Here is a 144,179-nt window from a genome sequence, read left to right as displayed (position 1 = left end):
TTGTTTTATTTTCGGATTAACGAACCTTCGGAATAACGAACCTTCGGAATAACGAACCTTCGGAATAAAGAACCTTTGGAATAACGAATCTTCGGAATAACGAACCTTCGGAATACTCACCTCAATAACGAACTGTAACCATCATAATGGGTGATATCATCGTTCAAACTTGTAGTTATCAGTTTCCTATGAATGCATTTTATAAAAGCTCGTAAGTAGCCTCTGTGACTCTGAACTGATGCTCGTTACTCCAACTAAATGAAAAGATCTCATATTGGCTAATATCTGGCAATTTGATTTTCATTTGGTTATCGATTACCATTATTAAAAATAAGTGCAATTATTTTGTGCCACATAACACATTACAAAACGATCGTTTCAAATCTCTTCTACAAATGTGTTTAATTGAGAATCGGAGCTGGTGGGTTGGATTTTTTTTTTCTCTCTCTCACATAGTAGACATAATGGTTATGCTGATATTGATAAACTTCATACTGGTAAACTTCTTTCACAGCTCTAATATCTCATCACTTTTTATGTGTACGATACTGCACGACTTCGAGACGACAAATCACTCATGGCTTCCTTTTTCGGGTGTCGGTCGACAACAAATGGTTTATACACATTTAAAGTCATGAACCCACCTGGGAATCTGATACCAGTTAAAGCCAGGTGTTTGTTTCTATAATATATCGATCATCATGAAGTTCATAAAAAGTTGCGAGTATAACAAGAACTCGAGTTTTGAAGCGCGCTCGGTAACCAGCTATTTTGTACGTGTGAATGCGGCTAGTTTATTTATTTATTTTATCTATCTATTTATCTACTTATTTATTTATTTCTAATCTTTTGTCAGGGTAGCCCATTCACCAATAAATATTGGTCTTCCATGGAGCCCTGAATGATGAACATATGTACATTAAATAGCAAAAGGTATATACAGAAGATGACATAATTATACAGTGTAGATACATACCAGCATATTGTACATTGCAAAGTAACATAAAAAAGTACATGCCACAGCAAGAGTTCACCAGAATGCCGAAATAACAATTAAAACGCTATTATACAGGAATGTTAAGCTAGCCCAGAATAAATTTCGTGTGTTACTTACAAATAACAACTTTGCTTAAACAATCTCTTAAATGAATATATGGAAGAAGCCGATCTAATTGAATGATCTAGCCTGTTCCATTCAAGGAGGATACGATTGGGCTGCACTTGTGACAATCAGAGCGAAATCTTGGCACATGTAGATTTCCACTGTCTATTAGCCTTGTATATGATGTTCATGTACATCACTAGGCTTAACTAAGTGCACCTGAAGGTACGAAGGTGCTAAGTTATGGACGCACTGGCGACTGAACTCAAAACGTCGTGTCATCCATTTAAGACTTTTGAATAAATCAGCTAGTACTCATACAAAAACAAACAAACAAACAAACAAAAAATCAGTGTTTTGATATTCAATCGTTTCTCTTCATCAATTCAATAAAGGGTGCTAGGCCATATACTGTGGGCATTGGAGGGAGGGATCGAGTATAGGAATGTATTGCCAGTCGCAATGCTTATTTAGACTGAGGATAATGATGAAGATGCTGAAAACTTTGAAAGAGATTTCGTGAAGTTGTTGTTGATGGATTGATGACATGAAAAAAAATATTGATAGTGGTGGAAGATTCATTGCTTGTGGTGATATGTATACGATGGTAATACGAGTGATAATCGTGGTGATGATGATAAGATGAAATGATATAGTAATGATGTTTATGGTCGTGCATGGTAATCCGATAAAAGCAATGATGGTATAGTGATGATTGGTTAATATATCAAGTGGTACCGTTGTACACATTAAGACTTGAACTGGTATCAACTGGGAACTTCAACTCGTATTAACTTATAATAGACCAGTAGCCTTCATTTGGTATCAACTGGTACAAAATGACACTTGAACTGGGGGGTGTTTCATGAAACGTTTTTCCGACAACTGTTAAAAGCTACTGAAATCCTTGCGTCTGATTGGCTGATAGCAAATTTGTCGGTGAAAACCTCCGACGAACTCGTTGATGAAACGCCCCCCCCCCCCCCTGGTATCAACTAGTATACCATGCAGTAAAACTTTAACCGACAGAAACTGTTACCAACTGGTACAGTGAGGCTTGAACTGGTATTACAACTGGCCATCAGTAGACTTTTACTGGTTTCAACTGGTATAAACTCGTACCAGTATGTTTAAACTGGTATCAACTGGTACCAGTACGTCTTCAACTGGTTTCAATTAGAATTGCTCATTTTGTTACTGGAAAGTTAGAGTTACCTTGCTGGTTTCAACTGGAACCAGTTGAAACCAGTTAAGACCAGTTAAAACCAGTAACGACCAGTTAAAAATGCTGACTAGTTTCTACTGGTTTCTACTGGTTTTTTGACCTTGGAAAGGAAACCAAACCCAAAGAACAATATGGATTGAGTGAACGCAGCAACATTAGCAGTACACATCAGTGAAAGTTTGAGGAAAAATCGGACAATCAAAAGTTATTCGTTTTTATATTTTGGTGTTGTAATCACTTAATAAAGAGACAACTAGAGACCATGACGTCTTTAGTGGACAACAATGTAAAGAAAATATGAAGAGAATTCCACACCAAAAAAAAATCAATAAAATTACACATTCCCTCACTTAATTGATACTGACATAATTTATGTTGAGGGTAGTAATCATTCCCCCTACTTTCTGAAAGTGGTTAATCAAATGCTCTTCCATTACTCAAGAAAAGTGAAAACATGTTTGTTTTCTTTATATTTTCTTTATGTTGTTGCCCACCCCTGATGTCATGCAGCCAGTGGTTCCAACATCAAAACGTTAAAAATTTATAACTTTTGCATTGATTGCCCGCTTTTCCTTAAACTTTCAGTGATGTGTTCTACTAATGTTGCTGCTTTCACTCAATCCACATTTCTTTTTGGGTTTTGGTTTCCTTCAATGGTGGTAGAGGTGACGATGGTACGTGATGAGAAGGACTATAGGGTTGGCAATGATAAAGTGAAAATCAAAAAAAAAAAATATTGATAGAGCAATTCAAACCGTGATACTAGAACAATTTTGTACATGTATGGACTGGGAAAATGAATAGAATTTGTTGGAAATAGCACATCTTTTGATTTTTGGCCGATCCAAAATGCCCTTTTAAAGCTGATTAAATTAAACTATTTATAGAGAGATTATCGATCAAAATCGATGATTACTATAGCTCCCCCCCCCCCCCCACAGTTTCTCTTCCCTCCCCCATCTTCATCTTGGATGTTATATTATTGAGAATGTAATCATATATCTTGATATACATGAACCTGAACTAAAAAGGAGCCTATACTACGGCTTTCTGAATCATCGTGAAGTCGGAGGATAAACCCAAATTAACCCAGTAGTTCATCTACCCAAGACCCAATGCCCACTTTGAATCTGATTTTGTGGGGCTTAATAAACATGATCAATGTTGATAACAATAGCAATGCTGCAGCTGTTGGCCTAAATATGATACTCTGATTATAATTTATTCCAAGCTTCAATACGATTTCCAATTTACTTTTTGCAAGATATTGATTTTAATTTAGTCCAAGCTTCAATTAGATTTCCAATTTACTTTTTGCAAGATATTGATTTTAATCTATTCCAAGCTTCAATTAGATTTCAAATTTACTTTTTGCAAGATATTGATGACAACGTCGAGTTTGCATGCATCCTAGAAACGCACGTCTTGCGAGATACAGGAAAAGTGTCAGCAGACGGCGAACAAAACCACAGAAATACCACGTAAGCTAAGGCAAAGGCGAACGCGATGCCGATGACATGTGAAGTGGAAACCACGCACACACACACACACACACACACACACACACACACACACACAAACACACAAACACACGCATCACATACCCATATACCCATAAACCCGTTGTTATGTTTCTGTTTGAAGGACGGCGTCCCATTCTCACATTGTAATTTGATTCTGTAGTTAGCAGACGACCATGCCAGTGGTACTGTAGATATACAGTACAAACTCAACGCCTAGTACCTCCTTGGCCTTACCATGGAGCTACGAAACTGCCCAAGTCATGCGAAGTCCACGCACATGCGTACAAAAACCAACTTGTTCACCGATAGTCTTTGCTCAAGTGACACAATTGGCAATTTCGACGCGTTAGGGTTACGGAAAAAAAAATCGCCCCCCGCTCGCATCGGTCTCTCCCATCTAACCGCTCCCCCTATCAAATCCTGGCTACGCCGGTGATATCGACCCCACTATTTAGTATATAGGCCTTCACAGTGATGTCGCACAGGCGGAGCAAGAGCTGAAATACCACGATGTAGTCATTCAATTATCTATGAATATTTCTTTGTATTACTTGTTTTTTGATAGGAAAAAAAACCCAAATTTCACCAAAAGTGTGCACCAGATCGCTGAATTTCAGGTCTGAAAATGTCAAATTTTTCTCGTGTGGGAGGGGGATACCCCCCTCCCACACCCTCCCCCCGCGAGGCCGCTCCGCTCCCTCGCACAGATACTCAAACTCAAAGTCCCTCCCCTACCCCCCATCATTAAAACGGAACGATGCCCCTGGGATGATTGCTTTACTGACTTAAATCAAGAAAATTGATATTGATTGAAAATACAATTAATAGCTACAGGAAAATATCTACTACGTTATTCCATACAAAGAAATGGATATTCTTATTAGGATTTTATTTAATTTATTTGGACATTAATCAGGGCTGCGCTACGTTTTTGAAAGGGGGAGGGGTGTCAAAATCGCTTGTCAGTCAAGAAGAAAAAACACCAAAAGACAAGAGAAACATCAACAAAAAAGTCTTCATACTTTTAAGGTCTGATTTTCCACCGAAAGTTGGCTGACAAGCAAAAAACAAAGAAAGAAACAAACGAAAAACAAGAACAAAAATCTTCATGTTTTTGCTAACACTTCCCTCCCACTTTGCATGGAAAAGAGTGGAACATTTTAGTGTGTGTGTGGGGGTGGGGGGAGCTCCTCCCCCCCCCCCCCCCCAAGGGCTGCGCCGGTCCGGTTAGCTATGTTTTTATTTGGAGGATGGGAAAGTCACTAGTGTGTGTAAAGTCTACGGCAGTCTACTGACAAAAAAGGTCTGAAACCTAAGATTATACGAACTCTAGGCCTACCTATAAGACAAATTGTGTTCGCATGTCTTCATAACTACAATGACCATCAATCTCGGCATCGCCTCGCTTTGGCACGGTGTGTTAGGGCTTGGACTGATAATCAGAAGGTCCGTGGTTCGACTCCCACTCGGGGTCTTGCTAAACATCTTGTTTTCATTTTTGCTAATAATTTCTAAAGTATATTAAGTTTGTAACGGTTTATTCCGTCAGGCTTAAGGCTAGAGAGAGTAATAAAGTCAAAGACTTGATAGTTATTCTCTATCCAAGTCACCAAGACAAATAAATGCCTTTCCCATCCTGGAAAAAAAAGTATCGCGTCCGGTTATGGGCTTGTAATCGTAGTGATGGTGACTATCGCCAGTCACCCCCCCCCCCCCCTCCACAGTACGGATTTACGCCGTTGGTCCACACGTACCAAATTAGCAGGATAGCGATCGCGATCGGTATCCCGCTAATTTTGCGAGCGTCCACACGTTCCGAATTATCCCGCTAATTGCCGATAGAGATAACAGCGAAGCCTGCAAACTGCAGGTCACACAGCGCCCTTTTCTATCACTGCCTGCACGCACTTCCCTTTGTCCTTCGCAGAGCAGGGGCGGATCCAGGGAGGACCGCAACCGGCGCACGCCCCCCCCCCTTTATTTTTTTTGTTGCAACAAAAGAAATAAGAATAAAAAATGGGGGAGGGGTGCGTGCGCCCCCCTTTAATTTTGTAAACGCGCCCCCTCTTTACGGAATTCCTGGATCCGCCCATGCAGAGGCCTCGCTGTTGTGATGTGCGCATTGCATGACGGGATATAAAAACTCGAGATTCTAATCCCGATCGTTCACACACCATCGCGGGGCCAATTATCCCGCTAATTGGTGAACTAGCTAGCGCAAGATTTCATGGGATTATCATCGCGATGCTTATCCCGCTAATTATTTGGGTTTTTTTTTCTGTCCACACGTGCAAAAAACTCGAGATACCGATCGCGATGCAAATCTCAAGATTTGTATCCCGCTAATCGGTGTACGTGTGAACCCCCATAGGCCCGAATTCACGAAGGTGGTTTAAACTTACACCATGGTCTAACATAAGCGTTAAATAGGCGTTCCACAATACATGCGCGCATCAATGCACGTTTTTTGACTGGATGCCTGTTAGCGTACGCAATCTGTCAATCATATCTACGCAGAAGAAATATACATAAACCATGGTTTAAATTTAGACCACCTTTGTGAATTCGGGCCATAGGGTCCTACACTTATTAATACACGTTTACAGTCCTTCCGCGGAAGTTTGTTCAACTCTCCACTCAGAGGGAATTAACCGATCAGGTATGCGTATTCGCGGCAAATTGAAATCTCGTCAAAAATTAAGTGTACAACGCAATGATTTATTCGACAACCTGACCCGTTCAAAGAATCAGTCCACATGAAATCATTATGTTTTCATAGAATGATATTTCCTCTTTCATTTCATACCTCTTCCATTTTGGTCCACGTTTATTTCACTGGTCCAGTGTACCCCAAAGAAAAATGAAAAATATGCAAATTTTATGTTTTATAATTTCCTTGTTCAGTTTATTTTATATGTCATAACCTTTCAAGTGGTCGAATTTCATCAAAGTTCAACTCTTCAGCTTTTATCGATGCGTATAAATCATGTAGATTGCTAATATCGTTTAGATTTACAGGGACTCTAAAAATGTGGTCTGCCATCTTGTTACGTATTTATATCCGCGAGGTCCCTGCAGACGCGTACGATAAATGCGAAGGCTTTTCAGAGAGTTGCGGTCTGACTGATCAGAGAGGTGAAAATCACAGAGTGACAAGACTTCTGTGAGTGAAAGCCGCTTAGTGGTGTTCCCAACTATTGCAACCACAGAACTCTTAAAGTTCTGTGATTGCAACACATGGCGTTTCATAGTCATACCCACACACACGCGAGGTGAAGACGCACTTATAATTTTTGCCAAAATTAGCATTTTGACTAACAGATTTAAAGTAATTGAAGCAAAAAAACCTTTTATTGATATTTTATCAATTATTTTCTAAAATTAATTAAAGATAATTTTAGCAAATAATTATGATTATTACCGGATACGGTGAAAATTAATGTACATTACGACTAGTATTAGTAGTAAGTACAACCAACCCACAACCACGCGTGCAAGAGACTACCACCAGAGTATTCTGCAATGTAATATGTACCAACGCATGACAAAGCTTATGGGCCAAGCTTCTCTAGCTCTGCGGCGTCATCAGTACACGTCCACGTACACATACACCACACATTAGGATCGATGGCGGGTTTGGCTGCTGCTTGCTAGCTAGTAGTACTAGTACTAGTAATATAACGTCACAACATACATTGCTCTCTAGTGTACCTCTCGTGTACTGAATTCGCCTGACTTGGCCTTGCAGGTCTCCCTGCTACCTTAAGTTCTACGACTGTTCTACTGTCCATTAGAGTCACTCAAGAGAAGGAAGCTTTGCACCAAGCATGTCTCTTGAAATCGAGTCTGCAGAGTGAGTTTTCATTGCACTTTCATAGTCTTACATTCAAAATTGTACGGTAGGGGCTGACCCCCGGGGCGCTCGCGCTCCGGACCTTTGGCTTTTACCTATTTGTAATTTACTTACGCGACGGTAGGGCTAACCCCGGCCCGCCGGGGCGCTCCTTCACATACTTCGCATTGGGGCTGGTCGCAGTTACGGTAGGGCCTACTTTGTGATTATTCACATTTAGTTAACGTTTAATCATCACCATCATCTTCATCACCATCATCTGTTACCGTAGTTACTGGGTACGAGGAGAGGTAGGTGTAGATCCACTCCTAGACATCTCGGCTCTTCAAACTTATGCCTCTAAACGGTTGAAATTTTAGGTGTCAATTTTCATTCTCATCTGTATACCCTATATAGCCTAGTCGATAGCTAGGACCTCTGGGGGTGTTTCATAAAGCTGTTCGTAAAGTTACGGGTAATCATGTAGAAATGCACACCATGCACACCATCCATTTCCTTCCTTAATTTGTCAATGAAAACTTCTTGTGGCTATCAGAAATGTCAAGCTGGACCATATCTGACGCCACGGTTTCATGGAATTTAATAGTCAATTAGAGAAGAAAAGTAGCTAATTTTGACTCAAAAGTACGGCTGTGAGTGTCAGCGTAGCATGATGGATGATCGATAATGTGGAAGAGCGATATGACGATGATAATCGATTGTTGTAGTCTGTGATACAGCCGCTTGTTTGGTGTTTAACCACAATAATTACGTCAGCTCGACAGTAAAATATGGAAGAAAGAAAATGATCTTGATGCGTCTGTTTTTTTATCGTTTTAGTTAATTTTCTCCTGCGTGTGACTGTATATCTGTCAACAATTTTTTGCTGACTAAATGATGGACAGTTATGTGTACAAAACAGTAAAAGGTGAAAAAATGGGAATTATCCATCATGAATATTGCATAATAAAATGGAGTTTTACTACAAAACAAAAGCAAATATTGGGGTTGCAGTTTTGTGTATACATAATTAAAAAAATGAAATGGAAAAATAAATACTATCAGAAAAACAATTACTTTCTACTATAGTTGAACTTATCAATTAAAAACATATTACCATTTCAATGTCAACATTCTGTTTCTTTACAGCATAATGCAAAACACCGACGCTTTACTGAGCTATCGCCCGTCTTGAACCAGTCATTTGATATTCAATTCCTTTTTGTTTTTAATAGTGGCTTGCTGATAAGTTGTACGAGGTATATATTCCCAAAGAATGACGTAATTATAATTAAAAAAAAATCCTGAGTCAGTCCATGCCAAAACAGTATGATTGGTGACTCTGCAGTCTATTCAAAACTTGATATTTTCTCTGTAGGAAAGGAGATGCAGTTCACAATAATAATTGCAAGGATCCATACCAGATTTGCCAAGTGGTGACATAAATGTTTACCTTTACCTTTACCGAAGATACTGAAAGATTGCTGTGTAGCAGCAGTCAAGCTTCCAGGTCTATCCTCATCTACACTGTATCGTCAGTTCAAAAGGAGGCAAGGCAGACAGGCTGGTAATTACTGCTCATCCCACATCAGAATTGACTATTGGGAATAGGGGGACAGGAATCGTTGGTCTTCCCAGTGCCGATCAAGCCTAGACTTAAAAGCATCGATAGATGGAGCTTCCACTACTTCTTCCGGCAGGGAATTCCAGTCCTCTATTACTCGATGTGTGAATGTATCCCTCCTTACATTTGTTCTGCATCTCAGCTTAGAGAGTTTGTACCTGTGGCCCCGTGTAGTTGTGTCTGCCAGTACAAAGAAGTCATCAGGGTTTATCCTGTCATACTCATGTATGATCTTGTACACCTGTATCATATCTCCTCTTCGTCTTCTGTACACAAGGGATGGTAGGTTGAGGAGTTTAAGCCTTTCTGTATAAGGCAGGTGTTTGAGAGAGGGGATCATCCTGGTTGCTCTCTTCTGCACTCTCTCCACTGTCTTGATGTCTGAAGTGTAGCGGGGAGACCAGACTGCATTACCGTACTCAAGGAGGGGACGTACTAATCCTTTGTACAGTTTGGGGATGGTGGAGATATCGTGACATTGATATGTACGCCTGATACTTATGAGGACTTTGTTGGCCTTGTTTACTGCATATGCTACATGCTGGTGGAATTTCAAGTTGGCATCTATGATTACTCCCAGGTCCTTTTCCTCCTCTACTGAATTCAAGGCTGTACCTCCCAGTGTGTAGGATTCCTCTGGGTTTCTACTTCCAAGATGAAGCACACTGCATTTCTTGGCATTGAATTGCAATTGCCAAATGGAGGACCATTCCAAAAGGGAGTCCAGGTCAGCTTGTAATTCTTGTCGTTGTTCTGGGAGGGAGGCACTGGAGAATACCTTTGTGTCATCTGCGTAGATTCGTGCAGTATTGTGCAGCACCTCAGGAAGGTCATTGATGTACAATACAATTAATGTTGGTCCCAATACACTTCCTTGAGGGACTCCGCTCATCACATTACACCATTCTGATCTAGCTGTATTAACCGTTACTCTTTGCTTTCTGCCACTGAGGAAGTCTGCTATCCAGGCCTTGAGTTCCCTGAGATGTTGTATGCTTCAAGTTTGGCCAAAAGCCGTTGGTGCGGAACGCTGTCAAAGGCCTTTTGGAAATCTAGGTGAATGACATCAACCATGTCTCCTTGGTCTAGCAGGGCAGTCCACTTTTCAAGGGTGTTAAGCAGTTGGGTGACACATGACCTACCAGGCACAAATCCATGCTGAGAGTCACAGATGAGATTATTTGACATCATATGTTCCCCTATCTTGTCTCTGATGAGTGATTCCATGATTTACAAGGGACGGATGTAAACTTATTGGGCGGTAGTTACTTGCTTCAGTTTTACTTCCCTTTTTGTGTACTGGAACAACATGACTCATTTTCCAGGCGGATGGGAGCTTCCCACTATGAAACGACTTAGAGAAGATGATTGCGAGGGGTGTACTTACAGAGGCGGCTGTCTCATGTAAGACACAAGGGTGAATGTCATCTGGCCCTGCACTCTTGTACTTTGATAGTAATTCTAGTTTGGAAAGTACATCTTCAGGAGTGATATCTAGTGATATCAAACATTCCTCAGTTTTCCTCCTTTCCAGCTGTGGGATTTCTGACGTGTCTTCTTTGGTAAATGTGGTTTCAAAGAAGCATTAAGGGTGTCTGCTTTCCTCTTCATCAGATGAAGTCATAGTTCCATCAGGCATTCTGAGGTCTGGTATTCCACACCTTGTCTTGAGTCTGTCAGATGCGTATCTCCAAAATGCTTTAGGGTTTGTCTTGACATCCGTTGCTAGATCCTTCTCGAACTTCTTTCGCAGCTCCCTCAGTAAATGCTGTAGTGACTTAGCAAGTCGTCTCGCTCTAGACAGATCAACTGATGCTTGGTGTCTCTTGCCTGCTGCCAGGCACGACGCTTCTGAGCTTGCAGTCTAAGGGCCTCTCTGTTTACCCATGCATGTTTTTTCCGACATCGGCGAGAAGTAGAACATGGAACAAATTTCTCTACTTTCTGCAGTGCCAAGGTTGTGTGAAAGAAATGCCAGGCTTCTTCAGTATCCATGTCCTTGAGTGTGTCTTCCCAGTTTATTTCATCAAGCTCACTACTGATGTCGTCGTACTGTCCTAAGCGGTATTGTGGCCTTGGAGGTTTTTTTTGCTATGTGTGTGGCTGATACTGTTAGTGTGAAATAGAGTCCAAGATGGTCACTGAGTCCAAGTGCTGGTAAGGGACCCAGATCCTCAATCATTTCTTCATCATTAGTGAACACCAGATCTAGGGTGCTGTCCTATTCCCTATTCGTTGCCTTGTGGGGAATTTGACATGTTGATGGAGGTAACAGTCAGCCACATTTTCGATGAACTCCTGATCTATTTCACTTCTGCCCTGTGCACAGCTCCCAGTTGATGTTTGGGTAATTGAAATCCCCTACAATTAACAAATGGGAGTGATTTAAATCAGTCGCTGCTGTCATCAAATTACGCAGGTGGAGATGATTGTCTACAGATGGGCTTCTGTATATGCAACCAGCAAGGAGCTGCTCAGAGTTAGCCAGTCGCATTAAGATCCATGTTGATTCTTCGAAATCGCTTTGGAATTCCCAGTCAGTTACAAGATGGCTAATTTGATGCGACACATAGACTGCAACTCCCCGCATACCCTCTCCTACATTAGAGTACAGGTCATATCCTTCCAATTTGAAGTCGTCTTGTCGTAATGGTTTCTCACATTCTTGGGACATATTTCTGTCAGAAATACCAAGTCTATATTGTGAACCTCTAGAAGCAGGAGCAGTTCATTCCTTTTGTTAAGAAGAGAGTCACAGTTTGTGTAGAACACTTTCAACTTCCCCTTTTATGAAGTAGCAATGTGTGTTGTTGCAGAGTATAATCACTTCCATTTTTACTGCTGCATGGGTTTCCGTCCTCACTTTCTTCTTCAGTGAGATCACTTTCCTCTTCAGTGTGATCATCTCTACTCTTAGAAAAGCTGAGATGTCATAGTTTCTGTATGACAGCACAATATTTGGTAAATAACATGTTTCTCTCCTCAAGGAGAGTAGGTTATCTTGACTTACACCTGTAGCTGTATAATTGACAAAGGATATGTTATCCCTATTCAGCATAAATATATATTGTACAATGTCGGTATACTAAACACCCTGAGTTTGTTTAATGTTTTCCTAATGCACATTTATGATGTGTATAATTTGAAATTCTAAACTTCTTTCCACCTATTGTTTTTCAGTGTGGTCCGTCTAATCCAGCAGTATCTGAAAGAAGCCAGTCTCCCTCGGACATTGTCCATCCTTCAGGAGGAATCAGGTGTTTCTCTCAACACAGTGGACAGCATTGACCAGTTTATCACCGACATCAATAGTGGACACTGGGACACTGTACTCCAGCAGATACAGTCACTCAAGCTTCCAGACAAAACACTCATTGACCTTTATGAACAGGTGATTACAGTATCCTGTCAGCTGACAAATATAGTTCTATTAACATTTGCTTGTTAGTCTGGAACCTTCCCATCAGACAGATTGGGATAGGTGTAGAAGGGAAGGTGTGATTTGAATTTAATACCACAAAATCTCCTGTGTAAAGCACTCAAGCAGTCAAGATATGCCAAGAGTAGGAGTGTACCTTGTATATGAGCATTTGCAGGATCAGTGCCCTTTTCAAAGGAGTAGGGTGCTGGCTAAACAACTCTGCTTTGCTTCTGTTAGAATTTTACTGAATTCACTCCTAGAGTTGTAACAATGTGTGAACTCTTACAATTTCTTTTCCACGAAGAGGGTGTGCTGATATCAGTTTAATTGTCATAAAATCCCTGCAAAGGGTGGATTTGACATGGTACTAAAAATTATAGGATAAGGGCATTGAGTAGGCAGCAATACGTGACATAGATCTAACCACTGTATTTAAAGGCAGTGAACACATGCACACACACATGCTCACACACATACACACAGACACAGTCTGTGAGAGTCTCTTGAATACTTACTTTCATGAACAAAGAAAGCATCCTACAGCAGTTTGTGCATCAAACATAAATCACAAGAAGACATACAAGATTGGAAAATAATTGATTAACTTTTCCATCTCAGAAAATCAAGATTCTGTTGATATCAGTGAAGCCTTGGTCACAACCTGCCGTACTTGCAAATGCTTGATGTCAACTTGCAAAAACGTGGGCGAAATTTGGGGATCCGTACAAAGTAAGTACTGCCTCAGTGGGGCCTCAGTATGGATTTTGGAGGACACAGACACAACGTAGCGGTAAACTGGCACCTTGTCTACAACCACACTGTCCACTGTTCACCTAGTCTAATGCCATCTCGTCTAAACTCGCTTCGTCTACTACCAACTCGTCTACCAACCATTTTGTCTGAATGCCAATTAGTCTAATTGCCATTTCGTCTACTAACCATTTAATCTAATCTCTAATTTGTCTAAGTCACATTTCGTCTAATACCCATTATGTCTATTGACCATTTCGTCTATTAAAGTGAAAACATAGTTTTGGTAAGGGGTTGAGAACCCGTCTGGCACCATTTCATGTTTGCTTGCAATATATCGAAAGAGTCTACAAAGAAACTTACCTGGCTGACGCAATTTGCCAGGATGATGAGTCGTTTTGGAGTATTTTGAGAAGAATAATAAAAGTCGGAAAACCAACTTTTATTCCAGAAGGATCCAGACTAACTCGGTCTCAGGGAAAACTCGACCCTATTTCAGACAATTTACACTCAGTTTGTGATCGCCATATTCTACTGTATAATACCAAACGAGGCCTAACTGAACAGACAGGAAAGTGCGTGCTAATCCTGTACAAAACAAATGGACAGCGCGCGGTCCTCAAGCCTATAAGCACATCACCTCAGTTGCTGAGACGCGCTGTCTTTGAAGTTTTTTTTTGTTGTTTATCAAGCGTCTTTGATTGTTTTTAGAGGTGCTTGATAGGCGCACACTAATTTTGCATGCGCGCCAAAGAGGTTTTTTGATGCGCGCGTTTTAACAACTCGAACCATTAGGGTCCAACTGCGAGTAGCCAGAACGCGAAGTGCTTTTTTATACAGGCCGCTCCCATAGTACAACACTGTGCAATCCAGAGCGACAACCAATACAACTCAGCCCGCCATCAAAGCGAGGCCGAGTTATCCCCGAGTCTGAGTTTAGCCTGACCCTGTTTGGGTAAGTTCTGAGACTGAACCTTTTTTGGTTAATATTTCGCGTTATCGTCGTTACCCATCGAATATCTTGTTATTACAGTGTTATTCCGCACATTTCCTAGGCATACGTTCACATTTGGGAGCAAAATTTGACAACTTTTGCAGGCGTACTAGAACTATGTTTTGGCTTTAATCATTAGGTCTATGAATGAAATAGTCTACAGCTCATTTTGTCTAATAGCCAGAGGGAGTAGACGAGTTGGGAGTAGACCAGATGGGAGTGGACGAGTTGGGAGTAGACCAGTTGGGAGTAGACCAGTTGGGTGTAGACCAGTTGGGAGTAGACCAGTTGGGTGGAGACCAGTTGGGTGTAGACCAGATGGGTATAGACCATGTTGGGTATAGACGAACTAAGGGTTGGACGATATGATAACTAGACAAAGTGAATGTAGACGAGGTGGGAGTAGACAAAGTGGTAGTAGGCGAAATAGATATTAGACGACATGGCAAGTAGACATTGTGAGTATAGACAACTTGGCTATTAGATCAATTGCTCAGTAGACGAAATGCTCCTTAGACAAGTTGGGTATTAGACAGTACGGGTAGTGGGCAAAGTGACTGTTAGACAATATGTGTACTAGACAAAACAAGTTGTAGACCAAATGGGTATTAGACGAATCAGTAATAGACGATTTGCCAGTAGACCAATTGGAAAATAGACAGAGTGGCTGTAGATGAGGTCACTATAAACCGACGTAGCACTTTTAGTGCATGCAGAACTTTCGCTGTGTTAGAGTTGCGGTCGGGCTGCTGATTCACCCCCAGTTCCGATGATGCGTGTACACTGTACAGTAGACTCGCAAGCACTTACAACGTACGTGAGCAGCATGTGTAAGTACGTCGTCGGTACGACAATGTGGCAGTCACATGCAAATAGTGCGTTGTAAGCACGTTGTAAGCATGAACAACTAGCTTACCATGTGCGCAGCATATGATGGACACGACCGCTTGTGGCACGTATTACACCTTGCGCAACCGTGCGAGTGACGTACTTCCTTCTCTTGCGACTCCTTCCCCACGTTTCCAGAAAAAACGTGAATGCTGTGGTCTCCACCAAAAATGTACAGACCATAAACATGCACGGTGGGTTGTGACTGAGGCTTGAATTATCATCTTGGCATTCACAAATGAAAAAGATATGAGACTCGTCACTTGAAGACGAGTTAGATGATACGCTGGGGTCATCAAATATCAGTCACCTGTGATCGACAAAGAAGAGGATGTAATATAAAGCAATCGATTTGAAGTCATATTGAGATATATACGTATATGAAGTCGAGTTCTTTGTACTTACATAATTCAAATCAAATTGTTTCTGTAATGCAAAAAAAAAAATATTCCGTGAGTGTGTCTGCGTGTGTGAGTAGGTCAATTTTACAAGCTACATTGTATCTAAGTATTTACCAAGAGGTCTTCGACAGGAACAAATTCAAACATGACAAAAAAAGTGTTCTTAGAGTGGCCTTTTCAAATATGAACTTTGACCCTCATTTTCACAAATAAGATGGCTATGTCTAATCTTGTTATCATTATGTAATATGATCAGTTTGGAGAGCTCTTACAGCTACAAGATTGCAAAATTTTGCAGCAGTCAAAGCAATGCTGCCTCCAATACAAAAGAAAGGGAAACTGTATTTGTGTGCGTTTACATGAAAATGTAATTTATACCTGGACGAAAGTGGCGCTACCTCAGATGAAAAAAAAAAAAAGGGAAAAGAAAAAGTATTTTTCATCTGCATCCTGTGGTGAACTAGTACTAAGTACTGTTACATTAATTCAAAAGCAATGATACCCTTACATTTAGGCATGTCCTCAGTTTTGCCTCTGAAACCAATAGGGGTGTCTTCATCAGCCCGAAGTTCAAACTAGCGCGATATTTTGTGGTCTTGGAAAATAGCGCGATACTGCGAATATGCATCTTCATCAGCTCGGACAGCCCGCTTGGGAATTAGCCTGAAATTTGACGCATGTACACTTTGCATCATTACTCTGCTTCGCTCGCAGTTCGAAAGTGGATTTCCTTGTGCAAAATCTCCTATATCACCGTATGTATGATACTACAACCAGGAAGGTGAGCAGTACAACATATTCTCTCCAAAGGGATATCAATAACGCTACTCTTTCTTCTGTCCAGTGAGACATCTTATGAAATTAACGATTTGCAGAGTTTAAACGCTTCGTAAATACACACAATCTGCAAGAATCTTCAGCTTAGGTAGAGTGGACCAGAAGAAGAAGTACAGTCAACCTCGCTTACCTCGACGTCGGATTAGTTGAATATCACTTACCTCGGGGACAAAATGAAAGTCCCGATTGTTCCTATGGAGTTTACGTGCATTAAAACTTGCATAGCTCGAAAAAACTAACTCGAAGTTCGGTTAACTCGAAATGAAATCTAATGTCCCGATCTTAATTAACTTATTGTTTTTCCTAGCATGTTGCGCGAATCGAAATTGCAAACATCACCAGAGACTCCAACCCCAAGCACCTTCTGATCTGGAGCTTCTCCCGCCCGAAACCCCTAGCAAACGGGAAACTCCAAGTTAATGTGTGCAAAATGCGAAGTTCCTAGGGTTCTAGATGTTCTCTGGTGCTATGTAAGGCTTATTTTTTCAACATACGATAGCAATAAGTAAGAAATCCTTTCCATCGGGAGACACAGAGCCAGGTCGGGAGAAATCAAATCTCTAGCAGGAGAACAGGAGATTATGCAAAAATGGGCTTTCGGCGGGAGATCTCCCGTCGAAAACGGGAGAGTTGGAGTCTCTGCATCACTCAGCATTTCCGATTAAGTGCGCGTGGACAGCGAAGACATGTCACAAATCTTTTCACACTCGATTGTAACGTTCTGAAACCAGAACGATCGTGCCCCCAAAGAAATACCCGGTACACAGCTGACAAGAAAAATCCCCAACACCTACCTACACACGTACACGGTATGCATATAGCACCCGTGTCAATGGAGTGCTTACGATAACGCTACGCTCTGCCCTATCATCTTCTTTTCTTTAACCACTGTGTTCTGATTTGTGATCGTGATAGTCGTGCCTTGCGCGAAGATTTCTTAACCGTTGTGGCGCACCTGCTTAGGTGTTGACAGTTATATCTTTGGCATTAATCACGGTCCACTGTCCAAACATCAATCTCCTGCTAGTTTTTTTTTAACTTTTTTCCTTTCACAAAGTTTATTTCATTAACTCTCCCCCGAGAACGCAAGCGCTGAAAACTTTTTTTTTTCAGCAATGCGATTATGAAAATACATGCAGTGTGATATATGATCTGGAAGTATAGGCCTAGCATAATAAAGAATAGTATAGATGTGATTGAACAAGTTTATTCTGATAAATTTAGATGTTATGGAATTATATGCTGTACAATTCTCAGATTTTCGTAGCCCGAATCTGATCTTGCAATATTACACACTACTGTTTTTTTGGCAACCAAGTAGCCCGTCCTTGCACTTATTCAGGGCTCGACACTAACGGTGGCCTGGTGGCCCGGGGCCACCAATGCACGTTGGGCCACAAAAAAAAAAAAAAGTCGGATGTTTGGCTTTACTTTTGGAGATGAACAGCGTAACAATCGGCTCCGCAAGATGCTAAAATAAATGTCAGATGTTTGCTTTTAATTTTGGAAATGAATAACAGTGACATTCGACTCAGTATGATACTAAAATAAATGTCGGATGTTTGCTTATAATGTACTTTTGGAAATGAGTAACGGTAAGATTCAGCTCCGTAGGGTGCTTAAAGTGAAAACTAAGTTTCGGTAAGTGCTTGAGAACCCGTCTAGCACCATTTCATTTTTGCTTGCAATATATCGAAAGAGTCCACTAAGAAACTTACCTGGCTGACGCGGTTTGCCGGAATGATGAGTCGGTTTGGAGTATTTTGAGAAAAATAATAATAGTAGGAAAACCAACGTTTATTCCAGAAGGCTCCAGACTAACTCGGTCTCGGGAAAAATTCGACCCTACTTCAGACAATTCACACGCAGTAAGTGATCGCCACATTCTACTGGCCACTGCATAATACCAAATGAGGCCTAACTGAATGGATGGGACAGGAAAGTGCGTGCTAACGTAATCCTGTACAAAACAAAACAAAAATGACAGCGCGCGGTCCTCAGTTGCTGAGACGCGCAGTCTTTGGAGTTTTTGTTGTTGTTTATCAAGCTTGATAGGCGCACACTGATTTTGCATGCGCGCAAAAGAGGTTTTTTGATGCGCGCGTTGTAGCAACTCGGACCATTACTGCGAGTAGCCAGAACACGAAGCGCTAGTTTATACAGGCCGCTCATAGGACAACACTGTACAATCAGAGGGACAACCATTACAACTCATCCCGCCGTCAAAGCGAAGCCGAGTTATCCCCAAGTCCGAGTTTAGCCTGACCCCGTTCGGGTAAGTTCTGAGACTGAACCTTTTTGCTTAATATTTCGCATTTTCGTCGTTACCCATCGAATATCTTGTAATAACATCGTTATCCTGCACATTTCCTAAGCATACGTTCACATTTGGGAGCGAAATTTGACAACTTTTGCAGGCGTACCAGAACTTTGTTTGGGCTTTAAATTAATGTCAGGTATTTGATTTTGCGTTCGGAAATGAATAAGGATAACATTCGGCTCCGGAAGATGCTGAAATAAATGTCGAATGTTTGCTTTGACATTCGGAAATGAACAATAATAATATTCAACTCCGTATACGATGATATACGACGAAAATAAATAGCAATAACATTCGGCTCCGGAAGATGCGAAAATAAATGTCGCATGATCCCTAAGACGTTTGAAAATGAATAACAATAATATTCAACTCCGTATGATGATTAAATAAATGTTGGATGTTTGCTTTTACGTTCGAAAGTAAATAGCAATAACATTCGCCTCCGGAAGATGCTAGAATAAGTGTAATGTCGAATGATCCCTTAGACATTCAGAAATGAATAATAGTAAAATTCAACTCCGTATGATGATAAAATAAATGTCTGATGTTTACTTTTATATTCGAAAGTAAATAGCAATAACGTTCAGCTCCGGAAGATGCTAAAATAAATGTCGAATGTTTGCTTTGACGTTCGGAAATGAATAATAATGATGTTCAACTCCGTACGATGATAAAATAAATGCCGGATGTTTGCCTTTACGTTCGAAAGTAATAGCAATAACATTCAGCTCCGGAAGATGCTAAAATAAATGTCGAATAATCCCTTTGATGTTCGGAGATGAATAACAATAATATTCAACTCCGTACAATGATTGAATAAATGTCGGATGTTTGCTGTTACTTTCGAAAGTAAAAAAGCAATAACATTCGGCTCCGGAAGATGCTAAAATAAATGTCACATGATTGCTTTTATGTTTGGAAGTACAGAGCAGTAACATTCTGCTCCATATGATGCTAAAAAGAATGTCGGATATTTGCCATACATTTCGAAATGAATAACAGTAATATTCAGCTGCGTTTGATGGTAATATAAATGTCTGATGTCTGCCTTGACGTTCAAAAATGAAAAACAGTAACATTCGGCTCCGAACGATGCTAAAATAATTGTCAGATGATTCATTTCACTTTTGGAAGTGGACACCAGTAACATTCGGCTCCGTATGATAGTAAAATAAATGTCGGATGTTTGGTTTTAAATTTGGATATGAATAACGGTAATATTCTGCTATGTACGATGCTAAAATAATAACAGATTGTTGCTTTTACATTGTACATTTGGAAATTATTAATGGTATCAATGGGCTGACTGTGAGTGCTGCTGGTAGACACACGGAAGAGCGGTGTAGCGGTGCGACATTGCCGTCGCTCCCTGTAGCTCTAGATGTTCTTGGTGCGCTGCATGTTCACCCATAGTTGTGCAAAATATTAATAATTTGCAAAGCTAAGAATGTGATTCTTGTGATTCTTGTTAAACTGTGTGCTTGGTAAATTTAGTTTGTGTTTTGATGGGTTTCTCCACATGACGTGTACGAGTATTGCGCAAATGCATACTCAGTATTGTAGACACACCACGGTCATCCACACGCAATGTACATTTAGCACGCATGTTCTGCTACCCCATCTTGCACTCGATTACGTACCAGTATTTTCTTTTTATGCCTCCGCCACGAAGTGGTGCCGGAGGCATTATGTTTTCGGGTTGTCCGTCCTTCCGTCCGTCGGTAATGAATTTTTGTGGACAGCATAACTAAAAAACCTTTTGAGTTATCCTAATGAAACTTGGCATGTATGTGTATTAGGGGGTGAATTTGTGCCTGTCAACTTTTGGGTGCACAAGCTCGAGATCAAAGGTGAAAAGGTCAAATTCAAATATGTAAAATTTCATTATTTCCACCATATCTATGCAATGCTTGAAGATATTTTCTTTAAACTTAGTGTATACATGTATTACCCAATTAAGATTCTCTGGTGAAAGTTTGGGGTCATGAGGTCAAAGGTCAAAGGTCAAGTAAAAGTATTGAAACTTCACTTTTTTCTCTGTACCTTGGAAATTGTTTAACCCTAATCAGGCTGGGCTTTTTTGGCTATGCCATATCGGGGGGGGCGGATTCCGCCCCCCTTCAGATCTTGCCTATGGAACGCGCGATCGTGTTGAAAATCGGCACACGCGACGCACGCGACGTATTCTATCAAAATGTATGGTTGCTTTCTCCGAAAAATTTTTCTTATATTTTATATTAATTAATTATTGTAATTTATGCATAAAATCAGTTTTGGGCTCTAAATCACTTATTAATGCTCCAATTATAAAGCTAATTTCTTTTTAAAAATGTTTCTTATATCATTCTTCTGAGACATAGGACAAAAAAAAATCTATCAAAATTAATTTCTTATGTATTTTATTGTTTTTTGAATTTCTTATGTATTTCCTCGTTTTTTGACCTTTTGTTTTTGTTTGTTTTTTGGCCAAAATTTGTCAGAGACATTTTTCAAAGCATTATTATGCTAAAATGAATTAATTTCGGCCATTCTAAGTGAAGATATGAATTTTTATGTGAATTAATTGAAAAAACACAATTTGCATTGGATTTGTACACAAAATCACGTTTTGGAGCAATTTTGGGGTTGACAAATTTTTTTCGAACGGGCGTCGCGTCAAAACGGTACGCGCGGGCGCAACAATTTGGGTCTCAAAAGTTGCGCGATACTTGAAAGAAAAAAGTCATGAAACATCGCGGTGGGAGCTTATCGCGTTGCGAAGATATTGCGCGAAACGTCGAGGGGGGGCGGATTCCGCCCCCCCCCCCCCAGCCTGATTAGGGTTAAGGTATTTTCATGGAACATAGTATATATATATATATACATGTACTGACTGGTAGTGATTATCTAGAGAATTTAGGGTTCATGGGGTCAAAGGTTAGGGGTCAAAGGTCAAGGGCAATACTTCAAAATTTTACTATTTCCCTTATATTTATGCAATGCCAACAGGATTATTTTTCTTTTACACTTGGTGTATGCATGTATAACCTAATAGAGATTCTCTGGAAAGTTTCTTTTTTTTTGCCTCATAGGTCAAAAGGTCAAAGATCAAGTGAAAGTGCTGAACTAACTTTTTCCTCCATATCTCGGAAGTAGCTCAAGTTATCTTGTAACTTACTTCATATTTATGCATGTTCTGCCTGACAGTGATTATCTTATGATTTTAGGGTCAAAGGCCAGATGAAAATGGTAACAATTTACTATTCAATACAGAAATTGCACTTTTTCTCCATACCTTGAAAATTATTCAATGTATTAAACATATGAATGGGTCAAAGTCAAGTTAAAGTCCTTAAATCCCCAAATACATGCTCTCCTATTCATCCAATTAAAGCTAGGTCAAGGAAGGTGAACACTCAACACATTTGTGACAAACTTGTCATTTTAATATTTTGCCAGTTTTGTGAAAATATAATCACACATTGTCCACATATACTATAGACCTATTAGGAGAATCATGCATTATGGCGGAGGCATACCAGTCGCCATAGCAACATTTCTAGTTGTTTTTGTGGTTACTGGTGATAAGTGATTTAATTGTCCACCAGAAAACAGTGTTCGAAGAAGAACAACGATTTTCATTCAATTCGTTCATATTAAAGTCGATTCAAATCCAATTGACAAGCATGCAAACCATCGGTAGGCACCGTAACAGATACCATGTTGAACATCTATAAACGTTGCATAAGTCGAAGAAAATTCGACGTACGCGTACCTCGAAGTTCGCGTACCTCGAACCATTTTCTTCAGTCCTGACTACTTCGAGGTATCCGAGGTATCTGTACAAACAACGATGAAACAGCCAGCATGCACGGTACAGGGATCTAAAAAGATGTCAACAAGAGTTGGCCTAGTATGCACGCTCGTGTGTGATCCTTGAATACACCGTGTGTGTACATACACAGTCACTAACTTACTAGTATGCTTTCCTTCCAATAATTCCCCACAGCCAGCTGGCTAACCGGAATTGTGGAGGGATCAAGAAAATTTCGGGCTGATGGAGACGCACCCAAAATAGTGCGCTAGTTCACAAATTAGCATGCTCATTCACGAACTAGCCCAAGATTTCTTGGGATATTTTCTCAACCAAATAGCGCGTTATTTGCGTCTTCACCACACAAATAGCGCGCTGTTTTGACATCGGGCTAGTTTCGTTGCCACAAAATAGCGCGCTATTTTGAAATTTCGGGCTGATGAAGACGCGCCTAATGGTAGCACTCATGCACCAGTGAGTGCATCATGCATTAACTTCTCTTTATAAGCTTCCAGTGAAACGTGTCAAAACATAATTGTCCCCGCCGAACGAGTTCAAGCAGGGGACTATGAAACGGGCTCCGTACGTGTGTGTGTCTGTGCGTCCGTCCGTGCGTCCGTCCGTCTGTCCGTGCATCCGTCCGTGTGTCCGTCCGTGCGTCCGTCCGTGTGTGCGTCCGTGTGTGATCAAAATGTTCAATTTGCTACTTCTCTGTCATTTACGAGCCAATTTTGATTCTGTTTGCTTTATATGATAGCACTACATGGGAGCTTTAAAACTTCTACACAGAATTTCAGTTGTGACCTTTGACCTTGACCTTTGACCTATATTGTACATTTTGCTGCAAAATGCTACTCCTTCGCCATTTCTAACCCGATTTCGATTCCGTTTGCTTTATGTGATGGCACTAGGTTAGGGCTTCAAAACTTTTACACAGAATTTTGACCTTTGACTTCTTTGACCTTTGACCTTGATTTTTGACCTATATTGTACATTTTGCTACAAAATGCTACTCCTTCGCCATTTCTAACCCGATTTCGATTCCGTTTGCTTTATATGATGGCACTAGTTGAGGGCTTCAGAACTTCTACACAGAATTTTGACCTTTGACTTCTTTGACCTTTGACCTTGATTTTTGACCTATATTGTGCTTTTTGCCACAAAATGCTACTCCTTCGCCATTTCTAACCCGATTTCGATTCCGTTTGCTGTATGTGATAGCACTAGGTGAGGGCTTCAGAACTTCTACACAGAATTTTGACCTTTGTCTTCTTTGACCTTTGACCTTGATTTTTGACCTATATTGTACATTGGCTACAAAATGCTACTCCTTCGCCATTTCTAACCCAATTTCGATTCCATTTGCTTTATGTGATGGCACTAGGTGAGGGCTTCAAAACTTCTACACAGAATTTTGACCTTTGACTTCTTTGACCTTTGACCTTGATTGTTTACCTATATTGCACATTTTGTTACAAAATGCTACTTCCGGCGGGGACATATATTACGCACCGCGTAATTTCTACTTTTCCTTGTTTATTGTGTAATTCATTCACTCGAGATTGACTTTAAAGAAGAAAGATATATAAAATTGAACGCTTACCATGTAACTCGGGGTGATTTCAGCATGATACTGTTCTATACTGCCCCAGATGCCAACAATACACATCATCCATGGCTACTAGTAAAACAACCATGACAAAAATAAAAGCTTGGCCTTTTCCAAGGCAGAACGACACAGAACCCCTTCGTACACACTACACTCAGCAGGGTGTGGCACGAAATACCTCTTTGCCAATAAAGCCCACCTTTCCAGTGTATCTACATTATTGGGTCGAAGAATAATAAAATTTAAAGAGACGTGCAGGACGCTATACACCTGGCTTAGAGTTAATTGATTCAGTTCCAATTCCTACTCAAGTTGGGTCATGTAAATGTACACATTGTACCACCCTATCCTGTTACAGTATAACAAGAACTAACGTAGAGAAAAGGGAAGAGAAAATGGAAGGTGGCAAGAGGAAAACTGCATAAGAGCAATTTATAACCTTGCATGTGACAAATGAAGCAAATGTATTAAACTTTCTAGAGCTAAAATGATATGAAATTCCATATGCACGTATTGCCACATGTCACAACAGTATTTCAGCATAGACTTTTTGTACACACAGACAATTTCAAATATAAAAATCATCAAGTTAATGTCAGAGACACAACTAACATACAAGATGCAATAAAACCGTAACTTTCATTAACTACAAATGGAATCAGTTTTTCCCCCTTCCCTTATTTTCTTCACAGATTAAATTTCTTATGAAATTTGCACACAAGATCTACAAGTATGATTTGCTCATGTTACACCTCTTTTAAAGGGATTGCACTGGCTGCCCATTCACCAAAGAATTGATTTCAAGATATTGATGCTGGTTTATAAAGCTCTGAATGGTCAGGCCCCTAGTTATATCAGTGAATTATTGAACTTTTAATCTCAGACTCATGGCCATAATCTCCGCAGTACAAATGATAGATTGATATTGCAGATACCCCAAATCAAAACAAAAGTTACCTTAGGTGACTGATCATTTTCTTGTACAGCCCCTAGGTTGTGGAATAGATTACCATTAGACATTCGGAAATATCAGACTTTAGACAGTTTTAAATCAAAAGTGAAAACTTTTTTGTTTTAGCATGGGCCTATTTCTTTATGTACTTCCCATGCAGCATTGTGCAAAATAGGAATTTAAGAGCTCTTGAAGCGCAGTAGAATATATAGACATAGTTTCTGTGCTTAATAAATGATTTATTATTATTAAGTATGTGTTTGTATGTGTATGTGTATGTGTTTCAATATCATTTTCAGGGTCATTTGACAACAGTTGCAGAACATTATTACAGTAAATAGTATGGAAGATGGTCATCATCGTAGAATCTGAAAGAAAATAAAGCAATCATTTGTCACACGAAGCGAGGTAAACACAAGGTATGCGTACGACGTTTCGGCCGCGAATTCTGCTGGCCTTCGTCTGGCAAAGTAGACCGAGCGCTGCAGTGCATGCCTATTTATATGGCTGGTGGAATTGGGAAGAGGTCAGGTGCATAGCACAAGACAAACACTGGTACGCGCGGCGCGTTAAAGAAGCTATTCAGATCCGCTTTCACCCTAACAACATAAACAAGGACAGCAGATGAATGGTTAACCTATCATCCGCCACCATGCTCTCCCCCTCCGCAGCCGACAGGGACGGCATGGCAGCCCGCTCAGCCCCCGTACAGGCTGAGTTCAGTGCTTACGCATCACCGCATCGTACGCTGTTGTTTACTCCGCCTTGTTTCCTAGCTAAGATGTCCACAATTGGTAATTCCCGCCACACTTAACACGTGACAAAAGGGCACCGGCGGCGGGAAGCATCTTGTTTGGCTGACCGTTATCGCATCGTCCGATAATAGCGCACTTTACGCTCCAGCGAAGCGGAACAATGGCGTGCCCTTGAGCACAATGCTCCCTTCCACCAGCCATATAAATAGGCATGCACTGCAGCGCTCGGTCTACTTTGCCAGACGAAGGCCAGCAGAATTCGCGGCCGAAACGTTGTACGCATACCTTGTGTTTACCTTGCTTCGTGTGACAAACGATTACTTTATTTTCATTATTACAGTACCTTATATACATAACAAAGACAAACTGCCTGTGCGTGCGTTTGGATGTGAATTACTGACAAGACATCCATCACTCAACTATCGAAAGTTTACCTCAGCACTGTTTGACTATCGATGTTTAGCAGGTTGAATTGTAATATGCTGAAAAAAATCCAGTGAGCTTTTAACACAGCATTGTGAGCTCAATATTTCTTTAGAAAAATAAGTAAGTAAAAGTCTAAAATAAAAGGTAGCATACAAGATGAAATGCCACTAAATATATAAAATATATTGAATCAAATAAGTTCTGTTCCTTAATTTTCCCATGCCTTAGAAGTTGCCCTTGACACGAACACAATTTAAAAAAATTCTAAATGTTTTAAGGATCATCTTGACCTTAAAATATAATAAGTTGGTCAAACTCTACCAGCTTACAAAATTTAACAGCAATATGGAAGCAACTCCAACCTCTGATACATAAAGGGAAATTTCGTGTGTATACTTAATGAAATTATTTCAAAATAAATGACATTGGAGTGAAGCTCAACTGCAAAAAAAGAAAAAAAGAAAAAAAAAAAAGAAAAAGCCAAAAAAGGAAAAACAGCATCCTGCTGGATTAAAACTTGGGGCCTCTCGTACAGTATCATAGGCATTCCGCACTCTCAAACCGATTGAACCAAATGGCTCTACCAATCCCAAGCTGTGAAATTTACGCTAACATAGTACAGAAGAATACAAAAATTCTTCGTTGTGATTCCATTCACAAATTTACTTCGATATTGAAATTTTTACAGTGATAAGGGTGTCTGATCAAAATTTTAATACCTAATTATGAAGATTTGTTGTCTCAGCTATATCCTAATTTTCAGAGGAAATAGAGCAGAATCAACTGAGATACAGTTTCCAGAACGTTGTCAAGTCATTGCATGGTTGGGGGAAAAAAATCACCTGCCATAGACATAACATGAAACTTGGTTGATTTTGATTCTTTGCATTTAATCACAATTTTCAATATGATGACATCATCAAATTGCAAAACAATGACATTGACTTGAAAGACAATTGTCCAAGTACATCATATCTGAATTGGGGATAATATTAAGCAAAAATTACCAAGATACGTGCAAATGAATGTCAGAAGCAGTACGTCGAAAAATTAAATTCCACTTTTTTTATTTCAGATAGCGATATGATAACGTCAGAATTAAATCGAAGTATTGATACTTGAAAAGTTATTTTCAACTCATATCCTTTTGGAATATACATTGTATGTAATAAAAAGAGGGAGTCCCCACTCATTCTTAGGAGCTATGGGGAAATGTTTTTTTCACGATATTTGCACATAGACGTGCACGCAGAATTTTAACTTTTACACAAACGCATTGCTTTGTTATAGGTGAAAATCAATCGAAAATCAATGGATATTGTCACTGGATGTATCAGGAATCAAAATCAATTGGAAAAAGTGCATTTTCATGTTGCCTACTCGCTGTGCGCGCGAAAATGCATGGATGGACGCGCACACATGGAATTTTTTCAAACACTTAGAATTGTCTGAAACGTATAGAAAACCAGTCGGGAAGTCGTTTTGAGCATTTTGAAATTTTGACACACATGTACGCGCGCGTCATGACCTGTGTGATAACCATAGTGCAAGACGTGACTTGAACTTTATGTTTACCGAAAATGACAAGAAAATGACATTCACATGGAGTTATGAAGATATGATCGATCATCTGACATTATCTGTAAATCGCAAAATGGCACCCAGATGACGTCATAGGGATATGTTATCATCTTGAAAAGTTTCATGTCATTAGATATTGATATGAGATATATTGACTGAAAATTTCATGTTAACTGGTCATGTCATTGTTGAGATATTTTATTCACAAAATTCATCAGAAAGAAAAGGAAGATTCCGTACAAACACAATAAGTGATACGCTGTTAGTGTATCACCTAAAAAGTAAGAAAATTATGCTGTATGACATTGATAAAAGATATGAAATGTAAGCACAGACATACAATTTGTGTATCTGTAATGCAGGTACCATTGAAGACACTAAGAGTAGAGACCTCAAATTTTTACTTCTTGTAGACCTAAGTGTACATTTTACCTTAGAAGGAATACAAGTAAGTAGCCTGGTATATGAAAAAAAAAAAAGCAAAAGTCACATGATCCTTAAAGGGTTGTTTTTATGAGGCACATGAATGATTTGCAAAGGACACAACTGTGGAAAAAAAAATGCAAAGTCCAACATTCAGAAAAGTCTTAGATTTCATTCTGAATGTGGAACTGAAAACTATTCTTGCACATGTTGATGAAAGTTATTCATCCAGTCGATGTAGATTTGAGACGAATTATGAATCGAAGAACTGGAATTTAACTTACGTTTTTGGCAACGTTTCGCTGATTAATCACAATCAGCTTCATCTGGCATCCTTCCAGAAGAAGGCTGGTCGTTATATACATGAAGCTGTCCGTGAGATTCCAAGTCGTCTGTCACGCACGGGTAGTGCACCCTTGCGTGACGTTCCTACACAGCTTCATGTATATAACGACCAGCCTTCTGGAAGGATGCCAGATGAAGCTGATTGTGATTAATCAGCGAAACGTTGCCAAAAACGTAAGTTAAATTCCAGTTCTTCGATTCATAATTCGTCTCAAATCTATTCTTGCACAGCTTGTGTATAATCAGGCCTGGCATAATTCTCATGAGATGATGTGCAAATGTCGTGTGTACCATAGCTGAACTACGGCCAGTCACATGTATTACATAAAGAACATGCAACTTAAATTCACATTTTCCAGTTATCACAAGCAAAATGTTTTCAAAGATAGTTGATAGCTGTCTTGAGTTAGAGTCAATACTTTGTATGTTCTCTTCTCTTGCTCCTTTTTCTCCCTTTCATTTCCCTCTGTTGTTTATTAGTTTATGCATGCACTTGTGTGTGTGTGTGTGTGTGTGTGTGCTGACTTCTTTTCTGAAGACCTAGCCCCACTAGCAGATCTGCATTTCAGTATGTTCCTCAAAGCCCCAAAATAATGTGGATTGAGTGAAAGCAGTGATATTTGTAGAATACAATCAAACCTTCCTTATTAGCCACCTGTCTATAGCGGCCACTGAAAAATCCCCCCGAGAGAAAAGCCCTGTTAAAGACCCTGTGTATAGTGGCCACCTGTCTAATGCGGCCAGTGGCCACAAATTTTGTTTCCCGTGGTAGATTTTAACCTATCTATAGTGGCCAAAGACCCGATGGAGCCGTAGCTGAGCAGATAATTCAGCGTGTTTTACTGCTTTGTAGCTGTGCCAGTTACAGTATTCCTAGGCAACGTTCAGTGATCGCCACCGCTTCAGTCATCACTCATTCAGTCATAACAACGCACTAATGTTAAGCTTTCTTCAGAATTATACACATGCTACTGTGCAACAATTTCATAATCAGCGACATTGTTCAATGCATGAAACACACGTGTTCATACGTACACACATACATGTGCAATGTACACATATGTACATGTAGGCTATGCACACAAAGTTGGATAACCTGTTTGTAGCAGCCACCTGTCTATAACAGCCACTTATCTCGTCTCCCTTGGGTAGCCGCTATAGACAGGTTTGACTGTACATTAGACCTGTAAAGTTTGGGGAAAATCGGGCAATTGATTCAAAAGTCAGGGGTGTATCCAGGATTTTTTCTGGGGGGGTCGTAATCAAAATTTTTGGACCTTTTTTGCGAGGGAGCGGAGCGACCGAGCGGGGGGAGGGTGTGGGAGGGGGGTGTCCCCCCTCACACGGTAGGGAGTTTTTGAATTTTATATCTTAAAATGGAAATTTGGTGCATACAAAAGTTACTTTTTCGGCATGGCAGTGCTGCTTAGAAATAAGGTATGGCATTAAAATTAAGTTACGAAATTTACGAGGTTTTTGACAATTTGCTGGAACACCACTTGGTCACTTTTTTTTTCCTGTTGTATATGGGGTAAAAAGCCCTCCAAAAACAAAAATGTCTTTTACAAAAAGTGGACCTTTTGAAAATTTGGGGGGGTCGTACGACCCTCCCGACCCCCCCTTGCATACACCCATGAAAGTTATGAATTTTTAGCTCACCTGAGCCAACTTGTCAAGTGAGCTATTGTTATCATTCATCATGCGTTGTGTGTCATGTGCAATGCATCATCCACCGTCCGTCGTACGCAAGCTTTGTACATTTTCATGTTCTCGATGAAAACCCCATGATTGATTTTTATCAAACCTGGCAGGTAGCATTCCTCGGTGGATAGGATATGATCTCAGTTTGTTCAAATGGGCATCATGTGCCCCTGCCAAACCCCCAAATTAAGGAATCTTTAAAAACCTTCATCTCTGAACCAATGAATTTAATGAATTGATTAATTTGAATTTATTATCTAGTATATATATAATGCCATAATCTTTGTACATGTTTACAAATATGCAGTCAAATGAAAAAGAGCAAGGATAATAAGGAACCAGAAAATAGCATGAATGCTAGACGAGTCTGGCCCCTAGAAGTTCAGGCAGTTGCACAGTATTTTTATGCCTCCGCCACGAAGTGGTGCCGGAGGCATTATGTTTTCGGGTTGTCCGTCCGTCCGTCCGTCCGTCCGTACGTGTGTACGTACGTCCGTACGTATGTCCGTCCGCTTTCGTTTACGCGATAACTTGAGTAATATTTACTGGAATTTTACCAAACTTGGTCCAAGTATGAAGTATGATGGGGCAATGATTTGATTAGATTTTGGATGAAATCGGCTAAAGGTCAAAGGTCAAGGTCAAATCATGAAATTGCATCCATTTACGTGATAACTCAAGACTGGATGGAGCAAATTTCACCAAACTTTGTTGGAGGATGATGTATGATAGGACAATTACTTGATTAGTTTTTCAGTGAAATCGGACAGAGGTCAAAGGTCAAAGATCAAGATCAAATCCTACAATTTATCTGTTTACGTGATAACTCAAAACTGGATGAAGCAGCTTTCACCAAACTTGGTCCAAGGATGATGTATGATGGGACAATTAGTTAAGTAGATTTTAATAGTGACATTGGTAAGAGGTCAAAGGTCAAAAGGTCAAGGTCAAATGCTAAAAATGTTGCTATTTCCCCCATATCTATGCAATGCCCGCAGTTATTTTCTTGAAACTTAGTGTAGACATGTACTACTGCATAAAGATTCTCCAGAGAGAGTTTCATGTCATAAGGTCAAAGGTCAAAAGGTCAAAGGTGAGGTGAAAATGTTGCAATATCACTTTTCTCGCAAATGGTTCAATGTATCTTCATGGAACTTGGTACATATGCATGTACTGACTGGCAGGGATTATCTAGGGAATTTAGGGGTCATGGGTCAATAGTCAGGGGGTCAAAGGTCAAGGTCAACTCCTCAAAATGTTACTATTTCCCTCATACACTAGTTTATGCAATGATCGCATTATTAGTTTTAAAATGCAATATATGTACATGTATTACTTAATTGAGATTCTCTTGGAAATTTCCAGCCAGAAGGTCAAAGGTCAAAGGTTAAGGGTCAAAGGTCAGGTTTAAATGAAAAAAAAGACATATTTTGTACTGTAATTACACTCTTTCTTCATACCTTTGAAATCATACTCAATGCATAAACTTATAATAAGGTCGGTCAGAAGTCAAGTAAAATTTTTCAATTCCCCAAATATGTGTACCTGCACTCTTTAATAGACAATTAGAGCAAACCCAGATCATGGAAAGTGAACATTCAAGATATTTCTGACAAACCTGTCATTTCGATATTTTGCCAGTTATGTGAAACTGTCATCACACATTGTGAAGACATTGTACTATACACCTATTGGGAGAATCATGCATTATGGCGGAGGCATCAGTCGCCATAGCGACATTTCTAGTTTTTTTTTTTTTTTTTTTTGACTGTGCAGTAATGTGTTACCACGGTTACTGCTACATAGTTATCAATAAGATATTCTAGTGCTAAGAAAAATGATTAAAAGAACAATTTATTACATGGGGAATAATACTGTTATTTGCATTGTTAGTTTGTCATAAACAATGCCTACTTGTAACAAAAATGAAGTATTTACATTTATAGGATAAACATATGTTCGAGCCTGTCACATCTTTCCGGGCAAGCTACGCAGGCTTGTTGCGTGTAGGGATTTTCCACCACGCAGGATAATTTTCTGTGGGTGGACAAGGATTTGTGCGAGTTTCGTGTGGATCTTACCTGCTGGACGCATGCTATTTACATTCTACTTACGTTCTAATAATGGGAGACACACGGGCACTGCGAATGCCGCTATGGACCGCCTACTAGCATTTTGCGTAAACGTCTGTGGGCCATTCCCGTGACTCACCTGGAACAGGTTTTGAGCACGCTCATGGGCCTGTCACAGCTTTCCGGGCAAGTCTTGCTTGTGACTTGCAGTGGACAATTTTTGCTACCTGGAGGTCCCTGCAGATGGCCCGCACCTGACAGTTCCTAGCACTTAGTTGCCTGCCGCTGCGCGGAGGTGCGCACGCAAGTCCGATTTATGGGCAGCCAAGTTCCAGGTGAGTCGCGGGGATTGCCAGCAGAAGTCTGCGCAGAACACCAGTAGGAGTCCGGGAGCTGCCACAAGTCATGGCAGTTAACCCGCTTAAAGTACGTAGGTTGCCAATGGATCAGTGCCTATTCGCTGGACACGCATTTTAAATGTGCGAGCTTTCTACGAGCATAAAATGGGTGTTTCACTGGCAAGGAACGGTGTTGATACTGCCAATATCCCTGTAGCTCGTCAGTTCTGCGGACGTCGAGCGAGCTATACAAGCAAATTATGTGCATGCTATTTTGTTGAAACTCCTTACATAAAGAAATTATCCAATAGAGATTCTCTGAAAAAGTTTTTAGCCAAAAGCTAAGCTCCCTAAATACTTGCTCTCTTTAAAGGGTGTGTACAGTTCTGGTCGAGGTGAGGATTTAGCTTTTAACGTTTTGCGAGATATTCAGAAACCACTCTGAGATGTCAAAGAGCATGCGGTTCTAAGGGGTAGCAAAAGTTTATTCGATGAAAATCGGTTTTGAAATGGCTAAGATATCCAAAAACAAGGTGAAACAAAGAAATCCTAATAAATTTGTGGCATGTCGCCTTTTATTATTAGCACTTTTTTGGATATCTCAGCCATTTGAAAACCAATTTTCATCAAATAAACGTTGAATCCTTAAAATTACATGCTCTTTCATATTTCATAAGAGGCTATTCATTATCTCTCTTAGGAATGTTCAAAACATGAATCCCCACCTCAACCAGTACTGTACAGTCCCTTTAAACAATATAGCCATTCATCCTATTAAATCTAGTTCAAGGAAAGTGAAGACTGAACAAATTTGTGACAAACAAGTCATTTTGATCTGTTGCCAATAGTGTGAATCTGTAGTCACACATTGTCAAGATGTACTGAGTACTATAGACTTGCCTTTGATCGTACATATTGTAGCTTTCATGACATGTTACTGGGCTCTAGCAGATTAATGCATATAGCATATGTGTGTATTTGTGACAGTGTACGCATGTTGTCAAGGTTCGATTTAACTTTCATTGAGCTAGCTCACCACGTGTGCATAGTGAAGCTTCAAGAAGCATAAAATGGTGTAAGTTTAGTGGTTTTACTGGATGGAGGTCACAAAACTGACTAGTCTGAATATTGCTTTGTAAATACCATGTGCATATATAAACCACAACTAATAGGGAATCTTGGAAATGTCTTGGTGTGTGGTGTCTTTTTTTTATTTGGAATATCCTGTTTAAAGTGTCTCATTTATCCTAGGTCTGCACCCAATTATCCACTGAAAATAGTGTGCACTAGAAATGTCTCTCCGAGGGGTTTATCTTTGTACTGATGTTCCTGATTATACAGTGAATACTGTCATATTATGAAACTGAAGATCCTTAGAGGTGTTTTCAAAATAGTATGTATGGTTTGAAATGGGTATTAAGCTTTAGATCTCAATAGAAATATGTACCTGTGAAAATTTCAGAGGTATATATTTGCAGTGTGTAATGCTGATAATGTGTATGTTTCATTTGCAATAACTTGAATAGTATCTTACAATATTGTTTGCAGGGTAAGGATATTAATTGCATCTTGATTTTGTTGTCTGCAGATTGTATTGGAATTGATTGAACTGCGTGAGCTAGGGGCTGCTAGATCCTTGCTTCGACAGACAGACCCCATGATTATGCTGAAACAGAACCAACCTGACAGATATGTCCACCTTGAGAATCTGCTGGCTAGATCTTACTTTGATCCAAGAGAGGTAAGCTTGTTGTGTTCTAGCATGTTACACATATTTTACAGTCAGTTGCTTTGATGATGCTGAGGCTACCCGTATTTCACATGCTCTCACTATTGTATTGATACTGCACTTGCATAATTTTCATTCCACACAATTTACCCTCTTTTTAGGTGTAATGTCTATCCATGGATCTGAAAGCAATGTCAGCGCAAATAGTAAGAAAAGGCTCAACATCAGTGGTAGCCAGATGGAGCAGGGCCACCAGAAATAGATGTCTGGACAACACTAAGAAATTATATTTTTTGGTGCGAAAAATAATTTCAGTTAACAGACAAATATGCTAATGACAGAACAATAATTTTCCTGAATCTGTGAGAAGATATTCTACCAACTTCCAAAATTACTGCTTGCAACATCCCTGTAAATGTGTATAAAATCTACTCCTCCATCCTTTTTTTTTTTCCAGCAAATATTAATTGCAGTGGACAGACAAATGTGGCTATGAAAGAACAAATGTCATTTTCCTGTGAAGAAGATATTCTACCAACTTCCAAAATCACTGCTTGCAACACGTCCCTGCTCTATGGAATTAATTTTAATATCAGTGCTGCAGCTGAACAACGAGCTTACAGCCTGATGTCATCAATGTGGTCCCACAATCTTTACTATCAGGTCGGGTTCTGGTATTTAGTAAGGGGTGTCAAAACACTGTCTCAGTCTTTTTAGTGAAGCTTTCATGATCTAAAATATCATTATTTGTATTCCTACAGGCGTATGCTTTCCAAACAGGTACAATTTACCTAATTTCTGTATATTAAGCCATTTTTAGCTCACCTGAGCCGAAGGCTCAAGTGAGCTATTGCGATCGTTCTTCGTCCGGCGTCCGTCGTCCGTCGTCTGTCGTGCGTAAACTTTTTACATTTTCATCTTCTTCTTGAAAACCCTAAGACCGATTTTCACCAAACTTGGCAGGTAGCATCCCTAGGGGGTTAGGATCTCAATTATTAAAATAGGCACCCTGCTCCACCCAGGGGCCCCCATGGGGGCTCAAACCCCCCAAAATTAAGGAATCTTTCAAAATCTTCTTCTCTAGAACCAGAAGTGATAGAGCTAAGTTAATACTATGAGTCAGTACATTAATGACTGTAGTTCCAAGTTTGTTCATGGCTGATCCAGGGATGCCCTCCTGGGAGGGGGGGGGGGGGGGGGGGGGGTGGGGAGGTCCAAATAAGGCCTAAATTGTACATTTTCATCTTCTTCTTGAAAACCTCATGATGGATTTTCACCAAACTTGGTAGGTAGCATCCCTAGGGGGTTGGGATCTCAATTTGTTAAAATGGGCACCATGGCCTACCCAGGGGACCCCCAGGGGGCCCAAACCCCCCAAAATTAAGGAATCTTTAAAAATCTTCTTTTCTAGCACCAGAAGTGGTAGAGCTAAGTTAATACTATGAGTTTTGCATTGATGACTGTAGTTTCGAGTTTGTTCATGGCGGACTCATGGGTGCCCCCCTTGGGACGTAGGGAAGGGGGATGGGGAGGGGTCCTAATGGGGCCTAAATTGTACATTTTCATCTTCTTGAGAACCCCATGACCGATTTTCACCAAACTTGGCAGGTAGCATCCTTAGGGGGATAGGATCTTAATTTGTTCAAATGGGCACCTTGTCCCACCTGGAGGGCCCCCAAGGGGCCCAAACCTCCCAAAATTAAGGAATCTTTAAAAATCTTCACTAGAATCAGAAGTGATAGAACTAAGTTAATACTATGAGTTAGTACATAGTACATGAGTTAGTGGGACTGTTGTTTCAAGTTTGTTCATAGCAGATCCAGGGGTGCCCCCCTTTGGGGCAGGGGGAGGGGTTGGGAGTTCCAAATTGGGGCCTAAATTGTACCTTTTCATCTTCTTCTTGAAAACTTGACGGATTTTCACCAAACTTGGCAGGTAGCATCCCTAGGGGGTTGGGGTCTCAATTTCTTAAAATGAGCACCATGCCCCACCCAGGGGTCCCCATCCCCCCCCCTCAAATTCAGGAATCTTTAAAATCTGGACTTCTCTAGAACAAGAAGTGATAGAGCTAAAATTGATACTATGAGGTTGGGGGGGGGGGTCCAAATTTGTGCCTTAATTGTATATTTTCATATTCTACTTGAGAATGCCTCGTCAAATTTTAGTAGAGCTGTGTGTAATTTAGAGTTACACTGTAGTGACTGCGTGAAAGGTGAACTTGCGATACTCGAGTGAGTGCGAGACCCCCAGGTCTCTTGTTCTCATTACAATGTCTTCAGTGTCTGTTATCATAAAAATCCTGTAACCGCCTTGCATATGCCATGCATATAATTTTTCTAGGCATATCCCGATGGGAGCAGCAAAGAGCGGCGCAGGGCTGCTATCGCCCAGGCCCTGTCAGGGGAGGTCAGTGTAGTACCCCCATCCCGTCTCCTGGCCCTGCTGGGACAAGCCCTGAAATGGCAGCAGCACCAGGGCTTGTTGCCTCCAGGTGTGACCATTGATCTGTTCAGGGGTAAGGCAGCTGTCAGGGATGAGGAGGAAGAGAAATACCCAACACAGCTCAGCAAGTCTATCAAGGTGAGAGATGAATGCATGAATGTATGTTTGTATGTTGGTATGCTCTCTCTCTCTCTCTCTCTCTCTCTCTCTCTCTCTCTATATATATATATATATATATATACAGTCAAACCTGTCTTAGCGGCCACCTCTATATAGCGGCCACCTGCTTATAGCGGCCACTGAAAAATCCCCCGGACGAGATTCCTGTATTATGGACCCTTTATATAGCGGCCATCTGCCTAATGCGGCCAGCGGTCACTCATTTTGTATCCCGTGGTGAATATCTACCTGCGTATAGCGGCCACAAAAATTTAACTGAACCGTTCAGTTTTTGAGAAAGCCATGAATACGATGTCTTTTATGTTCATTGTGTGAATTCTACTGAGTCCTAGCTCAGTCACAATCATACAGACACGATTGACAAAATTAATGAAGCTCTTTGCCACGAAAAGCCGTCTTACCACTAACTTGACTAGATTTGATCTAGGCTTCAGTAATGCCGCCCTCAATAGATGCTACAAGGGCAAAGACAACTCCTAATAACATCTTAGAATTTTACTAAAATGCTGAGTAATTAGCGTTTAAGTTCCTTTGAATAAGGACAATACGGTACTTGTCTGGGTATTGTTTGTTGTATACGAAAGCTTCACTCATTATCAATCTCCATCGAACTCAGCACTCGTGAACCCCATTCATGCAAACCGGTATGAAACAGAGCAGTTCCTCAGGCCTGAAATGTTGTTTTTAGAATGAAAAGAACAGAAGCAGGCAAAGAAAAAGAAATAATAAAATGAAGTGAATTGTACAACAAAAATCCGAGCTGGTAGCCACACGCATGCAAACCTTTTTGCTGGTTGTTTTTTTTTAAAGAATAACATGCGGTATTAATTTTTCTGCTATTATAAAGTGCAAGTGTTGAAATTCAAAATGGCCACCAACCTGTCTATAGCGGCCACTTTTCTTGTTTCCCTTGGATGGCCGATATAGACAGGTTTGACTGTACACACACACACACACACACATGCTGAATATAAATATATTTGTATATATATTGCAATAGATAGTTTTGCCAAATTCGGTAGTAAAATAGATTGAGATTGCCCATGCAAAGGGAATATGCACGTCCAAATTACATGCTTTTTGCAAATCCTCTGAGGATCTCCAGGTTGAGTACTCAAGTGATATCAAATGTACCTTGTCAGGCACAAAAAAAAAAGAAGGTAATAATAATGATAATGAAAATAACGTGAAATGCTTTGTAAACCAGTTTGTTGTGTTTAGATATGTGATGTAGAAGTAGTACACAATGATGATTGTAAAGGCTCATGCAAACCGTATACTTGTGTTAAAAGTGCATCATGCCAAATACACGTGAGTGGGTATATTTTGCAAGTGTGTGAGTCAATTGAATTTTTGATGTAAAGAACAAGTGACAGAATTGTAGAAATACAATGCAGATGTTATTCTTTTCAAGAGAAAAGTTGCAGCTATCGATTTTCCCATCTTGGATAATGATAGAGAGTGCATTTGTATTACAAGATGTACTGTACAGTGGATATTTCCACGCTCTGCCGATATGGATGAATTTTGCATGTTAATTCTGTGCAATCAAAACATCCCATAATGGTATACATTGTACATATATACATAACAAGCAAAAATATTTGCATGATTTTTATTTTCCCGCTAGTTTCTGGTTGTACATTTGCATGAAAATTTCTACTTTTGCAGTAATATTTTGTGGGTTGTTAATTTGGCAAGTATTGGTAAACTCAAGAAAGTAAAACACATTGAAAAATATCCCACATATTAAATAGTATGTTTATTCAGAAAAAAAGTAGTGTACATGAACAAAATTTATTAGATAGCATTCCTGTGGGGCTACCTTCCATGAAAAAAGTAATGATACAAACTACAAAAGTTTCCTGACAACAATGTTTATTTGTTGCCTGTACATTAGCTCAAACAGATTACATTAAAGGGCCATGTTGCCCATACCTATATGGAGCTGGTTGGGCAGAACGACATTCAACAGCATGCCCAGCACTGCCTACCAAAACAACGTCATAATTCTGAGGTCAACCTACATTGTACTAAGCACCAAACTGATTTTAGTTCAGGTTATCGCTGAGTGCTAGTTTTGACATAGCAACAACACCAGCACTAGCACCAAACCTGAAATAACCCACAACTGCAATAAAAGTTGAGCTTGTTTCTCTCTCCAAGGCACAAGTATCAAACAGGAAGGGTGGCTTCTTGTGTGCCTTAAGATATAAAAGACTGATGAGAGTTCAACTTGATTGTGTACCAGTGGTAGGCATTATATATGCATAATAGTCATGATTACGCTTTATGGGGATTTGAGATAGGCTAGTGATTCCTGTCTCTGTTGATTTTTGTGCATGCTAAGTACTAGAAAAAATTCAATAAGCATTGTGAACCCAGTAATCGATCTCAATCTGAATCCACGACTTTGAACAGTTCGGTCAGAAGTCTCACGTGGAGTGTGCTGCCTTCTCTCCTGATGGTCAGTTCCTGGTGACTGGCAGTGTGGATGGCTTCATTGAAGTCTGGAACTTCCAGACGGGAAAGATCAGGAAGGATCTTAAGTACCAAGCTGAGGTAGGCGAATCAAATGATAACAAGTGTATTCAGTGTAATATCTCACTGTTCTTTTTTTTTCTCTCTCTTTTTCTCAGGCGTGGGCACCCCTTTGAGGTTCTTGCGATTTTGCATTGAGGTGTACCATAACAATAAGTCAACAACGCTGTGACAGTGCCCAGCACGCGCTCCGACAGTGCCCAGCACGCACTCCATTTGATCATACACAAATATACACAGCACTATATCTATCTTGTAGGTTATCCTAGTAACTGCTACATATTGGGAAAAGAAATAATTATGAACTTTAAGCTCTAAAAGTGCATATTTGTTGTGAAGTGGAAATGTTTTAGTCGTGATAAAAAGGGGAAAATTAGATCTGATTGCCCATGCCTGCTGCACAGTAAATTTGCATTACTGGACGTGCCCAAGTAAACTGCGAAAGTGTGACTCTGCATGTTGCGCTGCAGCAAGGGAGATATCGTACCGAAGTGCGCTAAAAATCATTTTGGGCTATTTGGGTTTGTAAAAATTTTTGACATGCCGTGTTGAATGACAATGTTGAAAGACAATACTTTAAAGAATATTTCATTGAAATATTTAAATCAGGTATACATGTACATTAAAGGGGTATATTTCCTGCCTCAAGTAGCAAAATACATCATATTAAGAGTTTCAGAGCAAATTGTGACCTCTTTGATAAATAGTTATTCAAATATGTAGTTTTGAAGATATTGATCTGTAATTGCTCCTACATATTCATCAGAGTTCATTTTACTGTATGATACTGTAAAAAATGCATAGATAATCTTTGTGAATATTACCAGTATATGGTAAATATCCTGGATAATAGGCTAATTTTTTGTTTTTATTACATCCAAGTGAAAAATTTAGATTTCCATGGATTTCCAACTCAGTTTTATTACCACTGCATTTCTTGATTTTTCAGCTTTAAGCTGATACCAGATTTGGGTGCCACCTTTTGTTACTTTTTGTGTTAGAGCTGATTTTCCGTGACACAATACATCTATTTTGGACCACTCAGAGCCGCTAAAGAATTCGCTGTCATCATGAGGGCGCGCATGATTTTTTTTTTCCTAACATGTTAAATACCCATAAACATGATTAATACTGAATTAGAAATTAACAAGATTCAATATGGCTAGTTTTGGCTCCTGAAAGACCCCTCTTCCAATGGTGAAAATGTATTCTACATAGCCAAGGAGTTATCTCTCACCCTGTACCTCCTTAGTATAACTACAAGCTATAATTCCCTCTTCAATACATACATGTATTGTATGAATACATAAGAACCTCGATCTTACTCTTCACATATTCAGCTGAAACGTAATACCCCCCATTTTACTGAGATTTATTCTCATCGGTCACTCTCGGAAGCAAACTTTGTGTTGCATCTGGCCACCCGCAGAAGTGGATCAGATCGCAGTCTGATGAGTCCGACTTGTGCTGGTTGACTGTAAGCTCAGTGTCAGACATTGCTTGCGTGATCCTCATCAGACAATCTTGCCTCATTGGATCATGCCTGACATGTCTGACACTGAAATGATAACTTGGTGACCAACACAAGTCGGATTTATCAGACTGTCATCTGATACACTTCAGTGGGTTGCAGGAAGCAAAAAAAAAAAAAAAAAAGTTGCTTCTGATGAGTGACTGATGAGAAAAATTCTCTGTGGAACAGGAGTATAATTTCAAATGGTAGTGATTCCAAAACATTTGTCATTAATAAATCTTTTTATATATCCTTTTCATGAGACCTTTCATACAATGGGGACTCTTTTCTAGTTGCTGAATCATTGACCTTTCTTATTCCTTATTACAGTCTTCCTAATCTGTTTTTCATTCCAGTAGTATGGGTTTTTCCATTCATTTTCAAACTTTTTTCATTCAATTTCACAAATTTTCACTTCAATTTCGTCGCAGGATGTCGGGAATAGGCCAATCTTACTTTCGAATTCGTCTTTCGTCGTTCATTTTCAAATAAAGTCCATTCAATTTAGTCATTTGGCATACATTTTCGTCATTTACAGTTCAAATTCGTCAGTCTCACTCGCAGCACTCAAAACAGCAGGATCGATTTCATCTTTTGTCAATCATTTTCGTTAAATTTTCATTCATATTCGTCTCATATCTCTATCCGGTGTGATTTTCCAGTCATTCATGGATTTTTTTTTTCTGTAACCGTTCCCATTTTACATTCAGGAGTTAACATACATACAAGTGCCTCCCCCCCCCCCCCCCCCCCACACACACACACAGACCACAGATACAGACACACACACAAGCAATCCGAGTACACATTGATACAAACAGACGTACTGTCTCGCAAACGAAAACACTGACAAACGATTTCTAGGCAAACATGATTTAAAGACAAAATTTAAGTGTAGAATTGTCGCCTGTTTAATATCAAAGAATGGATAACATAATTATATTTGCTGCTTTCCAGGGTACAAAATTTAAAGTTTGCTTCATGCATTATGATGCGAAAACCTGAACATTGCGAGTTAAAGTTAAAAATGTGACACTGACATACTGTCCTGGGATATGACTTTCGACTGACGTTTATCCTTCAATCAATTTTGGTTGGCAGTCATGTTTTTCGTGTGTATTGTCTAAGAAAATGGTGAGGGAATAATGTGTAATGATACAATTTAAGAGAGAAAGTAAAAGTATGTCGGCTTAAAGTTGGTTCACCATCAAAATAAAGAATCGACAGCATCTGACTAATTTGAATGAAAAATTCATGAAATTGTGTGAACAAAGACGAATTTGATCTTCACATTCTGCGATCCGTCAGCGGAAGGGACGAATTTGAATGACAATCGACGATTCTGAATGCTATGTCTTCGAAAATGTTTGACAAATAACGAATTACAATGACAATTGACGAAATTGAAGTTAGGATTTGCTTTCCACGTGCTTCTCGGGTCAAAATTGCATAATAAATCTTTGAAATTGAATGACAAAAGTGCGAAAATTGGATGGGAAAACCTATGTTAAAAAGGTCTTTAGAGTGTTGCGCTCGTAATTGATATTGTAGTATAATGTTATGAAGTGGATCAATAAGAATGATATAGAAGATTGGTTTTGTATCACGCATTATACATGTACTGCTAAGAATAGAGTGAAGATATTTGCCCATTAGTAATGCGTACATCTTAAAATTATTATTCTCGGCAATTTACATGGACAATGATATTGTTTTGCTGGATGGGTGTAATATAATAAATTCTATTCCCTTGACGAAACACCGAATGTTCATTGAACGTCTTTTATTCATTGGCAGTACATTTTCCAGTGTCATTGAATGTGAGAAACGTGAATCAAGTTTTTTCACATCAACCTTTAAAAAATGCATTTACAGACTATGAATTGTGCATTGCTTAATTTGTCATTTAGAGACAGATTTGTTGGTAGCCAATAAAAGATAAGCATCACAGTGACGTCATATGAGTTTGAAATTATGTTCAATCAATTCTGCGCCCAAATTACCCCCAAATGACATGGCAAAAAGAAACCATTTAATGTAATTATGGCGCACTTTGAGCTCAATCTGGCCCACTGTGCGCAGGTACCTGTGATCACCTCATTCATTTGCATGTAGCGTACAGCCAGCATACAGGCCCGACCGCTAGCAACTGATTGTGCCCATTTATATGCAGTCCGTTGAATTCATTCGCTGCCCATCAGGGCACATGCGAAACCATGAAAACATCGATCAGTAAATATGTTCATTGAAATGAATGATCATCGGTAGTAGTCACAGAGATGTGAAACCTGATTTTTGTGGAATTCTGATTTTTGTCATTCAAAATGCATTTCCCATTTTCCGGCTTTTTATCTTTCTGATATATTTGTGCTCTTCTTGACCGATGCCATTAATCCAGCATCCGATCATCTCATCTATCATGCCAAGCATATATATACATACGTACACTATGCATACTGTTCCATATACATTGTAATGCATTCAATGCATATGCTAGAAAGTGCTCCCTACTCTGTGCTCCCAGTACTGCAAAAGTGGAAATTTTCGCGGGTTTTGAAATTTTCACGCATTTCGCGCAACCAGAAACTAGCGCGAAAATAAAAGCATGCGAATATTTTTGCTTGTCATATGTTCCAGTAGTTGATGTCTTGATTCTGCGGAATTAAAAACACACAAAATTCTTCTCACCAGACCGAGCACCAATAATTAGTCACACGAAAATATCCACTTTTACAGTACTACTTTTGGTTCCTGGTGCATCCGTGTACTACTCCACTTTCTTATGTAACACAAGCCAGTAATCGTAAGTGCCTATGAGAAATGTGTGTTATAGCAGAATAGACTCATCCTCGTGGGTTAAACCAGGTTCAAAGCTAGATCCAGTTGGCAAACAAGCAACAAACAAAACATAAAAGAACTGAATTAATGCTGTCCATCAATTCTCTCTCCTGGTCTGCAGATGTTCTGAATGCGTAATACAGGGTATGTGCATACACACTTGTCTTTGTTTTTCACTACTACAGGAGAGCTTCATGCTTATGGATGATGCAGTGCTGTGTATGTGTTTCAGCAGAGATAGCGAGATGCTAGCTACTGGTGGACAGGATGGCAAAATCAAGGTAACAAAAACCTGATTATGATAATGATGGGCATGCGACTGGATTAAAAAAAATAATTGACTTCTATTGTTTATTTGTTTGATTTATTGTTCTTTGCTTCCACACTAATTATTTCTATGATATGATTTTTCTTTCCCCAGTGATCAGGTGATGCTAGATAATTATTCAATCTGCCAGGAACCAATGTTTTAGAAAGTGCTGGTATTATAATGGCTTTCGTTCAAGAAAATATCTGCAGTCCACAGTAATGAAGAGCTGCAGACTACAGATGATAAGATGATATATCCATGTATTTCAGGACATAACTTTGTTTTCCTTCTGTTGTGTGGACAGGTGTGGAGGGTGCAAACAGGCCAGTGTCTGAGGAGATTTGAGAATGCCCACAGCAAGGGTGTCACATCTGTAAAGTTCTCCAAGGATGGAACTCAGATTCTTAGTGCTTCCTTTGACCAGACGTTAAGGTAAAGATACAGTTTGCTTATGAACGATATACTGAAAAGACTTAAAAATACATGGAAGCTGACTAAAAAAAAATAATTCTGAAACTCTTTTGACATGCGAAGAACTTAAATATTAATCAGTGGTACCTCTGTCAAAGCACAATGCATGCAATATTTGCCTTTTTATGTAAAATGCCTTCTCATCTAGTGGCATACATCACTCCAGCAAATGTAAAAGTACAAGAACAGAAAAATGTGTGGATAAAACTAAATGTCATCCTTTGTGAAGGTTTTATGAAAACTTTATTGTAAACATTGTTTTGGTCAACTTCAGGATTCAATACTGCAAAGAAAGATATTTTTGTGGCATTACATTTTTTGCAAATTGGAGCTGATGGTCTTTTTCACAGCACAAAATTTTTGCAAATTGCCACTGGCTTTCAATGCATATAGTGTAGAAGAACTTTCATGTGTATTTTGATTGTGCAAATCTTGACTCATGTAATTCACAAAGTTATTGAATGCACATGAACTCTTCTTCTTTTACAGTATACTCAAGTCAAACACAATCACCATTTGATAATTACATAATCTCATATATGAAGGAGCCATGTTTACGATATCAATTCCATGAAAGAGACACATGTGTATCATTGAAATGATCATGAAGAGTTTGTCTTTTGTCTATTCCCATCCAGGATACATGGGTTAAAGTCTGGAAAGACTCTCAAAGAGTTCAGAGGTCACACATCATTTGTTAATGAAGCTGTGTTTGCACCAGATGGTCACATGGTGATCAGTGCATCATCAGATGGAACGATCAAGGTGCAAGCATGTCCTCTTGAGCTAGATTAAATTTCACCCTCAGTCTTTGTTATCCCAGTCATGGCTCACTTCAGATATTCTCTGTCATTTTATTACACACATTTAACCCATATCAGCTAATCTACGTGATATCCCGTAGTTTGCGCAAACGCTGCGAATGGCTCGGATGATGATGTCATTTATATACCCTATTATAGCCTGTGAACTCTGACCTGATATCCCACAGTCCTTTGCATCACTTCCTGTTACTGATATTTTCATTTGGATTTGGATTCGCTTTGAAGGTTTACAGCAGGCTGCTGACGGAATAGGTCTACATCTATGTGAGATCAAACACTGCTGTACGCATACATATAGGCCCACTTTACTGTTGTCCCATCCATAGTGTCTATGAGTTTATAGACCAGAGTAGCCCGCATAGCGCAAATCTTTGAGTTATTATTCAATATTTCTTCATACAGTCAACCTCGCCTCGCACAAGTCGAAAACTTGGCCAAGTCGAAGCTCCAGAAAAGTCCTGATTTTCTCTTTACTTATTTCTTTAAAATAATCTTGCACAAGTCGAAGTTTTACAAGTCGAATTTCGCCTATGTCGAAGATAATTTCGAGTCCAGATTTGTGTAAATACATGTAATTTTTATCGCACAAGTCAAAGTTTTTTTTTCCCTTACGTCATTCAAACATGAAGTGAAGCATTCTTTCATTCTTCGATAAATAAACGAAGGAAAAAAACACTACTTTTGTAATAAAATACACCCAAGGGTCGAATACAAGTTAACCCTAATATCCATTGTATCCTTGATGTCCAGCTGAGAAGAACATAAATCACATGTACCAGGGTAGAGGCGATCCATGTGCGGGCAGCGCAGCAAGGTTTGGGGAGAAAAAGGAAGAAGAAAAGGTCCTCACAATCCGGTACAAGCCACCAATCTCTGTTTGCGAGCGTCTTTGGGACAACAAAAACCGCTTCCGACGATAAAAACAGTGTGCGAGTTTGACTGCAGTTGTTTACGAATTTGATTGCAACCGTTGAAGAATTGTGAAATTCCCTAGTAGGTGCCTATTCGTCACGCTCGCAAACATCTGCAACTCAGTGAGACTTTGCGGAGCACGCGAACAATTTTTGCGAAGGACACGAATGGCAAAATCAAACATTCGGAAATTTTTTATCCGAATGTGTTCCGAAAATGAAGCAAAAAACAAAACAAAACAAAAACACGCATTCTTGCGCAGTTTATGCCAAGTTCCCATGATGTAGGCCTATGTGTAAATGTCACGTGTATACTTTTGCTAAAATACAGCCAGTTACGTAAACGAAAATGCTGCAACCACGCAAATTTTTCATTAATCATCGGAGAATTTTTTCAAGGAGATTGATAACTGTCTTGAATTTATTTTCTCTTTCCTGTATTGTACCTTTCTTTCCCTTTCATTTCTCCGTTGCGTATGTGTGAGCAGACCGTGAGTGCTACCCCACAATTCACAAGCATCTCCCCCCCCCCAGGTTCCCCCACACATTATCTTAAGTTTCAAACATAATTTCCGCGTGCATTGGGAGTTATCTAAAGTGCATTTTAGGACTTTTTCTATTAAAAAAAATAATGCGTTTTCAAACAGGCCTACAGTGTATATACAGGGCTCAACATTACCGGTGGCCTGGGGCCACCAAAATTTCAGAAATGAAGATTTTGGTGGCCCGCGAAAAAAGTCGGATGTTTGCCATTACTTTTGGAAATGAACAGCGGTAACAATCGGCTCCGTAAGCTGCTAAAATAAATGTCTGATGTTTGCTTTTAATTTTGGAAATGAATAACGGTAATATTCGACTCCGTATGATACTAAAACGAATGTCGGATCTTTGCTCATACTTTTGGAAATGAATAACGGTAAGATTAAGCTCCGTACGGTGCTGAAATTAATGTCAGATATTCGATTTTGCGTTTGGAAATGAATAAGGATAACAATCGGCTCCGGAAGATGCTGAAATGAATGTCGAATGTTTGCTTTGACGTTCGGAAATGAATAATAATAATATTCAAGTCCGTACAATGATAGAATTAATGCCGGATGTTTGCTTTTACGTTCGAAAGTAAATAACAATAACATTCAGCTCAGGAGGATGCTAAAGTAAATGTCGAATGGTCACTTTGACGTTCGGAGATGAATAACAATAATATTCAACTCCGTATTTGTACTATGATTTAATAAATGTCGGATGCTTGTTTTTAATTTCGAAAGTAAATATAGCAATAACTTTCGGCTCCAGAAGGCGCTGAAATAAATGTCAGATGATTGCTTTTACGTTCGGAAATGAATAGCAGTAATATTCTGCTCCATACGATGCTATAATAACTGTCGGATATTTGCTTTCAAATTTTGAAATGAATAACAGTAACATTTAGCTGCGTTCGTTGGTAAAATTAACATTTGATATTTGCTTTGACGTTCGGAAATGAATAACAATAGTATTCAACTCCGTACGATGATAAGATAAATGCCGGATGTTTGCTTTTACGTTCGAAAATAAATAGCAATAACATTCAGCTCCGGAAGATGCTAAAATAAATGTCGAATGGTCACCTATACGTCCGGAGATGAATAACAATAATATTTAACACCGTATTTGTACCATGATTAAATAGAATAGATGTCGGATGCTTGTTTTTACTTTCGAAAGTAAATAGCAATTACATTCGGCTCCGGAAGATGCTGAAATAAATGTCAGATGATTGCTTTAACATTCGGAAGTGAATAACAGTTATATTCTGCTCCATACGATGCTAAAATAACTGTCAGAAGTTTGCTTTTAAATTTCGAAATGATGCGTTCGATGGTGCAGCGGAAATTAACGTTTGATGTTTGCTTTGACGTTCGGAAATGAATAACAATAGTATTCAACTCCGTACGATGATAAAATAAATGCCGGGTGTTTGCTTTTACGTTCGAAAATAAATAGCAATAACATTCAGCTACGGAAGATGCTAAAATGAATGTCGAATGATCCCTTTGACGTACATGAAACACATTTCGATTATTACAGTCCAATAACTAAGTTTCTCGATTTTGTAAAACTCAAAACAAAACAAAAAACACTAAATACTATGCGTATTGCTACCGTCTACTGTATTTCAACTGCCAATAAAGACATAAAAAGACACTGCATTATAAAAATTTAATGGAGAACATCGCGAAACATGCGCGAGACATTCTCCGAAGAAGCTTCGGGGTCTGTTCGAGGTTTCACGAAGATTTTGCGAACATCGCGCACGTCTGGCGAAGGTCAAGCGCTATGTCGAGACAGTAAAGACATTTTCAAAAACAAATCACGACCAGATCATGACGCATTGTGCGGAAAAGTTCATTGAAAAAAAAAAATTACATATATCTAATTCAAATTCTTACCGAAGTAAAAACATCCCCAAACAAATAACGGCGCCCGAACTCCCGCGTTCGGTTTCGCAATCTTTTGCAGAAATTACGTGCAACACATTTCAATTATCACAGTCCAATAATTGAGCTCCAGGATTCTTTTTTAAAATGTAAACAAAACAAAAATACTAATTACAACATAATACTACCGTCTACTGTAATTTCACGGCCACTAAAGACATAATAAGACACTGCATTATGAAAATTCGTCTGGAAATACTAGTCGAAGAAAAATTCGACTTCCGCGGAAGTCGAATTTCGCGTAAGTCGAAGTGTTTTCGCCGGTCCCAATAGATTCGACTTAGGCGAGGTTGACTGTATTTGTAGGCATTATACCCTATGAGTTATATACCATCGGAAAGCTTACATTATGAAGATTTCAAAATTGATGTTGTTTTTTTCTGTACAAGGGCTATGAATATTTTTCATTATTGATTTCTTTTGAATAAGCGATGTGATTATTCATAAATATGTAAATGATACAAAATTACTAAAATCATATGACGTCACATAATTCATGACATGAAGCTGATTTACATCTGAAAGTGTATATGAAAGGCCATTACTTCCTCTTTCAATTGAGATAATAGTTTTCCATAGTTTTCTTTTCATAAGTGTCGGTGACATTACCTTGATTTTGAGACGGCACAGTTTAGTGAATGTGTGTGAAATAGCCTCTGGCAGCAACAGCCTTTAGAAAGCATTACACGATCAGTGGGTATGGGTTAATTCTGATTCTAAATTATTGCCCATCTATCCTAACAGACATGTCAGGCAAATAAAAAAATAAGAAGGTTGAATTCAAATGAAAAGGGTTCTGATAAACACAGGTGCAGCTGTCAACATCAGTTTGTTAAATTTCTTTCAACTTTGACTTTTCTGAGAGTTAATCTGAGAATTAATCCTTAACATCATCTTTCAACACATAGCAGTTAATTGCTGGCTGGATATGTGTACTCAGTGCTGCTGTCAAGAGCTACAGGAAATCACGTTATAAAGAGATTGGTGGTTCCGGCTGATTTTTATGCCTCCGCCCGAAGGGTGCTGGAGGCATTATGTTTTCGGGTTGTCCATCACTTTTTCATTGTTGTTAGCTGTGATGGTGTTGTCAACAAATTGGTGCATTTCTGTAACTTTCTATGGCTTTCAGCTATGACCACAAAACTCACACCACAGGTACTTAACCTAAAGATGCCTGTCAAGTTTAAGTATTGAAGTTTGACAAGTTTAAAGGTCAAATGGTCGATAAACTGTAACTGATAAGCACTGCACACAAAGTATTGTGGTCTACTCTCATTAGATTTCCACAGCTTTGAGCTACAACCACAAACTTCACACTTCAAGTACATCACCTAAAGATGCCAGTCAAATACAAATATTGGTGAATTCTGACAAGGTCAAAGGGTCAATGAACTTTACCTGATAAGCTCTATACTCATAGTATTTTGATAAAGTCTCAATAACTTTCCACACTTCTTAGCTGTGGCTACCAAATTCACACCATAGGTACATCACCTAAAGATGCAGGTCACGTTCGAATATTGGTGAATTCTGAAAGGGTCAAAGTTGAAAATGTCAATGAACTTTCCTGATAACCAATGTATATTGTGTGCTCGTAATAAATGTCCATTGCTTTGAGCTATAACCACAAAACTCACACCACAGGCAAAACATCACCTAAAGATGCTGGTCAAGGTTGAATATTGGTTAGGTTGAACAAGATCAAAGGTCAATGAACTTACATGAAAAAAGACATCACAAACTGCGATATGTAGGCGAGATATCACTTGGCAATTACCTTAGTTTTTTTCTTTTCTTCCATGACAGGTTTGGAATATCAAGACAACGGAATGTATGAATACCTTCAAGTCCTTGGGAGGGTCATCTGCTTCCGACATCACTGTCAACTGTGTCTTGCCAAACCCAAAGAATTCAGAGCAGTTTGTCGTCTGTAACCGTAGCAACACTGTGGTTATTATGAACATGCAAGGGCAGGTAACAAAAGCCAACCTGTAATGAGAATGTTTGTCAATGAATTCTGCATTGTAGTTCTGCATTGTAGTTGCAAGCATTCAGGGGTACTATGAGATTTTAGCTCACCTGAGCCGAAAACTCGAGTGGACTACTGTAAAACGAGGAATTTTCGCGTGCACTTTAATTTCGCGAATTTCGCGAGCGCCAAGATTCGCGAAATTAAATGCACGCGAAAGTCCTCGTTTACAGTATATGCATTGAACACCAGTAGCACTTCGCGAAAAATTTCATGCCACGAAAAAGGCTGTCGGCTCCAATTCGCGAAAAATTCATGCCGCGAATATATCATGTTTTACATTATTGCGATCACTCGTCCTGCGTGCAACATCTGGCTTGTGACAAGCGTTATGCATAAACTTATTTACATTTTTATTGTCTTCTTGAAAACCCCATGACAGATTTCACTAATCTTGGCAAGTAGCATCCCGAGGAGGACAGAATCTTAATTTGTTCAAATGAGCACCATGCCCAACCTGGGGGGCCTCCATGGAGCCCACAAACCCCCACCCCCCCCCCCCCCCCCTGAAAAAAAAAGAAGGAATCATTAAAAATACTATTAATTATAAATAATAAATATTAAAAATACAGTACTACTGTAAATACATTGATGGTGCCCCCCTTGGGGCCTAAATGGTACATTTTCATCATCTTCTTCAAAACGCCCATGACGTTTTTTTCACCAAATTTGATAGATAGTATTCCTAGGGGGAAAGGATCTCGATTTGTTCATTTGGGCACCATCCCCCCGCGGGGTCCCCAAATCCTCCCAGATGAAGGAATCCTTATTATCTTCTTCTGTAGAACCAGAGACTGTAGTTTTGAATTTGTGGCAGATCGTAGGGATGAGTTGGGGGGGGGGGGGGGGGGGGGAACAGGAAGTAAGAGACAAAGCCCCCATATTAAGGAATCTTAACAAATCTTTTTTATTAGAACCAGAAATGATAAGCTACAATTATATGTAAGTTAGTTCTGTGAGTAAGGAGACTGGTAACTGCAGTTTTAAGTTTCTCGTTTGTTCATGGCAGTTCCGGGGGTGGCTGAGGGCGGGTGGGGGAGGGGACTAACACATTTTCTTCTTCTTGAAAACACATGGTGAAATTTGTCACCAAATCCAGTACATAATCACTAGGGTGACAAATCGTATAACAAATTTTTGTACTACTTTTTGCTATTGCGAATTCTAAAACCTGTGAAAATATCTTCACAATTTTTTCTGCACATTTTGAATGGGTTGTGAATCGTGCAGCACAAATTCGAGAACCTGCAAATATGTTTTTGAGCCGCTCAGCACAAAAAATTAATTGTGCGAAAATATGGACATTTAGAGTACTTAAAACAAGGGCCCCAGAACCCCCAAAAGAATATTGTTTAAAACCAGAAATAGTCTGTGTTATAAGAAATAGTGTGTTTGTCGGTATATGGGAATCACTCTTGAGGTCTGGTGGCTGGGTGGTCTGTTGACCGCTCTGTCAGTCTGTCGGTTGGGCGGGCAGGCAGTCGGTTGGGCGGTCAGTTTGTACGTTGCAAAATCATGTGGCTTGAACTACTCACTCATTACCTCCGCCAAGGGAGGGGGTTATGTTTTCGTTACCGTTGGTTTGTTCGTTAGTTCGTTAGTTAGTTAGTTAGTTTGTCCGTGTGCAAAATAACTCAAAAAGTAGTTAACGGATTGGGATGAAACTTGCAGGAAAGGTTGAGAATGACACAAGTACCAAACGATTAACTTTTGGTAGTGATCTGAGAATTTTTGGGGAATTTATGAAGGATTTTTGACATTTTGGTAGGTAGGGTCAATGAACTTGGGAGTTCAGGCTGCGCGTATTTGAGGTTTGCCTGCGCGCACTAAAGTGCGTGCTCTAGTTTCTGCTGGGGTGAGGCGCGCCGTACAGCTGAGTGTTTATGACGTAACAAAGGCTTCTATACTGGGAAATCTGGCAACTTTCAGCACACAATGCTATATAACAGTACGTATGGGTGGAAATCACTGATATCTCTACGGAAGAACAAGATCAGTGGTGAAAATGATTTGCATGCTTGGCGGAGGTCTGCGCTCTCAGAGTGCTTTTCTAGTTTTTTGAGCAATAGACCTAAAATTTGGCATGTATAACTGCTGTTGTATGCAAGACACCTCTTTGCCAGTATGGTATAATGCGTTACCATGGTAATGGCAAATTTTAATAAAAAATGTACACAATGTTGTGGATCCAACTACTTGCTCAGTTTTAAAGCATTTCAGTTGAAATTCGGCACATACATTTTTGTATGTTCATTGTAATGTGTAACCAGTTGTGCACATATACATGTAATAACATGCAAATAGACACCACGCCCCCATGGAAGCCCTCACAGCTGCCCTCGCCCCTAAGTTTGCAATGTTCCCAGGTAGTTGTCTGTAAGAGTGTGTGGAAGATGAACTTACGATAGTCAGGTGAGCACAAGAACCGCAGGTCTTTTCTTATTTATTATGATTATTGATCATCCAGCATCCGATATGTGTCGTTTGCCATCTGTTGTTATATTTTCAATTCTTTGTGAAAACCCCATGACAAATTTTCACCAATTTATTCAAATGGGTACCACACCACCCCCCCCCCCCCCCAAACACACATACACACAAACACACATGCTCATTAGTGACTGTAGTTTCAAATTTCTTCATTGCAGATCCAGGGGTACCAAATTTGGGGCCAGTTTTTACATTCTATCTTAAATCTTTAAAACACAAAATATTGTGGATTGAGCCGTCTCTTTTAGTTTTTTAGCACTTGCCATACGCGACTGCCACAGTATGTAGATTTGCAAACTTCATGTTTTGTCCATGATGAACAATGTGTTGCTATGGTAACAGCATTTTTGTATGAAGATCATACAAAAATGTTGTGAATTCTATAAACTTAAGAGTGATAAACTTAAAGACTTAATAAACATAAAGAGTGTGTACAGTTCTGGTTGAGGTGAGGATTTAGCTTTTAACGTTTTGCGAGATATTCAGAAACCGCTCTATGAGATGTCAAAGAGTATGCAATTCTAAGGGGTATCAAGAGTTTATTTGATGAAAATCGGTTTTGAAATGGCTGAGATATCCAAAACAAGGTGAAACAAAGAGATCCTAATAAAAGGCGTGGCCTGTCGCCTTTTATTATTATCACTTTTTTGGATATCTCAGCCGTTTGAAAACCAATTTTCATCAAATGTTGAATCCTTCTTAAAATTACATGCTCTTTCGTATTTCATAAGAGGTTTCTCATTATCTCACTTAGGAATGTTCAAAACATAAATCCCCACCTCAGCCAGTACTGTACAGTCCCTTTAAGTTTTTGAGTATTTGACCTAAAATTTAGTAAATGTGACCAATACAATTTTTGAATTAGTAAAACACATCTTGAACAATCTGCTGCCATGGGAACAACTTTTTTTTCTATAAAAAGCATAGAAAATCTTGTGGATTGAACTAACTCCCTCAGATGTTGTTAGGGGCATTTACCATATTCAGTGATAATTCTTTTTTGTTTCATGTTCAACACTTGCACCAGCAGCCATGTCTGGCTTTGGACAAGCCTTTACTTGAAAAGGAAATTAAACATTGTGAGAGAAATTAAACGATATTTTTGACAGTGTTTCAGGTTTTTACAATCTGAGCTGCATGGTCTTAAATACTACCAGAGTTTCTTTTTGTTGTAATGTGTAAATATGAAGCTTCGTAAGATTGAGGTTGAAAATAACAGATAAATACTTATAAAAAGTGAAATTTGTGAGTGATCTTTTTTTTTTCCATAGTCAAAATTGTTTTACAAACCCATTTTGTAAATAGTTTATTAGCGTGGTGATACATGTTAAACAGCATAACTCTCAAAACATATGCATAATGGAGTATTTTAGCATGCATTTGAACACCATCATACAGCTTAGTCAGCAGCAGTCAACAATTTTTTTTTCTATATTGTGATGCCACAGTTTTACTTTGATAAGTAGAATTTAGTTAATCATGTTAAATTGTAGTGTTTCTCCCATATGACTCTATGCCTGCTCAATTTTTTTAATGATGTATGCCAACTCTAACTGCCAGATTGTAAGGAGCTTCAGCTCTGGTAAGCGTGAGGGTGGAGACTTCACTTGTTGCTGCCTTTCCCCAAGGGGTGAGTGGATCTACTGCGTGGGGGAGGATCTGGTGCTCTACTGCTTTTCAACCTCAACTGGCAAACTTGAGCGAACCCTCACTGTGAGTAGAATCCCTCAGAAATTGGCTGATTTACGTTATGTCCCATGCCCCATCACAAGCAATTTATCAGGCCAGCCAGGCAGGCAGCTACCTGGTACGAGTACTGCTCGCTAGATTTATTTATAGATTGTAGCTAGCTGCATGGTCGCTAACACCAGATCTTGCAAAGCAGCAAAGCAGTTGTGCTAGATATTGACTTGCTGTCCATATTTTGATAGTTTCAAGTATAATGGTAAACAGTTGTGTTGCTCATGGCTGCACAAATAGATGGGGAGTCTGTGTTGATGGCAAAAAAGTCATATCGACGTCAACGTCAACGTCAACCCCCCCCAAAATTAAGGAATCTTTAAAAATCTTCTTCTCTAACACCAGAAGTGATAGAACTAAGTTAATACTATGAGTTAGTACATTGATGACTGTAGTTTCAAGTTTGTTCTTGGTGGAATCAGGGGTGCCCCCCTTGGGACCCAGGGGAGGGGGTGGGGAGGGGTCCTAATGGGTACCTAAATTGTGCATTTTCATCTTCTTCTTGAAAACCTCATGATGGATGTTCACCAAACTTGAAAAGTAGCATCCCTAGGGGGTTAGGATCTCAATTTGTTAAAATGGGCACCATGCCCCACCCAGGGGGGCTGGAATCTCAAAAAAGTGTTCTTCTCTAGAATTAGAAGTGATAGAGGGGGGAGGGGGGGCCATGATGGCCCCCCTTATGATCTCAGCCGCAATTCGCACGTTTGTTACAAAAATGGGCACACACGTCACTCATGACGCAATCTATAGGGCTGTGTTGTTAAATTTCAATAAAAAGCTTTATTTTATTTTATATGAATTAATTATGTTAATTCATGCATAAAATTAGAATTTGGCTGAAAATCATTAAATAAAGCCCCCAAACATCAACATTTTTTGCTTGAGGACTCTTTGGTGAATTCTGATTCAATTTAGGTAAAATTTAATTTCTTATGTATTTTATTGTTTTTATAATTTCTTATGTATTTCCTTGTTTTTTACTTTTTGTTTTTTATTGTTTTTTCAATGAGAATCATTGGTAACACTATTCCAATCACAAGAAACATGAAATTAATTGTTTTTAATCACTAAAAGTAGAAATAATGATACAATTTTGAATTTCAGATAGAAACCTGATTTGCATTGGTTTTGCACACAAAATCACGTTTTTGAGCAATTTTCAGTCTGACATGCACTTACATAATGTTGCTTAACTTCGAAACCGCGTACCCGGACGTCGCAAATTTGGGTCTTAAAAGTTGTGCAAGGCTTCAAGGGAAATTGTCATGAATCGCCATGTGGATGCGTTTTCGCGTTGTGGAGATGTCGCGCGAAGTGTCGGGGGGGGGGGGGGGGGGGGGCCATTATGCCCCCCCAGGTAAGTTAGGGTTAAGCCATTTACGTAGCACAATATTCAATGGCTAACTTCAATCAGCGTCAGATTATGTAGGCAGCATAAACCACGATTGCTCGCGTAGAACAAGTTGTTCTGGGGGACAATATGACAGTAAACAACAATATCAATACTTCCTGGAAGTATGCCAATGGTGCCAATTAAAATGGTGTTGGAAATTATTTATCAATTCTCTACATTGAAAATTAGAACTAAACAGCAGGCCAGAATGACGAGAATATCATGCAGATCGCAACAGATATACACAGGAGTCAGACTGTAGTGTACTGGTAATTTGTGCAAATTACAGTGCATACATATCGTCTGCAGCATCGTGTTATTGATATTGCCCCTCAGGCGCACGCGTAGGCGGGCGAGTGTCAATGAAGGTGATGTTATGGAACCTCGTCCATTGTGCGATCATGATCTTGCTACTTGAGAGACCCACTAAAATGAACCTTTTGAATCTCAGTTCCAAATCATCCTGTCAGAGTGATATTCTGTAGACATTGACTTTATATGTGCACAAAATTTGTTATATGTATAATTTACAGTGCATTCCCCATTATAAAGAACACGTTTATAACAAAATTCTGGTTACAATAAAGTAAAAATTCAGGCCCAAAATTTATCAGCCATACTAGTATATCTTTATGTACTTTATTTGTTCGGTTATAGTGAAATTTTAATGTAACAAAAGAAAACAGGTGGCCTGAGAACTTTGCCGTAACGGGATTCCACGCTGTATGTTTTGCATTAATTGCATCCCCCACCCCCTCTTAATCCTAATGTGCAGGTCTTATTTTAGAAAACATAGTTACCGGTATTATCCAGTAAAGTATTCCAAACAATCTATGAAAGTTGTTCTTGACCACATTTGTCTCCTGCAGGTCCATGAAAAGGATGTGATCGGGATAGTGCTTCACCCACACAACAACTTGATTGCAACCTACAGTGAGGATGGACTGCTGAAGCTGTGGAAGCCATGAATTTTTTTCGCATGCAGTCGAGTAGGAAAAAAAATTGTAGCAATTGCATTTTGTTGGCAGACGGACAACATTCAACACCAGACCTATGTAGCCATGTTTGTGGTTATGGGATGTACTCTCAGGACACAATTGTACCTGTATCCATAAGTTTACAATTTAGTGGGTTCATGATCAAGCAACGTTATAGCAGTATGCTGTAACAAGCTGTGTCATGGAGAAGAAAAAAGTCCTGAAGCACACAGATATATGTGATCAACTAAAAGAAGAGGTTGCATATTTTACAACTTTAAATTTTACAAAAATATTACTTCACCTGGAGAACTTTGAGATAGTCCATAGCTATTGTGTATCCCGCAAACACTCACTGTTATGGATTACGTCTTAAAATTTTTGACATGATGCCTTCTCATTTGTCTGCCTTGAAAACGAATTGCCCTCACAGATATATTGTGGTCTTAAATACTGCACTCAGAAGGACCTCAGAATGTAGTCATACTTCTGATCGTCTCAGTAGTAGAGCTACAAACTTTTCCCCTGAATTCTTAATTTCTTTGTCCAAGATTGTGCCATGCAGAATTTTTTTTTTCCAAAAAAAATTTCAATGACATCAAGGAAAATGTTATACTTAAAGGACACGTAGGCAATTAACAGAATTGCATGTGACCTGTCAAATGGGAGAATCCACAAGTTACTGGTACCGTAACAGAGAAATTTAAAAATTCAGATTGGGTCAAAGTACTATAAAATCTACTATACTACATCATCCTTGTGCAGGGTATTATGTTTAGGGTTTTTCAGAGTATTGATTTATGCAAAAATTCCATGAATCTGTAGGGTCCTACATAGCATTGTCAATTTATGTACTACATGATGTGAAATTATTTAATTCGTGTGGAATGCCCCTTTAAGGATTATTGTCCTGGTCCCATTTCTATGTACTTGTCATGTGAAGGAAGATGAAAGAGCTTCGTAGATCCTATGCTTGCCACCAATGATACCTGATTTTTTCAACAAAGACTTTGGGTAGTTGCTGACAACCACAAAAGAACACTCTATTTGACATTAAAGGTTGTCCTTTTTACAATGCATTTCATTTCATGATATATATAATAATGTGCTGTCACAGATTGTAGGTATTAGTGGGTAGTAATAAGCAATCGATATCAAATATTCATTATTGAATGAGAATGTAGAAGGTACCTGTCATGTCACAACTTTTTGGCCAATGTTTACTAGTTAGGTAGAGTATGCAAACATGATTACTGCGTGAGCGCACGCAACTGACCTCTTTAATACGCTGCTGAAAGACAACCCCCCTCACAGGTTTCCCCAAGAAAATGTCTGGAGCAATGCAGAGCGTTAGTCATGAGCATTAGACTTTGAGGAGCTTGCTTATCAGGAAGAGTTATGGAGCTACATGATGCACTTACATGTACCCACTCTTATGTATGTTTTAAAGCTTGCGGTCAAAAGAAGGCAAAAGTTACTACTACAGTCAGCTCCATATATAAAGTTGACTGCGCACATGTCAAATAATTGGCCAAGTTGATGAAACTAGAAAGTTCCAATTTTTGTTCATAGGCATATGTGAGTTATTCCTCACTACAAGTCAAGTTGTCTAAGTCCTAAGTCGAATTATTGCCTATTGTAAATTTGATCAATATCTGAGGACAATTTTAAAGAATAATCATTAAATTTGCACTGTTTATCGAACTATGCTGCAAAATGTAATCAGTCACTCGCAAAGCACACAACACATTTACTTGAACGCAAGTCTCCAGACTTGCCGGCATGCGCAGGCCAATGATAGCATATTAGCCAATCATTAATGCTTGCAGGCAGTTGCAGCTTTGAATGAACCTGTATACATAAAGACTGAATACTGCGCGTACACTCATTATTGTTTTCTTGGAAGGCCATGTGCTGCTGAGAGTCAGTAAAGCTACAAGGCAAGAAAATCAAACTTTCGTCTGTGTTGATCTAACTGTATGAGTGATGTATAAAGAGTTTTCTTGCAAAAGGGCCTTTTAAAAAGCAACTTTAACTTATTCCTAGTAAATCATTTTTTTTTTTGATTTCACACAATTCTATGTTCCCATTCAAAAAGTTCTTCTATATTTAAGAGTCATCACTGTAGGTAACAAAAATGACAATTACAAAAATCCTTCGGAAGAATAGATAACACGCATGTACAAAATGGTTATGAATATACTGGAAACAGAACAAGGGAAAACAGAACAAAATTGAATACATAAAAAAAAAAATAATAATAATATACAGTCACAGAAACAGATAGAAATATGTAGTCCCTGCTGACTTTTGGGTATCAACTGTGATGTATCGCAGTAATTTCAACAAACTGTTTGGGCCTCCCCCAGGATGACCTGCAAGGCCGCAACCCGACCACCAAAAATAACTGATAGATTTACTGCCCAGGGGAAGCAGGATGGCCAGAGCAGATGCCAAAGTCTCGTATATATCCCATATATGTGTTTTGGAAGGCTACATGTACAGTTGTATACCGGTATACATACAATGTAGACTGATCCGACCTGCATAACACCTGCCATTATCTGCAGTGTCCCAGTTGCGCAAGCGTATGCTGAATGCATAATATATATTGTGGCCGGTGCGAGCCGGTACACAATTTCGTATATATATACACTTTGTATATATATATCGTGCATTCGCCATACGCGTGCGCGCATGGGACACTGCAGTAATGGCGGATTTTGCTGCCAGGCCGAATTGGTCTACTAGTAGTATACACTGCATGTACACTTGTACTACAATAAAATTCACTCCAGACTCACAAGTAAACATCTGTGCATAGGCCTACAAACACAGAATAGTCACCACACTTGTACATTCATTTGCATGTCCATAAACATGGATGTAGAGTTTGCCTGTGTATGTTTCACATCGGTCATTTTATTCTTTTAAATTAAGAGTAACCCGATCCATTGTAAAATGTGTTGAACACGCCTGGTCACCAGTGTCAGTCACATGAAAGCAAAAGTGAGTTGCAGAAACATCAGATTTAGAACTCTGAAATTCTGCAAATGTAAATCAGAGTCGGGGAGAATCTTTGGACACCTGTAAATTTTTAACTGCAAGTAAAGTATGTGTGTTGAAGTTCTGCAGTTTGTAAAATAATGTACAGTAACATGTTGTGAAATAAAATGTGTACAGAACATATTGCGTCCCTCTACTTCTGTGCAACTCGGTATTGTGTAATTAAGGTAGCAACTTATGCAGTAATTCTCATACTGTATTTTGTGTAGGAATTGTGTGTTTTGAAATGACAAGACCTTCATATCACAGTGTATGCTTTGGGGTAATACAATATGTACAATTGCATTGTATGCAAGTTTGTACAGCAAATTTGTTAATGTCCAAGTTTGTCATAAATGTTTTTCTAATGCAGTCTAAAGGTATATTATCCCCCAGAACATGGACTAGTATCGGCATCAAATTTGTACTGGCTATGTTCTGTGACGGATTTCATCCTTAGGTGTATTATGGAAGTGCATCATTAAAAAATCTGATGGCCTACACCTTCTGGTGGTAGTGCCCTTGCATGTACCATCTTTACACACAAAATTGTTGATTTTTTTTTAAGGTTCTCCTTGTATGCACTGTACTGCCCACATTTGACAGATTTTGTTCCAATTTTGTGCAGAGGTGAATCATCTTCAAATCATGTACCTGTACACTGTAATAGTTTTGATTTTGCCGCTCCTGATGTTTCACCTTCTATTTGGTCAAAGGTTGCCACCATGTGTGTTTTCTGCCATCCACATTTCTTTTTGTTGCTTTTTCCAATGGACCTGCATCATGGTGAAATTTAGATCCCGTTATAATAAGATCATTTGTTCCGGGTGATTTTTCTCGTAAAATCTGGATTCTCGTATCTGCCTTGTGGATAGTACACTTTATACAAACATGCTATGTTAAAATTGGGTTACATGCACTGTATAATATGACGTCATGTTGATGATCGAACAGAAAAACAGGAAATGCGACTGGAAAATGCAAGAGCATTCTCGCGATTACAGTTACCGGTATAAAATATACATATTTTTTTTCTCGATGCTTGTTACCAAATGTTTTAGGGAGGGTCATCACGCTATCATCACTGCGTTTAGCATAACTCCCATGAATGAAAGCTGTGACTAAAGTCCGAATTTAAAGGGACTGTACAGTAGTGGTTGAGGTGGGGATTCATGTTTTGAACATTCCTAAGTGAGATAATGAGAAACCTCTTTATATGAAATATGAAAGAGCATGTAATTTTAAGAAGGATTCAATGTTTATTTGATGAAAATTGGTTTTCAAATGGATGAGATATAAAAAAAAGTGATAATAATAAAAGGCGACAGGCCACGCCTTTTATTAGGATCTCTTTGTTTCACCTTGTTTTTGGATATCTTAACCATTTCAAAACCGATTTTCATCAAATAAACTATTGATACCCCTTAAGCCCCAGTCACACAGCATTCCACGTCCAAATCACACACAAAAAGTTATGAAAATCTGGTGGACGTTGTTGTAAGTGGTAATTTTTTGGTCAATTTTGGTTTGGCCGTGCTTTGTATGGGGTATGGCCGTTGGCGGCTGTTCCACTGCTAAAGCACTGCCTAAGCAAGGCTAACCACGTCCAGCCACGTGTGTGTACGCGGGAAAATCCATTTGTCAGCGATAAGCCGCTGAACACATGCTATTTCCTGTGATACCAACGCGTAACACGCGTCAGATGACCGTGCTCTGCCCGTGACAGACCACTATACTTTCGCGTCTTTACCGCTTCTCCCCAAGTTTTAAACACTGCCGGAACACGGATTATCACGTGTGTTTCACGTGTGTTGCACGTCTTTACTACGTGTGCCGCCCTTGGTTGTCCGCGGAATAAAATTTTGAGCAGTTCAAAAATTTTTACTGCGTCCAACGCTGTTCCGATTTTTCCCCCGTGTCCTGCCACGTCTATAAATCGACCGTAGCTCGTCTTACGTGTAAACTCGACATCAACGCGAACAACATCGTCTACTTCATGGGAGAACATTTTTTAACGTGTTTTGGCCGTGATTAAGCCGTAAAGTGCTGTGTGACCGGGGTTTTAGAATTGCATGCTCTTTGACATCTCAAAGAGTGGTTTCTGAATATCTCGCAAAATGTTAAAAGCTGAATCATCACCTCAACCAGAACTGTACACACCCTTTAACCTTTCATTCTATGACAAATTATTGATATAAATCATGTGTATTATGGTGAAAGTTTACACCAAAATTTATACTCATATAAATATTAATAAATATACTAATACATGTACAACTATTTTTTTATTTCCTTCACGGAAACCATGCCAGACATCCTATTTTTCTCTCGCTATTACTGCACAGTGCGATGCACGAAACATGTGATTTATTAATACCTAGATGACTTTTACTGCCAGAGTGCAATTGTGCTTCCAGCTTGTTGCGATGCATCAGGTTGAATGCGTGCTTTGCGTGAATGTTTTACCCAACGAAATTGACGGATGCATGCTGTTCAAGAAAACAGAAACTAGTACCCAGTAACTGTTGATTGCAAAATCAACTGAAATAGTACTTAGATTAGTTATAGAGTTGAGTTAATTTAAATTTTAGCACACGGCCTCATCGTATTTTAGTTTTGACATGTAATTCAATATTTCTCTCGTAATCAAAGATGCGTAAATGGGGTATCTAAATGAGCACCTTATGTTTGCGAAAGAAGCGAATAATAGAAGATTTTACATTTCATCAGGGTACGGTAACAGTTGCAATCAAACTCGGAAACAGTTTTCATTGTTGCAACCAGTTTTTATTATCGCAAAGAAATTTTGAACATTTAAAAAAAATTTTGCCGAAACCTGCAATTCGCTACATTCACAAACATTCGCCGCTTACGTATTTTTGGAAAGGTTAACTTAACATTTCGGATACATAAATACATGTGCACCAATTTTTTCTTGTTTAAGCCATTAAAGAACACCAATTGAAATTGTAGCATTTGTGACAACATTTAGGCCTATTCTTTTGCAAAGGCTATACATGTACCTTCTGAATATTCCAATGCTCTTCTATTATGGCCCTTGGAAAGAGACTTTATGAACTTGCGGTGCGTGCTCCCTGCTCCTTGATTGCGTTCTGTTTGGCACTGACAGATGTTAGTCTCTGCTTGCACGCAATTACACAGAGAGTGAACCTTTTTCTGGTTTTAAAACAGTGCATGATTTACCCACTGTTTAGTTCAGTTAAAAAAAAAAAAAAAAGTTGTTATATCCGCACAAATTCATCCTTTTTCCACTTTGTTATCAGGCCTGAAAATTATATTTTAATAACCACAGAACTTCAAATCCCCATAGGCTAACAAAGCAAAGTTTAATTTGTGAGCGGACGATTTATCTCATTATAAGCGGATTCTCGTTGTATCCAATCTTGTTGTAACAAGATTTATCCAATCTTGTTGTAACAAGATTCCCCTGTACCTGGTAATGCTCCTCCCAGTGTTCCCCCTTTCATATGGTCAAAAGTCACATTTTGATGGTTCCCTTGTGTGCGGGCCATACAGATGACGTTTTATGACATACAATGTATTGTTGCCATATATTTTCCTCAGGTGTATGGTCAAATTTAGACTCCTGTTGTTTTTGGTGATGCTGACCTACATGTAAGAGTGTTTCGTCTTTTAAAGCACACAAGTCATATTTAAATTGTAAGTTGCTTGTATGCACTACTGGATTTTGGGATTTTGGATTTTTTTTCTTTTGGTTATTTGTGTGTGTGTGTGTGTGTTTGTGCAGGTCCACCATGGTACATGCATACTGTACTGTCTTTACTGATGTATGGCAATGGGTATTTCTAGTTTTCAATTGTGTGTGTGTGTGTGTGTGTGTGTGTATGTATGAGTGTTTGTGTGAACATGTGTGCATTGTGTTTCTTGGAGGATGCAAGAGGACAAGTATCCTTAGGTTTATTTTAAGCAATTAATGAAATAAATTGTAAGGTTTACTCATATATTATGTCTACCCGCACAGCCAACTTTATGGGCACTATCTTGTGAAATAGCTTCCAACAGTGAACGAAACACTGTTGGAAGCAGTAATTATGAAGACATACATGTACTGTACTGAATTGCTTGATGTTCATTCCTATCATCCAGATTATTAGACAACACCATCTGATGGGTGCTACACATATGTATATATACATATATGTATCCTGCAAAATTTATGTTCCATCAGATATTGTAAACATGACCAGAGTACCATAGCACATAAACTTTGCAGTTTGGCTAAAAACTCCATTCTGCTGGCGGCAAAAAGACTGTCACATACATGTCCTTGAAATGATCCCTCACAATAAAAGCTCCTCATTCTGGCAAATGTTTCCCAATTTCACAATACAACATGCTGAAATATTATGACCATGTATACATTTTATTCACCGCAAACAGACACAAACATGTGGCCATGTCACACAAATTGGGGCACTGCCAATATGCAAGTGCCTCCCGGCCAGCCCTGTGTCAGATGCATATTAGCATAGCTTGGTGGCGAAGTTGAACCAGGTCTAGGTTGCATCTCACTCACCAGGGCAGCACAAACAGCTTACATACACACAAGAGCTATGAGTCTGGGGCTACTAAATGTATCATGCAGGTACATTGTATGTATCACAATTGCAAAGTACATGTACAAAGCATACCTCTGACTCGGCTTTTGTTTCACGTAACACTGATTTCTACAACTCCAATCGTAAATTCTGAAGATAGAACATTCATCTCTGAATTTTGTGGAAATGAAAGTCCATCAGCTAAAAACATTTTTGAATGAGAGAGGAATTTACTTCCTATGGAAAACGCAAACATGACCACAAATCACTGGCTGCAAACGCAGTTGAAACACACTGCATATAGTACAGCGTTACGGAGCCTTGTGACCAGGATAAGTTAGGGAAGATATACCATGGTAGAGCTAGCTGGAAACTTCACCCAGGTCGCATCTTTCATCCAGGGGTATTTGTGGAGAACTCTTCACTTGTCACTGTGTGACCAGCACCAGCTTCACCTTGGCAACCCACGACCCTAATGGTTGCAAATAATAAAACTCGAAAAACTTCGTAACTCTTTTTACACAAAATTGAAACTGAAGAAACAAGTAGTAATAAACAAAGTTGCAAATGCACACATGATTCCACTGCATCGAGTGTGAAGGAAGATGAGTACTAGACAGCTGGCAGTGACAATGCCACCTATTTATCCCACAGTGCATCTTTGACAGGGCTCGGCAACAATGTTTTGTGCATTGGTAATACTGAGAATTGTCGTGAAGAAGAAGCAGATACCACTTGCTGTGCCATGTACTGGATAACGAGCTCCATTTTTGCTGTAAAAAGCTTTTTGCTGGAATCAAGTGGATCATTCTCCCCAAATTTCATCTAAGATGTCAGTCTACCCCAAAATGCAAGCTCCTTTAGTTCACCCAGCACACTCCCTACTTCATGGCATCACCCAACCATGGCAGTGCACTCACAACTCATGACAGGTTGCATAGTTAACTGAGTTTTCAAATAAACATGTTCACAAAATGACTGCCAATATTCAACAGATTTTATATAACACCTGAAGAGATCCTTGTCACTTGATTGGTTGTTTGACATTGATTATTCGGCCCATTTCACTATGACGTCATCATCCGCGCAATTGTGGCTCCATTTTGCCATGAAATAATACTGGTGAAATATCTGGGTGTACTTTTAAAAAATGGTATATCTCTAGAGCCATTATTGTAGCCAGAAATGGTGATACATCACTGTACAATGTACATGTATTCAAAGTTGGTGGACAAAACAGAAATAAATTGACAATAATTTCCATGAAAATGCTAGTGATGATAGGTCAAAGGTCACTCTACTTTGCTTTAAGATTAAATTCTCCGGGCAGAATTTCAGCTACTAATGTCGATCTTAAATACTATTTGATAAGAAGGATATCGATGGACATGAACAAGCAATGTGCTGAAATGTCAAAGCACAAAGGTCAAGGTTAACAGTCACCAAAACTTTGGTCAAATGTCCTTTCTGGCCATAAAATCCAATCGGCACATGTATTTATAAGTCCAGCTGAAATGTTTGCTAGTGTCACGAGCAAAAAGGGTTTAAAGTCAATCAATGGTCAGTGGTCAAGATCAATTAGCTTCATCAGAACAAAAATAAAGGGTCATGTACTCACTGGCAGACATATTATTATTTGCGTGAGAAGGGGAAAGCATATAAACTGACAGAATGCAGTTCACAGTACATTGAGCATGTGTAATGCATGCACACACAGGTGCAGTTTTCAGCAGTTTGTTGTAGCACTACACATCCAGGAGGGTCACATCAAAGCCCATGAATGATGGTCCTGCTCCTCTTTGACACCAAAAAGTGCCTGGCCTGGTCATAACCTGTGAATGTTGGCTGCTCCGGTGGTGGCCCCTCCTTCAGCTTGATAAAGAGATGGCAATAGACTAAGTCCAGGATACTGGCCCGCCCCTTGGCGTGGTAGCGAATGGCATGTTCATACTTTCCCTTCCCAACAAAAGCGTCCGCTGGGTAGAAAAGTAAAGATGCACATCATTTACTCATGAAGTAATGACATTTTTTGGTTGATGTGTAAGAGTTTCTGGGTACAAAACAAAAACAATCTAGAAATGTCGCTATGGCGACTGACATTCTTCCGCCATTATCGCATTATTCTCCCATAGGTCTGTAGTACATCTTGACAGTGTGAGACAACAGTTTCCAATGACTGGTTAAAACTGAAATTATATATTTGAAAGTGTGATGGCACAGCCCAAACTGTGTTTAGTGTATGTACATTCCTTGAACCAGATTTAATTTGGATGGCTAAATTGTTTCAAAGGGCCATGTATTCAGGAATTTGAGCATTTTCACTTTTTCACTTCTGACCCCATGGCTCGCATCTTTCTTGAAATGATCAGTAACTGGTAATATTCAATTTTCATGACAATACTTCAAAATATTTTCAAAATATGGGAAAATAGTGGCACTTTAACATTACCATTAAACCTTTGACCCCATGGCCTAAGTATTTCCTTTACAGAATCATTGTGCAGTAATGCATGTATATACATACATGCAATTCCATTAAGTGTATGCACTGAATAATTTTCAAGGTATGGCAGAAACTGTGTAATTTCAGTATTCAGCAAATTTGGACCCCTTGACCCTCAAGGGGGGGGGGGGGGGCACCCCTGGATCTGTCATGAACAACTGCAGTCAACAATGTACTTACTAACAGTATTATTTAGCTTCATCACTTCTGGATCTAGAGAAGATTTTTTTATTTTTTTATTTTTTAAGAGATTCCTTAATTTTGGGGGGTACGGGCCCCTGAGGGCGGGGTGGGGCAATGGCACCTATTTGAATATATTGAGATCCTATCCCACTAGGGATGCTACCTGCCAAGTTTGGTGAAAAGTCCATCATGGGGCTTGCAAGGAGAAATGAAAATGTAAAAGGTTTTGCCTGCCGGACACCGGAACAAGGAGTGATCGCAATATCTCACTTGATCCTTCTGCTCAGGTGAGCTAATAATGTTAGGGGAAGATAGAATGAACACACAATGCTCACCAGATCCAAAGACTCGGGTGAGCTAAAAATATGGTGATACCATAATCCTATATTCTTTGATACAGTCAACCTCACGTAAGTCGACATAATCGGGACTGAGAAAAACACGTCGACTTGCGCGAAAGTCGGCTTACGCGTAAGTCCACAAAATGTCGACTTATAAATGAAAACTAATTTCCCCTATACAGAGTGAGATCACCATGCGGATCACTACCCAAATCTTACTCCTTTTGCCGCCAAAACATACCTACTGACATTAACAACAATTATGTTTTAGTTCACGCATAAATCTCGCACGGATTAGTAATGACAACGCACAATTCCCAAATCTCTAGAGAGATTTCGAGAGAGCGGGATCGGAAACCTGGGCCCATTTCTAGACACTGTACGTTTTAAATTTGATTTGAAAAATCAAACGCATATTCCCCAAATTGCATGCAGCTTTGCGATTTAAATTCAAATTCGTTCCTGCGAAGATATGCGTGTGAATTCGTATGATTCTGTCGAGATAACTTTTCAGTGCCGACTGAGTTGAAATATGATGTGTGATTTTCCTTCCCTAAGTCGCCATATTTGTTTTGCTTAAATTTCTATTGCCATACTATGAAAATGAATTGTTCTTGCGCTCCGATTTGCAACATTATTGCTCTGTTCGGTAAAGAAGAAGAAAAAGTTTGTTAATCCGAAAACGACATCTTTCGGATTACTAACCTTCGTAAAAACAAATCTCTTCCCAACGTCGGACTAATTTAACTTGGTCTGAGATTTAAACCTTCGGCATAGCGAACTGTAACAATAATTTGCTACTATATTTTCATTGACATTTCGTGAAGCAGCATGCGTGTCGGTAGTTTGAAACGTGTAAATGTTGCGATGTCTTTCCCCTGCTAGTGCAGACTAAGTTTAGTCATGGCGAAAGTTCCGTTACGAAATAAAAAATAATGCAAGTCTTTTCAATAATGCACTTCCGTATAGATTTTTATGCGTTTAAACGCAGTTTCTAGTTTTCGTACAAAAACCGCAAGTCTTTTCTGCAACGCTCTTGCGTTTTAAATACAGCGTTGCTTGTGATTTGATGGACTTGCATTCGATTTTTAGAATTGCGTTGAAACGCACTTGAGTTTAAGTTTCTTACAATTTTCTAGTTTCGGATGATTATCAAACGCAAGTCTTTTCAGCATTCCGTGGGATTTGATGGACTTGCATTTGATTTCCGGGGTTGCATTTAATTTTTAATTTTGCGTACGAAATAAAGAATGATGCAAGTCTTTTCAACAATAACGCACTTTCGTAGATGTTTAGAGATGCGTTTAAACGCAGCTTCTTATAGTTTCGTACAAAAACTGCAAGTCTTCTCTGCAACGCTCTTGCGTTTAAACACAGCGTTGCGTGTGATTTGATGGACTTGCATTTGATTTTTAGAATTGCGTTTAAAAGCAATTGAGTTTTAAAAAAAAAGTTCCCTGAAATTTTCTAGTTTCGTATGATTATCAAACGCAAGTCTTTTCAGCGTTCCGTGTGATATGATAGACTTGCAATTGTATTTGATTTTCAGAGTTAGGTTTAATTTTTAATTTTGCGTACAAAATAAAAAATGATGCAAGTCTTTTCAACAATAACGCACTTCCGTAGATGTTTAGAGATGCGTTTAAACGCAGCTTCTTATAGTTTCGTACAAAAACTGCAAGTCTTCTCTGCAACGCTCTTGCGTTTAAACACAGCGTTGCGTGTGATTTGATGGACTTGCATTTGATTTTTAGAATCGCGTTTAAAAGCAATTGAGTTTTTTAAAAAAAGTTCCCTAAAATTTTCTAGTTTTGTATGATTATCAAACGCAAGTCTTTTCAGCGTTCCGTGTGATATGATGGACTTGCAATTGTATTTGATTTTCAGTTGCGTTTAATTTTTAATTTTGCGTACGAAATAAAAAATAATGCAAGCCTTTTCAACAATAACGCATCTCCGTAGATGTTAAGAGAAGCTTTTAGACGCAGTTTCTAGTTTCTTACGAAAACCGCAAGTCTTCTCTGCAACGCTCTTGCGTTTGAATACAGCGTTGCGCGTGATTTGATGGACTTCATTTGATTTTTAGAGTTGCGTTTAAACGCAATTGAGTTTCAGGTTCGTACAACTATTTTCTAGTTTCATATTTATTATTATCAAACGCAAGCCTTTTCAGCAACGCACTTGCGTTTATGTGCAATGTTGCATGTGATTTGATACACCTGCATTTGATTTTTAGTTGCATTTAATTACATGTAGTTGCATTTTAATTAATTTTCTAAAAATGGGCCCAGGTTTCTAATACCGTTTCCGAATAATCAACGTAAGAATATTCGGATAAACGGAAACACCTATTTTATGTTCTGATAATGATTCTCTACTAGGACCTATAGGTTTACAAAATTTGTGCGTTTTGAGAATAACGAGAAGAAGAAAAGGGAGAGTGAACTACTTTGGGTACCACATGTAATTCTCCAATGTACTGGTAAATGAGTGTATGCCCTTTCTATTCTGGCGTACAAGACAATGGATGCATGGCGCGTACGCTACCGCGCCGTACACTAGCGAATTACCGAGTAGAAATGCTGCGAATCGGAGCGGGAAAACAATTCTTTTTCAGAGAATGGCGATAATATTTTGAGCGAAAAAATTATGTCGACTTAGACGAGGGAATTAACACGTATTTTAGCTCAGTTGGCACTCAAAAATCAGGTCGACTTACGCGAGTTATCGACTTATAAATGTCGACTAAGACGAAGAAATTTTCAAGGAATAACAAAGGCAAAAATCGGGACTTTTTTATCGTGTCGACGATTAAGCGAGTTGTCGACTTATGCTATGTCGACTTAAGCGAGGTCTACTGTATTTTCAAATATCTTCCTCCATTATTCAAAACTTTACAATATCAACATTACAGCTGTACTTAGATAATAGACTCATACCTATGTGAAGGTTTGACTTGAATTCCACATTGTGATTTTTTACAGCCGCCTCTTGTGCTTCCAATAAAACCTGTTGGAAAATAAGAAGAATGTGACCATCCTCTCCTGACTTCTACTTACACACTCTCACAACATCATCACCCTGCACAGAATATTGCAACGCACCAGTGATGTTTTGAGAAATCAAGTTTGCAATAAGGCAAGAAAATACCCTTGGAATAGATAATTCAGGACTTACATAAGTCAATATTTCATGGTCATCACTTTTTGGCATGTATTTCCTAACACAATATGATTACTCTGGGCTAAAATAAATATTGGTCATATATTTCTTTAATAACTACTCAAGAAGAAGTGTAAAAGATGTAAAAAGTCCCCATTGAGTGGTCATTGCTCAAAACATCAAATATGTGTCTCAAGTAATTTCAATTTTGCTATCACTAAAAGACACTTATAGTCCACAATAAGGAACTGAATGACAGTGACAGAACGACTGCAGAACAGAAGCAAGATAAATATTGATGCACTGTGTGTGAGTGTGAAAGTGCACACATCTCATTTATGATAAACTTAAATTACAGTCAACCTCATTTACCTGCTACCTCAACATCAGATTAGCTGAATATCACTTATCTTGATGCAAAACAGAAGTAAAAGTATTCCTTGTTATTTCCTCTTATCAAACACTTTATGAGTAAGCTTTTAAGGTGAAATAACTTGAAGTTTGGTTATCTCAATATGTAATCCTCAGTCCCATCTATACTTATTATTTTTTTTCCATATTTTACTCAGAGCAAATGCCAACATTGCTCAGCTATTCCAAGACAAACAATTATACCAAGATCAAGCATGTGTGGGTGTTATACATTTTTTCATACTTTATGATAAATACCTAACAGATCAGAATGATTGTACATCCAATGCAAATATACTGTATGTCTACACGTAAGAAAAATACCCCCATACCTACATGTACATACAGCACATGAATCTACACTATGCATATATACCATGTACTGTACAGATATATAAATATATATATATATATATAAGAAGAAGAGTCTCAAGTACGCAATGGATCCAACGATTACACAATTTTTTATTACAAAATTTTTGGTCTGCCTCAGACCTTCGTCAGTGCAAAGACAATGATGGACATTGTCCATCATTGTCTTTGCACTGACGAAGGTCTGAGGCAGACCGTTAATTTTGTAATAAAAAATTTTGTAATTGTTGGATCCATGGCGTACTTGAGACTCTTTCTTCTAATAATTACAACAGTCGAAGTCCAACACGTAGAAAATTCCAAGATATATATATATATATATATATATATATTCCATTGCATATTAACAAAATACATTTATACAGTACAAAACTGTACAGACCTACGTGTATACAATGTGACCCCGCCACGACAAAAGGATCCGAAAGTCGCTGAAGGCTGAGCCGGGGAAATCGAGTTTGAAGTCAGATCATTAAATCGGTCAAAACCATCAAATTCCTGTTTTTGGCATAATTTTGTAGTCTAATGTTTTGTCTATCATCTGCCAAAATGTTGAAGCTAAATGAGCAAAGGAAAGGCAAGAAATTAGTGTTTTTCTGAGCCATAATTTTCTGACTTTCAACGGGATAGAAATATGTCGCAAGATTTGGAATTAGTGCTGCTGATAGACCCTGCCCCCTAGCAACGAGGGAGCGATCTTATTGGTTTGTACATGGAATCATGGTTACTGATTGGTCGTGCGTAGACCACTGGTGCTAAGCTTGAATGAACATCGCAGAGGTTGCTAGGAGCATACCTTCTATTTTGTCAAGAGTTGAAATCTGCCTTACCTCCCCTTGATCACGATTGTGTCAGAAGGAAAACTTTGAAGGTGTTTTCTCGAAACGCTGGTTTCTTAGACCACTCAACATAATCTCATTTCAAGGTAGTAAAGTGAAGTTAAAGTAATGTACCTGTAATCTACAGTATGCCCCCCCCCCCCAAAAAAAAATACAATCAGATTTTCACATTGATAACTCTCAATATGATTAAATTGTCTTAATGCCACTTCACGGTGTTGAAATATAACATCTTAGCTCTATTTTGCAGAAAACCCCATTCAATTTGGTCAAGTGGTCACACAGAAATGTGGATCGCTAAGCATGTCATGGGTTTGATTATTTCAAGTTTAGCACTTGGATGATCTTGGAACTGCATAAACGTGTGAACACAATGGACAAAACTTGGAGGGAAGGGATTCCTGACATGCTCTACAAAACTCTTCATTTCTCTTTGACCACTGAAGCAAATGGAATGGGGTTTTCTTGAAGATGTGGGCAATAAGTTATAGTTTCATACCCTGCGGAGAATCCCGTTGTATTTTTTTGTTTTTTGTTTTTGTTTTTTGTTTTTTGGTGGGGGGGGGGGAACATGCAGTACAAGTATCATGGTATGAACTAAATCATTGAATAGCATCATTGATGAAGGTACTCAAAATCACAACATGAATAATTATGGTATGTGATATCCTGAAAATTTGAGGGATAACAATCCAACCTCTCTTGCTATCTTTGCTCCTTTCTTGTTCACATGTTCAAGCTGGTTAAGTGCATCATCGATCATCATTCCCTTAATCTGGGGTAAGAAAAAACAAGACAGCAACAGAAATATTCACAAGAACGTGATGTTTTATGGCTCATAATAAGTGCAAAATGCTACACCCAGCTTTCAATTTGTTGCATTTATGAGAAAAATGAAAGGGAAATCAATAAATAGAAACAGATGTCATTTGCACTGACATGCATTTCAAAACTAATGAAATTCATTTGTGTAAACTTGTATTATGAACCTCATACATACATTAGGCTGAAATGCATCAAATCACGTAAAATGATTTTCAGGTTAAATAGTTTTACACCTGACCTCAAGCTCAACATTATCAAACTGAAATGCTCTCTCATAAATTCATCCAAATTCATAGATGAGTGTGATTGATTCCTTTCCATACATTACATAATACTACTTTTTACATTCATTTCCTCCTAGCTCAACCTAGAACTGATTCAACAACTTGCAACAAAATGTAGCAATCAAGCAAATACAAAAATTCAAGCATATAAAAACACTGATTTACATGTAGCTAGTTTTAACCCATTGAGGACGAGTCCAGAGTACACTTGGGCAGGGGTCTAGATCGGAAATGCATGATATAGCAAAACAAGTCCGTCCTCAGTGGGTTAATGAATAGTGCAACATCAGAATATTGAGAATGAATTTAAAGACATCATGAACATACTTACAAAGGTGGTGATGTACCACATCTTTCTCTGGCTGTATTTGATATCTCTCCTGGCATAGTGTACTTCCTAATGATTGAAAGGCGAGAAACATACATTGTACCGACATGTTAAGTTAGAAAACATGCCACAAAAATTCATCTTTATGTGTTATTCCAGTGAACCAGAGTTCAATGATATGAAAAAGAAAAATGTTGGTTGGACACACTATGTTTTACTTCCATGAAAACATGGATGTGATGTTTGTTTGCATGGAGGAACTACCTAGATTATCAAATGAACAATATTACACTTTGCAGGTCCTATACCATATGAATACTCATCAGACATCCAGCTAGATCAAATACAAAGTATGTACAGTAATATAAAGGTACATTATAGTTAGGACTTTAAAGTTTAAACTCACCTTTGAAACATTGATTTAATGTTAAGATAAGTTACTGGCCAACACTGTACCCTGTTATAACAAACACTGACTGTAAGCTACATTGTATCACTGTTGCAGGAAGATTTTCCTCTCTGATCTTTATTAGAACTTGCATGTGTATAGTACAATCCGTAGTAGTACAAGTTACTTGATGTGTATATATATACTGGTAAGCTGATTTTTGGAAATGCCATACAATTTTGAGAAGATTTCAAAGCAAACCACCCATAATTTGACCACCTGCTACATGTAAAACCTGTGCTTTTGCATGTGGTCAAATTTTGGCATGGGAGGTCGAACCTTGGTGCAGGTTTTTTAAACTGTTACTATTTCTCTTACTTGCTGATTTGTTAAAAAGAAGATTGAAATAAATGTGTGTGTGTGTGTGGGGGGGGGGGGAATTGACATTGTACATTGTATGCTAAAATCAAGGACACATTAGCAGGCACATATACATGTGGGTCTAATCAAATATCTTGTACATTATTCACACACAAGCAAAACAGACAAAATATTTGGGCTTTTCCTGATTTTAAAATAAAAAGATTGTCCCAAAATATGATGACTTTTTTTTTTCAGGAGTTGTGAGAAAAAGCTTGCCTGGGCAGGGGTGTCATTTGTGCTTGACCAAAAAATCAGTTTGTATGACTGTATTTCATCATTGGGGAAATGTTTCATGGAGACGACTAGCATGACTAATGAGCATGAGCTGAAAGAGACCCCTGAACTAAGGCATGACTATACTACCTGATGTATGAGCCTCGAGACAGCAGCCTTTTCTTCTTCTTTATTTAATATTCAAAGGGCTAGTTCTTAGCCTATCAAGAAGACGCTCTTGCGTGGGTACAGTTATAGGTAGATCTAGGCGGGCCATTGCAGTTCCACTGGGCAGGTTAGCACCCCGAACCTGATCCAGGGGTGGTATTCTGAACACCGTTTTATCTCTGTTGTAACTTGTGTTGTAACTTGTGTTGTAAGTCTGTGAGTTACAACACCGCTAAAACAGTTGTAAATCGGTATTCTGAAAACTGTTTTAACGGTGTTGTAAGTCATGATAACCACGCCCATCGCAATAATCATATCCAATAGGAAATATTGTTATAAGTAGCATCTAAGACATTTCAACCAATAAGATTGCTCCCTTGGGCAACTGCGCCTTGCTTAACTCCGCGCGTTTTAACAAGCGCTCTTTCTCTGGCGTGCGCTCAAATGGGACAATGGCATGCGCAGGTAAAGAGAGCCAGAGATAAAGTAAAGTTATAACAAAAGCTTGATCATTATGCCTTCTTACCGGTTTTGCCGTATAGTTGGTGCGGTAGGGGATTCGCAAAGCTATCTCAGATTGAGTCTTTTTATTTGAAATTTTGTTTAAAAAATAAGAAGATATCTGGCGTTTATAAGAGGAACCCAGATTGTTTATGGGGAACTAGACGCTTCTAAATTAAGTTAAGCCCTTGCAATACCATGTTATTCTTATTATTAGTAGCAGTAGTAGTAGAAGTATTAGTATTATTGTTGTTGTTGTTGTTGTTGTCACTTTCACAAGATATCTCTTGGAGATCAATATCACGTCAAATTCCGTATGGAACCTTAGACTTCTAATACTTTTCTCAGGATTCGCGCCATCCCCAGAAATAAACATTTTTGAAACACCCAAAGGTACTGATAATGAATTCTTATTGGTGAAGATAGTGAAATCATATAAAACTGTTTAATATTTTGAAAGATATTTTTTAAATGAATAGTGCTTAAAACAAACTGCAGACGGTGCCGGTAACCTTTCTGTTCATGTGTTTGTGTTTTTATCTGTATGTGCATAATTACAGTATGCTACGCGTATGTATACTTGCAATGTTACTGTTACCAAATTTTGTATTGTGGAATGAGTTTACATTTTGTCAAACTGCTATATCTTTTGCCTTTCTGTACATACATTGTTTTTATTTTTTGTATAACTTTCTTATTTTGAACTTGCATACCACACTACTGAGTAGATGAATTATCTCACTATCTAACATAAGTTAGAGCGAAAGTTACAACGGAGTTAAAACACCTTCCACCCTGTTTTATCTCAGAAGCATAAATTTGCACGGGGCATGACTTACAACAGAAGATAAAACAGTTTTCAGAATACCGTGTAATCTAATGGGTGTTCAGGTTTGCGCCCACTGTTACGCGCGTGCGCATACCCTAAAACAATGGTATACGCAGGCAAAGAGTGCGCAAGATAAAACACAAGTTACAACAGAAGTTACAACAGAGATAAAACGGTGTTCAGAATACCGATCTGTTACAACAGACTTACAACAGAGATAAAACAGTCTCAGAATACCACCCCAGCTCTTTACGACACGATGAATGAGTCAAGTGGAATATTTGATGTGCATGGGTTGGTTGTGATTCTCTCACAACAAAACATGACTTTCAGAGTATGGTGAACGAGAAAAAAAGGACGATATTCATAAACAAGGTGATTTATACATTTCTGGAAAGCTTAAGTCTCTAGGAATATGAATAATCAACTTTCAGAAGGTAAATACGTCTCTAAATGGAGAGATGGTGTTTTGAGACCCTTTTTAGACCACCTGAACCCGATCTGACGGCGAAATTTTGGTGACCAAAATTATGACGTCATGAAATGAACGAATCAGCCCTGCTTTGATGCACTGTGCTGTGCACTCCATCCACACAGTGGGCTCCGTCTATGGAAGGCCGTTGCGGACATTTCGTTTACCTTTGGGGTATACCTACGGAAACAGGCATACGTATGCAACTGCCTTTAGCAAACGTTTGCTAATTGACCAATCAGCGAGTGTTGTTTGGCAAACGTTTGCACGGGGCGATAGCATACGTTTGCAAGTTTTTTCGTTAGCAAACGTATGCCGTTTTTATACGTATGCGCAGAATGCCAGTAAATTGATTTTCAAGGCAACCAATGAAGTTACAGACTGTAGCTGTTAGAACCAGCTGATCAGCTCAATACGGCTCAGTACTGCTCAGATCAGCTCAGTATGGCCAATAAAACTCAAGTGGAAAAGAATTGCGGTTAAGTGCAAAAGTTTCCAAAAAAATCTTCAGCTCATTGAAGAAGGCAGATTTAACCATGTTCCAGTTGAGGAACTAACAAGGTACGGTGTGAGATTTCCATGTACACATATACGTACACTTAGTACCTCCTTGCTCAGATCAGGCATGAGTACCTACCGTGCACACCAGTAGACACACACGCAACATACACACTTTATACAAATGCATATTAAACGAACTAGGAAGTACCTGATTTGTTGATCAATTGCATACATATGCGCAGTAAATTAACATACAGTTGTACATATGGAATGGGGCATACATATAATAGATAACATGCAAACGTTTGCTAAACAATACTTGCTGACTGGTCAATTAGCAAACGTTTGCTAAAGGCAGTTGCATACGTACAGATCGTATGCCCATTTCCATACGAATGCCCCAAACGAATTATGTCCGCAACGGCCTTCCATATCTGTCGCCTCTCTCTCGCTTCTTCTACCACCCCGACTTTTGCCACTGTCACTATCAGTGTCATTGTCACTGTCATCACTCAATTCACTCTCGATGTCAAACTCAAAGTCTTTCCGTACAATATAAGGTAAAAATTGGACGTTTTAATGTCTCAGCCAAGAAAGCAGATGCAACTTAAGACAGGCCAGATATTGCATCTGCTCACCAAGAAATATGTGCTTTATGAATGGCGGCCTCGATGTCCCGCTGCACTCATAAAGGGTTTTGTTCATTTCATGACGTCATATTTTAGGGCTCGAAAAAGACGGCTGTTCCGGAGCGAAAATCGGTGAAGTAAATCAGTCAGTTTTAACTCGTGATTTCTCAGTGGCGCGAATATCTTTTTGAGTCACATTAAAAATCTGTTTTTGGAGACATTTCCCTCTTCTTTGACACCTTCTTTTATATGATTTTCTTCATTTTAATGTCTCGTTCACCATACTTTAATGTCCTATCCACAGGACAGTGTTTTTGCCTCTAATCTTATCAGGATGACAGAATGATTACACAGTCAATAATTTACACACAACACTGCTTCATAAAGATAAACTTGGGAATCGAACCAACGTCAAGTAACGTGCCCATGTTTGGTACACTTAATGGTTTTCGTGCTATAGTTCCAAAATACAAAGTTGTAGATGAAGTCTTGAGTGTATCTTTTGGAACATTGTGTGTCGATATAATGACATTCTTAATGCATATATCAAAGTTTGCAAAAATTGTATTTTATGTTACCTTCTTTGGTGCCATGTTTGGTATTAAAAGCATGTCCTTGATTGGTACACACACACGATTTGTAACACTGTAATACAACTTCATTCATTTGCGCACGTCAACATTATCACCCATAAGAATCATGTAGCTGTACAAATCATGGCACAGTGCTGTCTGGATGGGAGGCAAGGCTGACAGTAAATACATTTTGCATGTAAATATCTCCTTGAGAGCTCGCTAGTCATTTGTAATCTGGCTGCTGTTAACTGAGCATCACGACCAACTTCACTTGCACAAAAGACGACTATTCATCATTCAGTGCGCGACAACCGGTAAAGAGCGGTCCAATATGGGAACTGCGTCGAAAGTTAATGCGCCTGCTAATTTCCAGCTTGAAATCTAGTTTGGCTTGAGGTCATGAAGATCAAAAGCTTTTTGTGAAGCTTTTTAGGTCCTACTGGTCTTTGTTGCCCTGTTTAAAAACTTTACTGTGAATTTCAAGAGGTAACAGGCTGCATCTTTCAAACATGATATAGATCTACATACACAGCTATGAATCCTTCATTAGCTTCAGTTTGTCAAAGAATACTAGGCTGTAGTATTACTGTACCAATCATGGCACTGTACCAATCACGAGCTCGTTTTAAATACTCTCATTTCATTTGGATTGGGGTGGCAGTAGCATAGCCCAACCAGTAGACAGAAAGATCTGTCTGTCCAGAGGAGCCTTTTATTTTTGTGACATTATCGCTCTAGATCCGTGAAGCCAGACGCAGTCTCCGCAGAACATATCCCCGACGACCAGATACAGACCGATCTTTCGGTCAACCCAACTAGGCCCCGTGCAACACTTGTGTGTAAAACAGCGACAGCGACAGGGCTGTGCTGTGCATAGTTAGGGTGGCAGTAACTATGAACAGCAGCCCCATACGCATAGCGTAATGGGGCTGCGCACTGTAACATACAGGATCATGACAGAGTAGTATAGCGGACAAATATCAACTTAAAATCGAAAAATTTCTTCAATTTGAAGACTTACCAGTAAAGTTGAAGTATTGACAACAGGGTTCGTGCAACGTTTAGATCTGCCAATACTATAGTCCCTTTCTGTTCGAATTGATGACTTAATATGACTCGGTCCAGAGGAACCTGGGAGAGCTACACTGAATTGACTGCCAGCACATGCACACACATCACATGCGTACAAACCTAAATCCATTGAGTCTGTGTGCGCATGCGCTGGCTGTCAGTGTAGTTCTCCAAAGTGTACAGTGTAGTTCAGTGTAGTTCTCCAAAGTTCCTCTGGATCGAGTCACATTAAGTCATCAATTTAAAGAAAAAGGGACGATTGGCAGAACTAAACGTTGCACGAACCCTACTGGTAAGTCTTCAAATTGAAGAAATTTTTCGATTTTAAGTTGATATTTGTCCGCTATACTACTCTGTCATGATCGTGAATGCTACAGTGCGCAGCCCCATTACGCTATGCGTATGGGGCTGCTGGTCGTAGTTAGGGTGGCAGTAACTGCGACCAGCCTGAAAGTAAATACTGTCTGTAAAACGAGGACTTTTCACGTGCATTTTAATTTCGCGAATTTCGCGAGCGCCAAGATTCGCGAAATTAAAATGCACGCGAAAGTTCTTGTCTACATTATATGCATTGAATGCCAGTGGCAGTTCGCGAAAATTTCATGCCGCAAAAAAGGCCGACGGCTCCAATTCGCGAAAAATTCATGCCGCGAATATATCATGTTTTACAGTAAACTAACAGTATAACTGTATTTACTAGGAGCGCCCTAGGGTTGGGTGGTACTGTAGTACATAGTAGACGCGACGCACTACTGTATCTTACTGACTGACAGAGCTGGAGCCAATGGCAATGCAATTGAATAATATAATTTGCCAAATCACCGCCCTCGAATTCTTCCGAATTCTACTTACAGCAGGTCGCCTTGGTTCACCTGGTTTCTGAGGTGGGTACACAGTTTTATTCTTGGATTCCCAAGCTGACGTGTTTGCACTGGTATGGAAGGATAACCTCTGGGAATTACACAAATCCGCACCAGTTAGGTCTAATCCGAGGCCACGCATAGACTCAGTTGTAGAAGCAGTCACGCTGTTTGATATGATCCAACACGGATTAAATACATACGGGACTACGGAGGGTTTTCCATACGTCGCCAAATATGCTTTGTTGGCTGACATCATCTTGCCAAGTAACGAAAGTCTACGTATTCTGAGAAAATTCAGAGATGACATCTTATAGATTTGAACACTAAACTTTGGAAAGAAAGCAAGTTCAGGTAAATTTATTTCAATAGTTTGCCGACTCTCGGTCCTTCCCAGTCGTGCGATCCCTCGTACGGTGGGGGTTGTAGATCCTTGTAGCTTGTAGCACAGAACTCTAGTTCTCGTGGGTTGTAGTGTGTTTGCTGCCCCCAACGTAAATTAATACAACCAACCCGCATACCTAGTACCTAGTACCTACCTACCTGCCTGTACCGAACTACTAGTAGTGTACCAATCGACCGCAGCTAGCTAGCTAACGTTTTATAGGGTGTAACGTTAGCTCACTACACGCTCCCTGAGCTGAGGTCTGGCCTGGCATGATTGCTGGCATCGATGTTGTCACCAAATTTGTCACGAATTTTCATCTTCATGTGCAAGTGAGCCAACGGACATCGTAGACTACACAAGAATGCCGGTAATTTAATGTGAACTAATCTTTGCGTGCATCATAGTGTGGGTGTCTATAAAATTAGTACAACTAACACTAGACTAGTTCTAGTCTAGTAACACTAACAGTAAATACAAGTAAATTAACTGTGGAAAAGTGAGCAAAGAAAATGGGATTCCAACGGGATTCGAACCCGAGACCTCCGGATTGCTAGACCGGTGCTCTACCGACTGAGCTATAGAAAGCCCTAGTACAGTGTTCGTCCCAGAAACCCTTAATTCTCAATGCTCGGGTGGTCAGAAGCTATAGCAGTGTGTTTGTGTGTAACACACACGCACACATTTGAACCTGGCATAAACCCGAAGGATAATTCAACTTGGGGATAAATGCGAGGGATCACCGAAGTGATGCAGCTTTTTGAGTTTGTAACAAATAAAGACAGAATAAACTGACCAGAAAGAATATAAATTATTAGTGGAAAATTAACTGTTACTAACGTAATAGTGTAACGTTAGTGTTTAATTAGCCCGACCAGACGCTGTTACGCTATGCGACGTACCATGTACAGCGACTGGGCTGTGTATAGTTAGTGTTTAATAGGCCTACTAACGTTAGTAAGACAGAAACAGGTAAATTTTATCATGATTAGGATCCAGATTAGGCTCTAGATCTAACAACTTACGTCTAACGTAAGGCCTACATAGAATCTAATGTTAACGTTACAGGGCAAGTCCAAGATAATGCGCGCGTTTTATACGTATGGGACATTCAGAGACTTTTATTACCTGAAAAATAGTGTTAATGGTCTTTGATCATACTGAACTTCATCATGGTGATTGATATCTAGGAGAAGTATAAACATGTAAAAAATTGAGAAAAATGACCTTGACAATTATATTCTAGAAGAGAAAATATGTGCCGTTACGTATGGGACCAGAAAACTTTTGTTTTTTTGAACATTTTTGTCAACCTCAAAACTCTCTGAAAGTATTTCATTCTACAACTTGTAACTCACTGTGATGAAAGTCACAACACTCAAGATTATCACATTAAGTTTCGTGTCATTAGGCAAAAAGCTCTAAGTACAGGTTCTAATTAAAGACAGACATGACGTGTTACGTATGGGACAGTTACGTATGGGACAGTTTGTCCCCCATTCATTTAGTGTGTGAAGAACCATGTTTATGGGTATTTTGGCATAATTATTGTAGTAAAATCAGTTGAAACTACTCAAATTCTGATCCAGATTGTTAAGGAAACATTATTCCCTGAATATTCACCATTATAATCATATTCAATCATATTTTTATATTCTTATGACCAACCTGAGTATGCATGCCCTTTGTCCCCCATTCGTTTAGTGTGTGGAGAACCAAGTTTTATAGGTATTTTGAAAAATAATTTTGCAAAATACCCACAAACAAATTTGTGCATAATCATTGAGGTAGAATCAGTTGAAATTACTCAAATGCTGTTCCAGATTGACAAGGGAACAATATTCCCCATATATTTACCATCATAATCATATTTAATCATATTCTATATTTTTTATGACCAACCTGAGTATGTATGCCCTATTTCTATCAGGATAGTTACTACTGAAAAATTGAATAGTTTACTTCCATTGAAGAAGGGCAGTTTGCCATTTAGTTTCAATAAAATATGACTTGATACAAGAAATATCAATTTTGATAGATACGCAATACCTGCAGCGTGGAACCCCAGTGATCAAGTAGATGTCTGTCTAGCAGTCGGGTCATTGATTCGAGTCACACCTCAGTATGTATACCCATGAATTCTGGCGTGGCTACTATTGAAACTGAATAAGGACAATTTGTGTATCACTTGCAATAAAAAGGAATCATTTTACTTTATATATTTTTTTGTATATATATCACAACCATTTCAAATTGGATCTCTGTCACATAAACTTTGAATTCCTCTAGTCTTAGGATTGTATGCTCTTTAGTAATTCATATAATTGGTTTCCAATCATCTCATTAAATGTTGAAAACTGAATCCCCATTTCTACAAAAACTATACCATCCCTTTAATGCTGATTTTTCATTTTGTATTTTGCCATTTTCCCCTCCCCCTTTCTGAAAATTGTTCAGTCAAGTACATGCATTGTTTCAAGTGTCTAAAACTCAAAAAGTAGCTACAATGTTGGGATGCTTTCTTCAGGATGATTTACCATTTGTGTACTGAGAGACCTTCCCAGCTAGCTACATGCATTCACATGCAATATGTATGAGGATGTCCCATACGTAACGCATTTGTCCCTTACGTAACATTATTTCAATGCCTAATAGAATATATTCTGTTTACTGTTTTTTCTTTTTTCTATGGTATTTAATTTCTCTAAACAATAAATTAGAACTTTCCAAAAGGGCATTAAAATATCCTTAGCAATTTCAGAGAAAACCTAAAAAAATGACCTCAATTTGTTACGTATGGGACATCTCATGATAGGACACGAGCTAATTCGTATAATCATTTGCATAATCCCTAAATTTTTATACCAAGTTAAACTATTTGATGAACTTCTTATGTCCACATATTAATCAAATATCATTTGCTTTCCTTTGAATTAATATGAATTTTTATAAACGTCCCATACGTAACGCTATGTTTCACATTAATGCAAATGAAGCCCTTGAAATTTACATAAACTTACATAATATCATTTTTTCCTCCATGGAAATCAAAACTTCAACTCATAAGCTTCAAAATGATACCAAAGATGTCAATATTGAGCAAAGATGAAATTTTGCCTTCTGAGGGGACCTTATCTTGGACTTGCCCTACAACGGAAGCTGTAGTCCCTGTACTAACTTGGTAAATTTACGTCAGTAGAATCTACTAGTAGCTACTCGTATAATTAGATTTACATGTTTACCTTTGTTGTTGACCGAAAGATCAGTCTGTATCTGGCCGTCGGGGAATGTTCCGTGGAGACTGCGTCTGGCTTCACGAATCCCCTCCGTATAGGTACAACTGTATGTCTACGGAGGAGAGCGATAACGTGAAAAATATAAAAGACTCCTTCGGACAGACGGATCTTTCTGTCTACCTTTGTTGCTACCTCCGCACTAACCGCAGCAGCGACCCCAATACTACTGTGTACAGCGCCCCGCGCCGGGGTTACCTCCGCACCGGAAACCTACTTGTGTTGCTACCGCTGAATTTAGTTGTGCGTGCTTGCTTATATACCCCCATCTCGATCTCACTATAAACGTTAGACGGCGATTCCGCTACGATCATCAAAAATCGACAAAGCGCGGCGGATCATGGCTTCATCGCTCTAAATCTTCTCCATTGTATCTTGAGCGGTTTAGAAGCGCAGAGAGTACAGAGTCGCCACCATCGCCATCGTCGGCGACCTCGCTACGGAAGTTTTGAACATGTCCAAAACTTCCGTAGCGAGGTCGCTGTGGTTTTAGAGAGTATCACAATCGCCCCACGAGCGCATTAAAAGCACCACATTCGTAGCTCTGACGGGGTACCATCGCGTAAAGCGTAACTCAAGCGCATCGAAAGCGGCCCCATCACCCATGAAAATTACCACTTTAGCAGTGTTACGTAATACTAACAGGAACCAACCATGAACGGAAGAAAGAGATGCACCAGACCAGCAGGGATTTGGACACGGAGAAAAGCGAATAAAATTCCTTTTTCCTCGTACACTCAGCACGAATCTACTCTATTTATTAAATTGTTTGTTTGTCATACACCATTGCCAGTCAATGAAAGTAAAAACTGAAACACCATACATACATTTACAACATAGTCGTAATGTTTTCAAATATATCTTCATAAGATTGGCTCATTGTAGGATACGATTTGTTGTTTGCTCGTAAGCCGGTTCTTAGCACATTTTACCCTTTTTATTGTATGGGTGACTTTCACAATCAGGTTCTGACTGGTGTGTTCTAGAATGCTAAGAATAAGATGTAAGGGTGAAACCAAAGTCTGCATATCCATGTTGGTTTGACACTGACATCTGACTGAAGAAATTCAATCAAATTCAGTGAAACCCATTTTATACCCCGATCGCTTGAGATCGTAATATGAGCCCGGCGTAAACGCATCACTGTTGCTCCGATCGTATCACTGTTGTAGCAAGGTCTTGATAAGCGTACGAATATCGCAATACAGTCAGTTCGATCGCAGAAGCAGCGGGTCTCGTCGTGTTGTGATATTCGTACGCTTATCAAGTCCTCGCTACAACAGTGATACGATCGGAGCGACAGTGATACACAAGTATGCTGACGCCGGGCTCATCCTATGATTTCAAGCGATCGGGGTATAAAATGGGTTTCATGATTGAATTTCTTCAGGCAGATGTCAGCGTCAAACCAACATGGATATGTTATGCAGAATATGGTTTTACCCTTACATCTTAGCATTCTAGAACACACCAGTTCGAGTTAGAACCTGACGTGAAATTGCACTACCGGTATGAGTTAAGTCATCCATTCAATTAAAAGGGTAAAATGTGTATATGATATTCAAGAACCGGCTTACGAGCAAACTACAAATCGTATCCTACAATGAGACAATTTTATGAAGATAATATTTGAAAAGATTACAACTTAATTTACTTTCATTGACTTGCAACGGTATATGACAAACAAACAATTTAATAAACAGAGTAGATTTGTATTGAGTGTACGTGGAAAAATGAATTTTATACGCTTTTCTCCATGTCCACCTTCCTGATCTGTGCATCACTTTCTTTTGTTCATGGTTGGTTCCTGTTACGTAATACTGGTACTGTAAAAGTCGTAATTTTCATGGGCGATGGAGGCCGCTTTCGATGCGTTTGAGTTACGCCTACCCCGTCAGAGTTACGAATGTGGCGCTTTTAATGCACTGGTGAGGCGATTGTAATATGCTCTAGAACCACAGTGACCTTGCTACGGAAGTTTTGGACATGTTCAAAACTTCCGTAGCAAGGTCGCCAACCATGGCGATGGTGGCGACCCTCCGCGCTTCTGAACCGCTCAAGATACGATGGAGAAGATTTAAAGCGATCAAGCCACGATTCGCCGCGCTTTGTTGATTTTTGATGATCGTAGCGGAATCGCCGTCTAATGAGATGGGGGTATTACGAGCACTTGAGTGAGCTAGTAGTTTTGATGCTGGCTAGGTACAGCTGTAGGCATGATGCAGAGCATGCAGTCCTTGAGGGCTTATGGCATGCCGGACTTATGGCATGCCGGGTTTACAAGATTCTAAAGTTTGTAATTAGGCCTGGATCTAGGTGATGCATATCACCTATTGTATTCAGACTGGATCTTTTGGCTTTATTTATTCTTGTTTATTTAAATAGACCCTCTAATATTACTGTACAAATTTCTGTGATGTTTTTCTCCATGACTAACATTACAGTTGAGTTAGTATATTTACCCATTCCAAATTAAATTTTTACAGTTTCTTTGTCTTACTGACTTGTACAAAATTTCCCCCATTCAACACGATCAGACAATCATGACGTCATCTAGACGCCATTTTGTATTGGCAGTGCATACAAACACACTTGTATGTCTTTACCATAGCAGCTACACTTGTGTGGTTGTAACCATGCTCGGAACAGAAGTGGAGGAGTAACAAGCCACGTCCAGTATTTAGGAATTCACCATCAGCAAGACTTGCGCTGGAACAGACACACAGAATGAGTACCGGTAGAGTAAAACCCCCATTTTTCGGCAGGCCTCCAAAATCTGGACACTTCTCACTTATCACAAGCCAGCAAATTCTACTGTCACAACACACGTAGTATATCAGTGATTATCACATCGTTTCACATACTGGCACACTCCTTCACCACAGGAAAGTGCCTGAGTCACCTCCAAAGATCCATCTAAAATCCCAAATTTAGCCATCAAAATACAGAATCGGCACAACTTTTCCAAAGCGCGCGCGAATTCGATCCCGTGTTAAGAATTAGGGTCACCGAAAAAGTGCAAAAAATTGAAAAATTATGCTGTTCTGTTGCAAGATTTTTCGCTTATCGCAAACTCAGAGTGTGAGTGTATCCTCAAAAACGCAAAGAAAAACAAAATATCAGTACGTGCAGTGAATAAATGACGGGGACTGAATGCAAGTGCCGAGTCACCAAAATTCGGACAGGAACGGGCGCCGCAACGTCCCCAGTGCAACTTTGTGTCAACAAGGTATGGTGCACGCTCATTTTTCAGTGGCCTTGTATAAGTATTGACATTGAATGCGCATAGCATGTGCTTCACGAACGAAGATTTAAGGAAGTCCTCGTCTGCTGCCGGCTGGAAAGTGACTAATGAGTCTGATGCCCGACAGGCAGGCATGGTTGCAGCGGTTGAACAGATTGATTGTGCTGCATACACAACATTATACACAAGTGTCCACATGCACTTGTGAAGCTGTGATATCTCAGTCTCAAGTACACAGTCATATTCTCTCAGCTCAGGTACATCGATAGCTGCTCTTGGGTTTGCACTTGCATTGAGCTGGCATATGTGACCCCTGCATCACAAAACCAGCAAAAAATCGCCAGACATGGAATTTTTTAGTTAAGGACAGATTTTGTGATGGCAGACTCTAAGCTTTGAAATGGCAGACAGTATACAGCACATAACTCAGTACAAATTGACTTTCCTAACCTGTGTTATTAATGGGAAAAATGAAATGAAAAATAGTTCAGGTTTTATTCAAATATTTTTTCATTCTTGTTTTTATTTTCATTTCCAATCACTATACTAATAATGATATATAGTGAGACTCTTGTAGAGCGCACATTTCTACCTAAAAAAGATACTCAAGGCGCTATAGAACAGAGTACATATTGTGTCACATATACATAGGTAATACAAACCTACTAACATTATTAACCTATTGAAACATATTCACGTGCTCATAATCTCACCAACCTGCGCTCTGTGCAATGAATAGGACCCCCCCCAAAAAAAAAAAAAAAAAAAAAAAAATGGATCTAGGATGGAAAACTCTATAGCAACCACAATGAAGGGATGGTCAGATTAAGCCGAAATTTTCCACATAAAAAACACATTCTATTCATGACATACTAAACTGGACAGCAAAAGAAAGTACCCACTTCTGTCAAAGGCCGCACCCAAAATGTCACCCCTTAGAAATAAACAATTTTTGTACACAGGTGTGCGACAATGCCCCTTACTAATCTCATGCACATAAGCAAGTGAATGTCTTCATAACAAAGAAGAAATTGACATGCACAGCATCTTGGTCACTGAATCAAAAGTCCCACTCAAAAGCACTTTCCACCAAGCAAAAATGGCCACTGAATGGACAACATTTTCAAACAACCAAAATTGAGCCAAGCTCTGCAGGAGGAATGGACAGAACTTCCCCAGGACTAGGCCAGACAGCTTGTCCACAGCATGCGTCAGAGACGCCTGGAATGTGTCCAGGCACGAGGAGGACATACGCATTATTGAAAATTGATGTTTGTGACTGCTTTTTTTTTGTCCTGTGACACTGATTTTTGCATAAAACTTGTAAGGCTCATTCTGTTACATTTTGTGACTTTTGATTCAGTAACCAATATGCTGTGCATGTCAGTTTTTCCTTTGTAATAATTGATAATCACTTGCTATTGGGTATGTGATTACTATAGTGGATATTGCAGCATACCTTTGTACAAAATTTTTTTTGTCCCCGCCGAACGAGTTCGAGCAGGGGACTATGAAACGGGCTCCGTACGTGTATGTGTCTGTGCGTCCGTCCGTGTGTCCGTCCGTCCGTGCGTCCGTGTGTGATCAAAATGTTCAATTTGCTACTTCTCTGTCATTTATGAGCCAATTTTGATTCTGTTTGCTTTATATGATAGCACTACATGGGAGCTTTAAAACTTCTACACAGAATTTCAGTTGTGACCTTTGACCTTGACCTTTACCTTTGACCTATATTGTACATTTTGCTACAAAATGCTACTCCTTCGACATTTCTAACCCAATTTTGATTCCGTTTGCTTTATGTGATGGCACTAGGTGAGGGCTTCAAAACTTGTACACAGAATTTTGACCTTTGACTTCTTTGACCTTTGACCTTGATTTTTGACCTATATTCATTTTGCTACAAAATGCTACTCCTTCGCCATTTCTAACCCGATTTCGATTCCGTTTGCTTTATATGATGGCACTAGTTGAGGGCTTCAAAACTTCTACACAGAATTTTGACCTTTGACTTCTTTGACCTTTGACCTTGATTTTTGACCTATATTGTGCATTTTGCTACAAAATGCTACTCCTTCGCCATTTCTAACCTGATTTCGATTCCGTTTGCTTTATGTGATAGCACTAGGTGAGGGCTTCAAAACTTGTACACAGAATTTTGACCTTTGTCTTCTTTGACCTTTGACCTTGATTTTTGACCTATATTGTACATTGGCTACAAAATGCTACTCCTTCGCCATTTCTAACCCAATTTCGATTCCATTTGCTTTATGTGATGGCACCAGGTGAGGGCTTCAAAACTTCTACACAGAATTTTGACCTTTGACTTCTTTGACCTTTGACCTTGATTTTTTACCTATATTGCACATTTTGTTACAAAATGCTACTTCCGGCGGGGACATATATTACGCACCGCATAATTTCTACTTTTCCTTGTATTTCAAGGGGGTGAATTGTTGTGTGCGGCCTTTGACAGAAGTGGGTACTTTCTTTTGCTGTCCAGTGTATTTGTGTAACAACTTTAAATGCAGTAGCATCATCTTGAGGAGCATGGAAAGTATTTAAGAAATGAAAAGGGACCTCTAAGACATACCCAATCACACTTTTGTACACTATTACTCTCAAGTGTTATAAAAAACTGCAAAAAAAAAAAACAACAAACACAATTTCACACTCATTTTCTGTTTCCAAACTTTAGAATTATGTAGAAGAAGAATTGCTCTTTCAGAAAATATGGTATACTTAAGATTGACTAGTTTGACCAATTTCCCCTATTTTGAGTCCTCAGGTAAAATCAGTCTGTGCGACATTAGGTTGGTTTTGTGATGCATGGTTACATGTACAAAAGTGTACTTAACCCGTTGAGGACGAGTCCCGAGTATACTCGCAGGGCTGCCAACTCTCACACATTGAGCGTGAGACTCGCGCAATTCAACCAATTTTGACTGTCTCACTCTGATAAACGAAATCTCACGCTAAACCCCCAAAATGGACTGTACATGACTACAAAAATAAATATATCTCTAAATTCTCTGATATCCCAAATATCGATATGCCCAAGCCCAAAATTTCGAGATTTTCCCGCGTGGGTGTAAAGCTTAACCAATAATAATCGTTTTCGGTTCGCGCGCAAAGACGAGCTATTGGATTACGATTGGTCTCCACCTATACCACGTGAGCGTAGCTTGTACTTTTGGCAAATTACAGTACACGTATGGCCGGCTATGACGTGTGCTTTACATCGCTTTACATACACTGACTGTGTACGTACGGCCTACAGCCGCACAGCAGGCCGCCAGGCGCTAGCCAGGGGGTTGCTCCGCTCCCTCGCAGTGTCTCACGCCAAACTCTCACTCAAGGTTGGCAGCCCTGTACTCGGGCAGGTGTCTATGGGAAATGTGTGTTGTAGCAAGATAAGTCCGTCCTCAACGGGTTAATACTGCTCTGGGGAGTCAATAGCTCAGCACTGTCTCTGCTCCCTACCCACACAATAGTTGCCACAGTATGTTCAAGAAAATATTTCAAGAAAGGAAAGATGGTATTTCCATATACATATTTTAAATGGTATGACTCAAGCTATCCTTTCTTGTGTTTATCATATTTCATCTTCCAGGGTGGGCCAAACTCGAATGAGGACAATGTACGAGTGGTGGTGCGGTGCCGCCCCCTGAACTCCAAGGAGACACAAAAGGGCTTCAAGCCAGTGGTCAAGATGGATGAAATGAGAGGCACCATTCAGGTTACCAACCCCAGTGCCCCAAAGGGTGAACCACCCAAGTCATTCACCTTTGACACTGTATTTGCACCAGGCGCCAAGCAGACTGATGTGTACAACCAGACAGCAAGACCGATTGTGGATGCAGTTATAGAGGGTTACAATGGTAAGGCAAATCATTACATATTGTCAATAAAATATAAAGAGGAAAATTATGCCAGTTTAGTAAGTGATGATAACATAACTTTGATGCCATTGATGCGCTAAACTTCTGAAATATGGAGCTAGAGAAAGTCAAGTGCAAAGTGATAACATATACTTGGGGTAGGAAGCAAAATATTAATAGAGGTGACCAAACACTTTTGTGATTTGTAAAAACCAAAGGAGAGCCAGCCAGCCATTTGAATTAGACATGTTTCAGTACACTGTAAGACTATTGTGGCTATGACTGTTTAGGTGTAATGCTTTTGTTTTGACTGTAAAAAGTGAGGAACATTAACCGTAACCAGGCTGGGCATTTTGGCCTGTTCTGTGGCCGGAGGGAGGGTTGATTACCCCCCCACCCCAAGATCTGGGCCGTAGTCGCGCAATCGCCCTGAAAATTGGCACTATACATTACCTGTCACGTAATCTACCAAATTACAAAATAAAAAATTTAATTTTTCATTTTTTATATTTTATATTCATTTACACTACATTGTACTGAGGATTCAGTTAACTCCCTCAGTCTTTGAGTATTTGGCTTGAAATTTGGCACATGTGACCACTATAGTACAGAGATGCGCAGACTTCATATTTCATCATTGTTGAACAATTGTTGCCATGGTAACAGTATATTTTGAATGAAAATCATACGAAAATATAGATTCAGCTAACTCAGTTTTAGAGCATTTGGCTTCAAATTTGGCACATGTTACCACTACATTACATAGATGTGCAAAATTTATCTTTTGTCATTGGTGAGAAATGTGTTGCCATGGTAACAGTATATTTTGAAAAATTGGCACTATACATTACCTGTCACGTAATCTACCAAATTACAAAATAAAAAATTTAATTTTTCATTTTTTATATTTTATATTCATTTACACTACATTGTACTGTGGATTCAGTTAACTCCCTCAGTCTTTGAGTATTTGGCTTGAAATTTGGCACATGTGACCACTATAGTACAGAGATGCGCAGACTTCATATTTCATCATTGTTGAACAATGTGTTGCCATGGTAACAGTATATTTTGAATGAAAATCATACGAAAATATAGATTCAGCTAACTCAGTTTTAGAGCATTTGGCTTCAAATTTGGCACATGTTACCACTACATTACATAGATGTGCAAAATTTATCTTTTGTCATTGGTGAGAAATGTGTTGCCATGGTAACAGTATATTTTGAAAAATTGGCACTATACATTACCTGTCACGTAATCTACCAAATTACAAAATAAAAAATTTAATTTTTCATTTTTTATATTTTATATAATCATTTACACTACATTGTACTGTGGATTCAGTTAACTCCCTCAGTCTTTGAGTATTTGGCTTGAAATTTGGCACATGTGACCACTATAGTACAGAGATGCGCAGACTTCATATTTCATCATTGTTGAACAATGTGTTGCCATGGTAACAGTATATTTTGAATGAAAATCATACGAAAATATAGATTCAGCTAACTCAGTTTTAGAGCATTTGGCTTCAAATTTGGCACATGTTACCACTACATTACATAGATGTGCAAAATTTATCTTTTGTCATTGGTGAGAAATGTGTTGCCATAGTAACAGTATATTTTGAATGAAAATGATATAATAATATTGTGAATTCAACTAAGTCCCTCAGCCTTTGAGCATTTGGCTTGAAATTTGGCACATGTGATGGCTATGATATAGAGTTGTGGAAACTTCATTTTTTTCTTAATGTCCAAGATTGTGTTGCTATGGTAATACCATTTTAATGAAAGTAACGTGTCAGATTATTTATCTTGCTCACTCAGTTTTTGAATGCTTGACTTGAGATGTGGCACATGTGACTAACAGTGAGCAGAATACCTTTATTAGGGACTTTTCGATTGGGTTTCAAATGAGAACGATGTGACGCCGAACGCAGGTGTATGTTGAGGCGTCACCTCCCCACGTCAACCCGCTGCTGAAAGACATTTCGATTTCGGGCGTCACGCCTCGTGGCGTCATGTCTCGTGGCGTGTGCAGTAAGCTACCTGTGCCTTTAATGGGGCCTACAGGAATTTGTGACTTTTTATGCCTCCGCCATGAAGTGGTGCCAGAGGCATTATGTTTTCGGGTTGTCCGTCCGTCCGTACGTCCGTCCGCTTTCGTTTACGCGATAACTTGAGTAATATTTACTGGAATTTTACCAAACTTGGTCCAAGTATGAAGTATGATAGGGCAATTATTTGATTAGATTTTGGGTGAAATCGGTTAAAGGTCAAAGGTCAAAGGTCAAGGTCAAATCATGAAATTGTATCCGTTTACGCAATAACTCAAGTCTGGATAGAGCAAATTTCACCAAACTTTGTTGGAGGATGATGTATGATGGGACAATTACTTGATTAGTTTTTCAGTGAAATCGGACAGAGGTCAAAGGTCAAAGATCAAGGTCAAATCCTAATATTTATCTGTTTACGTGATAACTCAAAACTGGATGAAGTATCTTTCACCAAACTTAATCCAAGGATGATGTATGATGGGACAATTAGTTGAGTAGATTTTAGTGACATTTGCAAAAGGTCAAAAAGTCAAGGTCAAATGCTACAAATGCTGCAATTTCCCCCATATCTATGCAATACCCAAAGGTATCTTCTTGAAACTTGGTGTGGACATGTACTACTGCGTAAAGATTCTCCAGAGAGTTTCATGTCATAAGGTCAAAGGTCAAAAGGTCAAAGTTAGGTGAAAATGTCGCAATATCACTTTTCTCGCAAATGGTTCAATGTATCTTCATGGAACTTGGTACATACGCATGTACTGACTGGCAGGGATTATCTAGGGAATTTAGGGGTCATGGGTCAATAGTTAGGGGTCAAAGGTCAAGGTCATCTCCTCAAAATTTTACTATTTCCCTCATATACTAGTATATGCAATGCTTGCATTATTAGTTTCAAAACTTAATACACGCATTACCTAATGGAGATTCTCTGGGAAATTTCCAGCCAGAAGGTCAAAGGTCAATGGTTAAGGATCAAAGGCCAGGTTTCAATGGCCCCCCTCAAAAAAAAAAAAAATCCATTTTGTACCGTCATTACACTCTTTCTTCATACCTTGGAAATTACTCAATGCATAAACTTATAAAAAGGTCTGTCAGAATTCAAGTAAAAATTCTCAATTCCCCAAATATGTGTACCTGCACTCTTAGAAAATTAAAGCAAACCCAGTTCAAGACATTTCTGACAAACCTGTCATTTCAATATTTTGCCAGTTATGTGAAACTGTCATGGATCATACATTGTGAAGACATTGTACTATACGCCTATTGGGAGAATCATGCATTATGGCGGAGGCATCAGTCGCCATAGCGACATTTCCAGTTGTTTATGCCTCCGCCACGAAGTGGTGCCGGAGGCATTATGTTTTCGGGTTGTCCGTCCGTCCGTACGTCCGTCCGCATTCGTTTACGCGATAACTTGAGAAATATTGACTGGAATTTTACCAAACTTGGTCCAAGTATAAAGTATAATGGGGCAATTACTTGATTAGATTTTGGGTGAAATCGGCCAAAGGGTAAAGGTCAAGGTCAAATCATGAAATTGTATCCGTTTACGCGATAACTCAAGACTGGATTGAGCAAATTTCACCAAACTTTGTCCGAGGATGATGTATGATGGGACAATGACATGATTAGTTTTTTAGTGAAATCGGACAGAGGTCAAAGGTCAGAGATCAAGGTCAAATCCTAAAATTTATCTGTTTACACAGTACTTGATAACTCAAAACTGGATGAAGCAGCTTTCACCAAACTTGGTCCAAGGATGATGTATGATGGGGCAATTACTTGAGGAGATTTTAGTGACATTTGCAAGAGGTCAAAGGTCAAATGCTAAAAATGTTGCTATTTCCCCCATATCTATGCAATGCCCGAAGGTATTTTATTGAAACTTAGTGTAGACATGTACTACTGCGTAAAGATTCTCCTGAGAGAGTTTCAAGTCATAAGGTCAAAGGTCAAAATGTCAAAGGTTTGGTGAAAATGTTGCAATTTCACTCTTCTCGCAAATGGTTCAATGTATCTTCATGGAACTTGGTACATATGCATGTACTGACTGGCAGGGATTATCTAGGGAATTTAGGGGTCATGGGTCAATAGTCAGGGGTCAAAGGTCAAGGTCAACTCCTCAAAATTTTACTGTTTCCCTCATATACTAGTATATGTAATGCTTGCATTATTAGTTTTAAAACTTAATATACATGTATTACCTAATGGAGATTCTCTGGGAATTTCCAGCCAGAAGGTCAAAGGTCAAAGGTTAAGGGTCAAAGGTCAGGTTTAAATATTTAAAAAAAATCTATTTTGTAAATTGTAATTACACTCTTTCATCATACCTTGAAAATTACTGAATGCATAAACTTATAACAGGGTCGGTCAGAAGTCAAGTAAAATCCTCAATTCCCCAAATATGTGTACCTGCACTCTTAGACAATTATAGCAAACCCAGTTTGAGGAAAGTGAACATTCAAGACATTTCTGACAAACCTGTCATTTCAGTATTTTGCCAGTTATGTGAAACTGTCATCACACATTTTTTTTTTTTTTTTTTTTCCTATCTTTCTTTTCTCCTACCTCCCGAGTGAAAGATGGATTTGTGAAGCGCTGTGATACATTTGTACTATTTGTAAGAGCGCTATAGAAATACTAATATTGTATTGTATTGTATTGTGAAGACATTGTACATTTTGTACTATACAACTATTGGGAGAATCATGCATTATGGCGGAGGCATCAGTCGCCATAGCGACTTTTCTTATTTTTTTTTACTTCTAATATTGACTTTGTCTTTGACTAGATGCCGAATAAGTATCCTGGGGTGAATTGTGTGGATTTTAAACATGCATGGTAAGGCTGCGAAGTGCAATGCACTGCACCAGACCAAGCACCGAGACGTGATTGCGTACAACATTACGTGTACATGCATGTGTGGGACTACTGAATGCAGTGCAAATTGCAGGGCAGTGAATGCAGGATAATAAACTAGGTACTAGAGGCTATAATTTTTATGTCAGCGCTGCTGTTGTGACGTATCAAGATCATAAACTTTCATGTAATTTAATATTCTCTCAAAAGAAATAGGAAAACAGGTGAACTGAGCTCTGATTTGCTGAGAGTCACTGTGATCTTTTGTGTGATTTCGTCTATCACGAGAGGAGTGTGACGTCTTAGACAAGATGGCGTGGGTGCGACAGTGATAACTGGGGTGAATGCGTTCGAAAATTGGGTGATGAGCGAGGGGTTGACACTCACACATGCACAGTACGTAAAAACATGTCATAGCACGGTGACGCCAGGCTCAGCGTGCAAATCGAAAAGTGCCTATTCACTGTTGAACAGTGCATTGCCATGGTAACATCTTTTTTTTCCATTAAAAAGTAACAAAATAAATCCTGGTTGAGCTAATTCCCTCAGTTGTAGGTGGGGGTATTAATCACAATGAGTGATACATTATAGTTCTAGTTGGTGTAGGCCTGCACATGCCAGACATGAAGCTTAGCAGTGCAATCTGAAAACAAAGACAGAATTTTACAGAAAAGCATTGCTGAAGAGCAGGTGACTCTCGTTTGCTGTCATTGTAGTTGACCTAGAAATGAACATGTGTTAATAAGTCCTTTTATCGTCTTCTCCTTTGGGGAAAAAAAAAAGTTTTGCAAAAGTCATCTTCAGATTGAATGCTTTTTCAAATGATCAAGTTTCAGATTTTTTTTTTCACAACTCTGTTTTTTACTTCATGAAGAACTCAGAGAAAGAGATTATGTGCCTTTTACTTCCGTCCAAAACAGTAACAGTTTTCACTTGTATGGATTAATGGTATGAGAAATCTTTAGATTCCTGAGGTGTATTGATTGGCCACTTTTGCCTTCAAAGATTGTGCACAAGGGTTGGCTCTATCATGTCTGACCGACGACAACGGTTTCAGGCAAAAGTCAGGAATTTTGAAAATTCACTTTTTCATTGAATCTCATTACATTGTGTACCCATTTCCTAAGCTTTGCATTGATATCAAACACTTGTTTTTTCCGGCACCGTAAGTGGGCATACAAAGTGAAATATAATGCACCTTTTAATTTGTTAGCCCAACAAAATTGTGAGAAAACGGGCTTTGAAGTTTTACCTCTTGCTCAAAGACAATGTCCAAGTGGCGATGCGAGGTGAGAATCACCCATCCGTGCGATGGTGTCAATCAAGATTATGCTCCGCCTCTAGTAACCACAGGGCAGTTCCGTAAAGTCGGACGTACATTTCGGACACTTTGAAGGCCTGGATTTTTGTTGTCAATGGGGGCATCTGAGCTTTCAAGTATGCAAGATGTGTAAAGGTGCTAGTACTATAAACCCACTTATTATTATAGTGCCACCTCGTTTCATTATGGAGTAATGTGTTAAAAATACCATGGTGTTGGACGTACGCGCACGAAATGACTTTTTCAACCTTGAAGATTCATGTTCAAAACTCTGTGATGTGTGAGGACTTATAGTAAAACTGATACCAGTTTTGGTTGTATGAAGGATTGAGCTTTATAACACATACCAGCATTATGTGTAAATCTGTTCTGAAAGTTGTGTAAATCATCCAAGTTTGTCGGTGTCGGACGTACATTTTAAGGTGTCGGACGTACCCGTGTGAAATTTTCAGACGGTACGTCCGACACCGATCTGGCACTCTGTTTTTTCTAGAGTACAAAGAATATCTAAGTAATGATTCATATTTCAGACACATGAGATAATATTCTATGCAGACTTATATGTTTAACATTCACAGGAATTTACTTTCTCAATTTCAACCAGTGCACAAAACTGAGAAAATCAGAAGTGTACGTCCAACACCAAAATGTAATTTTTTATTTTGTGGAAAAATTGATCAAATTTTCCTTTTATCCGAAGCATTTGAACACATAACCAGTTGAATACATTCAAAAGCAATGATTAACTCTTCTATTTGTTAATTCTTACTTCTTTTTCCAAATGCACATTGATGTAAATACCCCAAAAAAAACTTTTAAAAATCCACAATTTCAAAATTTTACGAACATTATTAACCAGTAACTATGATCAAAATATCATGGAAAAGGAGAATAGTCTAATTTGATATCAAACTAACTTGAAAATCATGCATCTAAAAAAAAAAAATCAGAGCTCAGCACTCAAAATAAAGCTTCTGACCTTTTGTGTTTAAAATGCCCAAATACAACAATAGCACTAAAGTTATTTGGGATCAATGTCGCTGAATGTACATCACACAATGTACATTGTCTACTATACATACATTGTACACTGTACTTTACAGAACATGCAAAGACCTCCTAAGTTGAGCTCCATGTACAGACAAATTCCTAGATCCAGGCCTCAGAAAATGTTTTCAATTTATTCTGAACTCTTAAAAAAAAGAAAATTCCAAGAAGTTAATGGAAAACATAATGTAAGTACATTGTGTACTACATTGTATTCAATGTATTTAAGAGATACTGCATGATCAATGTGATGTTGGCATTTTCTAGAAATAGCTGTTTAGCCTAACTATAGGAGAGATTAACAAACATTTCCTCAATAATCCAATGAACCATAAAACTCCGTTTAGAGCAGTATTTGAATTTGCAACCAGATCACTGAAGTGTGTACACAGATATATTGTACACACATCACCATGTACACGTGAGATTTCAATTGTTACATTTTATAATGAATTACACCTCAATATTTATTCAAAGTTAAGATACTGTAAGTTAGTAAAGGTGAAAGAATTTCCCGATATGCAATTATTACATTATACCTACTTGAAAGGTTACATGTGGCCTAAACAAACCATTATGAAGAATTATATGAACAAGGCTGAGTATTCAACCGTACTAAAAATATATATCTGACACATTTTTTTGTAACATTGCACACATGCTTTTCATTTACACTATGAAGAAGAAGATATTGATATGATAATAAATTAGTGTGCCATGTCCTTTTCTTTCCTGACCAATAACATTCATGCATAATGTATATCAATTTATAATCAAAATGCTAAATTTCCATTGCGGATAGTTTAAAAATAGCCGATAGTTACAAAATACAACTTAAGTGTTAATCTACATGTCAATCTGTGTTTCAAGGGCACCAGTATTGAACAATATCAAAGGACCAGTTTACCTTCATATACAATGTGAATTGAGAGAATGCGGCAATATTGATGCAATACATACATTGTATCAGTGAAAGTTTGATGAAAAACAGAAAATCCAATCAAAAGTTATGAAGGTTTGAAGTGCCAGTACCGCCATCATTGGATGAGAAGTTATTAAAAAGTGAAAATATAAAGGAATTTAATCTATTTTCACTTTTCTAGCATAATGAAAAAGAGCATTAGACTTGTCTTTTTCAAAAGTCAGGGGGATTAATATTACCCTTAAGGGGATGGTATAGTTTTAGTTGAGATGGAGTTTCAGGTTTCCAATTTGTGTGTGTGTGTGTCTGTGTGAGATAAAGAGAAATCTCTTGAATAAAGAGCATACAAGTCAAAGAGGGCAAGTTTAAATTTGATGAAAATTGGTTTCAAAATTTTATAGGACCACTTTGTTTCATTTCATTTTCTATATAAAATCTCAGCCATTTAAAAAATAATTTTTATCAAATAAACTTTACATTTTTCTCAGATTTTTATGCTCTTTAATACTTCATAAGTGGTTTTTAATCACCCATCTCTCAAAAAAGGTAAAATCTGACTCCACTATCTCAACCAAAAGTATCATCCCTTTAACATGTGATCAGTGATAAGTCATGGGAATGTGTACTACACTGTATTTACAAAAAAAAAGGGAAAAAAAGAGAGATTTTGTGACATTTTTTTGATATTTTCCTTGTTCGAAGCATGTGACATCATAACCTGAAGTAGTCTTCTCATCCAGCTGTGACTGTGTAGAAACTTCCTAATTTCATAAAGAATTCATAACTTTTGAATGGATTGCCTGATTTCTCTCCAAGTTTTACTGATGTGTTCAACTAATATTGCTGCTTTCACTCAATCTACATGTAAATGAAGGTGAACTTGTCCTCCAAGGAACAGAACACTGCAATCAATAATTTTCAAATCTTCATCAAACTTAGAAGAAATATTAAGCTGGATTTAAGGGGCCAGCTGGTAGTAACAATATTTGTGTATCGTTATCCAAGAAATAATTTTCTTCAGCAATTCAAGCTTCTCTGCAAATAAGGTGCTGTATTCTGCTTCCTGTTGAATACTGGTACCCTTAATTAGGGTACTACACTTTAAAAAATCGAAGTGACCTAGTTCAGCTAGATCTATTTTTAGCAGCACAGACCCTTTTTGCCAGGTATGCGGTAACTGAGTAGAACTACATGATCCAGATCTGATTTCCACTTTGATTTTTCTAAAATTCAATATAAAATTTAAAAAGTGTGATCATATGATTTGATTTCATAATTAATTTATTGGTAGAATACCCCATAATAAAGAAAAGTTAAAACTTAGCTGTGCCACGTCTGACTAACTGAAATTGTTGGAGTTACTGAAGAGACAATATGGTGTCGGACGTACACTGTGTCGGACGTACATTCAAAGTGTACGTCCGACACCGTAATATCTCAGTTTTTACAAACCATACAAGTGACCTTTGATGATGATTACATTGCCTATGACAAATGTACTTTGCATCCTAAGTGGTATGTTTTATCTCGCTTCAGATTAATTTGAATATTAAAAAATGTACGTTTACGGTGTTGGACGTACATCACCAAAGTGGTCGAACCTGGGAAAACTGTCATTAAAAAATAACAAGCCTTGGAGTTTTCTTTGATTAATAACTGAAAAGTGTACCTGTCAACCTTCTTGGCAAGATATAAGAGTTGTGTAGTTTTGCATTCTTAAGGAGATAAATGAAAAGTATATTTTGACAAACTTTTAGCTCAAAATGAGAGGAAAATTAGCCTCGGACTTCAATACCCATAATTTTTCAAATACGCATAACAAATTGAAATCAACACTATTCCATGAAAATCTAATCTTTGACGATTGATATGGTATGTTACTTGCAGTGATTTGACGATTTTGAAATTTTGATGTTGAGGTTTACTTTTTTACGGAATTGCCCCACAGCGCCTTCTGATTGGCTCACTGAGAGAGTCAAATTTCCCGCGCACCTTACTCGGAACTCAGCGTATGGAGCTAAAATACACAATGCGTTTCGCTCAGGTTTGCTTGCCAGTACGTCTTTCAAGATGGCAAATACTGTAATTGCAAGCCTGCTGGTTTACGTGTGTGTGGTGCATGCATTAAATGGCATCCACACGCCATGCCCGTGTGTACACGTAACAGGAGCGGGTGGCGCATTTGTATCGCGTTTTCATTGTGGTTGATTTGTTTTGTTTTGTTTTGTTTTTTCATCATTGGGTCCCTTTCGAAAGGCAGAAAAAATGCTAGAGCTGGCAAAGTCTTGCTTCCTGTTGTTCTGTTTTGTTATGCCTCTGCCAAGAAGTGGTGCCGGAGGCATTATGTTTTCGGGTTGTCCGTCCGTCCGTCCATCCTTCTGTCCGTAATCAATTTTGTGGACAGCGAAACTAAAAAACCGTTTGAGGTATCCTAATGAAACTTGACATGTGTATGTATGAGTGGGCGAAGTTGTGCCTATCAACTTGTAGGTGCACATACTCAAGGTCAAAGGTCAAGGTCAAATGCTCAAAATTTCACTATTTTTCCCCATAATATATCCATGCAATGCCTGAAGCTTTTTTCTTGAAACTTAGTGTATATATGTACTACCAAAGATTCGCCAGAGAGAGTTTCGGGTCATAAGGTCAAAGGTCAACGGTCAAAGGTCAAGTCAAAATGTTGAAATTTTACGCTTTTCTCCATATCTCGCAATTGGTTCAATGTACACTTGTATCTTCGTGAAACTTAGTATATGTGCCTGTACTGTCTGGCAGTGATTATCTAGGGAATTGGGGGTCATGGGTCAAAGGTCAGGGGGTCAAAGTTCAAGGTCAACTCCTCAAAATGTCACTACTTCCTTCATATTTGTGCAGTGACTGCAGGATTTTTTCTTGAAACTTTGTGTATACATGTACTGTATTACCCAATAAATATTCTGTGGGAAGTTTCTTGCCAAAAGGTCAAAGGTCAAGTGAAAGTGCTAAAGTTCCCTTCTTCCTTCATATCTCAAAAATAACTCATTATCATGTACATGAAACTTATTACATGGTATCCATGTATTTATGCATGTTCTACCTAACAGTATTCTCTTTGGAATGTTAAGGTCAAAGGTCAAGGGTCAAAGGCCAGGTTTAACTACAAACATTTTACCATACTGAAATTACACTCTTTCTCATACCTTGTATATTACTCAGTGCATAAACTTATAAAAGGGTCAGAAGTCAAGTAAAAATCCTCAAAGCCCCAAATAGTAGTCTGCACTCTGACAATTTAGTCATTCATCCAATTAAACCTACACCAAAGTGAACATTCAGCACATTTGTGACAAACCTGTCATTTTAATATTTTGCCAAGTATATGAAACTGTCATCACACATTGTCAAGACATTGTACTATAGATCTATTAGGAGAAACATGCATTATGGCAGAGGCATACCAGTCGCCGTAGCGATATTTCTAGTTTTTCAAGCCATAGGATGCATGTGTTGCATTTTGCGATGGTGTTTATATTTGAAAAACAAAACAAAAAACAAATAAAACTACTTAGCTTTGTGCATTTTTGATGTTTAGTATTTGAATATTGGTATTTTATGACCGCTTCTTTCCTCTCCTCTGCTGCCCTTTGAGTCAACCTGCTGTCAAGTGTATTTACTACGAGCACACAGTTTCGAGAATATTGTGCACTGTAAGTTGTCTTTTTGACATGGTTATGTCATTTTGCTTCAATTGACAGGTGAGTTTCCAATCGCATGTTGCACAATATGTGTGGCGATTTTCGACTCTGATGCGTTCAAACCATGTCTCCCATGTATCTGTTTTCACTTTGGAAGTTAGTGCTGCTGTCACTTTTTGTTTCATTTCCGTTGTCAAACATCTAGCGGTAAAAAAGCTCAGATAGAAAGCCAAACGAAGAGCATACACTACAGAGTGAGTGCATCTATTGTAGCAACAACAATGGAGCATGCTCGCATGGACAAACCATTCCCGAAACGCTGCGAGACGTGTCTCCGAAAGCCGAATTATGTAAATGTGTGCGACACGCTAGCCAATCGCGTGCGAGACACCGCTGTAGCAACACTGGGCATATTGGCGTGGCGTTCGAATGAAGATCGAAACTGACGAATGAAAAACATTATAGGGTTTTTATGCCTCCGCCACAAAGTGGTGCCGGAGGCATTGTGTTTTCGGATTGTCCGTCCATCTGTCCATTCGTCCGTCCGTCCTTCCATCCATCCGTCTTTCCGTCCGTCTGTCCTTCCGTCCGTAATCAATTTTATGGACAGCGTAACTTAAAAAAGTGTTTGAGGTATCTTAATGAAACTCGGCATGTATATCATTATAGTATGAGTGGGTGAAGTTGTGCCTATCACCTTTTAGGTGCACATGCTCAAGGTCAAAGGTCAAAAGGTCAAGGTCCAATGCTCAAAATTTCCTGTACCGTGCCCTGATTTAATGAACAGTTGTCCATCCATGTCCTTGCAGTGATTTTGGGGTAGTGAATGTCTGAATGCATGTTATTTACATGAAAATTTGATATGAATTTATTCTAAGTATGTTGGGAATAATATATGAAGCTCATGTGAGTTTGTGTAGGAGTTTTGTTCAAGTTTAAAACCCCTTTCCCCCGTAACTATTAGATTTTGAAAAAAAAAAATTCACGGTGAGATCTTGTCGGAATAATGGAGACATCTGGATACAGGGAGGCCAAATAAGAGAGGTCGGACTGTATTTTGGTGCAAACTGATGGCTAATTTTTTTCTTTCTATAAAGGTTACTCCAGTCACCTGAAGAAATATGTTTTCTTTTAACAGATATAGATAAAAATATAGAGAAATAGACCAAAATTATCTGTTGGTAAAGAGAAGAGAAGAATGAAGGATTACTGCACAGAAAATATTGTAAATATTATGTTAGCAAACAGGCAACTTTGAATAAACTTGCATATTGAGTTCATCCTGTAACAGGGATGATTTGTTGTCTTATTAACACACAAAACATAGCATCAGGCCTCGAATTAACCGACGGCCACCGACGGCCATGGCCGTCGGTGCCCCTCTCGTTGGCCGCAATGCCTTTTGTTTTTTGATCAAAGTTACGGCCAAAAAAAAAAAGGGCAAAAAAAGTGCCCTTTTTCTTGGGGCCGTGGTGCCCTTTTAGAATGAAAGTTATTATTTATGACGTATGATATGCCCTTTCTCAAAGTCTACACTTTAATAAGCTTGAACAACTCTCCTGATCTCAAATATCATACCTTCAGTTCACTCGCGTCCCAATATATCTGATTCAAACTCAAAGTATCTTTCCGAGATACGAGACGACGTGTACGTAATATGTACACATGTACGCCCGACCGGCTTTTACCGTCCCGACTGCCTCCGCAGCGCAGCGGCCATAGAGTTACTAGCTAGACAGCGCATATTCAGATAGACTTAAAGAGTGAACACCAAGTTCACCAAGCAAAAAGAAAAATTCCACGATGCCAAGGTACCAGACTGGGGAATGGGGAGGGGTGGAGAGAGAGAGACCAATCAACAGAAGAAACCGCGCGTACTGGCGCATTCTTGGAGGTCATTAACTGTCTGGGGTCTTGGAGATGAACAGGGAAAGAATGTTTAATTATCAAAGATAGCTCAAGTCGAAGCCCCAGGGCGAAGACCCAGGATTACAAACGTAATGATTCTGTATTTCTTATCACTCTCCTGCGATTTTGAGGTGTTAGTAGAGTGTCAAATTTTTCGTGAAAACACAAATTTGACTACCTGTGACAATGAAAGAATTGTATTTTTTTGTGCAGATTCTTTTTTTTTTGTCTTTATCCTGACTAATATTCAAGTTCATATGAAATTTCTGACGTCTTTACTGCTGCATCAACAGCCTAAAATAAATTACTGGAAGATTTTTAATGCATTTGAAATGTCAAATTTTGAATATATGTGGATAATCATCGGATGTGGATGATCATCATCCACATTGATATGTACCCTCTAAATTTGCTATTTCAAATGAATATAGTAGGCAATGTGTCAGAAAATTCTGAAGCTTAAATATGAAATTTTTGGCAACCTTCCATTTGAACTTCAGGCATGATGAGCTCCTATGATTCAGCAAAAATAAATCAACAGATCAGAGATAAACTTCCTTCGAATTGAGAACTAGCACGCAGATGTGCTGAGCGTGAGACCACAAGAAGCTTCAGCTTTGCTTTGAGATTGTAACTCGGGAAGTTCTCACAAACTCCTGGATCAACCCTCCCTGCCAACTCCAACTCGTTGCTTCCCAACGTGCATGGTGAACGCATGGTGTCTCGATGTCACAGAGGCTGCTTTGTTTTTTGTCTTGGAATATTTATTCATTTCGTGTCATGACATGAGTGTAGTAATCTTTTTGCATGGCGATGTACAAACTCGTGATACTCAACTCGTCTTTTTGATGTTTTTCTTTGAGGCCAAAAGGAAGACAAAATAGTATCATGACGTTTGCAGTTGTTCAAAAGGTCTGCTTTTAGTTACGTTCAGACGGGAGCCCTTAACCTCGAAGTTAGGAAACTTTGAGGTTAGAGCTTGTAGATAGGGACCGTGAAGACGCACTCGTAGTTAGCAAACCTCGAGGTTTGCTCGATGTTTCGAGCCACGAGAAATCTTATGGTTAGCGCTCTAACCACGAGCTGCGGGGGGTCCCCACTCGTAGTTAAGCACCGTGTGGACACAAAAAACAATGAACTCGAAGTTAAGAGTGACCTCGCCGTAAACTCCAGCCCCCACAATTTCCCTCTGCTTCCGGGTCAACCTCCCAAACGTACACCACAAATACACTACACGTGAAAAACCTATGACGCACGACACAACAACATCATCTTTTCTTCCCATGCGCTTGATCTCTGAAACTTTACACGTCGAACTCGCTACTGTATTCTATATTCTTCTCTGACGCTAAAAAAAAATGTTTTCGACGAATATCTTCATAAAGGCATAAAGTCATCAGTGCAGTGCTATCTCTGCAGTGTAAGCGAGTCCGACAGGGTTGGACTAAAGGATAAATAGACGCCTTGTTAGCAGTGTGGGCTGAAACTTCCGGTGGTTTTAACATCGAGTGGGACCCACTCGTAGTTACGGGGGGGCAGAAGCTTAACCTCGAGGTTTCGTAACCTCGAGGTTAAGATTCGTCGTGTGGACACACGTCGTAGTTAGGGGGCAAAAGCTAAACCTCGAGGTTAGGGCCTGCCGTCTGAACGTAACTTTTGATAGCTCACAGACTACATAGTAATCACCCATGCTCCCAGGCCCTCCCTCCAGTCGAGCAATTCACACGCGCGCAAATTCCTTTGCCTTGTGGTTTTACCAGCCAGCTGTCGGAATGTGCTTTGAAGTTACATGGCAGCCTGGCCTGGCTGGCCTGAATTGGTGTCGAGTTTCAATCAACACCTACTGTTGTTTTATTCCTGTTTTAAAAAATGTTGTTTCACCTGATAGAAACGCGGAAATCGGGAATGTGTTACAGCTGTAGGGAAGAGGTTTTTGTTGTGTGTTGCACTTTGTGTGTGTGTGTGTGTGTGTTTGTTTGTTTTTCTCGGTTTTTTTCTTCTTTCTTTTTTCATAAACACCCAACATGCCCTTTCCAGTGTGGCCTTGGTGCCCCTCTGACTGACCTAAGTGCCCTGGCCTCTTGGAAAAAGTGCCCTTTTCTAAATGGCCTTGCCCCTCCAAAATCCTATTTCGAGGCCTGTAGCATGTTGACTGAATTTTGATTTTGCATCCATGGCAGGATATCAGGGATGCCAAGTTCAAAAAATTTTTATGAGTGAGATTTTCATGACTCGGCATCGCTCGGCATCTCGGCGCGCAAATGTGCCAGCGAGCGAGGGTGTGGGAGGGGTTTTTCCCCCCTGTGGCCTCCCACAGTAGGGAGCTTTTTCAATTTTTAGCTCTTAATGGTGCGATCAGGTGCATACTTAGGTGACCATTTTTTACTTATTTTGAAAGACAAAAAGGGAAATGCACCTTCAGTTGCAACTATCACTTTAATCTTTTGAGCTATGCTCATTATTATAGGCCAAAGTTGCAGACTTCGCCCAATGCGTGAGAAAAATGGGTGCCATGCGTGAGATCGTGAGACGGCCCCTAAATGCTTGAGTCTCACGCAGAATGCATGAGACTTGGTAGCTCTGGGATATATCTGTATCTGATGGCTCCCTGTTTGATTGCCTGAAAGAGTTTAGTGTTTGTTTGTTTGTTTTTTATGTCAGGGACTTTACAAGGTTTATCACATGTCTAAAGATGATGTTAATGGGATTCTTTCATGCACAGCCAACCTTGAAATTTTCATGGTTGTAACTTCTCCCTTTGCTGGATGGTAAAACTTGATATCTTGTGTTCTATGATATTGGATTTTTCATTCTGCTTTCTCGGATTCATCATATCTTTCCAGGAACAATATTTGCGTATGGACAAACTGGTACAGGCAAGACTTTTACAATGGAAGGTGTGAGATCACAACCAGAGTTGAGGGGAATTATACCCAACTCATTCGCCCACATATTTGGACATATAGCCAAGGAGCAGGAAAATGTCAGGTATGAGCCATTTGTTTCTCATCAATAAACAAGATAAGACAATAGTTGTAGAAGAACACAGTGTTTTGAAGAACTGCCTAGCCGCCCTTATTTTTTACCTTGCTGGCGAAGAACTTTCTTGGGCATGCACATACAGTCAAACCTGTCTATAAAGACCACTCATGGGAATGCCAAACGTGGTCTTTATAGACAGATTCGACTGAGGTGACCGCTATATATCAGTATGAAAATGAGAATGATTTGCTGAATCATGCATGAGTGAGCCCACATCAAATACAAATGTCATTTTTGTCAAGCCCACCGGAGGTGAGGAGAGATTAAGGGATCGCCTGCAGCATCTGTCCGTCCGTCGTCCGTCCGTCCGTTGTCCATCCATCCGTCCGTCGTCCGTTGTCCGTCCGTCCGTCCATCCATCGTCTGTCCATAACCCTACAAAAACTTCAGTAACTCTTCACTCTGGGCTTCAATTGCAATCAAACTTCGAGGGAAGGGGGGTCATACAAAGTTTCACATTTTACCATATATGAAGGTCACCTCGAGGTCAAAGCTCACAGGCAGGGGTCAATGAACTTTAGGGCCCAATGTTAAGTTTTTATGGCGCGTTTCTATTATGGGTCATAACTTTTGATCCATAACTCCATTTGTGACCAAACTTGGATGGTAGATGTCCCTTGGGGATTGGATGATTACCACAAGGTCAAAGGTCACAAGCAGAGGTCAACAAACTTTTAGAGCCCAGTGTTAAGTTTTTAGGGCTCTTTTCTTATCTTTTTTTGTGATGATGGAAATAAATAAACTATTGAATTGAATTGAATTTATGGCTAGTTTCTATTATGGATCATACCTTTTGATCCATAACTCCATTTGTGACTAAACTTGGATGGTAGATGTCCCTTGGGGAGTGGATGGTCACCACAAGGTCAAAGGTCACAAGCATGGGTCAACGAACTTTTAGAGCCCAATGTTAAGTTTTATGGCGTGTTTCTATTATGGGTCATAACTTTTGATCCATAGATCCGTTTGTGACCAAACTTGGATGGTAGATGTCCCTTGGGGAGTGGATGGTCACCACAAGGTCAAAGGTCACAGGCAGGGGTCAACGTATTTCAAGGGCCCAATGTTAAGTTTTTATGGCACGTTTCTTTTTTGCCATAAATTTTTATGCTTTTATATCTCTTTTTAGCTCACCTGAGCCAAAGGCTCAAGTGAGCTATTGCAATCGCCCTTCGTCCGGCGTCCGTTGTGCGTCGTCCGTTGTGCGTCTTGCGTAAACTTTTTACATTTTCATCTTCTTCTTGAAAACCCCAAGACCAATTTTCATCAAACTTGGCAGGTAGCATCCCTAGGGGGTTAGGAACTCAATTTTTAAAAATTAGCACCATGCCCCACCCAGGGGGCCCCCCAAGGGGGCCCAAATCCCCCCCCCAAAAAAAAAAAAAATTAAGGAATCTGTAATAATCTTCTTCTCTAGAACCAGAAGTGATAGAGCTAAGTTAGTACTATGAGTTTGTACATTGATGACTGCAGTTTCAAGTTTGTTCATGGCAGAATCAGGGGTGCCCCCCTTGGGACCCAGGGGAGGGGGGTGAGGAGGGGTCCTAATGGGGCCTAAATTGTACATTTTTATCTTCTTCTTGAGAACCCCATGACCCATTTTCACCAAACTTGGCAGGTAGCATCCCTAGGGGGTTAGGATCTCAATTTGTTACAATGGGCACCATGCCCCACCCAGGGGGCCCCCAGGGGGGCCCAATCCCCCCAAATTAAGGAATCTTAAAAGATTTGGGCCCTTATTGTACATTTTCATCTTCTACTTGAGAATGCCTGGTCAAATTTTGGTAGAGCTGTGAATAATTTAGATTAGTGACTGCGTGAAAGGTGAACTTGCGATACTCGGGTGAGCGCTAGACCCGCGGATCTCTTGTTATCTGTTATATCTCTTTTTTTTTATCTGTTTGTCAGGGGGAACGTACTGTGCTACTTTGCTCTAATCTGGAACACATAAATAACACAGCGTGAAGATTTTTTTTGGGTTCAAAATGCAATAAACAAAAATTTAATTCCTCTGCGGGTTCTATGTTTTCTGACAAATCTCATCATAACGCAATTCAACATGAATGAATTATCTGCTTATGTTTTATATACTTAAATAAAATATTCCACTGAATTAATTTAATTTTATCAAACTCAACAAACTCCCTGTTACAATTACACTACACTTATACTACTGCCTACGGAGCTCCTGTTACTACCAACTGTCAGGCGTTATCTCGCCGAGTTGGGTGTCCTATTACATCGCTGGAGGGCGCCCTCGTGCGTCTTGTAGATCGCAAGGGCGCGGCGTCGGTGTCGACGTCGACCAGTCGGGCTCGGCCCGTGACGACAGCGTCTCTCTGTTGACGACCGTGACTGAGTCACCGGGCAGCGGCTGGTCCCGGACTCAGCTCTTAGTAATGCGGCTGTCTCAGCTCGTATCAATGCGGCTGTCTCAGCTCGTAGCTATGCGGCTGTCTCAGCTCGTAGCTATGCGGCTGTCTCAGCTCGTAGCAATGCTGCTGTCTCAGCTCGTAGCAATATAAGGATGCGGCTGTAAATTTACAATTAGCCATCACTAACACAATAATATCCATCCATATTAATACTGTTCTATCCTCACTTTGATGTTCCCCGACTACATGGCGACTATTCTGTGTCACACTCATAGCATCAATATCACAGTCTTCTTATGACCGCAATATCAAAATCATCTTATAATATCAATATCAAAATCATCTTATAACATCATAGCATTCGCGCCCTGTACGATGACCAATATTTAATACCTACTACTGCTGTAATTATTCCTTTAGGTTCACCCCAAACAATAATTCTCTACCTGGGGAATCTCTTCATCATAATTCCTAGCTTCCAAATTCATGACCAATCATTACAATGTGTGCATAAACAATAACCAAACTTCTGGCTTACAGCTATAACAATATCGGATATACTTCTATAAACTTGATGTCTTCCAATCTGACGTTCATAATTATGTCCTTTATTTCTGCGCAAAAATTACAACCCTACTCTCTTCCACATATCAATTCATTCTCACCTTACACATCAAATCGTTTTCTTCGTACAAAAACATAAAACTTTCAGTTGATACCAGGCGCCTCGTTTAACAGCGTCTCTATTGAGTCCCTTAAAAAACTAACTAAGAAAAAATGACTGAAATCAGCATATATAAACTCCACTTACAGTTATTTCTGCCCTTCACCCGCACGGAGAATTGCCGTCTGCCCTCGGAGTTGTCGTCCAGTGCCCCGTCTGCCAATTCCGCTCAGCAGCAGGAATACTTTAGCCTCGGAGTATCACAGGTTCAATTTCTCTCTCGCTTTCTCCCTCAAAGCCTTTTAGCTCGGATCTCAGCGGAGTCTCATCCTGGATTCCCTCCTATTTCGACATGGCTGGACCCTTTCCAATGGGCACAAACGATCTTTCCACTCTCGCGTCGGATTAGCTTCTCATCTCTTATTCCTCCTTCACAGCTATTTATCTTCTCTTACGCTCCCTCTCTCGCCCTTAACCTTGCATACATTATCACTCTCCAATCAGTGGGATCCCCTTAATTTTGACCTTTCACTTCCATACCGATACAATATTAATTAACCTGTAATTGAACTACTCACTTTCCCTTGCATTATCTTTATTCAAATACCGGGGTGCGGCCTTTATTGATAACCAAATGAATCATAACAAAATTCGCGGGAAACCCAGCCAAGCATTTCTTACCGTGCTGCGAGAAGGATGCAGCTTGCAAACCCTCGATCTCGCCAGCTGTTGGCCTAAAAATTCTTTTCTGCCTAGACAGTAGCCCACCGTAAATGAGAGGGTAGGAGAAAAGGAGAAAAAAAAAACTTTCCGTGTCGTTTACCTCTGACACTGTTATATCCCATTCGCGTACAATTTCTTGTACTAGTATGGGCGAGACACATTATGGCACTTGCCTTGTTCAAAAGTCATGAGAGTAAATTTGAGGGTCTGTGAAATATTCTGTTTCCTTTGTATGATTATTGGGCTTTTGTTGTTTTGTCATCCATCGTTTAACCCCCTTACATCTATCCTGACTCTTTTCATATCTATTTTTTTTTAGGCTCATGTGAGCTATTAAGATCACTCAATCGTCCACCGTCCGTCATGCATAGTCCATCATGCATTGTGTGTTGAGTGTCTTGCGTAAACTTTTTACATTTTCATCTTCTTGAATATCCCTAGGCCACTAGGCCACTTAAAATTGATGTTGGGCTACCAAATTTCCCATTTTTATATGGATATCTTTTGGTGGTCCAATTTGGCAACTAGTATTAAAAATGGAATGTAATACTATTGTTATGTTTCCTGTTTTTTTTTCTACCAGTGTATTTCTTTTTTTACCCACCAAAAGTTCAGAGTTAAAGCTTTTAAGGGGCTGTATGGGCCACCAGAGAAAAAAATTACTGCCAAGCCCTTTGTAATGGTTCATGCATTTTGATTGTAAGACTACAATCTGAATGAGACTGAAAAATTAAGGCTTTCCAGCATCCATCTGTGTACCTGTGCATGTACGTCACACATTCAGGCTGCACACCAATGAATTGACTTTATCACTCCAGCCGTTGGAATAGCATGCTGTGTGCAATACCCATGACATGCAGCAGGCGCTCAGGAAAAGGCACAGTGAACAACTGAAAGATTGCTTTTAAAAACACCCCCCCCCCCAAAAAAACAAAAACAAAAACAAAACAAAACAAAACAAAACAAAACAAAAAAAAACCCTGCTTTTTGAAAGCTTTGCTGCCAGATTTATACATATTGTGAAAAAGAGTAAAATAGTGCACAAATTTTTGTCCCTGTCTGTGTCATTCCACTTATTTTTGCATCTCCGGTGACATGACTTCTACCCAAAACTGTCAGACCTGGTCAGGAGTATATATATGTCTTACAAAGTGTACATGGTTTAGTGACAAGTATGTTTTATATGATCTTTGTTTCAGATTTCTTGTACGAGTGTCATATCTGGAGATTTATAATGAAGAGGTCAGGGATCTGTTAGGAAAAGATCAGGCATCTCGCTTAGAGGTGAGGCTGGCTTTGTGGTTTGTCTTTCCCATTATTTTTGCATTTTCATATTCTTTTTGTGCTTCTTGTACTAAAGCACCTTCTGATAATTCTGTGCACAGCCTTTGTGGAAAGAAATAGTGAATTTGAGAAAGCAGAATGAAACAACAACAACAACAACAACATGTCATACAAATCCCCTGAAACCACCTTGATGCCATTAAGGGATGTATTTTTTTTCGCAAGGTGTGTATATATGTATATATATATATATATATATATATATATATATATATATACAGAAATATCATTCATGAGCGTGCATGGAGTGGATATTCATGCAAAATTTTGCAGTTTGTATGGATAATAAGACAAATCTCTTGGGACCGGCAATTTTTCTTTCGTTATATAGAAATTTGGTTATAACGGAACAAATAAACAATAAAAAACATAGAGTAGATAATGTTAGGGCCTGAATTTAAATTCATTGTAGCTGGCATTTTGTTGTATCCATGTTCATTATAATGGCAGTGCACTGTATTGGAGACATTAATGTTTTTAAAAAAAGATAGTGTTTGCATTACACCATGACCCAATATAGTTTTTTTTTTTTTACTTGTTTTTATTTATATATTAGAAAAGCAATGCTCATCCATGCTGTTGTTAGCCTTTCTGTTATGATCAGAGTGTGACAGTGATAGAGAATTGAATATGAATACCTAACTAGATGGTAGTTCTGTGATAACATCATTAGTCTCTATATTTATGTACGTGGTATTAAATTAAAATCAATCTGTAATGGTCATATGGATTTTCTTTCCAAATCAAAGTGTAAGGTATAATATTAGCTAACAACTAGTCCATAGGAAATATTTCATCAGAATTCTTTGAATTTCCAAGTTTTTGAAAATTTACTTTTATTGAATATGGTTATTTGAATGAATCGTTTGCTTGTACATTTTCAGGTCAAAGAGCGTCCGGACGTTGGAGTGTATGTGAAGGATCTCTCAGCATTTGTGGTCAATAATGCAGACGATATGGACAGGATAATGACACTGGGCAATAAGAATAGTATGTGTGATTTTTGCATCAGACTGCTTAATGTAACACAGCACAGGAGATATGTAAAATTTGTGTGCCCCTTTTGCAACCCGGAGAATGAGATTCCTTTCATAAGCTGGTATATTGTAGAGGTAGTAGGTAATTCAGACATTTCCTCTAAATGATAGAAATAGAAACTTCTCTATGAAGGAGGGGGAAACAATACTATAAGAATGAAGCATGTGGGTTATCTGAGGGCTTGAATGGTAGTTGGGATGGCCTGGACGCTGACGGTGACAATTGTCTTTGGGTCAGAGGGGGACTGCTCCCAAGCTTGCAAAAATTCAATACACAGGTGATGTTCAAGTCAAATCATACACATTGTACCAGCAGCCGAAGGAGGTGGGCTGTCGATGGAACATACCTCCAGTCTTTGAGTCCTTCAAAGTTTTCCCAAATATTGGATATAACAGGGCTGTTACTTAGTGGGGTCCTTGGCAGGGTGAAGGTGAATGGGGGACTGAAGGTACAGGAGCACCAGGGGACTGTGTGGTGGGTGAGGGGGGGGGGGGGGGGGCATGCATAATGGTGCTGGGGGATGACAGGTGTTAACTTACAAAGGCATCATCTGTGTTAAGGGCAACAATTCCAGAGCTGTTAACATTAATAGTCATACTGATGGACCTATGCAATGATGCCAGCGTTATCCCGCTTAATGGGATTTGAGTCATTGATGAGTCCTTTGGCCCCAGCAGCAGCTTCAATGATAGGCCAATTGCCACAATGACCAAGTAGTTTATATTGTCCTGAAATTAAAAGTAATTGGCAGCACTGCACCAGAATGGGTAGACTGGGTAAGCTGGCAGAGTAGATGGTGCAGCTATCTGGGAGGATGCCATGGGGTTGCAAGATCTCATAGCATAGCTCTCGCATCTTAGCAATTGCTAGGGTCAATCCAAGAGATGGAAGATTCTTCTGTGGAACACATTTGCATGAAACCCTGCTGTGCAGAGTGTAAGGCCTGCAGCAGGGAGGGGGATGACCATGCGATCAAGATACTTACATGTAGTGACAGCATAAAGCTAGTTTAGGAATTTCATGAATTGGTGATTTGGGAAAGGTCTGGTGGGAGGGTGCTGCGTTTTTCAAGGAAGCCTTCATAATGATACTTGGATGGGTCACTTGCTGTAGTCAAATGAATGGCATTCCATGTAACAGTCTAGATGACCTCACTTTTGGGTAGCATATCTCTTGTGCAGACTTGAGCAGTGTCTTCGGCAGGGTTGCAGATAGCAAGGAGGAATCTATGATATAATGGTGGAGAAGGAAGGGGAATTAAGGGTCTTGAAGGTTTGCGACATTGTTAGAGGAAAATTTGCTGGACCTCTCCGAAGGGCCAACTGGAGATAGCATTGGCAGCAGCACGGCTGACACTTGGAACGTTGACAATCTGGCAGTAGTTTCAAAGCCACTTCTTTTTCAAATTTTGAAGGCAACAGTGTGGGATGTCATTAAATGTATCAATACCAAAAGTCTTAAGGAGGGGTTTGTGGTCAACAGCAACAATGAGGTCAGGGCATCCAATGGCAAAGCTCCAGCCAAGGCCTCACCCTCGATTGGAGCATACCCAGATTCTGCACCAGATGCGAAACAGTTCCCTCCTAGAGTAATCTTCCAACCAGATTTGCAGCAGAATGGCTGGCAGATGAGTCGATGCAGTGTTTCTGAAAAAGCCAGAAACCAATTCCAACCCTTGGTCCAACTGGTTGCCAGGCAGGTGGGGCAAGTCTTTTATTTAAAAAAATAAAATCTACTCCCCTGGGAATCTCATTGATGAACAGGTGTTTGGGTCCTTCAATTCTGTAACTTACAAAAATGCATTGTGTGATATCACCATCGGGATCCAGGAGTTAATTTAACCCTAAAAAGACTGGGGGGGGGGGGGCCTAAAAGGCCCCCCCCCGACATTTCGCGCGATTACTCAGCAACACGCAATGCTCTCGCCGCGATGCTCTATGACTTTTTTCTTTCGAGTTTCCCGCACATTTGACACCAAATTTGTGACGCCCGGGGGTACGGTTCTGAAGTTACATAACTTTTTGTACATGCACGTGAGACCAAAAATGGCTCAAAAATGTGATTTTGTGTACAAAGTCAATACAAATTGAGTTTTATCACATGGTTCATATAAATATGCTTATCTTTACTCTCAATGGCTAAAATCAATTTGTTTTAGTAGTATTATGCTTCAAAAAGGGTCTGCCAAAAATTTTGCTGAAAAAAACAACAAAAACAAAAGGTCGAAAAAACATAGAAATACATAAGAAATTCATAAAACAATAAAATAAATAAGAAATTAATTTTGATACTGACTTTTTTTTCAAGTACATTTGCTAAGAATGCCATAAAGATATCTAGACCAAAATGAGCACTTTTTGATCTTTATTTACTGATTTAGATCAAAAAGTCTGATTTCTCGCATGAATTAGCATAATTAATCAAAATAAAATAAAAGAAGACTATTTTGGAAATTTAAATATACGATCTTGTAGATTACATCGCACACTACCATTGTGCAAATTTCCGTGGCGATCGCGCGATCCACGGCCGAGATCTTAAGGGGGGGGCCCTTTAGGCCCCCCCCCCCCCCAGTCTTTTGAGCTACCAAAATAGCCCAGTCTTTTTAGGGTTAAACTTTTCAAAGGGTTCTTCAACATTTACGTATGGATATATCTGCACAATAAATAGCCAGATTACTTAACATCCCCATTACTCTTTTGTACACAATATTGTGATGGAGACCATTGATTAATTTTTATTATGCAGTGGGACTGTAGGACTATTATAGTGTGGAAGTCAAAATATGGGTGAAAATGAGCTGCTTGGTGGAGTGCTGAACACTGTGTTTTTCTAATTTAGTTTCGGTCTATAATGCCTTTAAGGGTGTCTATGCCCTGTTTGAAACCACACTGTACTTTCTTTTCTTTTTTGTACAAGTAGTAATAGATCACCTTGTCCAATCAATTCATACTTTGAGATATACAAATAATACAAGAATCCCTCAAAAAGAGACAATATACATGCATCCATTTCACCTCTTGACAGGGTCTGTTGGAGCCACCAACATGAATGAGCAAAGCTCTCGCTCCCATGCCATCTTCACCATCACCCTAGAGCGAAGTGACATGGGTCTTGACAAGGAGCAACATGTAAGGGTCGGCAAACTTCACATGGTGGATCTTGCGGTACGTGAACTTGACAGAAATTTACAGGAATAGAAGTGGATATGGGTAGGAGAAGACACCTACCGGTATAAGGTTTGGTGGTGCTACTTTCATTGATCCGGGTTTTGCAGAATCAAGTGAACATGTGTGCAATGCAATAATTCAATAGTTACTCAATTGATTTCATTCAAACTTGGTACGTAGGTTCATGGTTAGGCATTCTAGGTTTCATAGAGTTTTGATGATCTATGCTACTTCTACCAGGCATGAGATTTCTCCGCGGATCCGCGGATTTCCGCGGATTTTGAAATTCTGGGGGGGAAATACACAGTCGGGAAACTTTCCGTGATTTTCCTTTTTTTTTTTTCTTTTTTCTTTTTTTGCAGCCACCATATCTCGCCGTACTATCTAAAGCAACGGATGCTGAGTGTGTGATACCGTACCATAATAGCTGTGATGTATCGGCATTGCATTGTGTGAATGGTGATGAGTGCATTTTGTCAGCGGGCAGCTGTGCGATGTTGCATGCATGATGATGCGTGAAATGGACTGCACATACTGCTAAGGAAAGAGCGCACGTGCGCTTCTATACTCTTTGCTGCTAAGTACAAGTAAGTGGCGTGGATGTGAAACGTGCGTGTCGATCTACTTCTAGCTTGCAGTGTGGTGTGATGCACACATGTGTGAGGCTGTAGCTGTAGCTGCGTATTATGCATGCTGCCGCAGCGTTCAGCGCGATGCGCTGCTATTGTATCCCTCCCGCTGATTGATGATTACGATGGACTGCATGATGATTGGCGTGACTACATTTGTCATCGTGATTTTGAGTATTTTTTCTTCAACGAGAAAATGAAGACCCTCGATAAGGATGACCCTCATGTAGCGGATATTGAAAAAGATGTCTCCAATAAGTTCAAGTGGCAGTGGTTGGACTATGAAGTTGATCTCCCAGCACCAGTTTCGTCTTCTACCTAGGCCAGCGAGTCAATCGACTTCCTTGGGACCTGGAACTTGTGATACATCATCCGCCGCAAGGATTCGCTTGGGCGATACGATAAAGAAAGCTGAAGAGGCAGGGAGAGCGTTTTGTACAATGTGCCACGCACTCATCAACTACGGAAGCCAACAATGCTAAGCTGTGATTTATAACACTTTTTTTGTACCCCTATGAACTGAATCCAGCAAGACGTCACCTGGGTGTACATTACTGGGCAAGAGTTCCTTTTGAGACAGCCACCCAAAAGTGAGTGCGTGCATCCGTGCGTATCGCAAGCAAGGTTACGCTACGTAGAGTTGTATAACGTTAGGTATAGATCTGCACTTATTTTTTAGTACTAGTGTCATTGGGGTGGCTGTCTCAAAAGGAAGTCGACCATTTGAGGGCAGCACTTTATCGGAAGAAGAAGAAGAAGAAGAAGAAGTCTTTCCCATTACTGTGGTGTATTATGGCCTCACATTTGAGAAGGTATAACAGTTAAGCATATTCCTTCCTTTAGATTTTGCAAGTGTCATTCATGAGTTCAATTATCACAATGTTTATCTGTAAAATGTACCTCATAACAATAGTAAATTTCAGTTGTAAAATGCTTTAAAATATGTTTTTTCATACCTTAAATTTCAAAAAGTCCTCACCGTGGGAGGGGGCACACCCCCCTCCCACACCCTCCCCCCGCTCGGTCGCTCCGCTCCCTCGCAAAGTCCCTCCTCTTTTTTTTACATTTCTCTGTCTCATGCCTGTTCTACATTTCAGCCTGTATAGGTTGATGAGTCACACTTCTTGTGTGCTCTTCTGGCTACATTTCTTGTCAGATTTTAACAAATGTGCTATGCCGATGCATCACATGAAAAGCCATCTGTCTCTTTTTCAAGTCATCATTTCAAAAATTGTACAACAATCTGATGAATTGAATTAAAGTTTGTTCATTTTTGTTGAGCCCACCGGAGGTGAGGGGAGACTAAGGGATTGCCTGCGGCGTCTGTCCGTCCAACTTCCGTCCGTAACGCTACAAAAACTTGAATAACTCTCTACTAAAGACTTCGATTTCAATCAGACTTGAAGGGAAAGTTACACATTTTACTAAACATGAAGGTCACCTCAAGGGCAAAGGTCACAGGCAGGGGTAAATGAACTTTAGTGCCCAGTGTTAAAGGTTTTATGACATACAAATGCATGTTGATTTGTGTTGATTCATGATACTATTAACATCACTTTTGAGGTGAAACAAATATCTAGAAACAATCCGTATATTTTTAAGTCATTTTTCTTATATTTTTCTTCAGATTACTTGGATACGCCCACAAAAAACCTTCCAAACCAAGATTCTTGTTGTGACCTCATCTGTCAATCATTGCTAAAGTACTAATATGATTAACAAAAGGTACTGGAATGCACCCTCCCCGAGACCGAGCATAACATGCATGTTCCCTCACCATGTCTTTTGTTAGTCATATCAATATCACAGAAGCTGTGTTCAGACGGAGGCAGTTTTGGTCGGAGTAACTTCGGAGGAAGGGTTGGAGGAGGCTTGGTCGGAGTAACTTCGGAGGATAGGTCGGAGTAGTGCCCGTCTGGACAAGGTTGTGATAACTTCCTCGGATCGGAGGAACTTACCATGACCTCTTCCTCCGAACGAGATACTCCTGAGTTTTCTCAGGAGTATCTCGCTACCATGACCAGCCGGTCGGAGTAAATTGCCCGTGCGGACAAGCCCTCGGAGTATCTATGAACTTACATACCTTACGACCTAAGTAAAACTTCCTGGGTCAAATCGCAATGTTGACATTTTGCGAGTACACGTGCAATTTTAACCTAGTCGATCGCGACGAAGAAGCTGGCGCTCATGCAGAAATTTCCATCAACAAGAATGGAGAAGACAAATGCCACTGGTAAAAAACAATCGCATGGTCGACGTGTGTGGCGCTACTTCTTCCGGAAGTTACACCGACCCTTGCACATAAATTGGTCGGAGTTTCTTCCCACGACCGTCATATGGACACAAGGGTCGTGGTAGGATATGCATTAATTTGAATATTAATTACCGTGCCATAAATTTTTACTCCGACTAGAAATACGTCTGAACATGGCTATTAACTAGTTATGCTAATTATGCTAGTTATGCCGAGTCGAGGGGAAGGTGCATTCCAATGTCTTTTGTTAAACATATCAGTACTTTAGCAATGATTGACAGATGAGGTCACAACAAGAATCTTGGTGTGGAAGGTTTTTTGTGGGCGTATCCAATTAATCTGAAGAAAAATAGAAAAATTATTTTAAAATGTATGGATTGTTTCTAGATATTTGTTTCACCTCAAAAGTGGTGTCAAGGGTATCATGAATCAACACAAATCAACATGCATTTGTATGTCATAAAACCCTTAAGTTTTTACGGCGCTTTTCGATTATGGCTCATAACTTTTGATATATACAAGGTACAGTATATCCGCTTGTGACCAAACTTGGATGGTAGATGTCCCTTGGGGAGTTGAAGGTCACCACAAGGTCAAAGCTGACAGACAGGGATCAACAAACTTTTAGGGCCCAAAGTTAAGTTTTTAAGGCGCATTTCAATTATGGCTCAAAACTTTTGATCCATATGTCTGTTTGTAACCAAACTTGGATGGTAGATGTCCCTTGGGTGGGAAGTTGAAGTTCATCACAAGGTCAAAGGTGACAGACAGGGGTCAACGAACTTTAAGGGCCCAATGTTAAGTTTTTACGGCGCATTTCGATTATGGCTCATAACTTTTGATCCAAATGTCCCTTGGGGAGTTGAAGGTCACCACCAGGTCAGAGGTCATAGGCGGGGTTAATGAACTTCCGGGAGTTAGAAAAACATTAATTTCTTCTATGTGAATTGGCGAGACACATTTTGGCACTTTGCTTGTTTTTTGATTAATGCCAAAATACAGAAACTTATTGCATATTTACATTTCATGCACATGGGATTCTTGTGAAGTGAAGGTATTCTTGTGTGTTATCTCATGTAATTTGCAATTTGTGACAGTGATTTACATTTCTGTCCATGGAAATTTTTTATGCCTCTGCAACAAAGTGTCGCCGGAGGCACAATGTTTTTGGGTTCTTTGTCCGTCTGTCTGTTCATCTGCCCATAATCAATTTTGTGAACAGCGTAACATAAGAACCGTTAAATGTATTCAAATAAAATGTGGCATATATATGTATGAGTGGACAAAGTTGTGCCTATTAATTTTTGGTTGCTCATGCTCGAGATCAAAGGTCAAGGTCAAATTCTTAAAATTTCACTATATCACCCATACCTATGGCAATGCCTCAAGGTTTTTCTTGAAACTTAGGGTATAAATTCATTAATTACCAGATAAGATTCTCGACAGGGCAAGTTTTGGGCGATGGGGTCAAAGGTCAGGTGAAAATACTAAAATTTCACAGTTTTCTCCATATCTCGGAAATGGCTCAAGATATCTTAATGAAACGTATGTATGTATGAGTGGACGAAGTTGTGCTTGTAAACTTTTGGTTGCAGATGTTCAAGGTCAGAGGTCGAGGTTGAGATCAAATTCTTAAAATTTCACTATTTTACCCATATCTATGCAATGTCTCACATTCTTTTTTTCTTGAAGTGTAGTGTATACATGCATTACCAGGTAAAGATTATCTGGGGAAAGTTGTGGGCCATGGGTGCATTGGTAAAAGGTCAAAGTGAAATACGCTAAAATTTAACTTTTTCTCTATACATTTCAGAAATGGCTCAAGGTTTCTTCATTAAACTGAGTACATATGCATGTACTGCCCAACAGTGATCTTTTTCAGACTTTTGGGGTCAAAGGTCAGGTTAAAATGCGAAAACTTGTTCACAAACTTGTTACATTTCCAGTTTCTTCTCGAAACCCCATGACAGATTTTCACCAACTTGTACATATTGCATCAAAACGTTAGACTTTGTTAAGCCTGTTACCCATGCTCATATGGACTTGGTATGCTTCACAACTTCCTCCCTCTGCTCCAAATCTCTGCAGGGGTCAGAAAGACAGACCAAGACAGGTGCATCAGGCCAGCGTCTGAAGGAGGCCACCAAGATCAACCTCTCCCTGTCAACACTGGGTAATGTCATCTCATCCCTGGTTGATGGGAAGAGCACCCACATCCCTTACAGGAACTCCAAGTTGACTAGGCTCCTGCAGGATTCCCTTGGTGGCAATGCAAAGACAGTCATGGTCAGTTACACACATTTTTTTTTTTATTCTTCTTAATTGGAAGGAATCAAAGATTGAAAACCAACAAAGAATCATGCACTTTTATTCCATGATGCCAAACTTTAGAGCAGCACTTCAAAGTTTCCTCTAGTGATTGCAAAATTTTGTCATTGCAATGCAGATTTTACTATGTTGGTTGTGAACATGCTGTATTGACGGTATATTGGGCATATAGAGGAGCTACTATATTGGAAATCAGACAGTGTGCAAATTGTGCTATGTACTGTGATATAAGTTTGTGAACATTAACTCTGTAGTCAACTAAAGCCAAATGTTGCATTTCCAGGTGTTCTCATTTTGCCTGTTTTTTGTTTGTTTGTGTGTGTGTGTGTGTGTCTTTTTCCGATGAGTGCGCTTCTTATAATTAGTTTACTTACTTGTGACTACACCTAGATATACACGTTGAATATCTGTATACAATAATGAAAATAAGATATTGTGCAAATTTTGTTGATGATGTACTGTAGTATGAGTTTGTTTACATACCTCTGTAGTTCACCATAGCCAACTGTAGAGTATACTGGTGTTCTTGATATTTTGCCTGGTTTTTGAGCTCACCTGAACCAAAGGCTCAAGTGAGCTATTGTGATCGCTCTTTATCCGGCGTCCGGCGTCCGTCGTGCATAAACTTGTTACATTTTCATCTTCTTCTTCAGAACCCCTTGACCGATTTTCACCAAACTTGGCAGGTAGCATCCCTAGGTGGATAGGATCTCAATTTGTATAAGTGGGCACCATACCACTCCTGGGGGCCCCCAGAGGGGCCCGAACCCCCCAAAATTAAGGAATCTTAAAAATTCTTCTTCTCTAGAACCAGAAGTGATAGAGCTAAGTTAATACTATGAATTAGTACATTGATGACTGTAGTTTCAAGTTTGTTCATGGCGGAATCAGGGGTGCCCCCCTTGGGACCCAGGGGAGGGGGATGGGGAGGGGTCCTAATAGGGCCCAAATTGTACATTTTCATCTTTTTCTTGAAAATGCCATTATGAATTTTCACCAAAGTTGGCAGGTAGCATCCCTAGGGGGAAAGAATCTCATTCCCATCAAATGGGCACCATGCCCCACCTAGGGGGCCCCAGGGGGTCTAAATTTGGACCGAAATTGTAAATTTTCATCTTTTTCTGGAAAACCCTATCACAAATTTTCACCAAACTTGGCAGGTAGCATCCCTAGGGGGTTAGAATCTCAATTCAGTCAAATGGGCACCATGCCCCACCTGGGGGGCCCCAGGGGGCCTTAATTTGGACCGAAATTGTAAATTTTCATATTTTTCTTGAAAACCCTATTACAAATTTTCACCAAACTTGGCAGGTAGCATCACTAGGGGGATAGAATCTTAATTCCATCAAATGGGCACCATGCCCCACCTGGGGGCCCCAGGGGTCCCACCCCCCCCCCCCTGTATTTAAGGAATCGCAGATTTTCTCTGGAACCAGAAGTGATTGAGCTAAGTTGATACAATGAGTCAGTATATTGATGACTGTTGTTTCATGTTTGTTCCTGGGAAATCAGGGGTGCCCTACCCCACCCCCTTGGGACCCAAGGAAGCTTTATGGGATGGGGGGGGGGGGGGTCCAAATGTGGGCCTAAATTTTTATCTTACTGAAAACACCATAATGGATTTTCACCAAACTTGGCAAGTAGCATTCCCATTGGGATAAGATTTCAAAGTGTTTGAATGGGCACCATGCTTTCCCTGGGGGCCCCAGGGGGTCCAAACCTCCTAAATCAATGAATATTCAATAATATTTTCTCTTGTTCTAATCAAAAGCGATAGGGCTTTAAGTCTTTTTTTTTTCCCAAGCTGCATACTCCAACATTCTATAAAGTACAGTGTACTTGGTAGGTATTTTTTACCAGTGTGATGGAATATGTAAATGGACACCATGCCCCCACTCTCAAAGCTACCCCCAACATAAGTTTCCAATGTTCTCAGGTAAGAGTTTGCAAGAATGCATGGAAGGTTAACTTGCGATACTCAGGTGAGCGTGTGACCCCCGGGTCTCTTGTTTTAGATGAGTGTGCTTCTTATAGCTAGTTAGCTCACTTGTGACCACACATAAATATTACACATTGAATGTATGCATGCAGTCACAAAATTTTGACGACAGTTTCAAAGCTGGGACAAATCTTCACTAGATACAATTGTATATATACATTGTATATAATACATATTTTGTTTGGAATTTATCATGCTGCAGACATCATTAACTCTAGTAGTCTTCTCCCCCAGTACTAGATGAGATGCATAGATTATGTTGATTAATGCAATACATTTTTGGCCCTACATTTGTATGTGATTTAGAAAGTAGCACATTTATTCTTTATTCTTATGTATGCATCTTCTCGGCGAATGTGACTTCCTTTCAGTGTGCTAACATTGGACCTGCGGAGTACAACTATGATGAGACAATTAGCACCCTGCGTTACGCCAATCGTGCAAAGAACATCAAGAACAAAGCCAAGATCAATGAGGACCCCAAGGATGCCCTCCTGAGGCAGTTCCAAAAGGAGATTGAGGACCTGAAGAAACAGCTGTCTGAATGTGAGTCATTTAATCATCTAGTGCCTATTCTTACAAAGTCAAGCCGTACTCACTGAAGGAATCAGTAAATTTCTCATGATTATTAGAGATTACTTTAAAGAGAAAGGTAATACAAGGATGATATCAATCTGGCAAAGGAACACAGACATTTTCACACACCCACACCCCATACTTGCACACACTTCACAAACACACACATGTCAAGAGTAGCTATAGTCAGCTCAGGTGCCAGAGGATTGACCATGTGGAAATTCACATTTTCCCTTCCTAGGGAAGAAATTGCCCGCATGCCTCTTCATCTTACGATGCCTAGGCAGATTTGCATGTCACCTTGGTGCCTTTTAAGTTTTGAGAATTTGTCTTCCTGCCTTCTCATCCCTTAGCAAGGTGCCTGGCAAGATTTTAAGAAGATGTTCTCTTGCTGCTTAGCTTAGCTTCAGAAGATATTTTAACATATTTCAGCACATGGTATCTGCTACAGAAATACTTCAGCAAAAAGATTGTTACTCCATAAAGCTGTGTACTACTGGTACTGTATATCTAAAAACTAAGTGATTTGAAGCTATGTAACACAGAGTGTAGCAGTATTAGGAACATTTATGGGTATTAAAGGTTTATTGAAAACATTTTAAAGTGAATTCAAATAGCAAAATGTCTTGATTTTCATCAGATATTGTGACTGTCTACTTGATTAAATGGAGGGATTTATGCAATGCATGTATCACTTTTCTTACCCCCCCCCCCCTCCACTCCCATGACTAGATTATTCTCTGAACCAAGCTTTTTATGATCTTTTCCTCCCTATGTATCAGCTGGGGAAGGCCTAGATGATAGTGATGATGGCTCTGGCTCAGAGGAAAGTGACGAGGTGGGAGACGAAACGGGAGAGCAAGGGGAGAAAAAGAAGAGACGCAAAAGCAAGAAGAGTAAGTGTCTATAACTATTTTAAGCAGTCATTGCAGACTTCTTCATTTGTTGTTCATGGATGATCCAGGGGTGGCCCCATTTGGACCAGGATCAAATTGGGGCCAGTTTTTGTCCCCGCCGAACGAGTTCGAGCAGGGGACTATGAAACGGGCTCCGTACGTGTGTGTGTCTGTGTGTCCGTGTGTCCGTGTGTCCGTGTGTCCGTCTGTCCGTGCGTCCGTGTGTGATCAAAATGTTCAAAATGCTACTCCTTCGCCATTTCTAACCCGATTTTGATTCTGTTTGCTTTATATGATAGCACTACATGGGAGCTTTGAAACTTCTATACAGAATTTCAGTTGTGACCTTTGACCTTGACCTTTGACCTATATTGTACATTTTGCTTCAAAATGCTACTCCTTCGCCATTTCTAACCCGATTTTGATTCCGTTTGCTTTATATGATGGCACTAGGTGAGGGCTTCAAAACTTCTACACAGAATTTTGACCTTTGACTTCTTTGACCTTTGACCTTGATTTTTGACCTATATTGTACATTGCCTACAAAATGCTACTCCTTCGCCATTTCTAACCCGATTTCGATTCCGTTTGCTTTATGTGATGGCACTAGGTGAGGGCTTCAAAACTTCTACACAGAATTTTGACCTTTGACTTCTTTGACCTTTGACCTTGATTTTTGACCTATATTTTACATTTTGCTACAAAATGCTACTCCTTCGCCATTTGTTACCCAATTTCAATTCCGTTTGCTTTATGTGATGGCACTAAGTGAGGGCTTCAAAATTTCTACACAGAATTTTGACCTTTGACTTCTTTGACCTTTGACCTTGATTTTTGACCTGTATTGTACATTTTGCTACCAAATGCTACTCCTTCGCCATTTCTAACCCGATTTCAATTCCGTTTGCTTTATGTGATGGCACTAGGTGAGGGCTTCAAAACTTCTACACAGAATTTTGACCTTTGACTTCTTTGACCTTTGACCTTGATTTTTTTTTAACCTATATTGTACATTGGCTACAAAATGCTACTCCTTCGCCATTTCTAACCCGATTTCGATTCCGTTTGCTTTATGTGATGGCACTAGGTGAGGGCTTCAAAACTTCTACATAGAATTTTGACCCTTGACTTCTTTCACCCTTGACCTTGATCTTTTTACCTATATTGTACATTTTGCTACTAAATGCTACTTCCGGCGGGGACGTATTTTACGCACCGCGTAATTTCTACTTTTCCTTGTTACATTTTGATCATCTTTTTGAAAATGCTTGTCAAATTTTCTACAACATGTCAGGTATTATCCCAGTGTGATATACAAATGGGCACCATGCCCCCCGTTTGTGAGGTTCTTAGGTAATATTCTGCAAGAATGCATGAAAGGTGAACTTGCAACACTGAGGAGAGCACTAGACACCTGTGTCTGATGTCTGAATAAAAATCATACAAGTATATTGTAGATTGAGGCAAACCCCTCAGTTTTTGAGCATTTTACAAGAAATTTGACTTGCATGACCATTATAACTTTTATACAGAACTATGCATTGTCATGGAAACAGCATTGTGTAAAAGAAAAGGCATTCAAAAATATTGTGAATCTGCTAACTCTGTCAGCTTTTGAGCATTTTGATCTGAAAAATTTGCTTATTTGACTACAACATTATGTAGATCTGTAAGGTCCACCTATTGTCAATGTTGGACTATGCATTGCCATGGTAACAGCTTTTTTTGAATGAAAATCATAAAAGAATATTGTGGACAGAGCTAACTCCCTCAGTCTTTGACTATTCTTGGCTCTGTACCAGTACAGAGGCATTAGTCAGAGGTATGGAAATCACCTGCAGCGAAGTTTCAAATGTTGGATCAAACTTAAACATATTTTTCTGTTATTTGACATAATCAATTCAGTTGGATCAAAAAATTTACAGTATCTGTATGTCCATGCATTTGAATTTTAAAAATAGTAGTGATTAATATGTTTAACTCTGGAAGTGATATTGAGTTGAATTTGATATATGTTATATCATTTATGTGGGATTTGGACAGAGGCAAGCAAACTTTGCTTATTGTAGGTTTTCAGGTATGTTGGAAAGGAACTCAACTATTGGCTCCCACTTCAGGAAACATTACAAAGGATGTGGCAGAGTTGGCAAGGTTTTGTAGAGCTCACAAAGATAAGAACAGTGGTGTAGGTTTTTTTGGAAGAAAGATATCATTGGGTGCTTGTTTTAATTTGCCCTCCTTCTTTCCTATAGTCCTACCCATACTTGTTTTACTTTTGTTTATCAATAAATTATTGATTTCACAGCGTGTAAGTTTCTAAAGAGGACTGCTTGGCTGAGGACAACTTTTGCTTTTAAAGGTCCTGTTTACCTTTGGGAGCAGTGATTTGAAAAATGTTCAAGATATCACATTTGATGCATATGTGTAGGTCTGTTGTGTCACAAAACATCCTACCATATAAAATTTTTGCAATAAAGCTTCAAATATATAAAGGAGATATCAGTATTTTTCTCATGAAACCATAACTGTTGACGGTTCAAGCGATCATATAGTTTTGGTTGAGAACTAATTTCAGGTTTCTAACATTTTTTGGTGAGATAATGAGAAACCTCTTATGAAATATGAAAGAGCTTGTAATTGTAATGAGGAATTCGACATTTATTTGATGAAAACTGGTTTTGAAATGGCTGAGATATCCAAAAAAGAGCGATTCTAATAAAGTGTGGGACCCACACTATATTACGATCGCTTTGCTTTACTTTGTTTTTGGATATTTCAGTTATTCCAAACCTGATTTTAATCAAATAAACTTTGAATTTCTCTTAAAATGGTATGCTCTGTACTATATCATAAGTGTTTTCTTCGTATCTCGCAAAAAGTTAAAAGCCCAATTCTCATCTCCACCAATACTGTACCATCCCTTTAACAATACTTAACATCGATCATACAGATTCAGATTTTTACAGTGATTGTTTCTATCACTAACTCACATATTAGAACTATTTTAATGCACTAATGCTGGGTTTTTGTTTTATCTGAAAATGGTAAATTATGCCTTTAAAAAAAAGAAGACATGCCATTGACATGGCTATGATTTCTGTGAAGAGAAATGATTAATGGCGTTTGCTGAGTATTCCATGTCGTTGCGACTGTTTGCATGCAGGGGCTAGCAACATATCTCTCTGCATTACATTATTTGCATCAAGTGTCAACCCAGCAGAATATTTCACAAATGTTGTTCTTTTGTGATGTTGGGAGGAAGTTTGAGATTAAAATAGTTTGGATATATGTTAATGAATTGTGTATCTGTCATAAAGGAAAACAAAGTTCTTGCCCAGCAGTACCCTTTAATCCACTTTTAAATCATTACGGGAACTGTCAGAAATTCCTATTCAAGTGTTTTCAGTGCATTCAATAAGAGCTCAGATAAGTGAAATCATGTATAAAACCCTGTATGGTAGACACTCTAGACCATTTTGATGCATTCAGTCATAGCTGTACAGAAAGCTCACCCTGTTTGTGACTTGTGGCCAAATGAGTCTATTAATTCAGTTATGGGTGCAATTTATATATTTTTCTCAGGTACCATTCAAATTAGGCTCTAATTTCAGGCCTAATCTTAGGTTTTTTACTCCATAATCATTTGTTACCAGGCTAGGCTTTTTATGCCTCCGCCACGGAGTGGTGCCAGAGGCATTATGTTTTCAGGTTGTCCGTCCGTCCGTCCGTCCGTCCACAATCAATTTTGTGGACAGCGTAACTAAAAAAACATGAGAGTTTTCGTAATGAAACTTGGCATGTATATGTGTGCGAAGTTGTGCCTATCAACTTTTGGGTGCACATGCTCAAGGTCAAAGGTCAAAGGTCACAGTCAAATGGTCAAAATTTCACAATTTCCGCCATATCTATGCAATGCCTGAAGGTATTTTCTTGGAATTTAGTGTATGCATGTATTACCCAATAAAGATTCTCTATAGAGAAAGTTTTGGACCATGAGGTCAAAGGTCAAAGGTGGCATGAAAATGTTAAAATTTCACTTTTTTTTTCCATATCTTAGGTAATGGTTCAAAGTACATTCATGGAACTTAGTACATGATGATGATGATGATGATGTTTGTCATTCGCTAGCGAAGACGACCATAACTTCTAGTATTCACTACATTCCGTGAGTGAAATGAGGGAAGTTGTGACTTGCGCGTGAATTGGATTAAAATGAGGAAGAGTTGCGCAGGATCATCATCCTCACTGTCTCGTCCTGGCCCATCTATTTCCAGCGGCAAAACTTAATCAAGACGGCTGGAGATAAATCAGGATGCAGTGGATGGCCATCAGTGTCTTACATGTCTCACTGTGCCCTTGTTACGCTCCACAACGCATCTCTGAATCCGCCTTCCCGCCCGTTGAACAGATCCGGTAGTTTCCTCCGCGTGGTTCGCCGGATTCAGACTTCGCATGCTTAGGTAGACAAGCCCTATTTCTCTGAGAGTTTGAGACCCATCGGTATCCCTCACGTGCTTACTGTTGCATGCAAACAGCTATTCGTAGAAACCACATGTGAGAGTCGGGTGCAGCCTCTGTAAAACTACATGTAGTACACTTGTAGTTGTAGGTTGGTGCCATGTATAGAGCTCTAGTCAGCGTGTGATGATGAATTACTTGATGACGTCATAAAGACAGTGTGTGGATCAATCATGACAAGCATGTTACACTAAATCAGTGAGAACAAAACTGCATTGACTGTAATTGGTGACGTCACAATGAGATTTGTTGACTGTTTGCGCGCTGGTTGCGCACTGTTTGCGCGTATTTCTAACGTATACGTAAACGTATACGCCTGTTACTATAGTTATAAAAGCAGCGTCGTGGTGTTGTCCTTTCCAAAGTTCGAAGGTCTTTAACCCGGGTGACGTCACAATGGTGGTTTGCGTCGCAGCTGGATGGATAAGTGCGCGTTGTGTGAGTTTCCAGAGCACAGGCGCCTGTTGCCAGGACTTGATGAAAACAAGTTGTTATGGCTTGAAAGGAATCTTTCCAGAGTCCAACGATCAAAAACCATACAAAAGTATGATAAAAGTAATGATAACTCACTCAATGTTGCTCCGAAATGAAAATTGACACCTCCAGTGGATTCCAGGCTCCAAACTCTTGAAGGTTGTGTATTTTCGTTATCAGCTGAGTTCAGGGGCCCGTTGCATAAAACTCCAACCGGATTTTTTTCCGGTTGAAATCACAAAATTCCGGTTGGAAGCTCCCAACCAGAGTTTTTATGCAACGTATTTTACGTTCTTAGGTTAGCAACCTTAAAAAATTTAGGTTGGGCAAATCCCAACCTGAATTTTTTAAGGTTGCTAAAAGAGTTTTATGCAACGGAACCCAGGAAAGTTGTTTGTGGACCAGATTAACAAGAGCGCTACCAGCACACATCCTGCACCAATGACTAGCTAGTACACATTATACTTTACACATTGTACTTAGTACATATACATGCACTGACTAGCAGTGATTATCTTTTGAATTTTGGGGTCATGGGGTCAAAGGTCACGGGTCAAGGTCAACTCCTCAAAATTTCACGATTTCCCTCATATCATATGCAATGCCAGAAGGATTTTTCTTGAACTCTAGTCTATACATGTATTACCCAATAGATATTCTCTCGGAAGGTTTTTTTCCTCTTTTTTTTTTAAATACCAAAGGTTAATAGGTCAGAGATCAAGTGAAAATGCATCTAATTTCACTTCTTCTGCCACATCTCAGAAGTGGCTCAAGGTATCATCATGAGACTTATGTACATATTCATGCATGCACTGCCTGGCAGTGATTCTCTTGGGAGTTTGGGGGTCAAAGGTCAGGTAAAATGCTTAAATTTTACTGTTTAATACTGAAAAATATACACTTTTTCCCCATGTCTTGGAAATTGTTCAATGCATAACCTTGAGTAAAAATCCTCAAATCCTTAAAAACAATACATACTTTCTTAGACAATGTAGCCATTAATTTAATTAAATCTAGTTCAAGGAAAATGAACACTTGACACATTTGTGACAAATAGTCATTTTAATATTTTGCCAATTATGTTGTACTGTCGTCACACATTGTCAAGACGTACTATGGACCTATTAGGAGAAGCATGCCAGTCGCCATAGCAACATTTCTAGTTACTGTTAGTTTTGTATGATGGAGGAAATAAAGTGAGCAGGTTTAAGAGCATGCCTTGTGATGAATGGACTGTAGATTCAAATCCCAGAGATTGTCTCTTTTGTCCTTCAGTGAGACATATCATTCACAGTCCTATCTACAACCATGAAATGTGAGTTGGTGCCTGGTAAAAAACAAATTATTGCATCCATGTGCATTGACAATGGCACAATTATAATTGGTAGCTGCAGGAAGAATGCTTTGTAAGACACTGTACAAATAAGATGCAGCAGTTAGATTATGGTCAAAGACAAAGATGGGAAAATGTGAAGGAAGCAGAAACTGTAAAACATACTATTAAACCAGTATGTCTGCAACCTGCACAGTCCCACCCATGTGTGTGCTTGTCAGTGTAGTGCTTGTTAAACTGTTGATTTGCTATAGCCTGCATTTCCCATGGACACATTCGCGAGTATACTTGGGACTAGTCTTCAACGGGTTAAAATGGCCATAGGAGAGTGTTCTATGCAGTGCTCAGGAGCTTGGCAGAAACCGGAAAGTGGCTTGCTATTCTAATCCTCTTACATTGAGAAATATCATTTGATGTACCATGTACCCATGCTTCAAGTAGCAACCCGTGCATTTCTGCTTCCAGACTGTATTTCTAAAAAGATTTTCTGTAGACATAGCCTGTTATCTGTGAAAAAAAAAATGCTGTTAGCCATAGTACCACATCCCCTTTATTTAGGTTTTTCATGCCAGTAAATGTGCATGGTTAATACACTGGAGGAGATGGTATTCATGAATTTTTATGATAATTATCAGTATTAACATTTTTTGTACATTGTACATGATGTTATTATTGTCATTATTTTCATATCATCACTACTACAGGAGAGTAATACTGGTGTTATTATTATGGATCCATTTACTGGAATTAGAATTATCATTACTATCATTGTCACACATGCATCTGTACAAATTTTGGTATGTCTGTCCCCATGTCCTCATGTAGGCAAAAGAAATCTGTCACCTGAGAAGATGGCTGCCATGCAGAAGAAGATTGATGAGGAGAAGGCTGCCCTGGAGGAGAAGAAGGACATGGAGGAGGAGGAAAGGAACAAGGTACAGAAGGAGCTGCAGCGGAGGGAAAGTGAGCTGCACAAGGCCCAGTGAGTTTCGCACAGTGTTTGTCTTACCACCCTGCCATATGAATATAGTTGTACAATGTATGCTGAATACTGCAAGTAGGAGGTTTCTATGTATTCCTGTGTTTAGGTACATCTTTGCACAAGAGTAGCAACATATTCCGCAAATGTATGCGAATTGTTTGTTTGTCAACAGTGGCAATTTCATCATAGTGTGTCCACCAGTCGGTCGGGCGGTCGGGCGGTCGGGCGGTCGGTCCGTTGCAAAAATCTTGTGGATCGAACTACTCTCTCATATTTTGAGCAGTTGACCCCAAATTTGGCATGTGTGACCGCTATCAAAGGTAGATGTGCAAGACACTTTTTTCGTCAGTATCAAATAATGCGTTGCCATGGCAACGGAAGATTTTAATAAAAATTGTGGATTTGAACTACTCTCTCATTTTTTGAGCAATTCGCCTCAGATTTGGCATGTGTGACCACTGTGAAAGGAAAATGTGCAATATACCTCTTTTGTTAGTATCTTATTAGCTGTTGCCATGGCAACAGCAAATTTTGTAAAAATCCTGCAAAATGTTGTGGATCGAACTACTCTCTCATTTTTTGAGCAATTGACCCCAGATTTGGCATGTGTGACCGCTATCAAAGATAGATGTGCAAGACGCCTTTTCGTTAATATCGCATAATGCGTTGCCATGGCAGCGGCAAATTTTTGTAAAAACTTGTCAATCAAACTACTTTCTCATTTTTGTCTCGCCCACCGGAGGTGAAGGCGAGACTAAGGGATCCAAATGGCGTCCGTCCGTCGTCCGTCCGTCGTCCGTCCGTAGTCCGTCCGTCGTCCGTCCGTCGTCCGTCCGTCGTCCGTCCGTCGTCCGTCGTCCGTCCGTCGTCCGTCGTCCGTCACAAATGTTAAAGTTTACCTGCAAGACTCTCTTATGATGCATAACTTGGCATCTGTTACAGCAATGGCAGCCACACTTGGGTGATAGAAGCACTAGGGGTATCTTCATGTTATGGTGTTGTCAGAGGTCATGTGATGATGTCAAAGGTCATTTGAGGTCATATATTAAAGAGTATGTGCAAGACTCTCTTTTCTATGTTAAAGTTTACCTGCAAGACTCTCTTTTGACAAATAACTTCACATAAGTTGCTTGGATTACAACCTAACTTGGGTCATAGATGCACTGGGGGTACCTTCATGTTATGGTGCCGTTGGAGGTCACAGGATAAGGTCAAAGGTCATTTGAGGTCAAACGTTAAAGTTTACTTGCAAGACTCTCTTATCACATGTAACTCGACACATGTTGCTACAATGGCAATCAAACTTGGGTGATGGATGCACTGGGGGTACCTTCATGTTATGGTGCCGTAAGAGGTCACATGATAAGGTCAAAGGTCATTTGAGGTCATACGTTAAAGTTTACTTGCAAGACTCTCTTATCACACGTAACTCAGCACATGTTGCTACAATGGCAATCAAACTTGGGTGATGGTAGATGTCTCTTGGGAAGTTGAAGGTAACCACAAGGTCAAAGGTTACAGACAGGGGTCAACGAACTTTTAGGGCCCAATGTTAAGTTTTTAGGGCGCATTTCGTTTATGGCTCATAACTTTTGATCCCTTTGTCCGTTTGTGACCAGACTTGGATGGAAGATGTCCCTTGGGGAGGTGAAGGTCGTCACAAGGTCAAAGGTCACAGACAGGGGTCAAAAAACTTTTAGGGCCCAATGTTATGTTTTTAGGGCACGTTTTGATTGTGGCTCATAACTTTTGATCCCTATGTCTGTTTGTGACCAAACTTGGACGGTGGATGTCCCCTGGGAAGTTAAAGGTCATCACAAGGTCAAAGGTCACAGAAAGGGGTCAACAAATTTTTAGGGCCCAATGTTACGTTTTTATGGCGCGTTTCGATTATGGCTCATTACTTTTGATCCCTTTGTCCGTTTGTGACCAAACTTGGATGGTGAATGTCCCCTAGGGTGTTGAAGGTCACCACAAGGTCAAAGGTCATAAGCAGGTCAATTAACTTGTGGGAGTTATAAAAAATATTAATTCCTTGTACGCGAATGGGCGAGACACAATTCGGCGATTGCCTTGTTTGAGCAATTAACTCCAAATTTGGCATGTGTGACCACTATCACGAGTAGATGTGCAAGACATCTTTTTCATTAGTGTTTCATAATGCGTTGCCATGGCAACGGAAGATTTTCATAAAAATCTTACAAAAAGTTGTGGATCAAACTACTCTCAGTTTTGTAGCAATTCAGTTTGAATTTAGGATATGCGATCAATGCAATGTGTAGTTGTGCAAGACACCTTTGATATATGTGTGTTAATAAATCTGTTGCCATGGCAACAGCAGTTTTTTTTTCCCAATCATACAAAAATCTGTGGATTAACCTAACTCCGTCAGTTTTGAAGCATTTACAGTAGCTTGAAAATTGGCACATGTGACCAATATGGTACGTAGATGTGCATACTTACTCTTTCGTCATTGTTGATCAATGCGTTGCCATGGTAACAGCTTATTTTGAATGAAAAATCATACAAAAATATTGTGGATTCAGTTAAATCCCTCAGTCTTTGAGCATTTGGCTTGAAATTTGGCACACATGACCACTATAGTATATAGATGTTCAAACTTAATCTTTCGTCAGTGTTGAACAATGTGTGGCTGTGGTAACAGCTTTTTTAGCTCACCTGAGCCAAAGGCTCAAGTGAGCTATTGTGATCATTCTTCGTCCAGCGTCCGGCGTCCTTCGTCCGTCGTCCGTCGTGCGTAAACTTTTTACATTTTCATCTTCTTCTCGAAAACCCCAAGACCGATTTTCACCAAACTTGGCAGGTAGCATCCCTAGGGGGTAAGGATCTCAACTTGTTAAAATGGGCACCATGCCCCACCCAGGGGCCCCCAGAGGGCCCAAACCCCCAAAATTAAGGAATCTTAAAAGATTTGGGCCCTTATTGTACATTTTCATCTTCTACTTGAGAATGCCTGGTCAAGTTTTGGTAGAGCTGTGAATAATTTAGATTAGTGACTGCGTGAAAGGTGAACTTGCGATACTCAGGTGAGCGCAAGACCCCCGGGTCTCTTGTTTTACTAAAAAGTGTACAAAAATATTGTGGATCCGGCTAACTCCCTCAGTCTTTGAGAATTTAGCTTGAAATTTGGCACACATGACCACTGTGGTACATAGATGTGCAAACATAATCTGTCGTTATTGTTGATCAATGCGTTGTCATGGTAACAGCATATTTTGAATGAAAATCTTACAAAAATATTGTGAATTCAATTAACTCCCTCAGTGTTTGAGTATTTGGCTTGAAATTTGGCACATTTGACCACAGTAGCATATAGATGTGCAGACTTAATCTTTTGTCAGTGTTAACTAATGCTTTTGCATGGTAACAGCATTTTTTTACTAAAAAGCATACAAAAATATTGTGGATTCAGCTAACTCCCCCAGTCTGTGAGCATTTGGCTTGAAATTTTACGCATGTGACCACTAAAGTATATAAATGTGCAAACTTAATCTTTTGTGTGTGGTGAACAATGTGTTGCCGTGGTAGCAGCATATTTTGAATGAAAATCATACAAAAATATTGTGGATTCAGTTAAATCCCTCAGCCTTTAGTTACGTTCAGACGGCAGGCCCTAACCTCGAGGTTAAGCTTCTGCCCCCTGTAACTATGAGTGGGTCCCACTCGATGTTAAAACCACAAAACCGGAAGTTTCAGCCCACACTGCTAACAAGGCGTCTATTTATTCTTTAGTCCAACCCTGTCGGACTCGCTTACAGGTACTCTTTTTCTCTGTCATGGTATGCAGAGATAGCACCGCACTGACGACTTTATGCCTTTATGAAGATATTCGTCGAAAACATTTTTTTAGTGTCGGAGAAGAATATAGAATACAGTAGCGAGTTCGACGTGTTCAGTTTCAGAGATCAAGCGCATGGGAAGAAAAGATGATGTTGTTGTGTCATGCGTCATAGGTTTTTCACGTGTAGTGTATTTGTGGTGTACGTTTGGGAGGTTGACCCGGAAGCAGAGGGAAATTGTGGGGGCTGGAGTTTACGGCGAGGTCACTCTTAACTTCGAGTTCGTTGTTTTTTGTGTCCACACGGTGCTTAACTACGAATGGGGACCCCTCGCGGCTCATGGTTAGAGCGCTAACCATAAGATTTCTCGTGGCTCGAAACATCGAGCAAACCTCGAGGTTTGCTAACTACGAGTGCGTCTTCACGGTCCCTAACTACAAGCTCTAACCTCGAAGTTTCCTAACTTCGAGGTTAAGGGCTCCCGTCTGAACGTAACTTTTGAGCATTTAGCTTGAAATTTGGCGCATATGACCACCATAGCATATAGATGTGCAAACTTAATATTTCATTAGTGTTGAACAATGCGTTGCCATGGTAACAGCATTTTTTTAACCAAAAAGCATACAAAAATATTGTGGATTTGGCTCACTCCCTCAGTCTGTGAGCATTTGCCTTGAAATTTTGCACATGTGACCACTATAGTATATAAATGTGCAAACTTAATCTTTCGTCAGTGGTGAACAGTGCATTGCCATGGTAACAGCATATTTTGAATGAAAATCATACAAAAGTATTGTGGATTCAGTTAAGTCCCTCAGTTTTTTTAGCATTTAGCTTGAAATTTGGCACATATGACCACCATAGCAGATAGGTGTGCAAACTTAATATTTCATTAGTGTTGAACAAGCGTTGCCATGGTAACAGCATTTTTCACCAAAAAGCATCAAAGATATTGTGGATTCGGCTAACTCCCTCAGTCTTTTAGCATTTAGCTTGAAATTTGGCACACCTGACCACTATGGTACGTAGATGTGCAAACTTAATATTTTGTTATTGTTGATCAATGCGTTTCCATGGTAGCAGCATATTTTGAATGAAAATCATACACAAGTATTGTGGATTCAGGTAACTCCCTCAGTCTGAGCATTTGGCTTGAAATTTTGCACATGGGACCACTATAGTACAGAGATACGTAAACTTCATATTTCATCATTGTTGAAACAACATGTTGCCATGGTAACAGTGTATTTTGAATGAAAATCATACAAACATTTCGATTCTCCTAATTCTCTCAGTTTTAGAGCATTGTGGCTTCAAATTTGGCACATGTTACCTCTACATTACCTAGAAGTGCAAAAATTATCTTTTGTCAGTGTTGATCAATGCGTTGCCATGGTAACAGCATATTTTGAATGAAAAATCATACACTGATATTGTGAATACAACTAAGCCTGAAAGCCTTTTGGCATTTGGCTTGAAATTTGGCACATGTGATGGTTATGATATATTGTTGTGCAAACTTCATTTTTTCTTAATGTCCAAATTTGTGTTGCCATGGTAACTCAATTTCTAATGAAAATCATAGAAATCATCGGTTTATTTATCTTGCTCACTCAGTTTTTGAGCACTTGACTTGAGATCTGGGACATGTGACTAACAGTGAGCAATACATTTTAATATTCACTGTTGAACAGTGCATTGCCATGGGAAACATTTTTTTTATACCCCCGCCACACGTAGTGTGAAGGGGGTATATAGGAATCACCGTGATGTTGGTCGGGCGGTCGGTCGGTCTGTTGCAAATCTTGCGTCGTGAACTCCTACAGTTTTGAAGCAATTTAAATGAAACTTCGGGTAAATGATGATATTGAGGTATAGATGTGCAAGACATGTTTTTGTGTTTGTTAGACAATGCATTGCCATGGTAACCATAATTTTACCAAAACCTTGTGGATTGAATAACTTTCATAGTATTTAAGCAGTCAATTTCAAAATTGTTATCTATGATGATCTATAGGTGTAGTTATGCAAGACACTCTTTGTGTTTGTACTTGACAAAGCGTTGCCATGGTAACCGCATGTTTTCTTCAAAATCTTGTGGAGTGAACAACTTTCACAGTTTTGAAGCAATTGAAATCAAATTTGGTAGGCATTATGGCCTTGAGGCATAGATGTGGAGCACATAATTTTTGTGTTTGTCGGACAAAGCGTTGCCATGGTAACCATAATTTTACCAAAACCTTGTGGATTGAATAACTTCCACATCATTCAAGCAATTAAGGTCAAATTTATTATGTATGATGATCGGGAGGTGTAGTTATGCAAGACACCAATGTGTTAATATAAGAAAAATATGGTGCCTTGGTAACCACTCATTTTTGTATCAAATTGAACCATTTAATCTATGAAGGTGAAATTTGGTGTGTATGATGCTCTTTAAGTGTAGTTTTGCAAAATGTCCTCTGTATTTGTATCGGACAATGCGTTGCCATGGTAACCGCATGTTTTCTTTTAAATCCTGTGGAGTGAACTTCTTCCACAATTTTCAAGCAATTGAAACCAAATTTGGTAGGCATTATGGCCCTGAGGTATAGATGTGGAACACACCATTTTTGTGTTTGTCACACAAACCGTTGCCATGGTAACTACAATTTTACCAAAACCTTGCAGATCGAATAACTTTTCCATCATTCAAGCAATTAAAGTCAAATTTACAATGTAGTATGTATCATGATCTAGACATGTGGTTTTGCAAGACACCAATGTGTTAAGGAAAATGTGTTGCCATGGTAACCACTCATTTTTGTATCAAAATAAACCATTCAAGCTATGAAGGTCAAATTTGGTGTATAGTTATGCAAAATGTCCCTTGTGTTTGTATCAGACAATGCATTACCATGGTAACCACACTTTTTACCCAAACCTTGTGGAACTCAGTGTCAACTCTGTAATTGTACAAGTGCACAAACTTGGTATTAACGTCATTGCCCTCATGACATCACATACTATAAAGCAACACTAGGGGCGGGGGTATTAATCACCTTCAGTGATAATTCTAGTTTCCATTAAAAAGTAAAAAAATAAATCCTAGTTGATCTAATTCCCTCGGTTGTGGGTGGAGGTACATTAATCACAATGAGTGATAGTTCCATTTATACTGATTTTTAATGAACCTGAACCACTAAAGCCAAATAAAAACATTAAATGCATACACAGATGTTATCATTCATTTTTTCTTATCTTTTTTGTTTTGTTTTGTTACATTTTTGATATCAGGGAGGACCAGAAGGTGCTGACAGAAAAACTTAATGCTATACAGAAGAAGTTGATTGTTGGTGGGGTGGACCTGCTGGCCAAGTCAGAGGAGCAGGAACGACTGCTGGAGCAGTCTGCCATGGAGCTAGAGGAGCGTATGGCCAAACGAGAGGCCATGCGGAAAGAGCTGGAGGAAAAGGAACAGGAGCGTCTGGACATTGAGGAAAAATACAACAGCCTTCAGGACGAGGCCCATGGGAAGACCAAGAAGCTCAAAAAGGTCTGGACTATGCTGATGCAGGCCAAATCAGAAGTAAGTGAATAATTTTCCAAGCTGGACATTTTATCTTTCCAGAACTCTTGCAATCTTCCACAGCGTTTCACCTATACATAACACCAAACTACAGGTTACAGTGTATTGATCTAACTTTAATTTAATTTCCATCTTCCTTTTTAAGTGCATTGCCTTTTCCATTACCATATCAACAGACCTTACTACATTGATTCCCATTACCATTTTCATTACCGTAAACATTACAGCAGGCATTGTAAGTATTCATATTGTTATTGCCATTGTCATTTCCAGGTTTATTACACAAATCAACATGCATTTGCATTGCACAGAGCTGTAAAATGTATTTCCAGTAGGTATGATGCAAGCCTGTAGCCAGGAGTTTTCATTGGAGGTGTGTACGTCAAGAAATCAGACCCATGATCACTGCGGCCTGATTGGGCGGGGGGGGGGGGGGGGGGGGGGGTTGTCAGGGCTTAATGGTAACTCCCACTCTTGGTGGAATATTTTTAAAATTTTCAAGCAAAAAAAAAATGTGAACATGAACATTAAGGGACAATGCAAATGACTAATCGTGTTATCTGTCACCTCTTGATCTGCGTGTGTGTCCTTACTGTGTACTATATTGAAGTTTTTGCATGTGGGCCAAAGGGGGAAGGGCTGGGGGTATCCCCTCTCACATGAGGGAACTTTTGCTTTTTAGAATTGAAATTGAGCAATCTGGTGCACACTTTGGTGGGATATTTGCAAAGTTTTCAATCTAAGAATAAGAGAAGTATATATTCAGAGGCAATGTGAATGGCTGGGTGATCGTATGTATAAACTCTTGATTCGCATATATGCATCTTATATGGAGGTGCATGGACCGAAGGGGGAGGGTGGAGGAGGGGGTGTCTCTGTTCCGCACAAACTGGAGGAGCTTTTGCATTTTAAGAATTGAAATTGAATGATCAGGTACACACTTTGGTGGAATATTTGCAAATTTTTCAATCCCAAAAGTAAGAAAATTTAACATTTTCAATCAATTTTTTGGCAACCTTTTGAGCAGTTTGCAGATAAAAAATCTATTTAAAATGCTTCAAAAAGAGAAAGAATAACATTTAGCTTTTAAGAATATTTAAGTTATTTTAGCTAGGTGGCTGGGATGGCCACCTATTAGGCGATGCATTTTAGGGTGCATGAGCTTGTGCAAGGCATGAAATTTGTGTATTGCATATTTTAATACTTATGTACGGAGGTGGGTTAAGATGTGCTATTAAAGTTGGTGGGTCGCGAATATGATGCATGCATCAGCGTACTCGATCACATAAGGCATTTCACTATTCAAACAGTTACACATACAGACATTGGAGTAGTACGTATGTGATGAAGCTCATCATTGAAATCCTTTTTTTTTTTTTTTGAAAGAGGACCTTCCATTTTCTTTTTAGGGGGTGTACACCCCCCCCCCCCCACCACCCTGTATGATTTCAGTAAGACAGTCTACTGTATGAAAATGAATTTGATTACCCTCTGGAACTTTGACTTGTTGACCTGTGCAGGTGGCTGATATGCAAGGTGAGCACCAGAGGGAGATGGAAGCTCTGCTGGAAAATGTCAGGGAGCTGAGTCGTGAACTGCGCCTCTCCATGCTCATCATTGACAGCTTTATACCCCAGGACTTCCAGGAGATGATTGAGCAGTATGTCCAGTGGAACGAGGACATTGGGGAGTGGCAGCTGGTAAGGAGCAAACTCTGGAGCATAGTGTACTATGACATTGCTGTCAATTTCTACCTTGACTCCTTACCCAACAGACTGATTTTTACATTCAAATTTTCGGTTGTTTCTCCCCAGGCTGCCCGTATTGAACTTGTCAATTAGCTCTCTAATTTAAATTTTGTGTCTTAGTTTGGCATTTGTAATCTCCATGTACACGTATCATGGACACATTTTTTAAACAGGAAGTTGTATTTTCTCTCATAAATTCAATATCCTCAGAGGGAAAAAAGATGAAGTAGATAGTAATCAGATTACTACTAACCTTACCGTCTTTGAAAAACACTTTCTTTCAAATTTGAGTGACAGCCTAACCGTGCAATTTTTTATCGATTTTTTTTGTATCCCTTTCAAATTGCCATGCCATGAAGTAGATATACTATTCCTGTTAAACATTGGCAATACCTGACCACTGTCTTGGTGCACTAATTGCAGAAATGTGTTGCCTACACTGGCAACAATATGCGGAAGCAAACACCGGTGGCCGAGAAGGATAAGAACTTGACTGGTGGTGAGGTGGACTTGTCCAATGTCTTCTTGACCTACAGCCTGGATGGTGGAGGCATGAAATTCAAGCCCTCCAAGGGAAGCTCTGGACGACCCAAGACAGCGTCTGGGAGACAGAAGAGTGGCAAGAAGTGAGTTTCTTGAGAAGATTTGCAGAATTTTAACCTCCTTTTATTTTCTCTATGTGTAGTGTAGTGTGGTAGAGACTGACTAAGCTGAAGGTCCTACATTTCATTTTTATCCTCATTTGTTACAGAAAAAGCAAATTACCTATGACAGATTCATTCTTCAGATTTGTATTTGTGTGTGTGTGTGTGTGTGTGTGTGTGTGTTCTCTAGTTCTA

At 39.4% G+C, this 144,179-nt stretch overlaps 3 protein-coding genes across 3 annotated transcripts; 2 read left to right on the top strand and 1 right to left on the bottom strand.

Annotated features, from left to right (window-relative positions):
* The first annotated feature begins 7,581 nt into the window (after nt 1-7,581).
* On the top strand, nt 7,582-59,577 carry LOC139716305 (WD40 repeat-containing protein SMU1). The gene is made up of 11 exons (XM_071627867.1): nt 7,582-7,703; nt 12,487-12,697; nt 34,501-34,653; nt 36,982-37,221; nt 39,685-39,825; nt 44,341-44,436; nt 44,770-44,897; nt 45,575-45,701; nt 50,958-51,125; nt 55,231-55,383; nt 57,676-59,577. The coding sequence occupies exons 1-11, from the start codon at nt 7,678-7,680 to the stop codon at nt 57,772-57,774; spliced, it is 1,542 nt and encodes a 513-aa protein (XP_071483968.1). The 5' UTR covers nt 7,582-7,677; the 3' UTR covers nt 57,775-59,577.
* Nucleotides 59,578-65,110: 5,533 nt separating this feature from the next.
* Nucleotides 65,111-81,692, bottom strand: LOC139716227 (large ribosomal subunit protein uL22m-like). The gene is made up of 5 exons (XM_071627791.1): nt 81,279-81,692; nt 74,660-74,725; nt 73,917-73,994; nt 71,375-71,444; nt 65,111-67,384 (listed from the first exon to the last, which is right to left on the bottom strand). The coding sequence occupies exons 1-5, from the start codon at nt 81,594-81,596 to the stop codon at nt 67,176-67,178; spliced, it is 741 nt and encodes a 246-aa protein (XP_071483892.1). The 5' UTR covers nt 81,597-81,692; the 3' UTR covers nt 65,111-67,175.
* A 200-nt stretch (nt 81,693-81,892) lies between these two features.
* On the top strand, nt 81,893-143,970 carry LOC139716226 (kinesin-II 85 kDa subunit-like). Its single transcript, XM_071627790.1, has 13 exons — nt 81,893-82,041; nt 91,822-92,089; nt 108,723-108,867; nt 113,883-113,967; nt 114,912-115,017; nt 118,093-118,232; nt 123,207-123,404; nt 125,817-125,991; nt 126,804-126,917; nt 134,068-134,224; nt 141,301-141,592; nt 143,113-143,292; nt 143,764-143,970. The coding sequence occupies exons 1-13, from the start codon at nt 82,036-82,038 to the stop codon at nt 143,968-143,970; spliced, it is 2,073 nt and encodes a 690-aa protein (XP_071483891.1). The 5' UTR covers nt 81,893-82,035.
* The last annotated feature ends 209 nt before the right edge of the window (nt 143,971-144,179 follow it).

Source organism: Diadema antillarum, unplaced genomic scaffold, assembly GCF_040938485.1.
Source record: "Diadema antillarum isolate AM-2024a unplaced genomic scaffold, OU_Dant_1.0 scf00000063, whole genome shotgun sequence".
Classification (NCBI taxonomy): domain Eukaryota; kingdom Metazoa; phylum Echinodermata; class Echinoidea; order Diadematoida; family Diadematidae; genus Diadema; species Diadema antillarum.
This window is presented reverse-complemented; position numbering and strand designations above follow the sequence as displayed.

Coding starts and splice junctions, on each gene's coding strand:
- LOC139716305 (XM_071627867.1), top strand. CDS start 7,678: ATGTCTCTTGAAATCGAGTCTGCAGA. Junction 44,898..45,574: donor TCCTTTGACCAGACGTTAAG/GTAAAGATACAG, acceptor ATTCCCATCCAG/GATACATGGGTTAAAGTCTG. Junction 51,126..55,230: donor TTATGAACATGCAAGGGCAG/GTAACAAAAGCC, acceptor TCTAACTGCCAG/ATTGTAAGGAGCTTCAGCTC.
- LOC139716227 (XM_071627791.1), bottom strand. CDS start 81,596: ATGTCATCTCTGAATTTTCTCAGAATACGTAGACTTTCGTTACTTGGC. Junction 74,726..81,278: donor GTGAACCAAGGCGACCTGCT/GTAAGTAGAATT, acceptor TTCAATCATTAG/GAAGTACACTATGCCAGGAG. Junction 67,385..71,374: donor CAAGTCAAACCTTCACATAG/GTATGAGTCTAT, acceptor TTTTCTACCCAG/CGGACGCTTTTGTTGGGAAG.
- LOC139716226 (XM_071627790.1), top strand. Junction 125,992..126,803: donor GAAGAAACAGCTGTCTGAAT/GTGAGTCATTTA, acceptor CCTATGTATCAG/CTGGGGAAGGCCTAGATGAT. Junction 126,918..134,067: donor GAGACGCAAAAGCAAGAAGA/GTAAGTGTCTAT, acceptor GTCCTCATGTAG/GCAAAAGAAATCTGTCACCT.